At 40.3% G+C, this 144,179-nt stretch overlaps 1 protein-coding gene across 3 annotated transcripts; it reads right to left on the reverse strand.

Annotated features, from left to right (window-relative positions):
- Positions 1-4,454: 4,454 nt before the first annotated feature.
- Positions 4,455-119,387, reverse strand: NRP1 (neuropilin 1). 3 transcript variants are annotated; one of them, XM_074157475.1, is made up of 17 exons: positions 118,902-119,387; positions 115,377-115,551; positions 72,709-72,890; positions 67,815-68,042; positions 60,381-60,536; positions 57,472-57,638; positions 38,806-38,961; positions 35,779-35,923; positions 33,882-34,213; positions 29,187-29,331; positions 26,173-26,256; positions 23,088-23,147; positions 15,783-15,920; positions 11,724-11,995; positions 11,127-11,220; positions 9,529-9,588; positions 4,455-8,275 (listed from the first exon to the last, which is right to left on the reverse strand). In XM_074157475.1, the coding sequence occupies exons 1-17, from the start codon at positions 118,966-118,968 to the stop codon at positions 7,986-7,988; spliced, it is 2,751 nt and encodes a 916-aa protein (XP_074013576.1). In that variant the 5' UTR covers positions 118,969-119,387; the 3' UTR covers positions 4,455-7,985. The 3 variants fall into 3 exon arrangements, with proteins under 3 accessions (XP_074013576.1, XP_074013574.1, XP_074013573.1); XM_074157473.1 differs by having other exon boundaries at positions 11,724-11,998; XM_074157472.1 differs by having other exon boundaries at positions 26,152-26,256.
- Between the last annotated feature and the right edge of the window lie 24,792 nt (positions 119,388-144,179).

Raw genomic sequence — 144,179 nt, forward strand, 5'->3', positions numbered from 1 at the left:
ATACAAGACAGAGAGTCTGGGAAGCATGGCTTATTTGGTAGGCCTTGTCTTAAGAAGAAGAAAGAATTTCTTCTTTGCAAAGAAGTGCAAAAGGAGGATAATATGGCCTGCTGCAAGAAAAAAAGCACATTTGAATATGTGGGCAACAGGTACAGAGTGGTATCGCTTCCTGCATGTAACCGTTCGGAGGACATGCAAAGGAGTTGGTGCTGATGGTTGGAGATCTTTCACACAAAGGGTGGTGCCACCAACTTCTTCTTGCCTCAGTCTCAGAGCTGCATGATAACTGTAGGACATGAATTAGTCAACATGAGCTGTAGGTGGGACTGAATTGTAGTTGAATTCACTCCTTGCTTTACCTCCCATCTTCTGAGGACTGATTAAAAAACAAACTAGTAGAACCTAGAATAAGGAGGTCCTTTCTGATCTGCTCTTAATGCTAAATATTTTCCTGCTTTTCTTCAATTTTGTGAACCATGTTTGGGGTAAACCAATACCTTCACAGCCTGCCTACTTTGATAATCCTGTGCTCCCATCATTTTGCAGAGATGTTAAGTCTTTCCAGATGTTATAGCGTAGTTTTCAGAAGGCTCCAGTGGCTGTCTCCTTACTGCTTCCCAGACATCTCAAATACCACCTCCAACCAGCCTGGTGGCTTTCCTCTTCACTCCACAAAAACACATTTCAAAATAAAAAGAATTTTTTTTTTTTTGTTACATATTCAATGCATTCTTTCAGTCACATAGCTAGAAAGCGGACACAGCTGTGCCTTCATTTTAGGTTTTCTCATTTTTTTTCCTTGCTGATAGAGCTATGGGAAACAGTCAGATTAGAAGGTTAAAAGGAGAGAAAGGTAAAACACTGGGGTCTAGTTAGTAGTCTCAAAAGGCAAAATGAGAGTGACATACTCTGGTATGCTAACAGTTCTGAAGCTGGTAAGTAAATATTTAGTAGGAAGATTGGTATCAATATTTAATTAATGAATTAATGCAAAGGTATCAGGCCTGATGTAGAAATCATTGAGGGTCCCTGAAAGCTAGATTAATTATTAAAGGCATAGTGTCTGAGTCCCTAATATGGAGAACACAGCCCTGGCAGGGAGGTGGAAGAGGAGGGGTGGGACGAGGTGGGCTCTTCTCTCTTTTGTCACAGGGTATGTGTGGTATCGGGTGAGGCTATTTTGTGCTATGCGTGCCTTAGTAATGCATAGGGAGATGTTTATAAAAGTATTTAAGCACTGAGGGAAGCATAAATTGCACTAAGGAAAAATATATTGATGGTAGGAGATCATAAAAAATGGTTCAGCCCAGGCAATTTACTTCTGAAACAAATGGTATAAAACAACGTTACAGAGGAAAGGAAATAAAAGCACTCAAGATGAAAATGGTGCATGAGGAATGCCAGTCTTAGAGTCCTGAGATGCTGCCTGGGTCTTCAAAGACACATCCACAACTGTTGCCTCTCTGAGTGTAGAAATCCACCATTTCGGTTCAGCTAACAGATGGGTCAGTACCCCTGCTCCCTTCCTCCTTGCCTGAGGATGTAAAAGTGCATGACAGCTGCCAGAGACATTTCTGTGATGCAGTAAACATTTTTTGAGAACTGTGAAGTTGGGGTTTTTTGCAAGGGAAAAATGAAGGAACTGAACATGGGAGTTTTCTGGTAATTCCCTTTGCAGCTCATGTCACTTGAAATCCTTGTTTCCTCAGGCAAGCCCTCCATGCTCCAGCCTCTCATCATTAAATCCCTCAGTCTTTGTCATGGCAACACCTGACAAAGCCTGTCAAACCTCCTCCCTACTCTCTCCCCTTGAGAGCACTGCCTGACCTCTCTGCCTGGTACCAACAGTGCTCCAGTAAGATTGTAATTCCTTTTTCAATTGGACTCACCTCACCCATTATGGAAACATAACTGTCTGTAATAAAACACAGTGCATGGTGCACAGCGATGCTGTACAATGACAGGGACATGAATCAAATGTCTGAGAGATGAATAAAAACAATGTAAATTTAAATAGGGGAATATGATTATTGAAGGTGGAATTAGGTTTGGACACATGATAAGACTCCATCCATCTGTGAAAAATGCCAGAAGATTTTTTAATGAGATTTTCAGTTATAAACGTTGAGACACCATCAGTCCTGAGGTGATAAGATTAGAGTTTGATTGTGTGTAGCTATGAGAATAGACATGTATATAGAGAACTGACCTACTGTAGAAAAGCAATTAGGGCCTACAGGGGGACTAATTGGCAAATAAAATAGCTATACAAAGTATCTCATGGAAAAAAAAAATTAGATTCACTCGGTTATAATTTAACAAACACTTGTAAATAAAATTGTGGTTATAGGTGACTTGAGGCATAAAACGGTATAAAAGAAGAAATTAAAGCTCTAATAAATTAATGTTTGAACCAGTATGCTGCTAGGCATAATGCATTGCAAAGGACAGGACAATTAAGGAATGGGAATGGAATTACTTCTGGGATCTAATGTCCAGATGCCGTGATCTAAAAATCAAAACCGACTTCAACATTTGACTTAGCGAAAGCAGGTTAGGAGAGTTATCTTAGAAATGGACTAATTGTACATAAGAAAAGACTTACAAGGGTCAATTTTAGAGCTATACCATTATGCACCTGTTAAGTCCTCATATGTCTCATAAAAGGTAGTTTAGGGGGACTGAGGAGCTTTCATCTCCACTGGGACCGGCAGCTTTGGTTCAGCGGGCAGGTTTGTACAGGTAGACACTGCTGTCATTGCCGTGTTGCCAGTGGGCCTTACCCATCCATACATCAGCTGTGCGGCCCCTGCTTCTCCTGTACATCTGCCCTTTGCTGTCTAATTGCATTTCGCGTCCTGCCAAAAGGCAAGGAAACGGGATTGGGCTCAGCACTGCAGCTATGTGGCTGCTGGCTCAGGGCTGGTATGTTTGATTGGTGAAATAATAATAGGGTTTGCTTGCCTCTACCTGCCAAAGACCCTTTTTACAGACCGTGACCCTAATACTTGAGCCTCAGAGTTATGCACTGCTGGCACTAGTTGTCTGTAGCTGACCCATCTGCTATTTCCATCTGCTCTTCTTTTTCTTTGAAGTTTACAAGTTATGTTCTGAAATGTAATTCAAATCCCATCGCACAATTTTTTCTCTCCTTTATGTGATCTATTTTGTGTGGAAAACTGAAGGTTTAGTGCTAAGTAGTTGTTAGCTTTTAGGCAAATTAATTTCCCCTAAATGAAAGAAAGACAAGTTTCTTAACTTAAAATACTTGTTTGTGTTTTCTGAACTTCATCCTCAATGGATTCACTTTATAGATTCCTTTTTTGCACTAATTAATTCCATTGCCATTTATTTTCCCTCAAAGAGCCCCGTGGCTGCTTGTCACAAAAGCAAACAGAGCGCAATGAAGTAAATTTCTGAGAAATTTGGATTTAGTGATTATATGGACAACAACCTTCATAACTGTCTTCTGAGCGCAGTCCCTACTCTGACCACAAAGACAAGTTTTGCTCAGGTGCATTGTAGTTCCATCTCATATTTTAAGCAGGTTCCCACAACTCTGCTCTCTCGAGGAGACAAGATGTGATCCTTTTTCTTCAAGTATAACAATCATCAAATATGTCATAATAAGTACAATGTTTTTCCCAGGAGTAGTAAAGTAGCTGAACTAAAATGTTTATCCATGAGTACTCAACCTAATGACATACTGACAGTACGTGCATTGTTCATGCGTGCAACATAAAGAAAGGATTTGACAAACTATAATGTGCAGAATGCTCAGTATTAAAAAGAAACAAATGGGTGAGTATTGCATAAAACAAGAAATGTACAATCTAAAGCTTCTGGTCTGGATGCAAATTTCTTGAAGGGCTCCCTATGCATGATTTTATGTTCCATAGATGAGTTCAGCACCCAATTAAATGCCAAATTAAGCCCAATGGGCTGCCCTTGTGGCATTTGCTCCCTTCAGCAACTTGTGTTCTGTGTTGGGAGATTTGGCCATAGTTTGGTAAGTCCTGGTGACTTCAGTGGAAATTTGCAGGGAGCTAATCAGTACAAACCTTACAACTGGAGCAGAGATATAGCGGATCAACTTGTCAAAAGTGGACGTTACTGCCTGGTAAAACTCACCCCCGCTAAGACACCCACAAGGCGCGTGTATGGCCTACATAGGGTGTGCAGCTTGGGCTTCCCACAGCAGCAAGGTGAATTACAACCCAAGAGCAGTGGTGGCAGATTTGTCCTCTTAAATCCCTGCTGATTAGCTAAAAGGTATGTAGTGGGATTCCAGGAGGGAAGAGAGGGAGGGAAGGGAGGGAGGGAGGGACACTTGAGCAGGCAGAGGGTGAATCCCTCCGTCCTAAACCATGAATAGTTCCACCAAGGTGTCTGTTGGAGTTGCCTACCAACAAATGTAACTATGATTAAAACACTGTGCTTGTTGCAAGATGCTAAATAAAACCAGCCATTTAATAAAACTAATGCATTTTAGTATAATAAAATACATCAGGTATGGGATATTTTATGAAAATGTTTAATTCAACTGTTTCTTTGGAATGTAGTAGTCATAGTTTGGAAATTTAAGTTACAGTTCAGTTCTATGTGATTTTTTTTAATGCTACTCAGTGTCTGAGAATACAAATGTCATTTAAAGTTAAGGCTTCGCTGTTCATTTTGAAACAACAATTTACAAGTGTCATATTGTCATAGAAAATAAAAATTTCTGTAAAAAAAATTTGCACAAAGTTTTATGATGGTACAAAACATGAAGCAATAATATACCAGTAAAATGAAATCATTTTACGACAGAAGATTTTTATAGTTTTTCAATAAAGAAAAAATATGTTATTTTACACTTTAAAAATTATGAAACAATCTAAAACAATATAAACTGAACATTTTGTAACACTGCCTTTACAAATTAATAACTTTATAAACATATAATTTTTTTAAATATATTTATCAGTGCAAGATACTTTTCAATGTAAAGTTGCAGTATCATTTTTCCTTTATTGAAGGGCAACTTTCATTCTATTACCTTCAGAGAAATCAAATCTTCAGTGCTAGATCCTCATTATCATAGTAAGGTTTGAAGACCACAAAGGAGTTATATTTCTTTTTATGTTCACTATTCTCAGTATGTTAAAAGAAGAAAAAAAATCACCAACCACCAGCTTTACTGTTCATATAGATCAAGACCAAGAGCTGGTCCAGAATCTATTGAAATCCATGGGAACATTTCAAAAGGTTTTGGGCTTGGGCTCCCCAATGGGATTTGCTCTTCAAGGCAATATATGCATGTAACTGGCAGTCAGGTTAGCGGACTAGAAGTTTTTTTAGCTAAGGAGAACAGACCCTAACACCTGAATCACATGGTGGTGGTATGCTGAAAATAGTTTTGAAAAATCCATTTTTTCTTTGGGTTAATTAACTAGCTGCTGCAATACCATTATGGTCAAATTACACTGTTGGATACAAATGAAAATTCTGCCTCTGCCAAAGTGAGTTTATCACATGGGACATTTAATGGACTAAATTTTAGGCCTACATTTCAGGCCACAGCTGCTCTGTCTTATCTTCTGGAGGACCCAGGGTCTAGAGCCTGGGGAGGTAACTCTTCCAATTTAAGAAATCTAAATGGGTGTTTGAATATTCCCTATAGTCTCTGCCTTTAGGACTTCTTTGAAGTAGCAACTGTCCACGTTTTTTTCTATTGGGTCTTCCTTTAAAATATTTTCAGTTTCCAAACTCATATTTTTACCTCCACTCTCCCTCCCTTTTGTTCACATTCTAGGTTACTGGTGTATTTTCTGCATTTTTTTCTGTTTTATGGCTCATATTGGTGAAATGATATGCTTCAAAACATTTAATTGATAAATAGATTGGTGGATTCTGTTGCTGTAGTAATTCCAGGCTGAATTAGCCCTTCTTTAGTCCTAATCCTGGACAGGATATTTCATTGCTCTACTACAAAAGCAATTTTGGAAAAGAGTAACTCAGAAAGTCACAATCGCTTCCCCGACTCTACTCGGGAAATTCAGTGAGGAAAAGCATGATTTCAGCACTTCGCAGGATGTTCCTTTCCCCATGTTTGCACTGGTTTTATCTGCTGGTTGGTAGATACCCAGGGGAAGGTTAAAGCTGCCTTATTCCGCTGCCTCCCCAGTTATGGCTGTGCTGTGTGTGGGTCACTGCAGAAAACATGGGGGTCCCCTCGCACCTGCAGGAGGGGAGCGACCCCTCCGGCCTTTCGCCTCCTCCTATGGACCCCTGCTGGAAATGTACTCCTGTTTCTTTTTACCCTGTTGGACCAGCTGCATAGGCTGTTGAAGATTATTTGTCCAATAATATTTGTCCTAAAATATTAAAAAATTGCCACGTAATTGTCAAACACATTTTTCTGACAGCTTTCTGACTCAGCTCACTGAATCTGTCACTACCTGCATTTCTGGTATGAAATGCCAATTGGATATAACAGGATGGTAAGAACATACCCTACATACACTGTGGGATTTTATTCTGCCCTCAGTACCCATGCATAAGCCAAATTAGCATTGATTAGCATGAAAATACACGTTTACTGAGAGAACAGAACTCTGGGTTCAGGTAGGGGCAGGAGGAGGAAAGTTTCTCATTTTAAAGGCAATCTTTTCGGTAAGGGAATAATTTTCCCTAGTGTAATTAACAGGCAAGCTGTTCAGGATAAAAGATATGTTTCACGACTTCAGGAAAAAAGATACTGTCACTTTATGCTGTTAAGAAGAAACCCAAAGTTCGACTTTGGAGGGTAAAGTTAAGAATTTTCCCTTACTTTTTAACACAAACTCTAATAAAATCCTTTGCCATTACCAGCAAGTTAAAGCTGCAGTTTTCTTTCCTTGGCAATGGCAAATGCTTATGCAATCTACTCAGAGAGAGACAGAGAGAGAGAAAGAGAAGAGAAAGGGAGAGAGATTTTACATTTGAAAATACATTCTATATGAAAGAACAATAAAACGGGATATTGCAGCTTTATACAAAAGGGTCAAGAGACGTAAGTTGAAATACAGAAAGCAGAACAATCGAGCCAGGTTGTCAAATCTGATTAGCCCTTGCCTTGCTGAGGCTACTTTCTTACACTAAAATATACTTTTCTTTTAGTCAGTGAGCCATCAGAATATGATTAAAGACTAGGGCATAACTGCTGAGAAGCAGAGCTGTAGTTTATGTTAACACAATGAGAAGCAGTACAAACAAAAAGGCACTTGAGAGGACATACACTAGCCAGTGCCAAGGACTTTTTTTGTTTAGTTTTTAGGCAGTACACTCGGTTACCAGTTGTCTCTGATGATGGCACATACTCTTTTATGGAGTTCACAAGCACAAAATTTAGTACAACACTGAAAAACATCAATAAAATTTGACTGTATTGCTTCGTAAACAGAGCTGACACACTATATCGGTACTGATGCAGCAGTACTTTCAAAAACATCCTAACCCTTCCTTTGCCTATGCACAACACGAGCAATTATACACAAATACAGGTGCAGGAGTCCACTAAATTGCTGTTACTCCAATATTTTCTGGGCACTGAGCTACAGACAGCATGTCCATCCAAAGGACCCCACTGAATACATTTTGTGACAGCATCTTGGATTTTGCACAGTAGAAACAAAATTATCCATTAACGGAAAACAAAAGAGAGGGAGAGAAAGAAAGACAAAATGAACTATAAGTCAATCATACTTGGTCTCAACACCAGCATTTGATTATTTCAAATAAAACCAACAGAAAAAGCAGACTGTACATGATTCAGATTGTTAACACAGATTGTTGTCCATGTTTGTCGGTTACACACTCATTGAAGCTCCTGAGAAAAGCTTGGCTCAGTGTCATCAATGCACTTTTCAGCCTGTACAGTAAAAGAAGATCAACAGTTCCCCAGCACGACCGAGCTATGTCCTTCCATCCCGATTCTCTGAAACTTCTCCAGTCGCTTTATACCTTCATGCTTCTGAGTATGAATTCTGTGTGTTTAGTTTATCTTTTTTCAGTTTTACACCATCAACCAGTTCAAAATTGTAATTCTCCAGTGCAGACAAGTTCCTCTCTGACATCCCATTGTGCCAACAGGCACAGTACAGGACAACTCCACAGATGGCTCCTAAAAGCACCCCAAGTGCACTCATGGCTATGATGGTAATAAGGATTGGATCTAGGGTCTTGAGGACATTGCCTGGTTTCCTGGAGATGTTATCATCGTAGTCCTCGCCTGTGTGGTATGGAGGAGTAAACCCTGAAATGGAGTAAAGAATTGCAAAATTTTCAGAACTGATTCTAGGTAGAACTTTGTTTGATGTGTTGGAATTCTGGAGGAAGGACAGCAGTACTGTTTTTGACATAAGTTGCTATGTAATTTGGAAACCTAGCTCCTTAGAGGTAGTCATAAATAGCTGAAAAGCATAATGTGGCCCAAATAGTTGCTGATTTTTTTCAGACTGTTCTCCAATCCTGGAATCTGCTGCATGTTAGTAGGGGTCTGATTCTGCCCTGGATTAAGTGGGAGCCTTGGGAATGAATAAACAGACCTTTTGATTATATTTTGCCAGCTTGGGGTGTGTAGCTCAAAAATGTTAATTAAATCTAATTCAGCTCAGTGTGAATGTTTATAGCCTTAGACATCAGTTGGGAATCTCCAGCCATTTTGCATCCATCTCCACTTCACTGACTTCAGGATTGGACCTTGAAGTGGGAATAGTGACAGAACTGACACAGAAGAGCACCCTGCCCCCTTTTGTAAAATATTCACTGGGTATCACAACATTTTCCCTCAGCCCTTTCAGTTTATGAAAGAGATCCAATAAACTTGCAAACCCAGCTAATTGTTGCAGGAAAATCCAAAAAGTCTTTTTGGACAAACCCTGATTTCACTGAAATCAATGACAGCAATCCCATTGACTGTAACAGAAAAAATTAAGCTCATTGCCTGAAAAATGCATGTATATTTTATTATTGGGACAATATGACAATTATGATCCATTTAATGATCCATTTAGAGCTATCATCATTGAAAATGAAAATGCTTTGGTAGACTGGTCATAAAATGACATTTTCAGCCAGGTCTGTGAAACAATTAGCCTGAAGAGCTTTGAGCCTAATTACCTAGATGCTGCGCGAGTCATAAATTGTAAGATATAATAATAGCTGCTTCTTCAGCTGTGGATAAGCCTTCTAGATAACAAAATATTAAGGAGCTATAGTCTGCATGCATACATATGTATACAATGTAACAAATAATGTATCTAAAATTTGGAAGGTTTGAGATAGGTATAAATAATACAAAGTTCATAAGATTATACGACAGAAGAAAAATCCTTACATCCTTCAAATAAATGTAAGCCTTCTTAGCATCTGATATAGACAAATCAAAGCACCTTAATACAATATGCAGTTAGAGAACTAATCTATAAATAAATAAATAGAATACACAAATTCACATGAAAATGCACTTCAAAATTTATTCCCTTTTAACAATAACACAATTTTTACCTGTTTGATTACTTTCTGGGTCGTCTTCTTCATCTATTTCATTCTCCACATCAGTTGATTCTAATGAAGCAAAGAGAATTGACATTGATTATTAGGGTTACAAACACTGATTGACTATCATGCTGGCAATAATGGTAGAGCAGATTTTCCTGTGTCAGAGCATCATTATGTCAGCTTGACAGAACTGTTCATTATGATGGGCTCTGAAAATTAATGGAGAAAAAAGAAAGATTTAAAAACTCCTCTCCGCCCAGTCTTGGCACAGTTTTAGTTATCAGCAGGGGTTTTCCATGCCTGGGAAAGAGAAATCAGTGTGATGAATTAGCATCTCATTCATTGTATTTACAATTTTGGAGTCCAATTCCATAACACTTCATCAGCGTAGGCATAGTTAATCACAAGAATAGTTTCACTGACTGCAGCGAGACCACCTCTGTTTGGGCTTCAGGGCTTTTGGCTTTAGCTCCCACAGACCAAAATCTTTGCTCAGCATTCGGTTTGAGCATCCAAAACATGTGGAGGTAGGAAAGAAGTTACTTTCTTCTCTCATTCTAGATTCGTATAGATAACATCACTGTGGTCCCAGCACCCTCCTTGGCACTGAGGACACTGCGGGAGGACCAAGTAGTGCGTCCTGCCTCTCTTTTCTGGTAACTGTCACACTGGTGGCACATGATGAACCCCAGAAGATGGACTGTGTGGTAAAAAGAGATTGCACAGTTTTCTCATCCTGCAGTGAAATTACCACGTAGCTGAAATCTGTCATGTTACCCTCAAAAGGTTATTAGCTACAAGAGGTGAGGAACATGCTCTGTTATTGCTCTCAGTTGTATTGCCAACTTGCACGGCTTAAGTTTATCTTCCTAACGCTGAGGGTTCTCAGTTCTATTCTCTCTCCTACATAAAAGTCATTGCTTCATTTCCATCATGAAGCACAGGGTACAGTTGCTTGTGTTTATCTGGGGTTGCTGCTGCCAAATTACGTGCAGTAGGCAAGGTACATAAGATCAGCAGTGACTGGAATAACACAAGACTGGCCAGAAATAAAAGGACTCAAATAGCACCTCAGGAATAGCCTGGCTCAGATGTGTAAAAGGCCATGTTCTAACATTACTTTGTGTCCCATGTGTCTGGGACCTGGTGACTACAGCAAACGAGTCCCAGCAAACTCAGAATTACAGGGCAGCAGAGGACAGCACAGTGGCCATTTTGCCCTAACTGTGTGTCCTGTAAGGGTTTGATATGGTCCTTTAAAATAGAATTCAAGTAGGCTTGGTAGTAAGTGAACTAAAAAGGGTGAAGAAATAAAATTGGATTTTAAGCATTAGTTAAAACCGAGAAGAGCATTAGGAAAAGTAGAGAAATTTAAAGAGGGCAGAAATATGAAATACAGGGAGAGATGTGAGAATGTGAACATGCTGTCACCCATATCAGTAGGATGCCAGTTCTGATCTAAAAGACTGCAGTTGCTGCAATACTGAGATGACACCAGTGGCGCTTACTATGAATAAAGCTATGGGCCAGAGAAGAATGTTTTCCGTGCAAAACTTCCTATATAGCCAATAGGTTTCTATACGTTTTTTGCTATTCATACTTACTTCGGCAATCCTCCTGTGCTACGTGATTGTCAATTTTAATATCATCCACAGCGATTCCTCCAGTTCCTTTTCCAATTTCTCCCTCAATAACCACCTGGCAAAATAAAATTATGTTCATGTTGTTTTCATGTTAACACACAATTGCAGCATTCAGGATATCTTAATTAGTTGTTAACACACATCTTCTCTTGTCATGGTGCTACATCTATGTGTACTTGATTGTGGCCTGCCAGTCCGCACTGCATGCCTTTATGAACATATATATGCAAATGGAAATTTATATAATGTCATAACTTCATTAAAGGCTTTTACATCAGCAGCAAAACTGTGGCAAGGATGCATTTTTGTGACAGATGAAAAATTGTTTCTAAAGTATTTATTTGGCCTTTGATAACAAATTGCTTGTATCACTGTCATCTGAGATACCATGAAATATGCCTCTATTATTACTGTCACAGCAACAGCACCTCATCTGTAGGTATAATACTGTCTACATAAATCCTTCAGTGACATCTTCTGCTACGGTATATAAAACATGACCAGCAAGGTCTTACTGGCCTCAGATCTGTTAGTTCAGTGAGAAGCAGCTGAGCTCACCTGATAGTGTTTCACAGACTTGTGAAGAAGAACACGTCCTTCCTTCCAGAAGTCTGCTTGGTGCCCACTCAGGGTCCACAGCACCTGGTCATATTCATCCGGCTTTTGGTACCGCAGTTTGATCTTCAGGGTGCCAACGTGTGCGCCGGACATGTGGTACCAGAAAGTCATGCAGTGAGCAGAGTTCTGCGAGTAAATCACGGGGCTCAGCAGTCGGGCGACTTTGCCTTTCTGGCTTTCATCAGCTTGCGAGTAAATGAAATTGCCATCTCCTACTGCGACAGAAGGACTGTGTTAGGAATAGCCACTAGTTTTCATTTTCTTTGTTTACTTAAGAAGCCCCTACCACCCCTGATCATTTTGCCTTCTTTCCATGTTGATTCGTCAAGCCTCACAACCAAGAGAGTCAGAGGGCATTGGTTTGGGAGCTCTAGGAAAGCTGATGTGCTCTAAGGAGAAAGCCACAAAAGCGATCAGAGGGCTGGAGCACCTCTCCTATGAGGACAGGCTGAGAGAGTTGGGTTGTTCAGCCTGGAGAAGAGAAGGCTCCGGGGAGACCTTATAATGGCCATAAAGGGCCATTACGTAAAGGGGGCCTACAGGAGAGATGGGGAGGGACTCTTTATCAGGGAGTGTAGTGATAGGACAAGGGGTAATGGTTTTAAACTGAAAGAGGGTAGACTCAGACTTAGATATAAGGAAGAAATTTTTTACAATGCGGCTGGTGAAACACTGGCACAGGTTGCCCAGAGAGGTGGTAGATGCCCCATCCCTGTGAACATTCAAGGTCAGGTTGGATGGGGATCTGAGCAATCTGACTGAGTTGATGTCCCTGCTTGTTGCAGGGGGTTGGACTAAATGACCTTTAGAGGTCCCTTCCAAACTAAGCCATTCTGTGATTCTATCATTTCTTCTGGCAGTCTCCTTTGCTGTTCACTGGGATGCTTTTTGGTGAGAGTGGACTATAACAACATGTTCACTACGTGGCACACACAAGGCATTTGCTTGTGCTCAGGGAAGGAGCCAAAAGCATGTTTGGTGCAACAGCATATACCACATTAGTCAGCGTGCACCTCCTGAGGAGAGTCAGCTCTAGCTCAGCAGGCTAGACAGAAATCCCTGGGGCCTACTCTACACTAATTGTGCAAAGAGCTATTTTTAATCTCTGTTTAAAGTAATCTGTGCTCGAGAAGGCAAGATTAGAATGGGAGAACACTGGGGGATAAAATAGCTTTGAACAGCCATGGTCAGAGATTAGGAACTGAGATCTAAACAGTGCTCCTAAATAGAGTCTGATCACTGTCAGAAACGGTGCCAGAGTTATTGCCTTGATTTTTGTAATAATATATTGGGCTCTGTATATTTACGAGCCGTTTCCCGAAAGAGTAAGACTATGGCTGATATTTTCTGAAAAGCATAATGTATTTATACACTTTGAAATCTGAACACCTAATATCCTTAACTTGGAAAATTACTTGCTTAATCATATTGGGAGAGAAGCACGTGGGAGTGTGATTAGTTTGGTAACAGAAAATTGCTAAGTAAAATACTGACTACAGAGAAGTGCCTCTGATCTACATCAGCCAGGCATCCATTCCAGTCAGCTTTTGAACAGCTTCTTTGCAGAGTATTACGATGGAAAAATACAAAGTTCATCCTGGTGTGTGTAAGAATAGATTGCATGTGTAATGCATTCACACAAAAGGATGGAGACAGCATTTGCTGGTATTGGTATAAAGTTATTTTGAAAGTAGGAAGGAGAAAGATAATAATAAGAAATACTATTTCTGAAATGCTGAAATAAGTATATTTATATCTCTGTTTATACCAATGCTTAAACAAAAGAAAAGTAAAAAGAGGTGGAAATAAGATCTTTTGGAAGGGTGATGTTTTATCAGCATCGCTCTTCGCTTATACATAATATTCTTGAATTTCATTTGAAATAATGTATAACTGAGACTTGATGGATTGTAAGGTCCTGCATCAATGAAGAAGGGAAGATGAGCAGTGCTACTCTGAGAAGTATAAGAAGGGCAGGGTAGTAAAAGGTGAACCAGGAACAACAAGGAGTGAGTTAAACTCAGTGATTGGAAAGAGTGGGCCTAATAAACGAGAAAGGGGAGTATTTTTTCTAACAGGAGACAAGGATGTTTTATTTTATTTGGATTTTTCTGTGGACAGTTGGAGGTATCCTGGCCAATATGCATGTGGAAGTATCTGGTCTTTGAAAGAATTTTATAATCTTTTTTTATCTTATTGCAGTAACACCTTGTCCAACTTCTTCAGCAGCAGTGCCTATTTGTTCTTTCCAACTTTGTTTCTGTGCCGAGAGCAGCACAACATGTGTAAATCTCATCAAAGAATGGTAATAGGAAAATCCAAAGGGAGGAAAAAAAACTAATCACAGCATTAGGATGGCTGTCTCAGTTGGAAGACCTGACTCTGGCCAGATTTAATCATAACATGTATAATTTGAAGTGACATACAGCATACCCTGCTGTCTTAAAGCAATTGCTGTTGAAGATCACTTCTGTGTAGTTTCTTCAGCTTTATACAAGTGCAGCTGAGAGCAAGATATGCCTGGGAATTGCTCATTGCGGTTGTCCCAACATATAGAGTGGCCTTGCTCTGTAGTGGTGACACTGAGGGGCTTGTTTGGGATGGCAGTGACATTCAGACTGCTCGCAGTCTGGGTTCACCCTCCCCATCCCCCCATTCTGTACCTGCTGGTAGGGGACTGGCAGACCTGGCAGGTGAAGGTGCCAGAGTTGAAGTAAAATTTTAGAAAATACTGAAAGTTAGTGCAATAAGGAGCAAAAGGGGCTGCCTGTAAGACTTAGTGAAGCTACAGCAAACGGAACAAGTAAGTCTTCTGCACTAGCAGGGTCCAGTGGAAACAACAAAATCTCATTTGTAGAATATCATTTCTTCATCTCTTGATTGAAGACAGGTTCAGTCTCTCTATAATCCTTGGTGGCAAAGTGCAGATAGCTCTCATTTCCAGAATATTACTGCAGCGCTGGGTCAGGAACTCTGTCTTCATTGTCTTAATTAGAGCTTTACTTATGCATGCCTTTTAGATTTTGTCAGTCTGTGGCTAACATAGCTTTTAACCTCCTTTCAATGTCAGATCCTACTGAGCCATTTCACTTTACTCTACATCAATTTTTCCACCATTACAGCCTTCATTTCAGCTAACTGCATTTAGTTAATTTGATGCCATTTATTTGTACAATGCCATTTATAGTCAAAGTATTATAAGTTTTTTTTTTCCCTGAAACTACTGTACTTGTCTTAAGATTCAATTGAAAGTGTCTCAGAATGTAAAAAGTCCAATTTTGTCTAATTTCCTTGTCATTCTCATTAGGCAAAGGGGTTGCAGAAGTGGGAAGGGGGATTCATCTCAGCACATTTGATTAATCTGCACATATGCAAGAGAGAACACTAAAGCGAGAGCCTGTGCAGGTCACGCAGCGCCCTCCCTTTGCCACTAGCCAGCAGCATATTTATTGCCTAATTATGCAGAGCCATGAGTTAGACACTACAAAACCAACCAATCAATTTCCCAGGGTGATATTTCTGGAAAAACTGTGTGTGAGTGAAGGGATGGCTGTAATCGCCAGCTCCTGCTGGAGAGAAGGAGGGCATGGAGATACATTCATCTGGGAAGTTTCACTTAAAACACCTTTATGTGGTGGGCAGCCCCTGTAACTACGAACAGGAGCAATGTGAAATTTGTTTATGACTGTATCACTTGGTAAGTGATATTTGCAGAATATTTGGTCATTCTGATTTTTTTCTACCCTAGGTGGTGGTTATCCAAAGGCAAGTCAGGAGAAGGGAATATTTCCAGTTCCTCACAATAAATGATCTTTATTCCCCAACAGAAGGAACTATTATGGTCAGTTGTGACTACATGTAACGGGTTCGGTTGCCTAGAGAATCATCCTTGAGACTCTACATATTTTTGTACATATCTCCTCTGTTTTTGGAAGGCACGTTGGTATTAAAGAGAACAACCTCTTATGTAAAACGACTAAATCATGAACTCATGGTTACCTGTGTGGTCTTGAATCGGCCCAGTTTTGCTGGTCAGGATTGCCCACTTTAAATCCACCTGGTTGTCATGCTCCCAGTGGCACAAAGTCTTTTGGGATCCCCAGCCAAAGGCACAATTGAAGTTGTATAGGGGCAGCTCTGCAGGGAGAGAGAGAAAAGGAGTAACTAAATGCCATTATTAATTGCATAATTCAGATTTTCTACTTCAAAATCAAATGCATGCATTTGATCATTAACAGAGCCGTTCCTACTTGAAACTCTGAGAAGCTATAGCAAGAGCAGCCCTGCTGGGAAACAGATAAAGAATGACTATTTCTAGTAAGTGATGTGGTTGTTTCTTGTCTCTTTATGACGCATATTTTGGGACTTTTTGTGGTTAGATTAATTCTTCTGATTTGCCCACATTGGCTGGTAACTGAACTGCAACATATATGACTGAAAAAGGAAAGCTCCGGCTTACTTATCAGAAATATTTGCTGGTTGATAATATCTATTTGTACCATAACTGTGCAAAGTTTTGCAACAACTCACAATAAGATTTGGACAAAAATAAGAAAGGGCAGAAACACCACTAGAATGTCCTTGGCAGTAAAGGATTTCTGGTGAAATGTATAGTGTGTGGCTTCAGTAAGGAATTTACTTCAGCATCGTCCAGACAGTTAAGTAGGCCCACAAGATGGCAGCATTGAAATGGACAAATTGAGATGGAAAAGGGACAAATGTGGCTGATTGCCAAATGAACTCAAAATAAGCTTCAAAACAAGCTCCACGTAAAACAAGGGAAGTGTGGTATTATGGTCAGGATGAGATCATATCTTGTTTTCAGCTTCTCTTCAATTCTGCCCAAAGGTTTAATACATAGTAGCTTATTTTCTTCAATAGAACTTGGAATTTGAATGGAAAGATTATACAAAGATAGCACATAAATCCCTTGCATTTGTTATTTTCAGAAGCAGTTTGAAATCTTTTGGGCTTTCAGTTCCTATCCCACTGGTATGAACCTTTACCTCACCTTGAGCAATGACAACTCCCAGTAGAGTAATACCCTTCCCACAGCAGTGGGACCAAATCCTGAAGTCTTTTCTCAGGCATGACTCATGCCTTATTAAAGGAATAACTTAGGTTTACTTTAATGAGATGCTTTGTGCAAGTATGAACTAAGAACAAAGGACTCTGTGCTCCCATCAATATCAGCTCTGGGGGAAGAATTGTGTTTCTTGCCCATTATTAAAAAAAAGGAAAGATAATGCAACCCCTAGAACGTATTTTGTTTATTGTGGGAAAATATGGAGGAATATGGGAAGTGTGTTGGGACCTGTGGCTGGCCAGATCTTTGAGGTGGAGCTCCTCCAGTCTGAAGAGGTAAAGAACTCCTCCATGTCATGAGATGCCTAGGGAAGACTGGAAAGGCTTTTGAACTCACAACCCAGATTTTAATGAAAGTAAACTAGAATAATCATTTTGTCAACACAGAGAAAATCTCAGGTGAGTAGGTTGAGACAGAATGGATATAAAAAAGGTTCATCTATCATTCTCTCCTTGCCTGCTGTGTCCTTGTTTGGTGGGTCCTTGCTCCCAGACGTGGTTTTAACTCAACTCACTGGATTCCTGCATTGCAGCCACTGTGCCCTCTCCCCTCTGGCCCCTAGAAAATTTCTTTCTGTCAGCAGAGAGGTCTGAGCATATGGCAGGTCCTGCCCCTCTCCTCCGCCTGTCAGTACCTCGGCTGTGCCGTGGCATCTCTCCGCACCGAGCCTTCATTCTTTGCTCCTTCCTTTCATCTGCCCCATCCCGCCTGCCTCCCCTCTCCTTCCTGCTGGCCTCCAGAGGGGTTTACTCCACATTGTCATGAATACGGCATCCTCGCTGGGAATAAATGAATTAAACAGATAATATCTGGCACAGGAATTCAATGTGGAGAAAACATGTTTCCCAGAGGACCCTAGCCCTTCCTAGGAAAGGGGCAGATCATGGTGAATAATGTCTCTTTGGGGTTCAAAATGTTGAAGAAGCAGAACTCAGCCTGTGCGCACGTGGGTGCAGAAAGGCAATCCATTATGTTTCTTTCTTCAGTATACGGGTTTTTTTTTCTAGACAATGAGACCATGATCAAAGACATCTTGTCCAAAAGGGGACATTGGAAAATCAAGGGGAGTTTTTAAAGAAACAGAGTGACATTGAAATGAGTTAAAGGGTTTTAAGTTCATGAAAAATAGCCTTCCATTGTCAAGGAGGCCTAGGGAAAGCTATATTGCATGGCTTTGACATCAGAGCCATGAAACAGAACTTTAGAAAAGGCCTTAGAAAATGTAAAACAAAATTAATCTTATTAATCCCGAAGGATTATATCATGCAAAGCTTGTGATAGCCTGTGTGGTATTCAAACTGCAAGAAAGGAGAACAGTGGTAGATAGATCACATCAATCTGAAGATATCACACAGCATAAATGAGCACATAGCACAAAGAGATTGAAAGGACTGCTATTGTTCAACTCTGAATAAAAATAAATAGCAGAAGACACAGGAGAAGTATGCAAATGGGTGAAGAATCCAGAGAAGGAAGATTACAATATTCTGTTTTCTCCATTTCATAGCCTGAGAACTATGAGATATCCAGTGAAGTTCAATGCAGATCAAAGGAAAAAATTTCTCATATAATATGAGCGATACTTGCTTCCCTCGAATACTCCTAAGGCTGAACACAATTCAAAGCGAACTGGACACTGAAATGGATAAGGAAAATATCCAGAATTTAATTGTAATTCTAAAGTTCAGGGAGTGACAAAATCCTTTTGCTTCATGGTCTGAAGCCAACTCTGAACATTCAGATTAGAAGGAGAGTTTCAAAGCAGAGATAAATTTCACAGCACCATCTAATAAAGAATTTCTTACACTTTCATTTGAAATATATAGCCCAGGAAATTGGCAAAGAGCCTAAGTCCGATATGCTTTGACCATGCCTGTGCTCCTTGGCTTTGGTATCACAGACAGAATGGTGTAGTGTAAAAATGAACTTCTCTTCCATGCAGAAGGTAATGAGAATGCCCTGGAACTGAGCAGTGTTTAACCAGTAACCTGCTCTCAGTTAGCTGTTTCTTGCTAAGTTCCTGTTGTTTTCTGAAAAGTGATTGCGTTAATATATTCCTTAGACAATCACAGAAACGGGATTGAAGGTCAAAGGGAAGGCATTTCAGAGTGCTCTTATTTTATGGGCTCCTTAAACATGCCATCTCTTATTGTCTATTCTTATGTCTCTTCCCATGCTTCTCCCAGGGACCCATAAAAAGTAAAAATAGACCTGCTAGCCAATTAATATTAGACACTTGTAGCATCAGGATAGGCTCAGTAGTTGTATGGACAATGGATCTGCCCCAGTGAAAGACAGAATAGTTCAACACTTCTATTAAAGGTCCCAGGGGGCTGATACAGTAGCTTACAGTAAGCTACAGGCAAATCTGCCACTTTGTCCTTGAACTATAGCTTGGCAGCTCTGGTGGAAGGCGAGGAAGTAGGGACGAGCAGCATTTGGTGGGCTCCTTCTGCTGCACCGACCCGTTCCTCTGCCAGGATAGTTCTCCTGCCAATAGGTGATTGATCTCTGGGTTTGTACATATTGAGAGGATGAAGAAAACCGGCTATCGTGTAATGAAATAGCAGCAGTTCAGATGAGAATCTGAGAGGGAGGTGTGACGAAATCCCATATGCCTTTTTCAAAATGTAGGGTACGTGATACTGAATTAAAACAGGTTTATCCTCTCAAAGAATAACCAACAGCTGTACTTCTTGACCACATCTTGCTCACAGCTGGAACCATTACTGCACACGAACAAGAAAGTCATTTGAAAATCTAGTTGAGTGAGTTTCTTGAAAGTCCATTAATCTTTCGTGGCCCACAGACTTTGACATATTTTTATAACTCCTCCAACAAGAAGCAAGAAGGAGCATGATGGCATTAAAGATGCTATGAAAATTCTCTATAGGAGGCTCTTGCCAAAGGGTAAATCAACATTAAAATGGGAAATTACAAACATAATTTGGACCACTTCAAAGTAGTATATTGGGTCTGATTCTTATTTGCATTTCACCTTTTTATACCACTTATGCTGGCAGCACAGAATTACCTTAAATGATAGTAAATGATAATTTAACTGCTTTAATATCCCTTTATTGATGCAAAGTTGTCCCACCATAAGTGAGAATCAGACTATTCTACCTTTAAACTATTTCTTAGCATAGATTTTAACCTCAGGATTTCTTAGTTATATTTTTCTGAAATAGCTATTACATGTGTGAAAAACAAGATACTTCTTGAACAGTCTGCTTTACAAAGGACTGAGCTTACATGCTGAGAGCACATAATGTAAATGAACAGCTTGCTCTGTATGTAAATAGCTAAGAGTCAAGCATCTCAAATAGTCCTTTGGAATTGAAAAAGATGTGTTCAAAAAGACTAGATGTTGGTGAGTCTTTGGACTGAGGCCTGAAAGGTATTTACCTTGACAGACAGATTTGTTAAAGGCATCTTTTTAAGTCTGAGGAGGAAAGTAGATCCTCTCTTAAAAAAATCCAAACCTTTAAACAATTTTAGCATTTTGAAATCACAATTCTTTTTTCTTTTTTTACAACTCAGTCCCCTTGAAATGAACTGTAAAAGTCTTTTTGATGGAAAGCTTGCTTATACATGGAGGCTTTCCAGCTATTTGCTCTTAACTGTTTCCATAGTGTATGAAAGCTAGTTGGAATAGGATAATCTCAGGCTTTGACACACACAAGCATGTTAGTCTGGGATAACAGGATTAGGGGTGTTTGCAGGCTTGAGTGCAGGCAGGAGGACAGCAATACATGGGGTTAGCACCTATTGGAGAAGTACCTGCACCACGGCAGGTGCTGCTACTGAAAGGGCTGGAAAATCTCTGTCTTGAATCACTGTGGCACAAGCTGCAGTGGCCAGCACTGGCACGGTGTGTCTCGTGCAGTGTTACCTGCTGGAGACTGCATCCTGCAACTGATCTGGAATAGCTCTTTGGCTTGGAGTTCACCGTTTACCTCAAGGTGTATTAGCATCTTAAGGTAAACCAGCCCTTAGAGGGAATTAAGGCTGTAGCTGATGGTTCAGTCCTCGGTGTGTTAAATTCATACCTTGTTCAGCTTGAGAGTAGCTGAAAAAGCTGGAGTGCACTTATCCTCAGCCAGCTGAGGGCTGGGGGTGTGTGAGCAGCTCTATAATTCCAAGGCCGGTTTAAACTACGTTATTTGTGGCTGCTGTAGCAGATTCTCACTCCCTGCTGCATGGCCTCTTACTCTGATGATGTGCTTCATTGTGCCAGCTAGGTCCACCCGTGCCCCTTCAGCAGAAGGAAATGCTTACACCACCTTCAAGCCAGGAGGGGTTTCCTCATGTTGAGGTGAATTTCTGCCTTCCCCTTTTTGGGAGTTTTCTGGCTGGTTTTCAGTGAGGGATTACAAAGCAGCTGGAAACCTTTATGTCTTGAACTGGAAATTCTGGAAAACTTATTCTTATTTATTAGCATCTGACTGATCTCTATCTATGATCTTTGTAATGTGCTGCCATGTGGGAGCCTGGAGTTTGGGATGTGAACTTGTCCCTTACTCCCGGGAAGGAAACAGTTCCTACTAGCACAATGCAGGGAAGTAACATTGGCATGCTCTGAAGGGATTTAGTAGAGAAAAAACTTGGCTCATCACAGAGTAAGCGAAGGTGGTGCAGGAGGGAAGTAAGGAGAGAAAATGTGGATATCTTAATCTCTGGCAGAAACAGTCTATTACTGGAAAGTCCCACCCAAACCAAAGGGATTAAACACAACTTGCAAATGCAACTGGCACTGGGGTGGAGGGAGGAAAATTGCACTGCACAGAGGCACTTCATGAATTTGCAATTTGTTTAAATGCAAGAAGATAGGTAAAAAACCTGTAAAAAAGCCTTCATTTCAGCAAAACAAAAAGCTAAGAGATCATTTCAGACATTAAGATGAAAATGTTTTACTCTCAACTCACTGCACAGCATCCTTGTTTCCTTTGCATCCCCCACCCCTTTTTGAACTGTGGGATCCCCAGCAGCCCTCCAGCCCTTTGGCAATGCTGCCTGTGGAAGAGCAGTGCGGAGAGGTGTCCCGTGGGGGTGGGCCAGCCTGCCGCCGTGTTTCTCATGGCACCGGTACTCCACAATCTCCCTCTGCTCATAAAGCAGGGCAGAGCTAGAAATAGTGTATGCTGACTAAGCCAACTGAATGACCCTGGAGACAAATTTTGAGGGAGGTAAAAGCATTCACCTCTGCAATATCAAAACACAGAGGCTGAGAGTGGGAACAACATCTGAGATAAGTCAGCTCTATCTCTTAATCAGGTTGACACCATCAGTGTCCTTTAGAAAACTTTTGCATTATTAGTCCCTTTCATTTACTTGAAGCAGAGGTGGATTGTGTCACATGGTTGAGGAAACGATGATAAACACTTACCCACCCCATTAATAAATCACTTGCAAGACTGTGCCTGACTGTACTTTAATGGAGGAAATGGGAGTAGCTGAAAACTGACCTCTTTACTGCTCCACAGTTATTAATGCAGAGGATTTTAAACTGGTGCTCATAGTTTTTGGAGTTTGGGTTTTCTGCCCAAATCTATCCTCTCTCCCTCTCCCAGTAAATTGTACAGGATATTAAAAAATGGTATGAAAGCTGTGGAAGTAGCAAGCTAAGGATTTTAAAAGCTGCCAGTTATTGTATTGATTAAGTAAAAAGGACCTGCTGCCAGTGACAACTTGTTTTTCCCTTTTCAAGTTCATGGTAGCAGTTTATGTAACCCAATTTTGAGAAAACTTGCTGGAAAACAATATTGTAAAACCGCCAGCTCTCTGGTGGAGAAAACCGGCAAACTTTACTTGTCTTAGTTGTGTAAAACCATGGATATAAATAGTGAGTGGGCCTGTGTGGCTCTGTTTTTGTTTTCCCGGAGTTTGCAAACACACTTTATGTCACTGACATGCCACATTTAAACAGAGTGCACTGTGTGATTAAGTTAGTTTAATTTTGTCAGCATTTGGCATTTGCTGATGCAGAAGGAAATCTTGTTCTCTGCTGTGTCTACATGTGGATGAAAGGAATAAAATATTTACTGTACAGAGCTGAGAGACCAGATGCTTCTTTACTTCAGAGACTTTTAGGGAATGGGAAGTCAGGAAGTGCTGCAATTCATTATTTTGTCTCTGGCATGAAATTTGGGTATGGCATTTATTATGCTTCTAATAAGAAAAAAAAATTCTTTTTTTTTTTTTTTTTTTTTTTTTACCTGGTTGTAATGTATTGTCTATTACCGTTGGCTTTTCTGTATTCAGCACTGTAGTGCCACCTGGAAAAGAAATTATGCATATCATGATACATGGGACACTACAAAGGACACAGCAGTCATTAGAAATATCCTATATATAAATCTGAAATATTACCATCTTTATTAGTCACATAGGTAACTGAGTATGTGAGCTTAAGCATGAAAATATGACATTAAAGATCTGGTTTCCTTTATCAAAAAAGAAAACAAGAACTCATCATTAAATAAAGATGTATAACTTTGGAGTCCTTGCAAACACCAACTAATCAATCCTCACTGTGTCCCTGTGGCTGTCCTTGTTTTAAAGACTCTGATTGTCTCCAAATCACGTGGGACATCAGCGACTGAGCTCTGTAGCATCTCCTAACAGTCACCAGTTTGTGCATTCACCCATGACATGTTGTTTCTAATACCAGGGATGTCAGGTCCTCCAGCCCCTGCCATGCTGGGTCCTCCCTGTGCATTGTTTCATAGCTGCGTTGTGAGAGCAACTCACGAGAGGTGCATGGGAATTGCCTGACTTTAGGCTCTAGTCTAAGGCAGGTTTAGCTTCTGTCTCAAAGAACAAGAGGAATTAAGGACTTCCTCTTTGTCGACTCCTTCAAGCAGATGAACAAGAGGTGAGTGGGGTCATGCCCCTCTCCTAAGCTCACTAATTGATATTTTAAAATACTTGACTTTTTAAAGCAAGCCTCAGCCTCATATTGATAAAGGAAACAAAAAGTAAATTAGCACAATTATAAATGCGCAGTGGGGTGCTGATTACCAGTCAATGGCTTTTCTTTTCTCCAGCAAGCAAGTGCTTAAAGCATTATAGAAAGGATGACTATGATGACTTCCAATAAGAATGAACGCCCAAGCTATATCAGCTTTATGTTTGTGAGAATGATCTGATGGGAAATGCTATAAGCCACACAAATAGAGAAGCTCTGTATGGGGTCCAAATAGAGCAGGAAGGAATCTGGCCTACAGCACAATTACAGTTAATTACAAGGGAGGCTTCATTGTGATACTCACATATGTTCAGAGAAGTGACTCTAACAGTCATACTCATGAGAACGCGGGCCCCATGCTGGCGTTGGGTGTGGATACAAGAGGGTAAAGCACTGATGACATCCCCTCTGCACTGTCCTGCTATTCTTAATGGGCCACGAGATTAACATACTTTCCTTCGATGAATTTCGGAGGAAGCAAAGAACGTTTACAATGAAATTTTTGATAAAATCACTTCTGCACATTTTAGTGTTATAAGTGACATCTTATGTACAGTGCAATGTTTCTACAGTGTCCAGAACAACTGGGCATGCACTGTTCAGGGTTTCTAGGTGGCATGGTAATAAATTATACTCAAGTGTCTGCACTTTTGTTGGAGGGCAATGTAGTAATTTTTAATTTTAGTACTGAAATAGCTTCAGTTTCCCAAAAGAGCTGGTGCTTAGGAAGGCTGGTGGCTGTTCCCTTGCCTTAGAGATTATAAACTGCTCCCTAAGCACAACCTGCAAAAATTGCCAGAGGGAGTTTTCTTTGCTCAGTAAGCTTTCCCTAAGGGACATGTGGGCTGCAGTCCTGAGCTCCCTGAAGTGCAGAGTATGAGTGAACAGGGAAGGTGCTTGCACAGATGTCTCCTTCTCCTCACACAGCCTCCATCTTTGTGAAGTAGGTCTCTACCTATTGGGCTTTACAGGCCAGCCCTCACTGTAGAGCTTTCCAAGAAGCCCCAGGGTTTCCTGACCTGGCTCTTTCCTTTCAGAAAAGTAAATAAATTACAATGTTTAGTAACATTGAAAGCTTTCTGAGCTACCTTAGCGCAATACAGACTATTTTACCAGACTCCTTGCATGGCTGTTTTCAAAAAGAATAAGATTCATCTGGGACACTGATTTGAAAAGCAGTGACAGTGACGGTGCACTGTCTTTTCCACTCAAGAATTGTTTTTCAGTTTATGATTTTCAACAAGCATTTACAGGAGACGTTGGCAAAGCTCAGAAAAGGTTTGATGCTGAAACTGCACTTTCATTTGTATCTGCTGTTGGATGTTCTACTTCGCTGCTTCCAACAAGCCAATCTCTTACTTAAGGTTTCCCAATGTCCTCTTGGACAACTATTGCCAGATTTTAATGCTATTTTATGTCATGGATATAAGAAGCAATAAACATTTATTAGATAAGCACACCAGGGAGCAGTGATGAAATAACTTGTGTCGCTGTGTCCAAAAATAAGCTCAATTACTGTAGATGTATAGATCTGCTACAGTAAGATCTCATCAAACAGGCCCAGAGCTTTGCAGAGCAAGTAACCTCCAAGAAGAGATCAAAACATAGTGTTGCAGTGTCAGCTCTCTCACAAGGACAGTGGTTCTGTGCAAAAGTGGGAGACTATGAAATCTAGCAAGCTTCCTCCCTTCCAGATGCAGACTACATTATGCCTCTCCCTCCTATTTTTCTTCTAGTGATGTCAGCTTGGAGAACATCAGCCCCTCTCTGGCTGTAATGCAGTGTTGGTGGGGAAGCTCATGGAAATCTTTCTGGTGGTATATGTGTGAGTATGCTTTGATGAAACAAATCTGTTCTGTTTCTTACTGGGAAAGGTTTGGGGTTGAGATTTAAGTCCTACACTAAATTTTAGGTATGAAAGAATATCTGTATCTCAAATCTAAACAATATTTCATTTGGAGTCCTTCAATCTCAGACAATAAACCTCAAAAGGTCTGTCCAGCTTTTTTTCTTAATTAGAGAAAGTTTGATTAGGACATTTGATTAGACACAATTCCTGCTCAAAAGAAAAATGCCCTCTCTTCCAGCTAGTCACTATTATTTGCTTCAAAAATTACATAGCTGAGAAAACAATCAAAAGTATTGTCATATGTAAAAGGCAGATGCCTATGTTTTGACAGCACTGACAATACGAACTGCATACCAATGTCCATTTATGCTGAGTGATTAAATCAGTTCAAACATTTAGCTGGTAACTGATGATGGATATGAGCTACAATGAAGCTGCAATGGAATGAGGATGGTTTCTGCACCTGTCAGTTGGTAGTCATCACCTGTGCCACTGTGACAGTTTGCCTGGTCATCATCGCACTCATCCACAGGTTTGCCTTCGGAAACAGTAGGGACAGCCGTAGGAGCTGAAACAAACCCAGTTGTTCAGTTAAAACATGTGCTGGAGAATCATCATGCAATTGAAAGTAACATTTTAATGAGCACCGTACGCTGTCTTCATGTGTTGTATCTGAGGAATGAAGCAACTTTACTTTGCAGGTTAGTTAGTATTTCTTAGCAATGGGATGTATCTGCTCTGCCTCCCTGTGCAAGGGCACATCTGAGCTCAAGGGCTGAGCAGAGTTGGGCAGCAAAGCCCTGGACTGTCTAATCACCGGCTGATGAGCATTTGTTGTTCCTATCAACAAAGAGTGAAAGCTTGGCAAGGCAGAATGGCAGTCTTGGAGGGGAAGGTGTGGGGTAGAAAACCCATCATTTTATGGAAGGACAAAGTACCTGTGAGTGGGCCTGTACAGAGGAGCAGAAGGAATGCGTGCTTAAGGTGGTAATGACTGAAGAAACCTCTCTGCAGAGCAAACGTAAGAGAGGAAATATCTGAGCAGAGTCCTGGTAACAGTGGCAGGAAAGCAGTGTGATGTAGAATCACTTTGTGCTCATTGAGGAGAACTGGAAGGAGTTTCTTTTGTTTTTGCTGAAGTTATAAATAAATAAGACATCAGTGATGTCAGTCATCCCTCCCGGCCACCTGCTTGCTTCTCATTGGGGATGACTTTCTGGTAGCTGCTGCATAACCAGTAAAATTCTGACCTTTGTTCCTACAGTTAAAAGCCTGATATTTGTGCAAGGTGCCAGAAAATATATCTATATTGCAGTATCTGCAAAACATACCACATCTGGAAAATCAGGATACTTGGTGTTATGTTCAGGTTTATGTTTTATGCCGCAAGTATAGTTCCCTGGCTTAAGATAACCACTCTGGGAATGTGATCCAGGCTTTTGTCTGTTCTCACCTACTGTTATTTTCATTAACAATCTTTTACTCTCATTATAAGCTATGCAATAATGGATCCCTTTGTCAGATTCTTCTTTGCCCTTCTAATGCCCTGAGAGCCTGCTGGCCACATAAGGTCATATACACCGACTTCTTGGCCTGAAAATGTCAGGAGGGGTGGTAATTTCTGAAGTAGCTATATTCTGGGATGATACATGGCTCTTTAGGACCCTGTTCTATGCTTTAGGAGTACAATCTATCCCTAGTTAAAGAAACAGTTTTGTACCTATTAAGAATTATGCAGAGTGTCTGTTCCCCACATTGCTTTAAAAACCCCTCTGGGAGCTCCCTCTAGCTTTCTACATCCAGTTAAGTTTCTTATCTTGATCTTTGTGCCCCTGTATAGCCTCAAGCTTGCCTACCTCTCTGCCATCATTTCATATAAGTCCCCCTGGGATGTTTCGAGCACACAAAACTTCCCCTTGCTCATTACTGCTGGAGACCTGATTTCTACTCCTGTCTGTGCCTACCTCCATGCTTCTTTTTGCATCTCAACTCCTTTATTGCCCAGTAAATCTCAAGTGACTTCTCCTCATTCTATTCCCTCCTTAAGACACAGTTATACAACAAAGTTTTCTTATTATGCTTCTCCCATGGGTAAATGGGAATTGACCTCACCTATCCATGGGTGACCTCCAGGTAAGCACCCTTCAAAAGTACACCATAGAAGAAAGACAAATGCAACAAGATGTGTCCCAGGGAAAAACTGTACTTGCTGTTGCAATTTGCCTAAAAGCAAAGGCGTTTTTCCTGGTCAGTCTCCTCTTTGGCTCCTCCATCTCACTGAGCAATGTGTTCTTGTAAGGTGGCCCATGGACTCACTTCTGGATGTCTAGGTGACTACAGGAGCCCTGTGGCTGAAGGACTTTGCCCACAGGTTGTGAGTTTACATAAGGCAGGTGCTCAGTTTTCTTTTTTCTGAGCAAGTAGCACAATAGTCTGCAGGAACTAAGTATTCCCACAGGAAATGAGGACTTCCTGCAGGAACTAAGAAGTATTTTCAACCTCCCCACTTTCCGGGCCAAGTAAAAAGCATACTTATTGAATCTGGCCTTCACTAAAAAAACAACGCAGAACTCATCAGTTCTCACAGCAAATGACTCCTACTCTTCCGCCTTGGGGGAGAAATGGTGAGAAAGAAATGGAAGCAGAGCAGTTGGTTCCATTCATCTTGGGAGCCTGTTCAGCTACTTCTATATCAGATATCATATGAAACCCTGAATAACATGGTTTGTTATTCTGTGTATTGTTAAGCTGTGTGGTTTATATGTCACCCCACTATACCATCATCCACCAGATAAAACTGTGAAATTCCTGTAGTGTTTATCTGTAGTTATCTATGAAGTTAAATAATTATTGTTTATATAAAAAGAATCAAAGCTTCACTTCATGTCACAGTCCAAGGATAAGTGTCTAAACTTTGCTTTTCCTAGTCTTTCATCTTCTACGTGCGCTTGCAAAATTAAAGCTTGGTAAGGAACAAAGAGGCCCTCTTTATCCCCCAAAAGGAACAGCACAGACACTGTCCCGCCAAGTAATCATTGCCTGCCATAGCGTCTGGTGTGACTTTCACGTCCTTTGAAGGAGCAAGGGACATAATTGTTATATTTAGTGCCAATCTCCCTCTGCATTCTCAGAAAACATCTCTTTCAGGGTTGTATCATGATAACATAACATTTAAGTTCCTGTCTTTATTGTCTCTTAATAGCTCTATGCTTCTCGAAAGTATAATCATAAAGCTGCTTAAGGGAACAGAAAACCACGTGGAGAATATCACTGTGATTCAAGAAAGGAATGGGAGAAAGAATAATATCTGCGCCTTGGGCATATTCAAACGTCTGCGGAGAAGGAACTGATTTGGCCAAGAAACAACACTAATGGGAGTCACGGAAGCGAGAGTCCGATGTGCTGCCCGTACAGACACAGCAGCGTTCAGCAGTAGTCCAAGTGGAGAATGTATTTATGAAAATAATAAAGTGCATTCATCTCTAGAAGAGCAATTACCTTCGATTTCACAGCCCAGCAGCTCCATTCTCAGCCCCAGTCCTCCGTGTGTGGCTCTCTCCGGGTAGACGCGGATGAATCTCGTCGATACAGGTTCAAAAGTCCTCAGTTCAGGCGTGTCATAGTTGGTGTTGCCTTCAAAAGTCTGCAAAGCATGACAAATGCTACTTGTTAAAAAAGAAAAAAAAAAGCTATTTTCAACAATCATCTTTTTCCTTCATTCTCTAGTCTTTGAATTAGGTGAGCAGTAGGCCAGATTCTAACCGCTTAATAAGTGTCAGGCATTCCTGTCCTAAATGAGAATGAAAAATACATAGTTAAAGCTTCTCAGAAAAGTCATGCATTTCATTTTTCATAAACTCAGTAGCAACCAATCCATCAGGGTCATAACGAGCTGAGTGTTTAATGAGACATGTTTTTAAATGACACTCTGATCTGGAGTTTAACTGGGTGACATTTTCAACACTTCTTAGGGAAAAAAATGGCTGAGGTGAAGATCCTGTCACCTTTTAAGTGGTTACAATAATAATCCAACTATTCAAGAGAAAATTTCAATCTGATTTCCCCCAGTGACAGAGTTTCACAAGTTGTAGTTATTTCAAAAGGCATAAATTAAACTCCAGGAACAGTAGCTGCAAGAGTTCTTCCAGTGAGCCTGCTATTGAATAAGAATAAAAAGAAAGAAAGAAGAAAGCTGCTTCCTGACAAAACTGCAATATAATCCAACGGGCAAGGCAGGTCAGCAAATGTACATTTCAGACAAAAATCTCTTCTCTGAGTTGCACTCTGAGTTCTTCAGCCATAAAGCAGCTCTCAATGCTATTTGTTTGATACCTTCAGCTTCTCTTGTCAGTGATGCTTTGCATATAGAACAAGTTATAATTTGTACTTATAGAAACACCTCAGGTGCCTCCATGGAGGCGATCGGACCTTAGAATGAATTAACTGTACAAAGAAATAGTCCTTGCCATGAAAAGTTTATAACCCAGGACAGGCAAAAGGAGTTATTTTTACCCTATTTTATGGTAAAAAGTGACTTTGGAATATCATGTATAGAACACTCTAAAGTACAAAATATGAAAATATATTTAACAATGAAGGAGAAGTACAGTGTTTTCAACTTTTCTTTGCTTTGAATGTTAAATGGCAAAACATTAAAAAACATCTTCTTTGAACTAGTGTTCAAATTTGGGATTAGAAGCACTCTTATAAAGATACTTTCAACTCATAGTTGCAAAGCCTTCTTCAGGAAGAAGCCACCAGATGTCCTCCATTTTGGATAAGAACAAAACCAAGCCTGCAATGAACTCCTCCTCCTGATCTGGGGCAGAGAAAACAGAGGCCATGGGAAAAGCTGGCTCTATTTCCCAAGGCACAAAACCAGCATAGGTAAATGTGACTGCTGCTTGTATTTGCAGTGCAGTCCTAAAAACCTTGCTTTTTTTTACTCTACACCTCTGTTTTATGAACCAATGGTCTACAACCCCTTCTGGCCATTGGTTAGAGTGCCAGTCGCAAAAGTCAATGATGATGGGAGCCTATGATCAACTAAATCAAAAAAATAATTTCAATATTAATGCATCTGCTCCTACTTCCTCGGGGAGATTGTACCTCCAAGGTGGCATCAGGGGGCACTGGTTGACCTGGTGTTTTGCCAGCGCTTGGATGAGAGTTGTCAACAATTCACATGTAGATGGCCTGTCAGATCTAATTAACATGGAATTACATATTATTATATTTGAATAGCAATATAGTGCAAATGATCAGAAAAGCTACCTACCATATGAGAAAGAATAAATGCCATTTTATGTGTAAAAAGTAGACAGACACATGTATCCGAGGAATCCTTGCTTCCTTTTTAATAGTAGTCTTAATAACAACATATAATAATGAAAACTGTTTTATAAAAGACATCAGTGCTGGAGTACTGACACATAGACATTAGAATTCAATAGGCATCTAGAATTATATTGAATCATAATTATATTGAATCATTGTCCTTTGTAGTGCAGAGCTGCCTGTGATTCAATTTTGACTGTTCATTTAAAACACGTACTGATATTCTTTGTGGGGGAGGATAGAGGAGTATACAGTAAAACTTGACTTTGTGAGTGTCTTTTATACAGGCTATGTCACAAATTGCGTTACTTCATTACAAAGAAAAATTATAAGAAATAATAGCTAAACAAAAAAGAAGCTAAACTGGTGAGAGGAAAAAAAATCTTCCTAATATCTTTTAAAACCAAAATAAACTTTGCAGAAAAATTTACAAAGTTTGTTCCAAATGGCAGGATATCCAGAAGTTTCTTGTACCAGAAATGATGAGAGGAGGTGTAAAAAAACCCCAAAAAGTGGAAGGAAGAAAGAAGTATGAAAGAGGAAGAAGACTTTATGGAGTAAGCTTGAGTAAGACTATGAAGAAGATATACTGATTGGATCTTGAAATGAAAATGGGGTTCTGTGTGGTCGTTTGAGGATTTGTGATGTTCCCTCCTTTGAGTGCTTCAGCTAGACTAAAGGGGGAAACATTCCTCACATTCAAAAATAGCAGAAATTGGGTCAGCCAAAAAGGAAGGAGTTATGGTAGTCCTAGTGAAAGGAGCTGCAGGCACAGATGACAAGATCATGTTGAGAAACAAGGTGATGTTTCATCCCTTGGACATATTCTGTTGTTATGTTTAGCTTGTCATTGCTCTTTCTTTTCCTAAAATGCAGTTGTTTGTTTATTGAAAGTCAAGACTTTAACCAAGTGAAACGATGTGTTTCATTTCATATAACAGGGCTGTTTCTAATCCACATTCCTGCTGTGACTCATTATAGCATGCTGTCCCATCCAGCTCCACTTACATTTAAAAATACTGCATTCCAGGATTAACATTTTAAATCCCTCAGACTCCCAAATCATGGGAATTATCTGATTCTCTTCAAAGAAAACTTGTGCTTCGGAAGAAATTTTATTAAATGTCTTGAATTTTTGGGAAGGATTATAATTATGCCACAAGAGATTTGAATTCCAGCCCTCTCCATTCCATTAATCTTGAAAGTTAATTTCTGGTAGTGATGAAAGCTGAGGATGGGCTCAGTGCGATAGTTAGCGCACTAGTTTTCTTGTCAAACTGCTAACTTCTGACAATGATGGCAAGTGCTTGTATTAGAAAACAGAAAGCCATGCAGCAGACGGCGCACTGCTTTGAAAGCATATGGCATTATTTTTTTCCCTCGTTGAGCCACAGTGTAGAAGTACGTGTCAAAACAACATCTATTTTAGAAAGAAAATGGTTAGATCCCATTGTTGATTTACACTCTCTTCACACTTTATGATGAAGTCAAAACTCATGGTAACAAGAGAAAGGAGCTGACTGCAAAGGCTGAATTCATTTAGTTTTAATCCCCAAAACAAATGATGAAAAGTGATGAGAAGTGAGAAAATGCAGACATATTCAGTGAGATTAAAACAGGAGAGAATGAAGTCCAATATTTACCAAATGTGCCTGGAAAAGCTACATCCATGGGCCCACTCAGCTTTTCCTTTAAGGAAACACAGGTTTGTCCAATGGATGAGTATATATAGCAAAACAGCTTTTACATCTAATTTTCAGACTAACGCAGATGAGATATGGAGCAACTCTCAGGATTCCCATCTGCCAAGCACCGCACTGATTTGCCTTTTGAGGTCATATTTCGGTATATGATTCCCTGATCATCCTGGTACTGCAGCACCAGTTTGTGAACAGGACTGTGTGCCCACTGCTTTCCTCAAGGAACAGGGCAGGAGGACTGAAAAAGGCCTTCTGAAGGCAAAAAAGCACTTTGTGAGCAACAAAAGCAAAATGGGAAGGAAGACAACAAATGGGATTTGGGGTAAATAAGCTAAACACTCAGTGCAATTTACAGCTTGAAAAGCATACATTCAAAGACAAGCCAAAATAGGTACATTTCTAGAAACTTTTCTGGATCACAGTCATTTTCTTTCCCTTGGCATCTAACTCAGCAATTAATTTGGCCCTCCTCTGTACATTTCTTGCACTTTCTGTTTGAACTTCTGAACTAGCTGCCCTTTATTCCCAAGCAACATCCAAGATGTTTGTGACAGTGCAATAATACTTTTCACTTGGAATGGGATAAGATGTCAAAAACTCCATCACTTCCTTTCAGAGGACTTGGACCAGACCATTACAGAGAGCCTGTAAAGCTCTCAAAGCAGTCTACAGGCAGTTCAGAAATCCAACAAGTACCCATTAAATTAAATAACACTGTTCCTAATCTACAGCTAAGACAAAAAAGAAGCGAAAGAAAAGTAATTCAGTGTCTCAAACAAGTTCCTTCACTCTCAGAGGAAAAACTGCAGAGAAAACTCTAATTTTTGGCAGCATTGCATATCACCATTGCAGGGGATTTTGCAGTAACCTGTGGGCCACAGAGACACCCTTGTCAGAAATCAAGTCTGAACTAGCTGTTGAATAAAAAACCCCTTTGCTGCAGAGAGAGGTGAATGTCCTATGGCCAGCTCCTGCCCTCCAGCATGGGACAGTTCTCACAGCATCCCTTCAGGGCTGCTGCCCTAGGAGTCCTCCTGCTTGGCTTCATCCCACCTGTGCCATCTCTAAGGTCAAAGATAGATGTCTATAAATTTAATGAAAACATTTTTTTTTTTTAATGTAAGTTTTTTTTTTAGTGCAGAGCTTTCCTCCTTACCTTTATCTTTTTCTTGCTGGGATCCATTATCATTTTCCAATCTGATCCATTGTTGCTGTAGCCAATTTTGAATTTTTTCATGAATACTTTGTTTTCTCGGTGCTTGCCTCCTTGGACAATTATGCCCCTCACTATTTTTTCTTCACCAAGGTCTATTTGAAGCCATTCGTTTGTGTATGGATGAGTAGTTGGTGGCAGTGCCCAACCTGAACGGCTTGTTATGAGGCGAGCATTTTCTGGGATCCAGTTCCGATCGACTTGAGTAGATGCAGTAATCTGAGAGTCAGGAATGAGCCCAGATACCATACCCAGCATCCCAGAGCAAGGATAATCTACAGAAGAAAAAATTAATAAATATAATAGCTAATCTGAACAAGCACAAAACCAGAAACAGGACATAACAGTCAATTCAACTAGCATAAGCAATTACTTATTTCTTTCTTATATCCAAAATAATCTCTTTGGATTTGTATACAATTTTCATTTGTTCAAAATTGCATATCCTAGTTTTGGCAGGAAGTACCAAAATACCACATGTATTTCTGGCTTGATGGGAACCAAAAGGATCAGAAAATCCTATTCTATTCTTGTTTTCTATTCTTCTTGCTAGGGCAAAGAGTGTAGGGTCACATCTGAATTTGTGAATATTTCCCTAGAGAAAACGTCCAAAATCAGCCAAAACCTGGTTGCAGATTACTTAATTTTGGTGACATCAGAAATGAAAATCTTTTATACATTCTCTAAAATATAATTTATTGCTCTGCTTGAAATTTTCCTATTGTATTTCTTTGGTTTCTCAGGCTTTTTCAAATGTCACAGAAGTTAAATAGCTGTTTCTTCTATGGTCCCAGATAAATATAAATTAGAGGTAGGAAAAGCCGCTATCAAGGAATGAAGATTTCCAATATAAAATGTAACATATCACCTATATCATCTAACCTACAAAGATTTCACACAATGACCTGGAATACTATAACACAGTAATCTTATTTTTGCTGTATGGAACCATTTTCAAGACTAAAGAAACACCATAATTGAAAAAAATATTTCCCTAGAACTATTAAATTTTAGTGCCAATGAACTGCATTAAATGCTATAAAATGATCCTAGGTATCTTAGAAAAATCAGCTTTGTAAAAAATATTAAATCATTAACATTTTCTTCAATCTATGATGTATTGTATCTTTACGTATAAAAAATCCTCCATTTTGTAGGAGTTACAGAAATCCAAAAACTAGAAAAAAAGGACTTTAAAAAAATTTCTTGCTTGTGCCTGTTTTGGCTTTTTTTTCCCAAAATAAAATTTTGTTGATAATGAATGTCTTTTGCTGTTACTTCAGAAAGCACTTTGGACACTTCTTTTGGTAGTTAACTGTGTGACATAAAGGAGTTACATTTCAATATTGATCTATCAGTCAACTGACTATATATGTCTAATTGCTTGAACAGGCTTCAGATCTAAGTGTTTGTACCTTGCAATACTTTTAAACCTAGTTATATATGTTTGTTCTTGGGAAATCTTCTGAGAACTACCTACAAATGGCAGGCACGAGAGAGAGAGGGACTGGAGGGTCAGGAAGTTAAAACAAGATGCAAATTTGCAAAATATCTGTGTATCTCAGTACTTTGCATGGAGCTGTAAAATAATTACAAAAAAAAAAAGTAATTAAACCTTACTTTTTTTTCACTTCTTAAAGCTGAACACCTAAAAGATAATGCCAGAACAACACTCGGATAACTGTCTTGGTTTCTTTTCTTTTCTTTTCTTTTTTTTTTTTTACATTTCTACATTCAGACCACAGTGGAAATAGTGAAGATGCATTTCACTCATAAAAATAAAAACCACAGTATAGGCACAATAAATTCCTTTGGTTTTAAAATCCTTCCCAAGACCTACCTGTTATCTTGCAGCCATAAACTTCAAATCTCAGTGATACTCCATTTTCCCAAGACACGGGTCTAATTCGCACAAACCGTGTTAAAACTGGTTTGGCAAAAGGTCTGTAAACAACATCAGTGGGATTGCTATTCCCTTGAAACACCTTTGTGTGGAAAGAAAAAGTATATATTTGTTAGGCTTTCTCTTAAATGGTGTTTATAAATCTATGCTTTATAGTAGTTACGATACAAGGTCTAACCAGGGTTATTTGCAGGGGGAGGGTGTGACAGAAGACTTGCATGGGGAACTATTTCATTAAACTCCTAACACAGTTTTTTCAGACAGATGAGCTTTCCTTGGGGAGGAAAAAAGAAGATGTAAGGTGTACAATGATACTAAAAAATACTTGCACCAACAGAGTCCCATAGCACACTGTAATGCTGCAGGGCAGACAGGAGAGCTCAGGGCCATCTTGAGAGCAGGAGCTCACCTGAGTGCAACAAGGGTCTCTCCACTCCTGGACTATTTTGAGGTGTTTCTAATGCCCAGATCTATATGCGGGAATGACATACATTGGCCTTTGTCACCCAAAGACTGCTGTCTCCTGGAAGAATCCCTCAACGCCCCATTAGGGCAGTTTTGTTGCTTGTACACTTGTAGAGAGATGCAAAAAGCTACAGAACCTCAGGTCCAAATTAAAGGTTTGGATTTCAGTTAGACCACATAAAAATCCTATATGGCATTATGATAAAAACATATATTATTTTGCTGTCCTTGGTCCTAGGAGTTTTGCAGAGTGTATCGTGCAAGCCTTGCTTTGTTAACCTTCCATTTTTAAATCCTTTTTAACAAATACTCAGACTTTCTTTCTCCTTGCATACTGAGATGGAAGTCTATTTAAAATCTATATAGCAGGCTCTAAGACTTTCCCTGTGTCCCCTGAGGCTAACAGTCAAATTAGATGAACAATGAGACTTCCACAAAAAGGGACAGGATTGTGCTGTGCTTTCATGTTGAGGATCCTGCAGCCACGCTCCTTCCTAGCAGAGCCGAAACTGCAATGTTCTAGTCCAAAGAAGGTGATTCAGTTTCCTGCTTCTTCCTCACGTAGAGAGGACCGATTTCCTGTTTTCCATGGATACAAACCCCTCTCCTTTTATGGGAGATTCTGCCATTTCTTACACACACTGTCTACTTTCCTGTTTGTTACTTGCAATAACTGCACTAATTTGGAGCGGAGGCCAGAAGCGCACAGCTGTCAACTCATTAGGCTCAGTTATCTCTTGAGTAATTTAATATAGGAGTTTCATATCTAGCAAGAGATTTTAAATGGAGCTATGTTTCTTTTCAGCAACTTTTTTTTTCTCTGGAAGGACCTGCTGTAGTCTTCTCCAGGTCTGCATCTCACAGAGAAAATGAGTCTTTCTCAAAAGTACACAACTCCTTACCATGTGGTTAGTGCAACCCTCATGTCAGGCTGCCTTGAAGAGGTCTGTGGCTACCTGCTTTTGTTGTTCCTTCAGTAGCCAAGTCTCCTTAACTTTTCATTTGAACAAAGAAATCAGAGGGAGACTTGTGCACAGTTTCTTTCTTATCCTGATTAACAGCAAAATATTGCCATTTTAGAAACCTGATTTTTTTATAAGCCCTCTGAACAAATAATGCAGTTTTAAGAAGTGTTCTCATAATGGAGGGCAGCATGTACAATAGAAACTCATGTAAAATACACTCTTGGAGAGTTTACAAATTGAAGCTGGTAATGAAAATCAGGCATGGTCTGATTTTGAAAGAGGCATTTGTTCAGATTACAGGAACCAGAGCCAGGAAACCCTGTGTCTCATACCAGCCGCAGCATTGGCTCCTCTTGTGACTTTGGGCAAGTCAGTTATTGTACCTTTATATATCATTACACAGCACCCACATTGTGGCATTTGACCTTCTAAAGTTCCTTCTCTGTAAAGCCAGGATAATGCCTGTCAAAGAGAAGCTTTCAGGATTCATTTTTTATTGTTTTACAAAGTGCTTCAAAGAAGAAAGATGTATGTGTTAAACACTGCTACCATTTTGATTAGATAAATGTAGTGGACTTGGAATAGCACTTAGAGATGAATCAGGGACAAACCAGTAACCAAATATTTAGAGCTAGATATGGTTACACTGATAGAGTTTAATATTACACAGCTCTTCTGGGTCTTCACAAAAGGGTCACAAAAAGGCTACTTTGAAGGGAGGTACCACAAAACCTTTCCCGTTGCATCAGCCCCTGGGCAGCCTCTGGGGATGCTGCTCCTGGGCACATCCTGAGTGAGGTGGGAAGGGAGGCACAGCCTCACTGGGACTATTCATGTGAGAGTTGGAGCAGAATTGACTTCTCAGTAATGAGCTTTATGCTCATGGTAGCGGATAATGAAGATTTTTCTTATGAGTGTCTAAAGCTGTTTCATCGGAAGGTCACAGAGAGGAAATCTACTGATAAATGGAAAGGTGATAAAAATCTATAAGGATGGAAAGATGTGCCTAATTATCTGTCTGCATGACCCCCGTCACTGAGATGCTTGGAAGTCTAACAAACTACTAATGACTTGCCAGCACTCCTGCAAGACAGCATGGCTATGCACAGGGAACTGAGGAGCTGACACATTGCACATCCAGAGCTTCACTGCAGATAAGGGACCTTCATATTTTTTTAAAAGTTCCCCATAATATTTTTCTCAAGGTCTCATAGAAAATCTCTGACAAACCGGGAAACAGCAGCACACTCCTGGGAAAAGACCCAAACAATTCAAATTTTAGTGCATACAACAAGCCAGGGAGCACCTTGCACCCTTTCAGTGGCTCTAAGGTTTGGATCAACAATTTATGTGGCCCATTACTATTGAGACAATAGTTATCTTTTGGATTTGGGATATTGTAAACCCTGATCATACTGATTAAACATGTGATACTTTATTCCTCTTTTTTTTTTTTTTTTTAACAACTGAGAGTAACTATTCAGTTCAGTAGCCTATTTCTTGGCCAAAGAGAGGTAAAAGAGAAAAGACTTACAACAGGCTTGTTGCCTTCCTTCAGTGTAATCCAGTCCTCTCCATTGGAGCTGACATCTACGCGGTATGTTTTCAGGTAATATTCTTTCTTTGTTTCTTTTGAGATGGCTCCTTGCGTCCCAATTCCAGAAACGAAGCGGAGAAGGCCTAGATCTACCTGTGGGTGAGGAATGAATTGGGACGTGAGGACAATCTGTTCAGAGCATGACAGTAATGCAGAAGTGACACCCCCTTCACTCCCTCCATGTTTTGCAAAGTTAATAAGGATTTTATATAAAGGAAATTGCAACATATTGGTGATAATAACATAGCCATAATCTCCTCTTTTGTAAACAGTGTCATCACAGGAGATGGGAACGTGTGCCTAATCAGCCAGAAGGGCTATTCACATGCCAGAGAATTCTCTCTCCTCTACGAGGGAGGAACCAGAGACCCCATCAGTGGGAGTGGGAACCACCAGACTGCAGAGAAGTTACTAGAAGTTACTGTCCTCAAGGACCAGTCTGGTGAACAATGTTACTTAATACTTTCATGAACTACCTTGCACAGATTCTAATGAAATTCGCTAAGGACACAAAGCTGCAAGGCATTGTCAATACAGAGGAGAGACATGCAGTGAGAACTGAGTGACCCTGAGGACTGCAGTATTAGAAATGGGATGAAATTTAATAGTACAATATCAAAGTTGTGCACATAGGGAATGATGACAAGAATTCTGCAAAAACCCAGGAGCTCATCACTTGCAAACAGGAGAGGAGAATAGAATCCCATGGTGTATTAGTTAGTCACAAGATAATTATGAATCACTGTGTGATTTCTATTGAGAAAAAGGCAAATGAGTTGCTTGTACCATATGACGTATTTGAAGAAAACAGAAAGAAACATTAGGACAAGTGCAATAACTCTGTTCCAATTGTCAAATATAGTAAACTTCAATCATCAGAAAATAATGACATTTTGAACTTGCTGGGGAAACGAACGGTATGGTGTCCACATGAATGCATGTTAGAGCCCTTCTGTCTTCTACACTCATTCTCTCCCTTTCTCCCTCTCTTATGAAGAGATGTTGTAACCAAATGGACAAGTGATTCATATTAACCTTCCCCTCGCCCATTATTTATTTGTCATCCAGATTTGCTTCCTCATCTAGTTCATCACGTGGCATCACAGAAGATGTATTGGCATAGTTGGGAGGATGATGTACAGTGCAGGAGTGTGGCTACTCAAGTCAGTTCTGCTGGCAAAAGAAACCTTTGTTGTGGTGCACGAGTCCAGCTGCCAAATGTCTGAAACTCGGCACAAAACTTTCTCACAGCCAGGCTGGTTGGAACACCTGCCATTTCCTTCTAGCCTTTCTTTATCCATAACAAGAAAACAATTGAAATCAAATTCATCATCCTTTTTCTGTGCAGTAGAACCTTCTCTTTATTTTCTAGAGCAAACCATTTAGTTTCAATATAAAGTGACACTATTCACAAAATATTATTCAGAGTAATTTATTCCCCTAAACTTCAGTTGTGCAGACTTTAGTAGGATAATAATAGGTTGAATTAACCCTTCTTAAGTGAATGTCCCATGAATGTCTCAGGCTTTTTCATTATTTCCAAAGTACACAGGATGCAGAATATACGTCCCTTGTGTCCCACAGGCATCCTTTTTCCTGGATGTATGTCATATATCCAAAGGCGCTGGAGCGGTTAAATCAACACGCTCTGCATTCTCTCTCAAAAGGCTGAAGGAAGTGTTATTGAGGACAGACTGGCTGCTCTCTCAATGCCCATGTCATAGGCAAGGCATTTTGAAGTCTTCCAACACAAGAATAGCAGCCTTGTGTGTGACAGATAGAACTAGCTTTCAGGGCAAAGCCCCTGCCTCAGTTTTTAAGGCTGGTAAAGCCCATATGTAACATTTTAACCCTTGTCTTTAGGGGTGAAATACTGCAACATTTTGTTTTGTCATGATAAAAAAAAATTCAGTCTTGGAAAAAAAAAAAAATCCCAGCACTGCCTTACAAAAACAATCAAGTGATTTAAAGTAACTGGAGAGTCTCAGATGTTAGATTGTTGCAATCTGAAAGTTAATGGGGGAATCTGGGCATCATTGCGCTGAGCAATCTCAGCTTAACTTCAAATGCTCTCCAAACTGTACTCTGCTGATTGTAAAGTGTGCTGCACTGAGTTATGTCCAATACCACATTCACTTCCAGGCTGAAGTGCACTTGAAAATCTGGAAGTCTGAGGGAGTGCAGAGCTAAGTTATTTAAATGATCTGCTTCTCTTACAATTTGAAACAGCTCTTCAGTTTTGAAATGATTAGGGTCCCAAGCCTGTACTGTTCCAACTGATTTGAAATGATTCTAGTAGGGGCTTTTTAATATACAGTAAGTACTTCATTGTGAATGAAGTCAAGCAATGGCCTATTACAAGAGTTCTAAGTATTTGAAGCTAAGTTAAAATTTAACATAGGGGGTTTAGGGGAAGATTTGATTAGTTGATGCCTGTGCTAACAATTACAGCTATCAGTCACTGACCACTCAGGCAACTCGGGCTTGTCCCATCAAAGAACTTCAGGCCCCCAAATTTTGCTAGATCCCAAATGCTGGCTGGTATTCAATATATCCTCTTAACTCCTGAGGCACTGAATATCCTACAAGCATCTACCCCACTGCCCAGAACTAAGTCTTAAACACATAGAGGATATAGACATTTACCTTCATGGCTAAAACCCGGCAGAATCCAAAAGGCAGGCAGAAATTCTCCTGCCAGAAGTTAGCAGCTCACTGGGAGAGTGAGAGACTCTGAGAAGACATCTAATTTATTGCTTATAGGTAGGGAAGAAGCAACGTCATTAGCGCTCCTGGCTCCAGTAACTGTGTAATACAGTACAGGAGGAGGGAGGCATCTCTTCTTGTTAGGGAGAACATCTCTTCACATAGATGTGCTCTCTCCGGATCAGCAAATCTTTACCTGCTTCTTGAAAACTGGAACTATGTCAACAGCAGTCCTCTCCTGGAGCCCAGGAGGCTGATGGCTCAAGTGTTCAGCTGCGTGCCACGGCTTTAAACCCCTTGCAAAAACAAGCTGTAACCCCTGACCTGCCACATGCCACGAGGTGTTTGCTCACAAGCTGATACAGGAAAAAAGAATAACCTTTCTCCATCAGTGTTTTGTGAGAAGGGAACAGTGCACACAAGAAAGGTGGTGCTAAGCAGTAGAGAAGCGGAAGGGTTGGAGTTTTTAGCATTAACTCTGTGTCAGCGCAGAGGTCCAGGAGAGGAGTAGAGCTTAAGGCATTTCCCTCCCTTTGACAGTTCTCTGCAGTGGCCTCTGGAGAGGAACTGCTCCTCTCCAGGTGTGTACAAACAGAATTGCAACACTGAGCACCCCTCTGTGATGCCTAAGTACATTTGTAAATCAAGCTCTAAATGGTGATAGAAATAAATTATGTAGAAGACTACCTCGGAAACTGTATGACACATCTTAAGGGGCTGTTAAGCTCACCTTCATTAATCAGTTTGTGATGTATTTTTTTTTCCAATTTTTTTTGAAAGTTTACCTTCTGTAAAATGCAAAATTGTGTATAAAATACACATTCTCAATGACACAGGAACTGCTCAGAGTTGACGTTCAACCATATCAACTGCTATTGGCAATTGGAACCTGAAGGTACCAAATGCAGCTGTGTGTGAAGACACAACTCTTCTGTACAATACTGTCCAGAGGAACTGTTGCAAAGGACAGCAGCTCTAGTACAGTACAGAGAGTAGTTTCACTGAATTTCACTGAATTTTTTTAGAGTTGGAAGGGACCATATAGATCATCTAGTCCAACTCCCCTGCTGAAGCAGGATTGCTTAGAGAATGCTACTCAGGACTGCATCCAGGCGGGTCTTGAAAATCTCCAAAGAAGGGGACTCCACAACCTCCCTGGGCAGCCTGTTCCAGGGCTCTGTCACCCTCACCGTGAAGAAATTCTTTCTCATGTTCGAGTGGAACCTCCTATGTTCCAACTTGTGCCCGTTGCCCCTCGTCCTGTCACTGGGAACCACTGAAAAGAGTCTGGCTCCCTCCTCCTTCAACCCACCCTTGAGATACTTATAGGCATTAATAAGGTCTCCCCTCAGCCTTCTCCAGACTAAAGAGTCCCAGCTCTCTCAGCCTTTCTTCATAAGGGAGATGCTCCAATCCCTTAATCATCTTTTTTGCCCTTCACTGGACTCTTTCCAGTAGTTCCCTATCCCTCTTGAACTGGGGAGCCCAGAACTGGATGCAATACTCCAGTTGTGGCCTCGCCAGTGCAGAGTAGAGGGGGAGAATGACTTCCCTTGACCTACTAGCCACACTCTTCCCTATGCAGCCCAGGATTCCGTTGGCCTTCCTGGCCACAAGAGCACATTGCTTGCTCATTGTCATTTTGCTGTCTACCAGGACTCCCAGATCTTTCTCTTCGGAGCTTGGCTCCAGCAGGTCCAACCCTAACCTGTATTGGTGTCTGACATTCTTCTTGCCCAGGTGTAGCACCTTACACTTTTCCCTGTTGAACCTCATGAGGTTCTTCCTTGCCCAGCTCTCCAGCCTGTCCAGGTCTCTCTGGATGGCAGCACGGCCTCCAGGGTGTCAGCCACCCCACCCAACTTGGTATCACCAGCAAACTTGCTGAGGATACACTCTGTCCCCTCGTCCAGGTCACTGATGAATATGTTGAACAGGACTGGACCGAGTATTGACCCCTGGGGGACACCACTGGTTACAGGCCTCCAGCTTGAACCTGTTCCATTAACCATTACCCTCTGGGTCTTGTCACATAGCCAGTTCTCAATCCAGTTGTCAATAGTTCACATGCTTTTTGGAGGCTTATGCTTATAGAGTCCAACTGCCTATGTAATTTCCAGTCAGCTTAGCATGTCCTCTCCACAGAGGTCTCCAACAAGTGTTAACATGACCAGAGGTAAGCCGTTTTTCTCAGATCTAGTCTCCTCCAGCTGAGATAGTAATACAAATCTGTAACAACTAGCTTTTTGTTTTGGGCATCTTGTGCTTTTTTGTTTCAAGAACTTGTGTTTCACGTTAAAATGAACTGTGGAGAGAGCTGGTGATGAAATACAGTACTTTTGAAGATGAACATCAAATGCATTTCCCTGTAATTATTTGACATTTAACTTTCTGCACATATGATAAACAAACATCTGGTATTTATTTTAGAGGATGCAAGTGATTTGGTAAGTTATTACAGGCTGTACGGCTGTGATCCGAGACAGGCAGCTGCCTCCAAACCTGAAATCTTGACATTTCATTTCCATGACCAGAGTTTCAGCTTTGACTAACTGAAGTACGTTTCTAGTTCTCTTGTTTCAATTTTTTTTTTTTCACTTTCATTCAGATTAAAAAGCATATCTCTTCTGGAAAATGATGCCTTAGGGCCTTATCTAAACCCACGGCCTTTGATAATTGCCTGTGTTGCAATGTGACCGCCTTTATTGGTAAGTACAAGACTGGGAGCGGACTTGCCTATAGGAATTGGCTCCTAACTTACAAGAAATGAGGAACATCTCAAGTGTGTATTTTTTTCCAGGAGAGAAATGTTCATGTAAAAAAACCCCAGTTGTTCCTACTTCTAAAATCAATTTCTTCCCTGTGAAAGCATATTGCAAGATGCTAGCTGTTTCTACATATGAATTACTTCCTCTCTATTTATTCTGCAATATCTTTTAGCATCCAGGAAAAATATTTTTATTGCTGTCTTACTGTCTCCAAAAAATTGTGGGTGGGTGACACATTTTTAAGACATAGATATGCAAGGGGTGGCACGTGCATTTTATTAGAGACCAGTTGAGGCAAGGGAAAAAGAATAACATCTAGCTGTGCACAATATATCATGTAGCAAATCTTAGCAAACGGCTGGGTAAGGAACAACATACAACATGCATGACTTGAAATGAATATTGCTGCTTCCTGTCGTCATACATAACCATGTCATAGTATGGAAGACCTTATTTTCAGAATGAAAATCTGCCTTGCTAAATAAAACACAGTCATTGAGGGAGCTGTAGCAAGGGAGCAGTTTTACCAGCTTTTAACACTCCTACTGTAGGTCTGTTCAACAGCCTGAGAAAATAAAGGACAAAGTGCTGGAGTCTGATTAACAACAGGAAGCTTTTTGTTGTGGGCATCTCTTGTGGCTTGAAAAGCTGTATAATCCATCACTTGACACAACATACCAAAGTAAATATTTTTAGAGAACTGTGTCATTTCCCTAGATAGCATACAGTGCTCTGGGTCAGATTAACTGTTGTGACGCTTCACTGTTTTTCTGTCAAATATTTAATTAAGCAAGAGTTGATCTTTTTTATTAGGTGTTGCTGTTGATTTGACCAATCACGCTCTCCCATGATGTATATATAACTCTCACTTCATTCTTTTATTGAGCTTTAAGTAAAGAAGAATATAATGCTAAGTAAAAATGGCACAGGCTGTAGTAGAAATTCTAAAAATAGTTTCATTAATTTGGTTTGAAAATTACTTCCAAAAGTCTTCCTCCTTGAAAAGAGAAGTCATTACAAGAGCATAAGTCCTCGATTAATGACAGTGTAAATATTCATCCTGGATTTAAGTGAAAATAGTTAAGGCTGTAAACTATCTCAGATCTTTGTGCAAAATTCTCAGTGATATTTGTGGCAGGTCCATGAAGAAAGTGATGAGAAAATATTGCTGTTAGTAAGAACTCTCCTGAGTCACTGAAGTCTTTCTCATTGACCTTGACAGCAACATCCCGAAAGCCCCAGAAGAGAAAGCAGCTAATTACACGCTCAACTTCTAGTCTGTGCCTAACAACTGTCCTTAGTCCATGTGCTTTACTGAACTAATGGTTATGTGACTTGGCAAAAATGGGGAAGCATGAAAGAGAAGATGAGCAAACATTCATGCCAAAGAAATAGGAATGCTTGGCAGCAAAAAGGACGTGAACTTTCTTTAGCAGTTGAAATATTCCTCACAATCTTCACCCTCTACCCGAATCTTTTTCTGCAGCAGAAAAAACATGTGTAAAGATTTCCCCAACTGAATACAAAGAATAGACTCAAAGGATGCTATCACACTGAGATACCAATGCTGGCATTGCAGTATCGAGTACAGTATTTTTTTTAGAGGCAGATCAACCAATTTCTACAAGAGAAAATTTAAGATAATGATGAAAAAGTATGACTGACGAGCATAAGAGAACTTCAGTCATCATTATGCAGCTGGTTCGAGAAGGAAAAGATGCAGAAAGTGTAAGAAAAATTAAATCCAGAAACAAAAGAAAAAAAAGAAAAGAGAAGAAAAAATGAAAGAAAAGGCCTCTGTGTCTCTGACAGAGAAAAGATAATGCTTGTGTGGGCTGTGTTGCATCTGGATTCATGGCACATTCTCCCACTCTTATGTTAATTTTTTTTTGCATAAATCAGAAGCAACTAATTAAAAAAGAAATATTTAATTCTGACATGTTCTTTGAACTGGTGTTCCATCTGGTTCTGTTTGAATAGTAAAATCTGCTGTAGTTGTAAAAATTGGCAAGCAGCACTCTGGTAAAGAGAAACAAAAGAGACTCAGTACAGCAGGTTAATACACTAGCATTTCAACTTGAGACATTTCCAGGATTCAGCAAACCAAATCACTCCAGTATGGAAACTATAAAGATCAAATGTGAAAAAGAAATGCTGCGAGTGGGCCGGGAGAAGCATTGCCACTGGTACACATTAGCGCTGCGTGATATTTTTAGTGTGAGTCTTTGAAGGAGCTTGGTTTAAAAGCAAGGGCAATGCAATGCTCCCCTGAAATGGGTGTGCTGTGTTGTATGAAATGCATCCAGTGCACATGCAGTGATAGGGAACGATCCTTCTGCTATTCATTTGCAAGCTCCACCTTACGCATTCATGTAGTGCTCTGACGTAACACGATTGCTATTCAGAAGACTCAGAAAATACTTTCTTCTTAATTTATTTTTTTACTTGGAAACTACTTAAAACCTGAACACGAAGACACAATAAACTCTGATAACAAAGGGAGGAGAATGTAATCGTATTGGGATTTCTATAGACTCCGGGATCTAAGTAATCAGCATCTTATGCCATTCGAACCCTCCCTGTAGCAATGAAGAGAAAGGCTGATTAACTCCCAGTGCTTTAGAAAAAGATTGTTTTACATCTTGCAGGAGCATATCTTGCTGTGAAATATTACTTCTTTAAAATGAAAACCTTTGCTTTGGCACTACATTAACTTGCAAATGGATAACCTAAGACATGTACAATGACTTGGTCAAAAAAGGAAGAATGTGAATGGCCCCTTTCTCCAGCTAAGATACTTAGGAACCCTTGCTGAGCCATAAATGAGTCAGGAACGTAATACTTTTAATTAACGTTTTCTGAATACTTATTTGTAATTTACATTTAATTTTAAACCTGAGCTTAATCCTCTGATCTGGAATGAAGACAACTATTTAGTGCAGTTTGAATGTAACCTTCCCCAGTTTGGATTAGAAACTATAGAAAAAGGAAACTCTATAGCAATACTTGCAGAACCACTCTTTTCTGAGAGAAGGACATAATTGTAGGACTTTTTTTCCCCCCCAAGTGTACTGAGCAACTAATGCACAAATGGGAAACAAGTAATCCAAAGCTTCTCTGTCAGACTGCTTCACATGTGAATAACTGGGCTTTGGATAGAAAACACTGAATTTTGCCTATAAAGTTCTTATGTAACATTTTTTTGCCACCTGCTGTCCTGTAGGAATCAGAGGGTACAGGCAGCAAGCCTTGATTCATAATACATTTTGGTATTTTGAATGTAAGTACAATATTACACATGCGTAAACACACAGAAATACCTCTGCTTCTTCCTGTTTCGCAGCATACCGACGCTAATTGGGTAGGAAGCCGGTGAGGGTATGATATAATATGCAGGATTAAACCTTTGCTGTCTCAGACAGCACACCTTGATGGTGTAGATAGATCTGACTGTGCAATCACTGTGTTCGGAGAGAGTTCCACTGAAATTACTGGAATTTGTTACACTTAGATATTTTTGAAAGTTCAGGCTTTGGGTTTTCTATAAAAAATATCAATAAAATGGGGAAAAACTGCCAGTGTCTAATATTTGATACTTTTTTAAACCTAATTTCACTGGCAATTGGAATAGGTGTATAACCTGTGTCATATAGAAATATATGTATTTTCTTGTGATCATCTTTCTCATCTTGGAAAATCGTCAAAGTCTCTTTAAATCAGTCAGTCATCCACAGGAGTCTGCATTCATTTATTCTCTGTTAAATGGAACTGTCAGTTTTGTTGCACCAAAATTCGATTTTCTATTTCATACACATTGTGTATGATGATTTTAATTTACTACTGGGTCACCAAGCAAGTCGCTGCCTTTTTAAAATATGAGTTTCTGCTACCTTCTAGAAAAATGTCAAGTAGCTGCAGTTAGATGGTGTTGTGAGGGTACTGTAAGTGTATCGTGAAAAATGAGAGGCAAAGACTACACATGCAAAGACCCCTTTGCTTTTTCCTTGGTGTGTCCCTCATAGCTCTGAAGAAATGCACGCATAGAAATGCTTTTGAGGCTGTGATTTGGAAGACATGCTGCTGAGACTGATGCTTTTGTCCCATGACGGAGGAGGAAGGGGGACAGTAGAAGGCATGGTGCAGGCTAGTGACTACCGAGACAACTTGCCCCCTGGTGCTAAATCAAACCAGTGAGACTGGCTGCACTCCAGCTCTGCCCTTCTCTCAGCAAAGCCTGCTCAAACTGCAGTCATGAGGGTTACATTTCCAGGGTTTTCTTGACTAAAGAATGGTGCCTGGTTTGTGTAGCTCCACCTGGGCTCTCTAAAAGTTGCTCTATCTCCAGCTATGTAAAGAGCAAAGCTATTGATTTTTAAGTGGTGTGAAATTTTAAAATAAACACAGGATGTGTTTTCTTAGTTAAGAATATCATGAAAGGGGAGAACACTCCTATGGACAGTTAATTTTTATGGCCTGATAAGCGCATTTTAAAATTATTGTGTGCTATGTCAGCCCTTCAGCCCACAGCTTGAATTAAATAGGATTTGCAATAGAGGAGCCTGCTCCTGTCTGTATTAAGGCTGAAAGCTGCCTTAGTCTACAGTACAATAATCTATAACCTAAATATGACCAGTTAAAATACACCCTGGTATTATATGTGATAAGACAAATCAATCTTTTCAGCAGCTTCAGAGAATCCACACCAGAAATTAATTTGGCCCCAAGTGTTCAACCCAGGAAGCTGCAACGAAGAGAAGGAGCAGACTATGGAGGTACAGCTGGTTGGTGGAAGTTACGTGTAAACAGTGCTTCACTGATGAGAAGCCGGTTGTTCCTGAATACAGAGGAACCAAACCTCAGCTTACTCTTTGGCCAACTGTGTTTTCTCTGCTTGTAGGTTTTGTTTATCAGACAGCTATGAAGTTTGTTCGGATGCCATTTTAATGAGTTTTTTAAAGTCTTGAATGAGAACATTAGTGGTAAAGCAAAAATGGAAGTACTTGCCTGTCGAAATATACCTTTTTTTTTTTTTTTTTTTTCTGTGGGAAGAAGACAAATTGCTTTCTGAAGGGCAGATATTTACCACTTGGAAGAAATCTCATTTATCCTTCCACTTTACCTATTTTGCTACTGCTGTGAAAATGTCACCTAATGGGTGGAACAGAATTAAACTGGGACAGAAAAGCAGGATGACACAAGGATAGGGGAGGCAAATAATAGCTCAGCAACAGAAAATCTGGAGCATGGATGCTGGGATGGGGAAGGGCCCGTAGGACTCATGAACTCTTCAGCTTCATACTACTGTGCAGGTGTGGAAAGAGTGAATAAAAATGCACTATCGTCTCTGCAAAGCACTCAGCAGCACACCTATCATCTCCAACTGAGGGTCGGCCCCGTGAGAACAGAGACCTTTAGCTCAGTAACAGCTCTGCTTATTATAACTTGCCTCAGCTGTGCATTCCTACCCTGTGTTTCTAGCCACTACCCTTAGTCACTTAACTCCTAGCCTTGAGCTCTACCTCACCCGCAGTTTGACACCTGCCTAGTCTTGTAGATTAATTTATTTCTGCTGGACTCAGAAAAATCTCCTTTTGAGATACCTTCCTTCCCATCTGCAGCAAGTCCTGGCTGTGGTGGAGCAGATGTGTTGCAGTGCCTGGTAGCTGGGTGGGCAAGGCTGCTCAGCCCCCACGGGGCCTGCAAGCCATCTGGGAGAGATCTCCCCTACCAAGCAGAATGGCACAAACAACTGATTTTTTGGCTCGATGGCAGTTTTTAAAACCAGCAAACAATAACAAATGTTTTGAGTCAAGCCAAACATGTGAACCTGGTGAAAAAAAAAAAAAAAAAGAATAATTTTGAACGGAGTTTTTTAAGTGGCTTTAATTTCTGTGAAAGAAAGTAGAAGAGAAAGATGTTGTGATTTAAAAAAAACCACATCTGCGGTATTTAGTTTAAAAATATATTTAAAGGTTTTAATTTCTTTCCCTCCTGGAGCCAACTAGTGAAAGTGAGATAAATTTACAAAATTATTTTAGTAGATGCTGAATCAGTGCTTTTGCTGGACACATTTTTAATTCGCTATCTCAGCTCTAAAGGGCCATCTGTCTTGCAGCCGTTGAGGGGACGTAGGGCTGGACTGGGAAGTAGATGCATAGGTAATTACAGTGTTATATACAAACTACTCAGATCTCGGCATAATGGATCTCCTGAAAGAACTGAAACTATTATAATGATTAGGCTGGTAGCGGAGGCTTGGAGGGGCTCTACTTCTGCTGCTCCTCCATATGTTGCACACAGGATTGCTTGAAGCCACGCAGGACTCCCCTCTGTATTAGGGCTGATGTTGAAACATGTCAGAGGGAGGTAGAGAGAATTTTCTTCTAAACTGCATTTTGCACCTGCATTTCTGGAGCAATAAGGCTGCCAATGGCTTTGCACAGTTTTCTGAGCATCCCTTCAGCCTCCCCAGAGTGATAAATCTATGGCTGGGAACTTTCTGGTACTAAAATAGCTCTTAAAGCACTTTGAATAATCAAAAAAACCTTCATACTTTGTAAGGCCCTTTTATTTCTCCCTCTCCCTCTTGTCTAATTTCAGTACTTGCCTTTGTGAAACTCTACCATTTATTCGCATGTCACAGTAAATAAAGGTATGAATGTATCCTGCTGGGTCAATTAACCCCAGTTCTGCGCTGTGTCACAGTCTGTACTGGCTGTGATTTCCAGAAAGGAATATTCTTTTGTCATTCTTTGCCCATGTCCAAAGTATGCTAAGACTGTAAGATAACTGTAACACTTTTCCACACAAAGATAACTCTACTTTTTGTAATTTCTGGAGTGCAGTTATGAACTGTAAAATGTCATGAACCAAATACATGACTTGTATTCTAAAGTGGTAGAGAAGACAAAGGACTGACAGTTTTTGTGCTTTCATGTCAGTGTGCTCCCTAATGATGGGCAAGCCCTGCCACAAAGCCTCTGAACTTCAGCTCTCCGGCAGTCCTTCAAAGGCTAGGAGAACCGGGAGGCTGAGGTTTCCCAGGTTTCATGTTATTCTGTGCAGTAATATGATGCACTTCACTACAATATCAAGCTCCAAAAGAAACACAAATAATAAGAATAAAAATAACAGGCATTGTTGACTTGCACTTCCTTGAGCTTTCATGTGAAATATTTAGATAAGCTTGCTCGGTAAAGTCAACCTAAACAGCTGCCTGATGTAAGAATAAACCTGTTAAAGAAACAAATGTGCTGTGCAGCAGCATATATAAATACTGACTATATTTTTAAGGGAATACCTGATAAGGAAATAAGCTATGACACAGATGAAAGGTCGAGACACCAAATGATGAACTGCAATTATTTTCAGAAGTGCTACAGGAATAAATCTGTACTAATCTATATACCAGTTCACATCAGCGATGCATGCTTCTGGGTTTCACTTACAAAGGAGCAAATAATGAAGAATGTAGGTTACTGCAAATGTAAAGGAATGAAGATAAATGCTGAAGGAAAATTCCACCTCAGAGGTCCCTCTCATTCTGGAGAAGCAGTGTATACATAGAAGTGTTTTAAATCAATGGAAGTATATTTTCCTTGAACAGGAGAGTTAGTGTTAAATAAACAACTGATATTTCAATCAGTGGAGGCGAGGGGGATCTCCCAGGTTGCTTTTTGAGAGGCTTATTCTTACCTCTCTCTGGCCTTTCTCCAGATCCCTAAATGCTGCAAGATGCAGAGGGAGAATTTTGCACCAGATCAGCTGATATCCCCAGGGATAACCAGTCTCAAGAATTGCTCTGCAAGAGTCATAGGTGCCAAAGGGATGGATGGGGGATGAGGTGGAGACGGGCGGGCAGAGCCCAGAGGGAGTGACCAGACCTGGTCCCTGTGCCAACCTCTGACTCCAGCCATTTCCATGTGATACCAGATCCGTGCCCTGCTCAGAAACCCTGCAGCACAAATTTGGACTGGATTAGCCATTTATGTCATGTTAGCCAGGACACACAATAGGGAGTTTATCTTAGTATACGGCCTTATGTCAGCTGCAGAATGACAGATAATACCCAATCCAGAGTATAATGTCTATTTATGTTAACCTCCTGTTAACCTTTTTTGAACAAATTTGAACTGGCAGAGTGTGTTTATACCAGAGTAGTGCTTTTTGGTTTATGGCTGCAAAGTTTTGAACTGATACTAGGATTTGTAATGCTGGATTTATGGTTTTGTACCCCAGCCATAATATGAACTGAAGATCCTGTGTTATTAACAAACATACTTTGCTTTCTAGGCAAGCTGGAGGTCTCGCTCAGTGTTACAGGATGATAGAATAATCGTGCCACCCAGAAACTACCATGCAGCTTTGTGGGAGTGCAAAGATTTGTGTTGTATGCATTAGAAGAAACATTTTGATAGAAAACATACAGATTCTGCAGTAAAAGTACCCAGAAGGTGTTGCTCCTTGCAGGTTTGAAAACCCACACCATTATGAGGATTGATGATAGCAGAGGTTCCCAGTGACCCTGGTAATAGGCAATCAGTCTCTCTTCAAAACCACATGCACGTGGGTCTCAAGTGTCTTTAGCTGATGGCACCTCTGCGGCGGGGTGCTCCTCCTGGAGCTCCCCCACTCCTGCGCTGCCCTGGGGGGCTGCTGGCCACCACCCATCGGGGCATCCCCCAGGCACAAGGTCTTGCTATGCACAGCGGCCCCTGGCTCCTGCTCAAAGGCTTCAGAAACAAGATGCAAAAAGTTCCCTAAATTTAAAGATTTCACATGTTACTTTTTCAGATGAGTGTAAACGTAACTGCTGTTCTTAAATGCGAACATTAAATCTACTCTGTAAAAACACAATTACTGCTGCCATGGCAGAAATAAGTCGTCCCTTTTGAAGGAATGCCTTGAAAATGCAATCATAAAATCCCTGCATGTTATGGATTTCATTAACATTGTACTCCCCTAGGATTCCCAATTGCACAATAACAGGAGTTCTTTAAATTTTAAATACCACAGACAGGAACAGTTTCACTAAAACCAGATGTGAAACCCTCGCACTGGCCTTCTTACTGGTTCTGAGTACTGAAACTGGCTGGTAATTGATACCTATTAACGTGTTTGTTGTTGAGATTACAGAAATGGAAATAGTATACTATTTTTCCTGTGAAAGGATACATTAATGAGGGACAATGACTTATGTTGCAATGGCAGTTCCCTGCTCTTGATTAAATTAAAGGGCTGTTTTTATTTTTTATTTTTAATTATGCTATTTCACACTGAAGTGTAGGCAACTGTGTGAAATTTAAGTGTAATAAACAAGTAGGCTGAGCTTAAGGTTGAGAAGGTAATAACATCCCACATGACAATAAACTAACTTCATGCTTATTTTTGGCAGCTCTTGTCTCATGCATATCTTTATTCCATTCATATTAGAAAATCCACAGACTTTATTAATGTGTTTTTAAAGAAGAAATTCAATCTGGAGTGACTCTGTTTCTGATTATGGAGTCACTCCAAATCTCAAGTTAGTTGAGCAATTTTCAAAAGTGTGTTTGAGGGTAAAAATAAAATGGAGGAAGTACTGTGCAGACTTATGGTGTGCCTGTGCTATGGATATTTTGAATCTAAGCTTTGACATTTATTTCCAAACAACTAAGGAAAGGAACAGGCAGCTTTCACTTAGCAGAGCCCGGTAAGCAGGCAGGCAGCATTCAGACGAGTTAGTACCTTGTCAGCCACAAAGAAGCAATCTAGTTTTTCCACCGAAGAATGGGTTTCACGTCCACAGATGGAATTCATGCAAATCCATTACTAACAACAAGCCAACACTATTTTCCTAATTATTTTCAGCGAAATATTCTGAAAGACGTCAACACCTCAAAGGAGACAATCATATCGCATGTCCTCTAGACGTCCTCTATAGATACAAATCTCCCTTTGCTGATAAACTGAGGTTTTCTGTTTCTTTTGTCTTAGTAAAAACATTAACCTTGAAGGGAGGGGTAAAAGGAAGGGAAAGGAGAACTATGATATTTCCCCTATACAAAAGTAAAAAAAAAAAAAGATACATTAAGGAAATTAGTATTTGGAGCTGAATTTTCAAGCTGCTTTGCCCATGTATGACTGTACATATCTCACATACATCCCGTAGTTGCATAGGCCTATTAGCAGTTGGAAGGCAGACATCACTACTTAACCAGCTGCAGTGTGTGTGCAGGTATGGAAACCTGCAATTGTGAAAAGATTAATGAATACTGATATACATAAAATCCTTGTCTCTCAGGCAAGGGCATATAGGCAGAAATTTTCACTTTAAAAGTTCCAAGTTCAGCATTCCTGTACCCTTCAGACTGCTTTTTGCTGTCAAATATTTTCTAGAGTTCTTGCACCGTGCAACAAAAATCCATTTATGCTATACTGCATAAAAGCAAATACTTCAAATAAATTACTAGTTTCCAATAGCATACAGAACAAAACAGAACAAAGTGACCTCAGTCCTTCATATCCAAGTGTCTTCCTCCTTTTATAAAATATTATGACTTTTTTTCAACACGTAATTTGAGTATTTCATTAGTTGCATGTCCTTGATTGTTTGTCTGTAAGCTCTTATGGAGAGGAACATCTGTTCCTGGGAGTATTTGTACAGAGGAAACACAGGATTTCAATATTTTATCCAGATAAAAACTCACAACGTGCTTACTGCCCATGGCATAGAGCCTTTGTAGAAGATAGTGGTTCACAAGTGTAAGGACCCTGTTACTGAGGCACCTGATCTGAAGTGCTTACACCCATCTCAAGATTGTCAATTAAGTTTAACAGGAAAGCATTTAGAACACATTTGGAGGTTTGAATCAGCAATGTTAGTATTGAATTAAACCTTAATAAATCAGCATAAGAATTAATATCCTCCTGACACAAACGGAACCAAAGATGAGTTAAACTGTTGTACCTTGTGAAAAGCCAGCGGATGGCATACTCAGTCTCCAATCTACCTTGGTTGCTCTGCTACATAGGTTGAGTGGTACAAATGATTAACAGTTCTTTTGCAATGTGTGTTAAGCACGCCTATTTGATGCAATGAATCTTCAAGCAAGACTTTGTAGGCTCAGTCTTGCAAACAAGACGCAGCTCTGCAGTGAAGGCTGCTACAGCCTAGCTGCTCTGCCATGAAGTCTGTCTTGGGGATGCTGGTCCCTCTGTGTGGACCCTGGGCAGTGGAAGAGATGCTCTAGGGCTAGACTGCTCAGGGAAATGGTTCATGCTGCCTCTTCCAAACCAGGGGCTGGGTGAAGCAGGTGAGACCTGTGGTCTGAGCAGTACAGCATACAAATAACCACCAACTTCTTGGCTGATGTGGCAGCTGAAGGCAGTGTAAAGCTGCTAAAAACTATGGTCTGTGGTTGCTCAAGCCCCCGAGCACCCTGGTTTACAGCAGGAGGCAAAAGAGGCTGAGAAATTCATGGGCAGGAGGTATCCCAAGCTGCTTTAAGCCCAAACCCCAAAGTAGCTTGGATTCTGTTATGTGTTTGTTATTAAAAAAGTTAATGGTTAAAAGTCCTTTGAAACTTTTTCTCAGAAAGATCTAGTTCTACGTGAAAGGATTAAGCTATGTGTATATATATATGTATGTAGTCATCATAACTTAATAAAGTTAATAAGCACACAGAACACATGAATGAGATTTGACTAGCTCTCTTGTTTTGATTATCCAGTCATAAATGCGTAAGTGACAGCAGAAAAGAAGGAAATAAAGAAAAAGTGGCGGCCCTCCAACCAGATGAAACACATGGAATTTGATTCTGATGCATTCCATCCTTTTTCATGTGCATTCCATGGATTGCAAGTGGCAATGATTAATAATAAGCCTTGCACTTAGATAAGGCTGGGGAGATTTTAACATTTATTCCTAAGTAAGGAAAAAGGATCAACAGATTTTTTGTGCCACTCTGAAGTCTGATTAGGTCCATCACACACCATTACCAAGTTGCCAAGAGCTCAGGATGTGTAGGGGCCCCTAAGCAGGACACCTGAGAGTCCCATTGTGTGCCAAGGATCAGAAATGAAAGATTTCCCTCTCTTTCTTCCCTTTACTAACTACTACTCAACATGTTTTTAAGCTTTCTTGCAGACAGCAAACCTCACAGGAAACACCAATCTGAACATTCGTGTGGATGGCTAATAAGGCATTGTTTTATATGTCAGTTAGTAATTTCCTATAGAAAACAACAGAAGCAGAAGGAATGTTTTGAATATATGAGCAAGTTTTCAATATTAGTAATATTGATCTAATATGATCAAGCCTTTCTCTTAGCTTTTGCCAACAAAAACTACGTTACAACTAAGAAGTGTAAGTCAACCTACAATTGAGACAAATCAGTGCTTTTTTCACCTAATGATATTAATACTTGCCTGCTAGTATAGACTATTTGTATACAGTAATTTCTATGAATAATTTTAACCTGTTCAGGAATCATGTGCTGTTAAGCTATGGACCTGATAACAAATAGCAAACAAGAAGCCCAGGTAGACTGACTGAACTCAAGGAGTCTCTTCATGGCGACAAATGTCTGCATGATTTCTCCGGTATTAACAGAGCAAAGCCGGGGCAATCTTGCTAATGAATGTTGTGTTTAAGGATGTGGAAGAATACCCACTAGACAGGGACCACTGAACTCATTTCATGTGTAACATATTCTAGAAGGGACATGGGTCTTCTGAGGTGAAATCTGAGTGCATGAAAACACCATGCTGTATTAATGCTTAACTGTAATCAGCTAGAGACATAGCACGTGCTCAGTTTACTGGGACATTCCACTTTAAGTGCATGTTAAACTAATATTGACTTTTCCACTAAACCAAAATCTCTGTTATTTGTGCCCAGAAGACTGAAAAAGCAATAGACGTGGGAAGCAGAAGAATTAATCTTCCTGACCTTTTCTTTTTTATACCTTTGGGAGTCAGTCTTTTTTTGTGTGTCTAATAGGGAATGTGAGCTATTCACTTGCAATAATTCTTAGATTATGTAGAAGTACTTTACCGTGTTATTTTTTTTTATTTCTTTTGCATTTTCCACATTCAATAAACTCCACTGAGTATTATTAATAATATCTTTAAAATGTTATCTTTTTACCTGTATCCATTCTCTGATAGAATCTTCCCCTGGGGTCCATCCATTCTCAGGGTAATTTAGCCGAGACCTTTCTGAAGACCAGATAGCGCTGTACTGGGAGGAGACAGTGATTTGATCAGAGTGAATTTCTCCTGACTCCATACCTAGTGGTTCCATGCACTGGAAATCTGAAGAAAAATAAATTACCATCATTATTACGGCCAGCTTTTTCATTTAGACTTTGAATAATGAGAACAGTTTCCTGCTTTGAACATGAATATCTAAAGAATTTATTTTTATGTGACTTTGAATTCTTTAGCAACTTTCAGTGAGGCAGTATTGGACTTATGGTGTCATTCTTAATGCTGCCATTTGAGTTGCCATGGCAATTCCTGCAATAATAATGCTATACAAATATTTTTAGCCCAGCATTGTAGCCATTTCAATATAGGACAATAGAATTCTCTTTTCTAGGGTAGCACAGGCACTTCTGTGGATTCATAATATAAAACAAGGTATGTTCAACTCATAATTATGCACAAAGCCAGGAAAGACAAACCAGATGACTGAATAAAATAATTTTATTTTAAAACTATTTACTCTGGTACAAAAAGTATAAAATGTTTTAAAAATACTATTGAAACTTGAGCCATTCTCTTTTGATACTGGACACTGGAAAGAAACAGAACAACAAAATTTGAATCCAGGCCAGAAGAATATTGACCTTAGGGAATTACCGCCTCTTCTATAACATAATGTGTTTTAAATGAGTTCATCATCTCCAACCAATCTCTTTTTGTTGACACAAAAATTACCAAGATAATTTAGAATCAATTGATGACCCAATCACTGTAGTGAGTTCAAAGGCTGACAGAGCACGGAGACTAAATTCTTTCACACTTCAAAAGCAAAGTCACCAACCCCCACCAAAGCAAGAAAGGAGGGTGGCTTTAGACAGAACCTCACACCCAGCTGCTCACGCATCCCTCTGCCAGAAGTTTACCAATCCCATTGCAAGGGCAGGAGAAAATAACACATGCCTCTGCTCCTGTTCAGGGACTTCATAGTATATTAATATAATGCATTCCTTCGTTAGCGGTTTAAGGTAAAATACCAGTATGTGAAGTGGAGGCCCTGACATTTGAGTACCTACTCTTTTTTATTACACTTTCTCTGGAGCCGACATATCTCTGCCAGAGGGTTAGGTGCTGAGCTGAAAGATTCGAAATCTATGCGTTGGAAAAAGTTCTGATTTTTCAATGAAAATTAAAATATTCTGAAAAAAAAATTGTTTAAAACCTTTTATCTGGGATCCAAAACCTTATATTCAGAAATGCTATCAGAGTACGTTACAGGAGTTGTAGTTTGGGTGCCCGATAACTGAGTTATCAAACTTGTTGCCAAACTGCATTTCCCATGGCATACCACCCTTTCCCCTGTTTCTGTGCTGCTTCAACATATTAGGAGCCTTGGGTGAAGAACTGAAACTGAACTACTTTAGGGTAAATAAATTAACTCCTGCTTGGAATCAGAAGGACAACCTTCTACTACAAAGAACTCCAGACATGGTAGATGGGAGTCATATTAAAATATCTAAAAGGTAGGTGTCTAGTTTGATCTAGACATGGGCTTTCCATGTAGTCTACTGAGAGGGACAAGTACCTCCTGGGCACACCTCATGTGCCTAAAATAAGTAGGCTAAGTTGTCCTTTGGAGGTGACCCTCCCTGTAGTGACAACACAAAGAGCAAGGGTAGCTGAAATTAAGTGAGAGACATCACTCCTCTGTCTAAGCCAGCACCATAGAAAATGTTTGCTCTTATCATCCAAAAGGGCTTTCACACACACTAACTTCTCCTGTTCTGTTGTCCTGTATTTAAGTGCCGAAGACATCCCAGTATAGAAGATATTATTAATTCTGGGTCCAGTATGATGATGCCTCCACAGCCCACGGAGGATGACTGTGGCAGTGGGGGACATGGGCCTCCACGTTGCCTGTGCCAGCTAATGAAGGGGTAGGAGCAGCACCTACATAAGGAGAAACCAAACTAGCTGGAGGTACAATCTGAGAGAGACAAAGGAGGATGCTTCCCATCTGCAGAGGCTGGGGTATGTCCTCTTCCCTCTTCCTGGCTATGCACGTACAAGACAGCTATTAAAGGTGCAAGGGGCAAAGGAAAGGTGGGAGGGGAGTAACAGGGATAATTTCAGTTTACTCATTTTTCCTTTGTTCCTTCTTTGGCTAAACAAGTACATCAAATCTGAGCGAATCTGCTCAAAACTCAATAAGTTGCGGAAAGGAGAGAGTTTGCTTTAAAGTGTGTGTTTTATCATTGAGCAAAGCAAGGAAATCTGCAAGGACATGGTGTAACACAGCCTGTTATTTTCCTGCGTCTCCCTCACTTTGTTTCATTCTCTGACCAAAGGGTAAGTATGAAAATGAGGCAACTGGGAAAAAATACGAGACAGAGAACAAAGCTTAGATAGCTTATGAAATGGTTTAACAAGAGCACATATATTAAATGTGTTCTTTTTATTCAAGAAATTGATCATCAAAGCTTATTCCACGTAATAAAAGTAGGCTTTGGATAGTGCATTCATTGTTCATGTTTCATTGTTTTAATGCAAGTGTTCAATTGCTCCGCATTCCTGCGTTTCCTTGGTCAGCACAGTTTTTCACAATAATTATCCCAACTTCCTGGCAATACTGCAAAATAAAACTGTAAGCAGAATTCTGCTTCTTGCACTGCTTTTCAAAGGGCAGCTGTTTTTTAAAAAAAAAGAAAAAAGAAAAAAGAAAAACAGAACCAGCTCTTCCCCACCACCTTATTTATTTAAGGTTTCTTTAAAGTTTCATGCAACACCTGGTGTGCAAGAAGACATAACAGAGAATATTTTCCAAGAAGCTCTGCGGGATAGATAAATACTGACCTTCTGATACACTGCTCTGTGACACGCTGTAGTTTGCTGAGAATCCCTCTTTTGCTATTGCACTGTCAGTGTAAAATGCCATTGAAAGAATCCCTGTTGAAGACCGGACACGTCCTGGGTTGTTCTGCCCACAATAACGCCCTATGTGCGGGCCAACTGCAAAGAGACAGGATACAATAGTAAACTGCCAGTTCTACAACAACAATAGATGCCACTACAATAGCGACGTAGAGAGAGTCCCTCAGCAGGAAATAGTGAACCTCTACAACAGTTCAAAATCACAATATCATCAATAACTTAGTGGTGAACAATAATTTGCTTATCCTACCCTAGTAATCTTGCTTCTAAAATGTTCCAGACAGCAATCCATAAACCTCTGAAAATGTAAAGAACCAGGATTTCAAAAAGTGTCCTTTAAGGTGTGCAGAGAGGGCAGTGATGCACAAAATTACATGTATAACACACCAGAAGTATTTTCCAAAGTGTGACTGAAGCACCTATTTATGACAAGGACATCTGAATGGCCTGATTTGCCCACCCAGTCTATAAGATGGTCTGGGAATAGGAGTTCAAACAGCACCTTCCAGGATTTATGCTCAATGCTGCAGATAATCCGTTAATTTTATAGCAAATTTAGAAAAACATTTTTGTGCTCATATTGAGGCTATGACCAATGACTCTTTATCCCCTCCTCTTCAGGTTTTCAGCACACCCTCACAGATCTTTTGACCATATGCTCAATATTAAAGAAAACTGTAAAAGAATTCAAGAGGAAAATCTTAATCCTTTCAAAAGAGCAAGGATTCCTTAAGTATATCTCCACGACACAGAACACATACACAAACACACACACATGATCTGTCTCAGTGTTAATAATGTATAAACCAGTTCCTGATATTTTTCTGGATTTCCTGTGCAGTGAGATAATCTTTTTTCCTTAATTAAGCTACTCAATTCACAACCAACATATGTGGCCTTCCAGCACTTGAGCATTCCCTACAGATAGGTCCCCAGGCTGTTGAATAGTGGTACATCTGTGCTTACAAACAATAGAAAAGATAATGCTAAAATCCATCCATGGAGTCAATCATGGAAATAATCATAAGATGTCATTCTAATGCTTACACCACTGGCTTTCCAGGCTTAAATTAACACCTTGTCATTTCTCTAGGAAGTCCATTTCACTTTCAGTTTAAAATAGAAAATGTTTATATATCCTAATTATTCACAGTTCAATGAAAATCCTCAGCTAACATAATTTTGTAGTCATTTATTGGCATTTTCCAACAAGTAAAACAGTTCCAGCTTGGAATAACTTTATTATGTAAGCTACACATTTCTGCAAGGCCCTAGAGTTGCCAGAAAGAGGGAGCTCAGATGTTATAGCTCTTGCTGCCAGCATGTGCTTTTCTATCCGTATTCTGGCCATAGTTAGGCTTCAGTTGCCTTGGCAATCTCATGGCAATTAAAATACCTGCCAGTTCAGCCCTTTTCCACCGGGGTTGGTCAATGCAGTATTGATAGAATGAAACACCCTATGGAGGATATGAGCTGAATTCTTCCTCATCCTAGAAATCATTAAGGCTTTACAGTTTTGTTATTTGGAATGAGAAAGCTGTTTTAGACTGTTACCATTAGTGGCTTTTTAATAACACAAAATAATGCCCCCACTCCAATTGCTGCAGGTTTTTTTCATTTTCTTTGCACTTTTTGTGTGCAAGCAGCTCTGATCCTGCTCTTTCCCGTGATGGCCTTTCAACATTATAGCTGCTGATGTTGCTCTGAACTGCAAGAAAATAAGGAGGATAAGGGCAGCCATGTTATGGCACTCTGAGCCTCCCTCCTCCCATTTCCTGTAGGGAAGCCTCTTTGAAATGACAAACAGAAGAGAACTTTGTTTAAAGCAGACAGACTTTAAGATTCCCCATGACTCACTGGTTTATAATTTTTAAGACATATTTAGTGATTCTGCATTTCAGTCTTCCACAGATTGGCCCTGCTATCACAGTACAATTCCCTTTGCTAGCTGTGTAGATGCAAGAGCCAAAAACTTCCAGAATGTGACACAAAGAGGTATTGAATTTTTTTGTACAACATGTAAACCTTAGCCTACTGAGCTAATAGGGTATTGATCTGAGCAAAACTGGATGAAATAGAGATTCTTGTTCTTACATAAATAGCTAACACAAGGTTCTCCTTTTTTCCTTTCAAGTTTTGAAAACTTTTGAATGACGAATGTTTCAGATGTCACCACATCAAATAAATGCTGTGTGGGGAACACCATTTGAGCAATCATTCAGGGGCTGATACTGCTGTCTGCTTAGATAGACTCTGCCACTGCTTTTTTTAACCATGTTCCTAACCCTTCCTTACAAACTGAGATGGGCTTTCATAATAGACCATATTCAGTTCCAAATGGGAATTTTAGGGTGGCAGGTGCTGAAAAGTCATTAGGCCCAGAAAGCTCTGCAGCCTCTACCTGTAGACCATCATGTCGCTCTGCCAGCATCCCCCAGCAAGGTTTAGTCCAAATATGAGTCACTTGGAAATGTCCTCAGTCAAGGACGCTTCTACATTACCCACAGAACAGAGGCATCTCGGTGAGCCAGCTACTTCACTTGACTGCCCATGCTGTAGCTATTTCTGGGACCTTGGCTCCTCCTTCCACTGGCATAGCAGGATATAGTGGAAAACTGAGTAACTTTCAAGTTAAAAGATGGAAGGGCAACTAAGAAACTTGCTTTGCAAGCTATTCCCAAAACGCAGAGTCTAATTCTAGAATTTGAATAAATCCTTAATTACTCCTAATACGTATGTTTGGAGATTTACAGATCTGAGTGTGGAACATACAGAATATGGCTGGTGGCTTGAGACTAAACAGAAACCTTATCCTTACTAATTGTTCTTTTATTTTCTACTGTTGCCCTTCTGGACAAAGAGTATCTGTAACAGGAAATTTTGAGACTTATTGAAATACACATTGGCACATCCAGTTGAAATGTTGGCTTTTGGAATTCAGTCAAAAAACCTCAACAAACACAAGCAAGAAAAAATGGTATAGGTACATCAGACTTCTAAAATATTACAAGAAATGTTATGTTAACTAGTCATTTTACTAAATTTTAAAGCTGGTCCTTAAAAGTATGTTGGTGTGCTGTGGACAGTATTTTCACAGCAGTGTGATTGCTATTGACAAAACATTTGCACACAATATAGGATGCTAAAGAGAAAGGAACTGAAAAATGAATCCCATCCTCCGAGTCCAGTAGTCACCTACACTGAGCTTCTGTATCTTAATAGCTTCTCACAAGGGTGTAGAATGCAATTGCAACAGAGGAGAAACGCACCTAGATTAATAGCAACCTTCATTTGCACTGATGCTAACGACTGAAGTAAAGCATTCTGTTTTGCTTTGTAATTCAGTGGAAGCTCTTGTGGTATTGACCGAAGCAGCAATGCTTAGCCTGCGGTTCTCAAACCATATGTAAACTTCTTTAAATTACTTCTGAGCCCCTAGTAGACAGTCTATAGAGCTTCAAAGAGAGCTGCATGATGAATATGTGCAATTCATCACTTAAGCTAGTCCTGGTTTTGAGTGGGCTATTTTTCTTCAAAGTCATCAATGGACTCTTCTCAGCTGAGGCTGGCTGAGGTATGTTTGTGCCTTGGGCAAGGATATTTTTGGTGTCTAGTTTATTCATGCAAAATCACATATTTCTATTCTGTGATCTACTCAGTCTCCTGCTCTAACTCCACCTGTTATCTCCTTCAAACTGTGGTCCATTTTCTGCACAATGTTTGCAACGTGTCTGTAGTTCCCAAATATTCTCCAACAGCGTTTGCTTCACTTATTGCTTTGTTTTAAAGAAGAGACCAAAGGGTGTCCAAAGGGAAAATAAAATACCAGGTTTGAGGCATTCCTGAATGCCTACCATTCCCCTCCTGAAACAGCAAAACACTTACACTAGTGTTTAACTTCAGACCCATAAGTGTCCTTGGTAAATTCCTTTTGAAGTCAATGTAACTGCTCACATACTTCAAGGATAAGCCCTTGTTTTGCAGAATCAAGATGCAAGTACTCAGCACTTGCCAGATTCAGTCTATTAAAAGGACAACCAGGTAGGCTGAGGACTTCATAATAATGACAGAACATTTCAGGATTAACGCCTTTGTGAATGACTGTTACAGTTGCTGGCAAATTGTCTAACAGAAAATTGTTTTCCATCAGAAAAACAGCAATTACCTAGAAGCAAAATGTAAATGGAAGCATACTGATTTGACATATCCTTTTAAATATCATTGTGAAAATTTGTTTAAGAGAACATTTCTCTTGTTTTCCTGCTTTTTTGGGGGGAGGAGGGAAAAAAAATCACAACTGTAGAAAACAGCAGTCATTTGCTGCCAGTCTCTAGTGACTGTAGCTGATCAAATTTTACAGTGAAAACATTTTCCACTTATGTTGGGCTTCATGTGCTCTAACTTAGGTATCTAAAGTTTACGTCTGAGTTAGTGATCCATAGCTCCCAGTGCAGTCAATGAGATAAGAACCTTCAGAGGCCCATTAACTGCACTCTGAAGTAGATGTCTGCGACAGATCAGAGCCGAGTGCTGTTCTCTGCTGAAAACGGAGGGGCTGAGAGTGCCCGGCTCAAACACTGATGCCTGGTTTCCAGAGCTGGGTGAGAGCAGCATGTTCAGGGGCTTGTCCATTGAATTCTGCCCTGGTTGTGGCCCCAACTATTTTCCATCAAACTGTTCTCTGTGTCCTATTAAAATACTACCATCATCCTTGCAAACCAAAGCTGTGTTGCTGTGGGACAGGGATTTGAACTGAAGGATATACATTTTTTTCCAAACACATAAAAAAATCTTTCTACTGGATTAGTGCACGGGGGCTTTAACCTCTAACACAACTGGGCACGTGAGCAGCAATGCAGTACAACAAAGCAAAATAGCTTACTTTTTTATGGCTACGTCTGCATTACTAAACAGTGCAGGCCAGGGACCATCCTCCAGACCCGCAGCCACTGGCCAGGGGCTGTTCCTGGGACTAGACTGACAGTGTGACACAGCTCGCTCCCACAGGGCTCTTTCCTCTGAAGCAGGATGGCTGTGTCCAAGCTGCCCGTTTTATTTTTTTTTGCAAGATTATCTGGATGCTCTCTTTTTGATACCTAGAAACTTTTCATTTCTATCTTCAGTTTGTGGCCAGTGGTTTCCTGTGTCAGCTTTGCTCTTCAGTTAAAATAGTTCTTCTTCCTCCCAGGGATTTATCCTGTCATGCATTTACAGAGAAGCAATCATGTCCTCTCTGCCTTTGTTGTGTTAAGCTAAACAAGAGAGACTGACTGCTGGCTAAGGATCTTCTGACAGTGAAATGATGCAGCAAATGTTTCCCTACAACAGCCACAACCTCCAATAGTTTGTATCTAAGGAAACACTTCCTTCTAGTATACAAATTCAGTGGAATATTTACAAACATGTAAATATCCTTATTGGATGTCAGGTTCATTTTAGGTTTAGTTAGTTTGTGAGGGAATTGGAAGGCTGATAATGCCTGTTAATTGCTCTTCAGTAGGGCTTATACACTTTCTTGAACCAGGAAATTAACGCTTTGAAACCCTCTGACACTAACAATAATGCATTTCTTCTTGGTAATATTACACATAAATTGATTGATTGGATCATCTTTTCACATGTCAGTTTAAATGCAAGTTCTACAGGAATTCAGCTTGGAAAGATTTGGCCTATATACAAATAAACCTATTATTAAATGTTCCAGACATCATTATTGTAGTGTTACAATACAGTTTTCCTAACTGAGGCATTAAATACTAAATAGTCTTTCAGCTACTGTTATGGCTCTTTCTTCACTATTTATTGGAGTGGATTGAAAAGAGCCATGATAAACCCATTAAGCATAAAACAAAAAGGAAAACCAAATATACGTTAAAAAGCACATACCTATTTACTGCAGCATCAATAAAAGCTTTAATTAAAATTATATTGTGGATTTATGTAGGAAAACAGGCAAGTTTAAATGTGTTATGAAGATATGTTCCTCAAGTTATATGTTTTCATTTAAATGAAATATTAATGTAGGATTAGCAGTTTGCAGAAACTCCCACTTCTGTTCATAAAAGCAAGGAAAATATCTATTAATATGGATTATCACACCAGTGGAAAACTGAAATAGTTGTAATTAGTGCCCAACACATACAACATAAATTCTCAGTCATTGAATTTTGCTACAAGTTACAAAATTAAGAAGAAAAAGGACAGCTTCAAGATGCCTCTCTTTACCAGCTTATGCCATACATAGAAACAGTGAAAAAGGCACACCAAACAATCGGTTTTACATAGCTGTTTGCACAGTTCATATAGGCATCTGAGCACCCTAAAGGTTAGGCATTCAGCTTGAACAGTCCCTTTTAGGCTGGAGCCACAGCTTATTGAGCTGGAATCCTTGGAGAGCTGGTACATGGCTGCCCTACCCAGAGGGGACCAGGGTCTTGAGAACCCATTGCCATACATGAAAAAACATAGGGAAATCATGCAGCTATTTTGTTTATCAATCTCAGTGTAAAGCAGGCATATGAGATTGGGCAGAGGGTGAAATGAGGGCTCACTGGCTCTATAGGCTTAGCTAATATCTAGCTATGCACTTAGTGAATTTGCACAAGGTCAAGTGTGGTCAACAACTAAGTGGAAAATTACTGGGATGGCAGAGAAGTAAGTTCCAGAAGGGTACCCAACACACCCACCCTGACACATATGCCCAGCTAATAATAATTAACAAATTGAGCTAAAACATTTGGATTTGCTTATACTGCTGGAAGAGAGAGCGCTATCGTGTAGGAACCCTGCAGTGCCTGATCATCGAAGCTACCTGAATGAATAACTCAACGACTGTTTACTAACCTGGGTAATCATTTAGTCACTGTGATTTCAATTCTATGGACACCACGTTTTTTTTCTCTGGCAAAGAAATTCTCTGCTTTGACAGCTGGTCTGTACCCTGGTTCCTCCTCAAGCTGTAGGGTTAGTACCTGAAGTCCAGTTTGTGCAAGTTGTTGGAAATTTCTGGACAATACTCATGTTAGCTGTGGAAGTTTGGGGACCCATTATAAGGCTTCATATTTAATTTTTTTTAGTGTAGGAGGCCCATCACTTATTCCCTCTAAAAATAGAGGTTTTCCTCAAGCCAACTGTTAAAAATTAAACATATTTCATAAAAAAAAAAATCATTCATACTGTGATATGCTTTACCGAATGAATTTACAGAGCATTTTCCCCATTTCTCTTTAATTTAACTCTTTTCACATAAATCAAGCAAGGATCTCTCTACCATGACATTTAAAAAAATGAGAATATGCCTTCTGCAGCCCACTTCAGAGTAATGGTTATGCATATCACAGTCCATTTTTCTCTTACCATCAGGGAATCCATCCCAGATTTCCAATCGGTCATAGCGACAGAAGGCTCCCCCTGGAGTATTTGAATCAGGTTCTAGCTCAAAGCTTTCAAATTCCAGTATAATCTCTGACATCTTTGGTGCAAAGATAATATAAGTGCATTCAAGGCTATTGGGATATTTTTCAGGGAATCCAGGGGACTTTATCACTCCACTTGATGAAGTAAAGTTTCTGGAACATTCAGGTCCTGTAAGAGAAAGAGAAAAATCACCTGGGTTAACACTATGCAAAGTAGCTAACTGGAAAACAAATTAGGTTGTATTGTCTCTCCAGCAGCAAAGGTGGCTTTTCAATGAAACACCTCATTTTAATCGCTGTATTAATCATTCAGCCAGCTTGTTCCTATTATTGATAGTCAGGTTTTAAAGCGCAATTCGCATATACTGTCTGATCTCCAATTTTCAATTTGTATGGAACAATATGAAAACTTGTACCAGCTCTAGAAAAAATTATGACAAATACAAAGTCATGTGGGAACAATGAAAGTGTAAGCTGCAGAAATCTCGACAGAGCCCTAGAGAAATAATTATAGCCCCTTCAAGCTCAAATCTTTAAATCTTATGGCTGACAGGCTTTTATTGGTGAAATAGAATTTTTTACGAAAGCGGGTGAGTGAATTCAGTAGAGGGAGTAGTGGTTTCAGATTCCTGGAGCACTGACTCAGTAACTCTGCCAGATGTGACCTATGCCTCCTTGACAAACTAAATGTGAAAGGTAATTCGTACATGTACCAAGGGTGAGTGACTCATTCTGAGTGGTGTTGACACAGGTGCACCAGTAAAATGTTGCTGTTAGTGCAGGCATGATAAACTGTGCGATTACAGGCAGTGTTGCTAGAAGTCACCTAATGTCAATGTTGACACACCAGCTTTCCCCAGTGTCCCCGCCATGGCATAATGGGATGCTCCAAACACTGCTTTTTGGTGGAGCAGGAAAGTGGCAGTAAAGATGTAAGGGTATAAAAGGCCAGATCACTAGATTTGCCTTTGTGAATACAGGGGACTAAACTGGAGTTCCTTTCTTGTTGACAGATCACATTTCTCCTTTATTTAGGTCCCTTAGGAATCGTCTCTGTGGATCCCACGTCTGCAGGTGTGCTCAGAGGCAGCCGCAGGCACTACCCACACATCCTCCCACAGGGTCAGCACAGGTACCCCTCTCTCTCTGACTTTTGACACTCTCAATTTAATGGAAAGTGATTGACAAGATTTGGGGCACTGGTGGATAGCAGCTGGCCTGGGGAGTTTGGGTAGGATGACTCAGATGAAGGTTTTTGGACATGGAGTATAGGCAGGACACAGGTGACAGGGTCTGGTTGCAACGGGTTGTGCCGGAGGATGAGTGTGTGTCAGGTTTCAATACGGATGAGGTTGTCCAGCATCCTTAGAGACTGCAGTCAGGGACCTTAGAAGATTTCCAATGCTTAACACAGATCACTGAAGGAAAACAATCTGGCTTGTTGCATATATGAATACTCTTATTTCACCATAGAAAATGTTTTCCTTGTGAACATGCCAAACATATTACCCCCCACAGATTTGGCCACCTCCCAGCTAAATTCAGCATGCAAGAGAGAGGTCTAAACGAATTTAGTTGGTTCAGGTATTTTTGTCCTTCAACAGACACTGATAGGAAATGCTTGAGCTATCACATCAATATTCAGAGCACTTCATGGCATATTTTGGAAGATGTAGATATTAATGCTCATGTAACCTGAGCCATTCCAATTTGGGAAATTACATTTTGCCTATAATTAAATCACCCCCTTACACATTAGTGGGATATTTCTCTTCTCTCCCTGTCATTCCCTTGTCTCCTTGTCATGTATAGGAGGGTTATATTCTGATTGTTGCTCCTCACTCCCACCAGTAGCTGCTGTTCCAGGATAAAATAGCTTTGCTATGCCATTCATAGCATAAAGTGCTCTGTACTCCTCTTGGAATCCAATAAAAGATGCAATATAAAATGTAAGCCAGAATCATTATTGCTTTATTAAATACAGCCAGATCCTGGCTCTGTGAGTGCACGATCGTCAGGCTCCTTACACTCACACATGGTATCTCAACACCAGCTTGCTTTATTTTAAACATGTTCAAGTCAATCTGGTGCAAGAAACAAAAACTGTTTTCAGAAGAGCTGCCTCACTGGAGTGCCCTCCACAGATTTTGACCCTTTATTGACACTGTGTAGGCACTCCAGGAATTAAATCAACACTGAGTCTATGAGGAACGCCATGGGGCAATGTTCATGGAAAACTGTCAGAAAAGGTTCTAGCAGCGACTGCACAGACTAGGTACTTCCGAGGTGGAGAAACTACATGTGTGCATGTGTATGAAATAAAGGAAGAGAGTTGAGCTGGAGGAAAGAGAGGAGGCAAAAGAGAGAGCAAAGAAAGAGAAAGAGATGACACTGTTTTCTGCTGGTGTCGCTGAGCCAGAAAATCATTTGCCTTCCTGGTTGACACTGCCCTTTCTTTCAGTTTACACCATAAATTTATCCACTAAAGTTAGGAATGTTGAATGTGAACGGTATAGATCCTCTTCTAGTGAATAGGCTACTCATCCATCCTAAGACAGGTTGGCTGCCAGAGCCAAAACGATGAACATTTCAGATGGGCCAAACATTGGGCAATATGGGTGTCATGTTTTAGTCTGGAATTCAACTTCTTCAGTGTCTTTTTGGCTAAGGAGTTGGATGAGAAGTAAAAGCATCTCCTACTCTCAAAACCTATGCTACATTTATCACAGTTGTTATGTGTGCTGTTCTCTCCTTACAATTTCCATGGCATGTGGCATTTTAAGCATCAGGTTTAGAATTCAGCTTAGGATACAGGTAGCGTAATGCAGGGTTTTTTTTCAAAAACTAAGGATGCTCTCACAGGAATAATGAGCAAAAATATACTGTGTGCTGGAATTCAGATCAGCCTTCAGGTCAGTACCACAGGACCTTAGACTTGGGATCATTTTAATACTTCTCATACCTGGAAAATGATGAGCTAAATTGTGAATATGCTAAAATGAAGCGTATTAGTCTGGTGTGAGCAACTGATCTTCAGCTGTGTAACAGGGTAAACTGGTCAGCTTTATTCAGTACAGAAATTAAAATGTAAATTTGGAATAGCTTATATGCATTAACTCAAAAAGGGCTAGGTTCCCACAGCAACTATAAGTTGTATCCTTTGTGTAAACATAGCATTTCTAACACTGTACCTGGTGATAACTTTCCTGCCTTAATATACAGTTTATGCGGAATGAACTAGAGTTAAAGTTGCTCTGGGAGCCATAATTTTGAGTTTCCTGACTTCTGTGCATGTAAAATCCCATTCCTAATGCCATCTTAACATGGTTAATGTGTATCACTGAGAGATGTAAATGACCACACAAGGAAATAAACACAGCGTTCCTGTCAGAGCTCTGAGTTGCCTCTACACTATTAGGAAATAAATAAAAGCTTTTTTCTTGAAAACACTCAGTTGCTAAAATAGATTGTTTCACAGGTCATTCTTTCACTTGTTCTCGTGTTTCAGCCTTACAAAAGATGGTACTGTATATGTAAGCACTGAGAAACTTCAGGACACAGTTTCAAGAGTTTAGCCTCCTAAAGACACCAAAATAAATAGAGATATTTTTTCAGGAAAGCTTGGTGTCATTTGGATGCTGAGTTCTTCCAAAAAAGTGACCCTGAAGGTCACCAAAAGAATTTCTGGGAGCCAAGAGTGGATTTACAGACAGGGAAGATGGTGAACAAGAGGTCTGTGGCCCCAATTAGCACTGAGCAGAGCAGCAATAACATGCAAGAGAAAAGAGGCTTCACTACTGTGCTTCTCCTCATTAACAGTACAGCTGCCACCAAGCGCGTGTGCTGAACGCAGCTGACAATCTGGCTCTGGTTTAGGTGCGTACAAGGGACTTGAACTGGTTCTGAACATGGGGCACTGTCTGGGAGTGGTGTGCATTGGAAATCTAGAGTTCTGAGCTGCTTCTGTAAATATGACCCTAAACATTGATGTTGAAGTCAGTATTTTTTTTTTTCTATAAAGTTAAGCTTATTGTCTTTTTATATATTATGAGTTTTGGTCCTGTATTCTTCAGGCACAGAATATATGAATTATTTATCTCCATCCAGCTATAGGGAAGGTGTATGCCAAAATAATGATCTTACTCCCCTTCTAGATACTGTCTCAGAAAGGCAGTTACCAAAGAGGGACTGCCTATAGATCTGGTTAATTCTGGACTGTTTGTTTCTCTGGGCTCTCTCTGTGCTCCATACAGCTATCTGCGCTCACCGGCACTGAATTCCTGGCACAAGCATCCAGCAAGTCATGCCTGTGAACAGTGTGAGCTTCTCATCTCCTTTACCTCCCAAACATGATTTGTGAAAGCAAAAAAAACCCCATCATCTGCTGCCCATGTGTACTCTGGTCCCTTCTGAGCCCACAGCCATCTCTTGGGAATGCAGAACAAAACACTAACCAAAGTAAGTCAGGGACTCAGAAGGTTAGAGTGCTGTTAAGGCAGAAACATTGTAAATCAAACAGTAGTTATTATCACAAAAAAAAAAAAAAAAAAAAAAAAAAGAAAGGAAGAAAGCTAATGGTTTTAAGAAGGTCGAAACAAACAGCTGATGAAGACTATCACATTACACCCAGAGGAGTCAAATCTCAGATGCAGCTGACCCATTTGATTCATAATGATTTACACCCATTGAATACATGCCCCACCTTAGAATGACAAGGGTAATACATTTTTCTCTTTCAAGCATTTTCATGTATTCCCTCCATCCCAAAGAATTATGGTGGATGAAAGCAAAACAATCACAGGTTATGAGCTATATAACAATGAATTGTTTCTCACCTCTTTTGAAAACTTCGTAGCGGATAGAAAATCCTGCTCCGTGTGTCTCATAGTCAGAAACAAATTTAATAAAAAGATATGGTCCCGAAGACACTAAAGGAGGGGGAGCAATTTTTCCACAGTACTTTCCCCACAAGCGTCCTTCAGCATTATCTCCATCAATCACTTCAACATAATCATACCTGGTAGATAAATGGAAGGAAGAAACTTTTAACTTCCAGGAAAGAAGGAGACCTAATTAATTTAGAAACCATAACACAACATGGATAATCAAGAAAAATGCTAGCTTGCTTGGAAAATGCATTATGCTGAAAGATGTAAGCAAAATGAAATAATTAAAATGGACTACATTATGTCTGTAGACATCATCTGGCAACATGGAACTATTAGGAAGAATGGTGTCCATTATGCTTGCAGACAATGTCAGCTAAAGTAACCAATTAACAAAAAAAAAGGAAATCTCATGAGCACAATTCTGTATTATTAAATTGTGTTCCTTTGTCTGTGTAGTGTTGTTATCAATACATAATGCATAGCATTCTTTTCAAACTGTGAAGTTCTGTTATGAATTCAAAAATGTCTTTTTGGCTGGAGCTCTTTATGAACAATACTTTGATTTCCATATGCTGTCCTCCAAACATATGTCCACAGAATAATAAATAAATCCCTAAGCATTAGATTTTGCTTAAAACTCCACCATGTTTCAGATCAGTGGTAGAAAAATCTGTTATTTTCCTTGTTAGCTGGACAAATAGTTTTGAGCAAATCACAAAATCCACACGTCAGTCACAGTACTTGTTTTTTCTCAGACAAAACTTGTTTCGTTACAAATCATCTTTGCTTAGGTATTTGAATCAAGAAGTGCACGTTATAATATTCATACTTGTAGAGCACAGGATTACTGAACAGGCTGGCCTAAATCCTCCCCTGGTTACTTGCTTCATTCCTAAGGACTTTATAAGGGAAAGCATATAATAATGCAATAATGATTGGTAGTAGAGGTCTGCCCGGGAGCAGCAGTCGTGTTGGGGTTCCTCAGCCCTGTCACCAGAGGTGCCGACGTGCAGGGCTTGGTCTGGCGGGTTTCTTTCAGCGGGCGGAGGAGAGCCCAGCAGCTCTCCCGGTGCACCCAGCCAGCCGAGAGAATACAAATGAGAATAAAAGCCACGGGGAGGCAGAAGCTGCAGATGCGGAGACAGGTCTGCTTTTAAGTTTTATTAGCAGATGATTTCACTCGACCCTGGACGGGAAGAAGGAGCAGACGCAATTTGTAGAATCAGTTTAATCTTTTCCTAAAAGGTGGTGGCATTTGGAACCTGGATTGCACTCTGGGCCCCTTTCGGACTGCGGCGAAAGGCATTTCTCTGCCCCTGCGTCTTTGTGTCTCAGCCCTGCTGCCATTTTATTTAACAAGTTGCTGTTAAGCCAGACAATCTCATTTACTTTTAGTTATGCTACCACGACTGACATTAAAATGTTGCCATTAATTTGTTTAGACCTTTATTCTACTGTTATGTTCACTGAAATGTTCTAAGCATATTAATATACAAGGAAGAGCTAAAAGTGACAGGACAATAAAGCGTGCCTGACATTTTTAAAGAGATCAAAGGAAAAAAATGTCTTCATGATGACCAATGTCATTTTTAACAACCCTGTTCCAAAACGTCCAGGGCACATTACTTATGTTTACATGAAGCCCCGTGAGACAACTGCAAAGATGATATCACTAGTTAAAGTGGACGGCTTAAGTCTCCTTAAATTAAAAATGACATTACCTCATCAGTTAAAATTCTGTGCCAGCTTTGGTGTATATCAAGTAGAAAATAAAGCTGACACTGATGGAACTGTAAGCATTAACATATGTGAAATATTGTGTTAACTGCATTTCCTCTTATGTATTTGATTTTTCCAGTAGCAATTGCTCAGCTAGTTAGCTTCACTGTCCCATTTCAGATTGGTAGAAACACAAACGGAAATGTTCATTTCTGAGATAATTTTACAGATGCTTTAAGTAGCCTGCATTTTTTTTTAAATGAGACATCTTTCTGTAATTTCTTTATGATATATGTATAACAGGATTTGAAAGTTGTGAGTACAGCTGTAAAACAACCTCAGAATTGGGCTTTTTTGTTTGTTTTCTGATTTTGTTTTTCCCTTTAGAAATATCCTTAAGAATACCAGCTCTAGGTTCCCTGCAAACCCTACTGGAAGTACTCAGGAATGCAGGCTGCTAGTTTTTATACTTTAGGGAAGAAATGAATGTTTTAGGGAAGAAATTTTTAACAATGCAACTTTTATCTGAATAATTAACTGCTCGTTAAAGAGTAACCACATAAAACCACAGCATCTGAGTGACAGTCTTTGCTCTTCTTTCCATGATGACATTATTTCACCAGTTTCCCAGGCACCATTCACTGTTCAAGCCTCAATAGCAGATAATTTCTCAAATGAATATCAAGAAGAACCTTATTTCTGAATTATTAAATAATATGAAAAATTTTAACTAAAAATGCTAAGCTACATGCCTTTTTACTTCATGTATAAAGAAGGAAAAAAACCCAAAATGTTTGAATTCAGTATTTTTACTCTGGACACCTTAAAAATAAACAACCTTCTGTAGTCTTACTAAGTCTTTTGTACACAGCCAAACAAATAATTAACCTGTAAGTACCAATTTTGCTATTATATGAAGTCCATTTGGCGAAAAACATTCAAATTAAATTCTATCAGCCTCTTAGGTTTCCTCCTTTATAGCGATAGCCTGCCCTCACCTTTCCTTTGTCCCTTATAGTGTCAGAATTGCAATTTATGGTGCTCTTTCTGGCTGCTGTGCAATTGTAAATGACACAATTTGGCTACTAAAAGGCTGTCTTCTAATGGATTTTGCAAGTTATAGGTCATGCAGCCCTGTAGAAGACTGGAGGATTTTTCAATTTTTTTCTTTGCTTTGAAAAATTACCTACAGACATAAAAGAAGTTTAGCTGTAAGACAATAGGTACAAAGTATGACTTGAAAAGGGAAAACTTTAGAGATCAGCCCTGCAACCTTCATATTCCATGTCTTTCACCTGGCAGCTAACAAAGAGCTGGATTGTCCCACACCGGTGGCAACATCTGATATCTGGGCTGCTGTGAGTGAGTACCTGTACTGTTTTTTTCTTAGGGAAATGAAATTACTTTGGATTTTACTAGTTTATACTTGGAAGCCAATGTCCTGCTGTCATTTTTGCACTTTTCAAAATCCTACCAGAGACCACAGTGTATCACAAACAACTGTTCTTGTAAATAGGAGAAAGTACAGTCACAACTTGAAAATGGAGTTGCTGCCAAGGAAGCTCAGAAAGCAGCTTGCATCTCCCTCTGGACGTGGTAGCAGTTCTTCTCCATAAGTTTGTCAGGAGAAGATGCTGTGCCAGGGATGCAGTTGGCACATTGGCATCCCTGTGAGGAGACTGAATGTGTCACCTCCGCAGCGCCCAGACAGTATTGGCGCGCAGCCCAGAATACTGAGTTTGCAAATTTGGATTTCCCACTTGGCAATTCTTCGCTCAGTTACTGCTGCCAATGGTGTGGCAAATATTTCTTGTAATGTTATAGTCCTTTAGGGTTTATGGCACATAGATGTAAATATAAACATGGTGCTAACCACGGAGTGTAGTTTCAGGTGAAAGATGAGAGCATGAGTTCATGTGCGGAAACAGGAGATGCCTACCTAGAACAGGAGGTAATCAGTGAACGTATTCATGGAGCCACTATGCCATGATGCAAAAAGCATTCCCTTTTTGCTTGCCTGGGTCTTTCTCGATATCTCATTTTTGTTTGCTTTCTGTTTGCATCCTCTGTGGTGTGCGAGGGCCGCGCGTGGCTCTCGAGTGGGAGCCTGCTGAAATGCACTGCGGAGCTCCCCCGCTCCCCCCGCTCCTCCCAGCCGCTGCCTGAGCACGCCATTACTAGATGGTCCTAATTTTACGGATCAGTAATACAATGTCTGGGACACACTCTCACTGGAAAGATGAGGGAATCTAGAATTCCTCTACAAATTCTTGATGGAATTACAAAAAACTTGCTCTTTTTTTTCGGAAAGCATAAGTTATGGGTCCAAGGAAAAGACAAAGCAATACCTATAAAAAGAGCACCAGGCAATGAAAAACATAAACAGCTGCAGAATACAGGTTTTGGTGAATTTTCTATTTGCAGTTTCTAGTAGGTGATAACAGTGCTTAAGTCTGGTTTCAGTTCTGAACATGCTGGCGACCCCTGAAGTGCACCATGGCACCTTGTACTGCAGAAAGTGAAGTGAAAGTGCTGGAAAGCCCTGCCTGCTGCTGAAGCCAGCCACTCTGCCAAGCTGCGCTCTGCTTCTACACGTTTTCCTACTATTAGGGCAGTGAGATCTTATGCCTGTTGCCTAAAAAAATTCCTTCCCAAGACATTTGCAGAACTGAGCTGAAATCAAAATATCTGCCATTTTACCTTATGAAACAACCAGTGAAGCGTATACAAATATAATTTACATCTGAATATGCCATATTTTTCTGCAGCCTACTATGATATGCATCTATAGGGTGGTTATGAGTATTTTGGTTATTCACCTGTGAGAATGAAAAGATTTTCCACCTCTCTCTTTCTTTTATCACTCTGATTTCACTTCCACCAAGCTGCTAATCTCTCCCCAACACAAATTATCCATCCTGGTCAGACTACCTTTGGTTCTGAGAATTTTCTTCTTAGTATGTATCTTTCTTCTGCCTTTATTTTATAAAGATTTTTTTTTTTTTAATTCCTCACAAGGCTCCATTTTAGCTGAACAGAAGGCATTACAAGAGGAAATCTAAATAAAGAGTTTCGAGTTGTTCTATGCCCTGGATTTGTGCCCCATTAGTGACTGAGGGTTAGCGGTGTGGGATTTACTGCAGTGCTTGTGGCACAAGGCAATCTGTATCCCAGAGCTAAAAGCTTAAGAACTGCAGGCACTCGAGGGACACCAACCTTAATCCCAGTTTATTAGCAACAAGAAAAATAAGTACACGGTGTTAAAAATAACGAATTAAGCACAGCCCCGAATGGGCTGTTTTTCTGCCTGTAACCTCAGCATCTGTCGGGTTGCTCTCCATCCAAGCCTTCGTGCAGCCTGGCTGCTCTCTGGGGCCTCCTGTGCCCTACACAGGCAAGGTCACCCATCTCGCGGGTGTTGGAGGGGCAACCCCCTCCCACGGAGACACATCAGCCTTCCCTGGCAGCTGGGACTGTCCATGCAGGTATCCTCATGCATGGGCCTCAAAACACATCTTGATGGAGGTTAAAGCAGCACATGGTGCTTAAAGGACCCAGTGTGACTGCTGTGTCTGCAGCTGGCCACCAGGCCTAAACAGGCATGAGCACTTCCCAAGTACCGGGATGCACAGGAACTGCAGGGAACTGCAGGATATTTTTTCCTTTTTAGCCCGTTCCCAGTGTGCTTGGTGCCATGGGGTCCCGCATGGTGCATTCCTGCCTGGCTGCTTGCTCCCATCACACACCATTTTCTTCCCAACAGAGAAGTCTTCCTCCATCGTGCCAAGTCAACTTTTGGTGTGGACATGTCTTTGATGAGATGTGACTTTTTTTTTTATTCTTTCCTTCCTTCTTTCTTTCTTCCTTGTGCTCGCTCTCTCCCAAATCTATTAAAAAGCCCAACAGATCATTTCTCCGGGTGTGGACACACGTACAGTTGAATTAGCACCAGCCAGGCTGTGCAAACACTGTGAGAAAGGGGGAGGCGGGAGCGAGTGCCCATGGAAGGAGGCTTTTAAACTGGTTTTGCCTGTACTGGATTCATGGTTACGGATGAAGCCCCCTGAGAGAGACAACATATCATCCAAATCCTACAGTTCTCTCAAGTGCTGGATATTTAAATACGCAATTTGCAATCGATTAACGATTTGTAAATTACTGAAATCCCTGTCAGTTTGGGGGGCCTTTGTTTCCATTGGTCTTTTGTGAGTTGGTGTTTTTATGGTCTTCACCCAGGGCCAAAATTCACTGAAGTTACTCATACAAAGGTCCTGTCAACCTAAGAGATTTCTGGGAATAAGGCCATTGGGATTTGGCCACTGTTCAGTAATTTACTAATGCCATTAACTGACAGTGGGTCTCCATTAAGAATGAACTAGTGAGGGTCTATTTTACTGCAAGACAATGTTGTAGTGAAAAAGAGAAAAGACGTAACAAAGACATTGATGAAGATCTACAGTTACCCACTGTAACAGTTCGATTGTGACTAATGTTAGCAACAGTTTTGTTATTACACTGGTTTCTGGAATCATCTAATGCTTTGGGATTTGCCCTTTCATTTTAAAATTAAGCTTTTAATTCTCTGCTGAACAGAGGAATCTGAAATACAACATACCTTAACCAATAAAAGTTCAAACCCCAGAAGTAATAAAAAGAATCACTACTATTTTAAAATCTGATTATCCTTCATCTTATCACACGCTTCTGGTTGTTTGGCTCATGCCTTTGAATACCTGGAACTGGCAGAACTGAAGATCTGAACGAAATAAGCAAGATTATATCTGCACTTTTATCTATACAGCTCCACTGAGAACAGTAGACAGATCTTTAGCTGCTGCAAATGAGATTAGTCCCTTTATATGTCAATGGATCCAAGCCAGTTTACACTGATATATGGCTAAAGAGGGTGCAAGTGGTGACAGAATATTTTACCTTGTATTTATTTAGTTCTATTTGATTTATACCAAATAAAACCTGGAAATTTCTTCAACAGAGATGTGAGCACCAAGATTCATTCTGCGAATGAATGTAACAACGTCATACAGAAAACGAAGAGGAACAGGGACCGTTTTTGCCATTTTAGTATTGTAATGTCCTAGGGGAAGTAAAAGCAAAATTCATCTGCTAAGGTCTTCAGCATATCTATCTGCAAAAATCATTTTACCAATGAAAAGATCTGATCTTGAAGTCAGGGCAAACTCCACTGATTTCACTGTTTGCCACATACTGTAATAAATTATAATATAATGATCCCAGTATATAAAAATGAAAACTGTTCTGGGAAGAAACATTCAATTTTAAACCTCTTCACTGAGGAACTTCAGTTCATAACTTTCTGGCAGAGAAAAATGCTATCTTTTCATGGAAAAAGGTTTCTGTCTGTCAAATAAGACAAATTTACAAATCCATAACTTCCACTTTAAGTGGGGGGAAAAAGAAACACTTAGCAGTTTAAAGACTTCAGAGACGAAGGAGCTTTCTAGTGTCAAACTGGTGAAGTTCAGTATTTATAGGAAATTCACATGCCTCTAATTACTCTAAACTCAGTTCCCAAGTAAAATATGCCATCTGGAAGATATTAGAGTCATTTACAACTTGTTCACCTCCCTATTTCACTGCAAAATCTTACCTCTTGCCAACTTTCCAGTGTTCTTCACAAAATAAAATGCAGTCTAATTTTCACTAGTTGTTTCATAGTTACTTTATTTACATTGAGCCAGCTAAGGGCTTAAAGGGAAAAAAAATTAAAAGTAATTTTCTTATTATTCACTATACCTTAAGCTTTCTATTCTTTCATCTGGACATTTCAGGTGTGAGGTTTATGCCTTGGCTTTGGTATTTAGCCACTAATTTGACAGGGTTAGATTTGGAAAGACATTCTAGGTGATAAGAGACAGAAAAAAGATGGCAGTAGTCATCTTGCATAAGAGTAGGCTCTTGTAAGCCAAAAGATATTATTTCCAAAAACTCAATTATACAGTTTTTGTTTTGTTTTTATGACCTCCCAAGAGACGCCCATCAATCAGAAAACTTCTCGTTAGTTGAGCAACTTCGTCGAAGTATGCCAATCTGTTTATAAGTGAAGCTTTGCAACATTCCTCTGAGGTAAAGTTGTCATTCTCATTTTACATATGTGGAGACAGAAGAGAGAAACTGAGTGCCAACAGTCTCCCAGAAATTTTGCAAACTGCAAGGAACAAAGCCTAGATAGCCAGTTTTAAATATAAGAGCCCAGTCTAGCTCCTCCTGAAATAATGGAAAGATTCCTAATGGATTCTGTGAGTTTTGAATAAAGCTTCTTAACAGAGTCTAGAAACTTGGAAGTTTTCTTAAGCCATAGAATGACTGGAAGAAGGGGCTGAAAAGTCTCATACAGTCTCACAAATACCTTGTGTGATTTCGCAGGAGAACTAGACTAAATTACTCGCATACAGACTCATGCATATACACGTACTCACACTGCTGCAAGGAGTCAAACACTATCTGTCCACCTCTGTATCCACTAAACATTGTGCCTGACTAGTTTAATGACTTGTGCTTGGATTAGTGCTGGTAGTATGTGCTGCTGAATTCACTAAAAAGCCTGCTTAGTCGGTAAGTTATAGAAGCTTCAGGTTTGCTTCCTCGAATGCCTAAAGAACAGAGAAAGAGTTGTATCAAACAAAAGATCAGAATAGTTTCTGATTTCTTTTTCTTTCCATGAAAGTAGAAAAGGAATGCTTTAAAGTGATGGCAACCTTATAGTACTCCATTTGGGAGTTTTGAACTGCTGATTAATTTGTAATTATTCTGTTGGGATCTATGTGGTATATTAATCATAACCTTAGGAACTTGACTTTTAAAAGTATTAGGTAGATGTTAGCTTTTCACAGAAACTGTGAAAGTTCAGAACATAAAATAAGTTCCACGCTTTTGAAACTCAAATATTTGTCCCTTGTGGGCTGTCTACAACCTCTCTGAGCAAAACCCATAATTAACAAAACTAAAAGAGGCTAAAGGAAAAAGGAAATTGCAGACATACACATCAGCTTGAGAACACAAGTTATGGCAATTTTATTCCATGGCAACCATGTCCTGAAGCTCTATAAATGCAGTAAAATGATGAGTATTTTCATTTATTTCCAGTTAGAAACTATATTAAGAGAGTATTAAGGATACAGAGTTAAGCACTTGGAACTCAATATTTCTCAGTGTAGTTCCCTTTGTTCTGATTTTTGCACCACATTCCCTTTGGGCAGACTGTTGGCCAAATGAAAAATCCACTGTGGGATTAGTGTCTTCACATACTGAGTCTGTATTGATACAAATGATTGCTGTGGGTCTTCCTGGCTTGAAAGTGTGACACATGTAAATGAGTGGATTGATTTTTGCTGAGACTGTATCTAAAACCTGTATATAGCCACATCACTAGGCATATGTAAAAACAAGTAGAGTTATTGGAAAAAATACAGCTTTGTTGTTGAAACTTTTCACTTGTCAGTATTTAATCATGTACATGTATTACAGCTTTTCCTGTGCTTTTTTAGGGGGAAGAGAGCGGCAAACTCTCTTAAGCTATCACCAAGGAAAAAAGTTTGAATTATAGAAGGGAAATAAAAACTTCCAAGGCTTTTCTGGATTAAAAACAGAGTCCTAAAGTGTGTGAAATGAGTGGCATTATTAGCTGAATATTCTCATAATGCTGAGAAGACCTTTGGCAGTCTGTTGTAACACTTAAAGATGAAAACCATCTCTCCTTCCTTCTTTCATATAATACAGACTTGGAAAGACAAAGTGCCTGTGCCTGGCCATAGCATCTAGAAGGGCTCTCTGGCACAGAAGGCACACAAAGCTGAATCAGAAGCATTTGTAGTTCAGAGATCAACCCACTTACCACGTCTGCGTGTTTCCTGGCGGGCCGTTATCTCAGCACAAAATCATTTGGTTGTGTACACTGCCACTTCAACACACAACCCTTAAGCAGCATGAGTAATACACATAGCCGGCAACTTTAAAGAAGTCCTGGCTTTGTGAAATCTAAATGATATTTCACAAGAGCAGTACAAGGAACATTTACTCATGGATGGTGCTTTCAAATTTCTGCCTTCTGATCTCAGTGAGCGTGGTTGAAGAACTTGCCTGAAAAAGTGCCGCGGTTCTTCTGTTTTGCAATGTGTATACATGAATGTGTGTAAGTTTCTGTGTGTATTTTTTGATATTCTTTGTACAAAAAAGGACCTGAATCTTTTTAGCTGTCTCTTTCCAAAGTTAATTCTCAAACAGAGAAGCAGCCTAGGAAACTTCCAGCCTGGAAGATGTGCATTTCAAAACAGCTAAAGCAAATGAGGACACGGAAGCAGAATGGAAGCCTCTATGCAAATTTAACTACAGTAATTGCTACCAATGCTTTTCTATTAATTTGTTGTCCAATTTCAGTACAGACATTACAAATAAAACTCCTATTGATAACTTAGTGTGTTTGCTTCTAGGTGTAGTTGGGTTTTGTACACATCAGTGTGTCAATCCAGCATGTTAGAACAGACCTCCCCATGAGTTTCTGCTCTTGAAATCTACATTAGGAAATTCAATAGCATCCTCAGCATAATTTTCTTATAAAGTATGCGAATACTTAACATTTATTGCAAACAGATCACTATTTCTGTTAAACTCAGTTTCATACAGAGTTACAGTACGTTGTTTTTGTAATAGAACTCAAAGTTAAACTGTACCAATTTGAAACATCACTATATAAAAGTTTGTCCTATTGAGCAATTTTATTACCATTTTATTGTGTGTATCCTTGAACTAAAAAGTATATATAACTTCAATGAATGTACTTACATTATGATAAAATATACCATAGATGTTTAAAGCTGCTAAGCCTGAAGTTAGTTCATTTGTATCCTATATCACAGAAAATGTCACAGTTTTTATGAGGTTTTTGACCTCATGATTTATAAGGGTCTTGAGAAATAACTATGTGTTTAGAATGGAGGAAAACAGTGGCCAATAAACATTCCCAGTAGCCTAAAAACAGGAACAGCTTGTTAGCTGAGGTCAGCCATATGACCCAGCGCCTAGTGAAACTGCATTGTTATAGCTGGAGCATGGGGCAAACCAGCCATACAAAAAAAACCCACCCCAGTGATCCACAACCCATAAAAGTGTCTTTCTTAGAAAGAGAGGCATGTGATAATGACTTACAGGAAGGAAAATGTGCACAGCAGATCAGCATCATCCCTGGTACAAATTTACAGAGTTCAGTGGAGTTGCATGAGAGGTGGATCGGCCTACACTATTTTAAAATGGAAAACTTAGTAAGTTGAAAACTTGCCAGAAATCACAAGTGTCTGCTAAAGAGTTTTGCATAGTTCTATTCTGGTACTAAATACTTACTTGTGAAAGCAGCAGGGTAATGAATATATACACAACACAAACACATACACAGCTCGTGGGCTTCAGTAATTGGGACCATACATGCACGCCAGCTCAAATCCCCAGCAGGAGCTACACAAATGTCAAGGAAGTATTCATTAGATGGGACCAAGTTTGTCTTCTTTCCATTTCCTTTTCCTCCCTCATCAGTACAACTTCTTGAGATACACTGTCTTAAATCTGCTGAGCATTTGGACCTATACTCAGTGAAGGCTAAGTCTTGCTTGGAGCCACATGGCTGTGAGATGACGCCTAACTCTGGAATCAGAGCAGTGCAAAACCTAAGTCCGGACTAACACACAGAGAAATTACTGCTTTTGAGGTCAGCAGAAATGTTCTCCTAAACTCACTCTCTCTCCCAACCTGGTCCTGGCTGCTTCGACAGCTGTGATCCAGAAAAACATAGTCTTCAGGAAGGGCAGTTGCTGGGTCCAAGAAAGCATGGGATAACGATGTTGATCTGTCTTCTGCATTTCATGGGTCAGGCTTCAGTCCTTGCTTTCTACTCAGGAAAGTGGACAGTGTGACATGGAGCTGTAATAATGTATTACCTGATTTATCAAGGGGACCTGTAGTAACTCAATGAATTGGGAACGTAAATGGTTTTGCAACTTCTTTCCTTTTGTTACCCATAAGAGAGTGGTGCTATAAGTCTTCATTACTCAATTACAATAAATAAGCCCTGATAGGCAATAAATCATTACATGGCTGATGAAAACACCTACTCTGCAATTAAATGGATAAAATCCTGATTTGATGGCTTTTGCTTCGTTTACACTTCTAGTCAGGTATCTATTAATGTTTTTACTTTTGTTTGTCTTCTTAGTAGTGATAAGCATACAAGAACAATCTGTATAAGACTCTGTGGTACCAGGCATCGATTCTTTCCTCTCCTTCACTCATAGCAAGTGGCACACTAACCCAGACAGACAAGCCGTGAAATATATTTGGGCCGGATTCTCTTGTACGTGCAGAGAATCTGAGCGAGATAACACCATGCTTTCCTTTGTGGTTTAATAATGCGAAAGACAGGCTTTCGCACACTAGGGAGAACAAGGTTTGTTTGCCTTATGCATTCTTAAAGGTATAAATTGCCCAAAACAGTAGTAGGAAGTCTGGGAAGGAAATGAGATAATGCCCCATCCCTTTCCTCACTTTGAGCCCCCTGAGCTGGCTCACAGAGACGTCTGGCTTGCACAGAAGGAATCGGGGACTCCTTTTGGCAGCGCAGCCTCCATCCTTCTGTTGGAAACCCTCCCGTGCTGTGCCTGCAGCGGCGCAGCTCCTGGGGCGCATGGCCGGTCGCACGGTGCACTGCTGGAGCCGTCCCCCCTCCGCCAGCGCTACAGCCCAACACTGTCACCTCGTAGCACGCCGATGGAAGGGAAACCTGCAGTTTTGCTCTTTCAGTGCAACGGTACCCAAATAACCGACATCACACCCAGCTTCGAGCCAGAAGATACGTGCGTCGCGTTTATCCCCTACTCCAAATAAAACAGTTGGTATCTGGCAGGAAGAGGACACATAGTTGGGGGAATCTCAAACTTTTTGTGAAGAGTACTTGTTTTTCTCAAACTGAAAGATGATTTTTGTAATTTTTAAATACAAACCCTTCATGTCAGAACAGCTCACGAGTTTCATGCCATCGAGCCTAGGTGTCAGCACGTAGTCTCCTTTAAAATTTTACAATGTAACATAACCTCATTTTGTTACATTGTAAACATTTCCAAGATACAGGATCCTGTTTTTTATTACAGGGGTGAACGAGTAATAATCCCCCCTCTTTCCTGAAACATGCAAAAAATACCCTTTAACAAATTAAACGTACACGTTCCTCATTAGCTTTAACCTGAATTTGGTCTCACGGGTGCTGTAAAGCCAGTCCTTTTTCTCTCTCTGAACAAAGGGATGTTAGGAGACTAACAGAGTATTGCTGAGGCAAAATCCTGCCTGACTCACAGTACCAACACATGTTGAGATGAACAGACTCCTGAAACAGCTCCAGTGAATTGAATTTTCATGTACTTGGCATATATCAGCCCGTATTTCAGCTTTTCCTCAATTACTGCACATTTCCCCTCAAACGGTTACCATGAAGCGTCCTCCGCCCTTGCTTGATTGCCACATGTCTAAAGTAGGAACCAAACCAGCCAAACAACTTTGAGAAATATACCAAACCTTTGCCCCTTCCCCCCATGAAAATTCCACATGGGAATTCACAAAAATCAGAACTAGCAGAGGGATAAGAGGGAACTGATGAAAGATTGTCTCTTTTTTTCCCATAGGGATAAGGATCATGGAAGAGCCTCTCATGCCAGCAACAAAAGGATGTATCAGCTGGAAAGAACCCGAGTAAGGTTTCTCTGCAGCATTATGCTCTGGGAAAATAACAGTATTGCTTGTTAATGGTGTTGCTCAGAGCAGTGATAAACTCTACCAAAAATTGCTATTCTTGCATTTGGAGATGTGATTACAACACAGGGACACATGTCTGAACTACTTTTATTTAACTGGCTGAGGTACTAATAATGTCATAGATTCTGTTCAGTGCTGAATGTTCCCACTGGGGACAATAAAAGCTATACCACCACAGCTTTGTCACTAACCGGGTAAGGATTTGGAACCATTATGGATGCTGTAGTCACGTCTTTGACTGCAGTGCAGATGCAGATGTCCAACATGCGGCAGGTTGGAAGCTGGGAGTCATTTCGCGTTCATGAGAGCCGCTGGCTGGGAGGACAGGAGTGTTGGAAGGGAATTGGGCAGTACTGCCATGCTGCCCAGTGGTTGGCTGTTTATTCACCTGTAAACTTTCCCTGTTGCTACAGCTCTGTACTGCTCACACAGTAGCTAACAGGGCCATAAAGCCGGGACACTAAAGAAAGAGCTGAGATTTCATGCTTCATATGCAAGCAAATGTGAGCCTAGATGACCCTCAGTACGATGGGGCTTAGGTTGTTTAGGGAGATGGGAGATGATGGGAGAAAGGGGGCAGAGACTGGACTGGGAGGCTGAAAGCACAGGCTCTGTCCCTACGCCATCACTATTCAGTGAGGCTAAGTCTCAGCTAACTTCCCCGTGCCTCAGTTTCGCAGTCTGGAAAATCATATATTGATATTTCCCTGTAAGAGTTTGAAGGCATTGGATGAACTGAGATGGCTACAGTACTAGTGACACCATCATTAATTTTGTGATTTAATAAGTCTTTTGTAAATAGACATATTTAGTTGACAGCTCTGCATTCTTGCTCCTAACCCTCTAGCTTTGATTTAAAATTTTTACCTTTGCAGATGGCCAACGAACCAGAAGGACAAAGAGATTTAAAATACTATGCATTTTTTGTGAGCTTCCATTTCAAAATGTTCATAGTGAAACATGGCATTTTGCTACTCTTGCCACTACATCAAACTTCATTTTACTAAGTACATTATAACAAGCAATAACATTTCTTTATAACCCAGAAATACTCACGGATGTAGTCTTGTCTAGATGTGCAGGGATTTACACAATTAATACTCAAAAGTATTAATAAACCTTCTGCACAAATCCCTAGGTGTGGAAAGACACTACTGTGTATCCCTAAGCTCCTTAAGATGGGTACTTACAAGGAGTCTGGAGAACAAAGAATTTGGGGGAGAGTCTGTTTTTAAGCAGAAAATAATTGTCTGACATCTGAGGGACCTGGAATTGCTCTGAATTATCCTGTGCTGAGCATCCTGCTACTCTGGAGAACTGGTTATCTAAGGGAGATGCTCCAGTGCGTTGTGGCAGGGTGCCCCAGCAGGTTATCCACACTTCTTCACTCTTGACGAAACACATTGGGCAAACAGATTCAAAGGATTTCTTTGAAGAGGGGTATTTCCTGTACCCGAGCTCAGGTGTGGGAGGTTGGTCAGTCTTCCCCCAGACTTTCTGGGGGAAATGATGAAGGCAATTACCCTTCAGTCAGTTAACCAGCATAGGAAACAAGATGTTCTACCTCCTTCATAATCCTGGCAGTATTTTCTATTCGTATCTCATCTGATTACGCTTTTCCACCCTTTGATAATCAGCATAAAATCCAGTAATTGTGCTGTGGTGTGGACTCTTTCCACATAAAGATATTGCAAAAAACATCTCATTGCATAAAAGCCCTAGCCAAATTGTATACAGGATAGATTACATACACACCATGAAGTTGTCAAAACATTGTGATTTGATTAATGAGGCTGTTAATTTTCAGACTTGTCTCCCATACAGATCTCAAGCCTCTTCAGTCACATCAAGACTTGTGAGGTTAACAATATTCCCTGCCAGCCTTAGCATGAGTCTGTCACGTTATAAATGACTCTCCCTCTGTTTGCATCTAGGAACCATCCTTAGATACCTGGAGCAACATGAGAGGAAGCAAGCACATTAGCAAACACCCCACTATGGCAAGTCATTCTGAATGTGAAATGCCTGTAATCCAGTATGACCAGTTCCCTTTACAACCAGAACCTAAGCTTGCTCCTCTCCAACGTGTGTTTTGTCTCTTGTGCTTTTAGTCCTTACGGATGCAAGTCCTGCTCACTTTAATTTTGCAGTCCCCTGCCCATCTACATCAGGGAGTTGTTATAAGGTGAGTGAAAATGGTTTCATATGAATTGAATCCTAAAAATAGCCCATACTGTTTTCCTTACTCTTCAAAATCTGTGTTATTCTGTAAAAGAATCCCAAAGGTATTAACATAAGTAAGGAAAACAGAATGGTGCAGAGATCTCCTTTTCCCTCATTTCAGCCCACCCTTCATACACAGAGACATGCAAATCCATGATTAAGAGGCAAGGTGAAAACTGCTTAAAGTGTGATCATTAATCATGTGTATATTGATGACATTTTATTTGTATTTCTTCCATTTTAAGCACACCAGTCTTGGCTGATTGGTGCTTTATTAAATCAGTACTATCCACCACTGATATGATTTAGAAACATGAACTACTCAGTAAGCTAGAGAAATTCAATATTCATCCAGTCTCATATTCAGGCCATATGCTTCACCTTACAAAATCTGAGATAAAAGTGACAGCTTCAAGAATTGATACGTACATGACATATTTTAAGAATTAGGCTGTACAGCCCTACTTTTGCTGATGTCAGTGAGACTACCTATGTGCACAAGGCTTTAGCAGCCCAGAGGTTGCACACAGAGCTTGAGAAATGTTTTGCTGTTCTGCAGTATGACATCAGGCTGGGACAGTATCTATCTTTCTGCAATAAAGCCAACATAAGTAACAGAAAAAAAATCTCTTCTTGTGTGGTTTTAATGATTTCAATTGTTGGAAACTCAAAAAACCCTTTTAGCATATGTATGTGAATTAGAAACGTGCAGTTGTTAAAGCTGAATCACTTAATGGAATTACAGATAAACCTTCTTATATTCTCTAAGTGTTTATCAGCCTCACCTAAGGCAGGTTTCTGGTTTTTCATCAAATTAATTTTATTTCAGTCAATACTGGTTAAGAACCTGTTACAAATCCTCCAGCTTCTACATGATTCAAATACTTTTGAATATTACATCATTTTACAAAAACATGTTTTCAAATGTTGTCCAAAGAGATGCTGGAAAGCAGAAATACAATTTCTATATGCAATTTGCACCAGCCTGTCAAAACCAGCATACAACAGAGAGAGGAAAACAGGCTACGTGATATGTTTTGCTATTGTTAAAAACAAGAGGGCATCTCACCTAATAATTTAAATAAGATCCTGTTGCCTGACATTTTTAAAGCCTTTTGATCTCTTTCTTCTGGTTCCCTGGGTTGTGGCTCTGGAGGGTGCAGTAGATGGAAAGCTATGGATGACATTTCATGTTGCCTATGCCCCCCTTTACTTTTCCAAACCCCCTGTTAGTAGGCAAAATGAATGTTTGCTTTTATGAAGTACCACTCCACTGGAGATGGTGGAGAACAACCTTTACTAAAGCTTTTTAGACATAGGCCAATCTATAAAACTGCCAAGTTCACATTTTCTATTATTATCAAGGCAATAATTCTTTGGCCCTTTGTTAAGATAATTTGCCGATTTTGTTGGCACAAATTAGGGAATGAGATTTAACCTCCTGCAATCTGATTTTGAAAATTAATTTAACACACACAGCACCCCCCAAAATAATGTAGAGGTAATGCATTTGTTTTGCAATTTGCAGCACTTGGATATAATGCTAGGAAATGACAAATTTTATCTTTCCAGAGCAAAGACAGAAAGAAAGATACCTTATTATCGCTGGTTCAGTGCAAGCGGATAAGCCTGAACAATCTGAAGATACAAACCTTAGCAGAATATTTAGAACTTGAACCACACATCTAGCTTATGCATTTTCTCACTGAATGCAATGTTAACACATTCATTAACTTTGATAGTGGAAGAGATTCGTAAAAAACTTAAAAATACTAAACTATAACCAGAAATTTGTGAAAATAAATATGAAACAGGCATAAGAAATCATAGAGTTTGGGGCAGACTTTTTCACTGTTGTAACCCAATTAGTTTTGAAAGAATTATATGAACCATTACTATGGCCCCTTAAATTTCCAGTGGGTCAGGTTTAGTGTAGGAGATTGTAAACTGCTTTGTGGCGAACAGTTCAAAGTATTTGCATTCAATTTACATTTAGAATATGTAACACAAGCTGAGAAGAGTCTGGAAAAGTCCTTTCAGGGAACTCTGTTTTATCTGTACATAGGCATTAACTCACAGCATGTCAGTGAGATTCGTAGGCTCATTTAGTTTGGCAGAGACTTCTAGCAGAGCCTGGTGCCCCTCCCCCCATTCAAAGAGAAATGCTTATTAATTATTCTCCAAACCAGCTCTGATAGAAAAGTGTCACTTCTAGCCTTGACTGTCTCCCTTGACAGCCTGCTACTTTGCTTAAGTGATCTCACAGTTACAACATTTTTCATAATATTTAACCTAAATTTTCCTTGCTGCAGATTAATCCCACTCCTTCTCTTATCAAGTACAATAGCTTCACGGCTCGCAGACAGTATTTCTAACATGAAACAGGGATCCAGGCAAGGGCTCTTTCTTAGAGTACGTGATGTCAAGCTGACCTTTGACTCTCACACTTTAAATACATCTCTTGGCATCCTGTGCAAAAGAAAACAGACACCACTTGTTTCCTAAAGATTTTACAACTGGCTCGGGCTAATTAATCAGTCTCGAGCACACACGGCTCTGTGCTTACCTGTCTGGAGGAAGTGTAGATCACAGGAGCAAAGCAAGGTTTCTCAGATCTTTCCTTCACCAGGTACTTCATTAATTACTGAACAGACAAAGGGTTCATGGTTGCTTTTTCCTTTCTGCTACTGTGCAGCAATCCCATTACACATTTGGCTATTTCATTATATGCAAAAGTAGATTTGGTTCCACGGCCTATTTCGAATCCTGATGTAGTTTAACCAAAGCTAGTGAAATTCCAGTAGGAACAATTTGGCCCACTGTGTTTAAGTATTTAACCATCTGCATAAAAACCACAAAAGAGACGCCCAAACCAAAACCACTCATTTACATAATAAGGATGTGAACCTACTACAGCCATGTGAAACTATCATTTTTCACATGTGCTTGTGAATCTTTTCCCAGGCTTTTGCAGAGGGAGGGGCAATCTGAGGGCTGGGATATATGAGTGAAGAGAAATGTGTGGGTGGGGAAAAACGAGGGTTTTAATTTTTTTTTCCCTTTTATGCTTTAAGAAGTATGCGGCAATTACTTCTGTATTTTAAAGAAACGGTAAAAATACCCAGAGGTTATAGATTGATGCTTTTCCTTAATGTTTATACAAATATAAATACACAGCTAAAATAAATACAGAAGTAAATGGAATACACCCACCTCTACAATTACAAAATCACTTTCCCATGGGGAAATTTCATCGTATACCCATCTGTTAGAATTTGGATGAACCATTATGGCTTATATCCCTTAATTATTTTGTATCATATGAAATGTAATTGTGGATATTCCACATCTTCATTGTAAATCCTTCATTTTCTTTCGTAAAGCTACCTATATTCTTGGCCTAGTTCTGTGTTGTGGAAACGAATTCCCAGGGTTAATTAGGTATAACAGAGTAAGCCACAGTCCTGATCCCACGGTCTCTGCATAAGTTAAATTCTCACAGAGATAATAGAACTTTTTCCAGGCTGAGAAGAAAAGAAAAGGGAAAAAAGCGCCTATGACAGTCTACTACGTGGCTGAGACCAGGAGCTCCAGGGAGCTGTGAGCAGCCATCCTCTGCCCAGGACCATGGCACACACCGTACCCAACAGGGAACCCCCAAAACCATCACTCTGCAACCACACTCTCCTCTCTGGCATTTTGTGAAACTCTGCAGACCTTGCTAGCAGAAGGCATGGCAATATGCAGGGTCTGCTGGTAGAGCCAAATATTCTCAGGGGGAGAAAAGCTGTTACGGATTGAAGAATCTCAGCTCTTAGAGCAATTTGAAACCTGCAATTTAAAAATATGTCAAGTCCTTCTCACAGAGCTTTTCTGGTTCCCCTTGCAGGACCTGCATGGTGTCCTGTCCTGCTGCTCCAGCTCCACCAAAGTTGAAAACTGACACGGCTCTATTAATTTAAGTGGGCGCAATTTAACCCGCTGAGGCCTAGCCCAAGGCAAGTCCTCCTTAGTACACCTATAAACATGTAGCAGTAGGTATATTTAATAGCTGCTTTTATACCTTGCAGCTGAGATGCGGTTTCAAGTGTTCTTCCTCCAGTGAAGAATGTGGAATTCGTCAATTGGGGTGGTTTGACAAAACTTGTGTGAGACCAGAAATCGAAAACCTCCCTATGCATCCAAGGAGCAACCACACATCCTGCTTCCAAAGTTTGTAACACTGGGCTCCTAAGAGCTAAGGGAATCTATACTCCCGGTTAGCACTCCTAAAAGAAATAGTGCTTGTGATATTACCAGCTGATGAAAATAACAATTTTGTGTTTTTGACTTGAAAACATGTATTTCATTATTTTCTAACAGCACTATTTCATTACTTTAAGCTAATGCCCGTTTTACAGCTGTGCCCATTTTTGCATGCTGTATCGCTGCTTTGTCCTCTTGGTCAGAAAAGAGACTTGTTATGGCAGACATGAAAATATCATGAAGGTATTTTCATGATGGTTCAGCAGAAAGCCTCAGATCCTTAAATCAGAGGGTCGATATAACAAAGAGGATAGACAGCCTCTGTTTGAATTACAAGGCCCTCCTGTCAGAAAAGAGGTGATGGATTTCTTACACATCATTTCTTACTGGATATTAGATATCCTCTAATAGACTCACAATAAACTACAGCAGATGTTTGAAAAGCACATAATTTGCAATTGATTATACACATATATAACAAATCAGACATTGTATAAATAATAGTTGCCTTGCAATCACATTGCTTTTTTGAATCAGAGTTTCAACTATTCAATCAGTTGTTGAAAGTTTATCACCGGTCTTCTACAGTAAATACAACTTTAGATACTAATACCTCCCAGCTACAGTGACATTTAGGATACAAATCAAAAAGCTGATCTATGGCTTCCCTGTGTGCAAGCACATTTTGCACCCACAAAATGAATTGACCAGATGAGAGCAGTGGCATTTGCATTACTTGAATTTCATCAGCAATTCGCTACTTAGCATGGGATCTATTAAGGTATATGGATAAGATGTGGTAAGAAAAAGAGAAGGTATTCTGTTTTGCCATCAGGTAAGGAGGGAAGTCAATACTGGGTTTGGCCTCCATGCCTGAACCTGATGGAGCAGAGGAGGAGGCCCAGAGACAGAAATCCAATACCAAGAGCAGAGTGTCAGGCTGGAAGGGTTTGAAATGAGCTTCCTGCACTGCCTGGAAGCTGGAAAAGGAAAGGAGAGTTTCTTCTGAAGATTTTGAAAAGAAGAATAGACGCATCATGATTACTTCAGTATTATTCACCCACTTTGACATAATCTTTGTCTCTTTGGTTTGTTCCTGTCTGCTTTCACATGAACTGAGTGGTGTTGAAAATATACAGACATTTCCGCGTAAAAGAACACAAATATATCATTTGAATGTGAAAGAGGTGCTAAACAGTGCTCTCATTTAAATAATGCCTAAAGCCAAGAGACACAGGGTCTAAGATATACGAGAACAAGACACAAAACCATCTCTACCATGTTTCAAAGCACATTTGTTTAACTACTCCATCCTGAGATTACGTTTTTCCCTAGGCTTCGAGTTGCTGAGACAGACAGAACATCATAGCTGACCTTTGGAGTGGGATTTTTGTAAAATAAATAAACTGGATGGCAGGGTATAAAAGTTACAGACCTCTTTAGAATGCCATATGTGAAAATCTTATAAACAGTCCATAAATATCACCTGCTGGGTAGGACTTGCGGAAGCTGCTGCAGAATTCTCTGGTAACATCTTCTCCCCGAAACATTGAACCATCTGGTAACGACAATTTATTCTATAGCTTTTCTGTTGGCATGTGCCTATAATTATAAAACATGTTATTACCAGCTTCAGTCTGGGAGCAGCACCATCCCACGGCCTGGGGTTAGAAGCACTGACACTGACAGAAATGCTGGGGAAGGCTAAAGCACCCACAGTGACACCAGCACAATGTTTGTCTTCCTGTCTTTGGAAGCAACTTTACTGACATTATAGGTGAACATTTTACCAAGTGTTGTGATTGCAAAACTGAGCTCTTACTTTTTCTTCCAGAATTTAACTTCCTCATGAGGAAGTTAGCATTTGATCTAATTACCACTGAAGCAAATGGGGTTTTTCCATTAGCAATGCAGGGCTGGACCAAGCTCAACTGTGCAGCAGTGGTTTTAAAACTTGGTAACTTGTTTGTGACTATCTCTGCTATAAATAATTTTCTGAAATAACAAAGCCATTTACTGCTTTAAGAGTTAATTTATACTTGAGTTAATTTTTGAATAGATTTAGTCTTCAGTTACAGATCTGCAAAAAAAATGTCTTAAGACCTTATTCTTTTTTACACATAAAATTTATAAACTACAAAAAAATGTGTCTTTTTATTTTAAAAAATTAGCTTTAAATATTCACTCCTTGGCTGATTTTTATGCTGGCAGTAAATTTTTAAATTATTGAAATTAGGGCTTATAAGAGAATCTCTGACACATTTTAAACTACTGAGCAGCAGTCCTGGCTGGCACTGCTCTAGCTAGCACTCCTAATCTACTGTTTGAATATACTGCTGAAAAAATACTTTAGATTTCAGTGGACAGAATAGCTGTGGATCCTAAATGACTTGCCATGAGAAATGGAATTAAGAACAGTACATATGGTTTAATAGCTTTATCATTATGAACAGGCACAAAGGCTGACATTTGAAAGTCATTATCCTCTTGCACAAGCTGGTACAATTATATTTTTAATCAAGAATTTCTACTTCTTTTGCTACTTCCTGCCTTTCCAAGTTCCTGTGATATACAGTTCCCATTTTGGCCTCATCCTGTTTTGCCCTGCTTCTTGTATAATAAGGAGTCTGGCTCTACTGTAGGTTAGCATTTTTCAAATGCAGCAGCATACAATAAACAGGAAAGATTCCCTTAGAGACACTGTTGTTTTTAGCTGATCAAAAGGCCATTCTGGCATCCGCTTCTTGCTCAATAAAAATAATATTTAATGAAAAAGAGAAACAACTTTAGATTAGCATTGCATCCTTTGCCATTCCGGCATCCGCTTCTTGCTCAATAAAAATATTATTTAAGGAAAAAGAGAAACAACTTTAGATTAACATTGCATCCTTTTCTTGGCTAAAGTGTCAGCAAAAGAAAATGCTGGCGTCATTACTGCTTAACCTATTGCTGCTTAAGTCCACCCCATTTTAGCTACATAACGTAGAGACAACAAATCAGTTTGTAAGTGAAAATGCAGTGTCGTCTATTTTTCCTGAACTTTAAACTGCAGAACGACTTACTACAATTTAGCAAAACATCAGAAACTTAAGGACACTGCCCTGACAATCCGCCAGGAGTCTATGAACTGCATCTGATTTGCATGTTTCAAGTCTGTGGGAGTTTTGCAGCAACTGAAACTTCAGGATTTGGGCTTCATAACTTGGTCTAAGACACAATCATTACTTTGACCCTGATTAAGGAAAAGTTTCGAGCTCATAGCTAAATGGATGCATGTGAACAGTCTTGTGAATAGAAGCATTTCATAGTGCCTCATCATCCATGCAGTGTGGTCTGCAGTGATTACAAATCCTAGCGTGCGATGCTCCATCTTAATAGAAACAGTCTTGTTCATGTGTTGAAGCAGGAATATTTGGGCCTTAATTCAGTCACGTTACTAAGCATGTGCCTAATTGTAAGCACCTGTTGGCTACATTAAATAAAGCGGGGTTCAAGCATATGTTAAACAGGGCTGAGTGTGTGCTGAGAGAAGAATGAGGAAGCTCAAGTAAATGAATTGCGTTTGCTGAACTGCTGAATTAGGCAGCCTACTGTGTGTGCACTTATACTCTGGTATTTTCCTTTCCGTTGTCTTCCACTTTAGGGATGTTGCTCATATCTTTATGTCCTATCAAGTATCTTCTTTGCTACAGGAGATCTCTAACTGCTGACTGGGGTGCTCCTGCGGCGCATGTACTCTGCAGGAGTGACTTTGAATGCCACAGACCAGTGAGCACAGGTCTGTCAGCCTGCCCCAGCGAGATTCAAAAAGGCTTTGAGCCAAGCCACAGAAGCTGCAGGTAACACTGCCCAAACAAATGCAATTTTACACTGTAAGTACATCACCATGTGACAACAGTTTCAGTTCTTGAAGAAAATGCTTACTTTATATGAACAAAACGTAAAGGTCTTGTGCTCATTTTCCATTTTCATTTTCACTTGTAACCCAATTATAAGCTTGTTGAGCGTTAAGCCTTAAGCCTGTGATATAGCAAATGATTTCCAAACAGTTACAAGATTTTTTTACCTTATTGACATAGGCAATACTGTACCAACCCTAGCAATCAGCTCTGTGTCCACCATGACAGAAAGGAGCTTCTGCAGCTAAATCTGCCAGCTTTCCTGTCCACTTTGGGCAGACATTTCTGAGGACTTTGGGTGGAATTTATTTCACAGAATCACAGAATGATATCGGGTTGGAAGGGACCTCTGGAGATCATCCAGTCCAATCCCCCTGCCAAAGTAGGTCCACCTAGAGCAGGTTGCACAGGAACGTGTCCAGGCAGGTTTTGAATGTCTCCCAAGAGCCGGAGACTCCACTTATATTTCACCTTATAGCAGTGGTCTAAAACCCAGGGAGATCCCTTGGCAGTCAGGGGAGAGAAACAGAGGCATCTTGAAAGAATGATATATCTTGGTGATCAGTTTTAGGGTGGGATGTATTTTTGCTGGAGGTATCTCTCTCCCCATAAGCCAAAGGAGAAGCCCAGATGTCCAGTTTAGAGGAGACATCCAGCTTTTGGAAGGATGAATTAGGTGAAATTAGGTGCTCTTTCTGCACATTCTCACTATTTTTCTTATAATAATTCCTAAATGACAGTTGCTTATCACTCCTGCTCATGCCTCGCACTTCCAGCTACATGGCAACTCTGCAGCAAATACACTGTGTTTATTTCCTATGCACATGCCAACACTGCTTTCTCCCACATGTTCCCTCCACATGGTAATTAATACTGTGCAGCACTTCTTTTGCCAGGAAGAAGCCTCTTTGGTGGATCGCTCTTTCCCAATTGTTAGAAAGGGCATTATTAAGCTCAGTTTGAACTGCCAGATGAAGAGAGAAAATTGAAAAAGAACGTCAGGTGGGAAAGTTTTAGACATTAGCAGCTATCTTCTGAAATTTAAATTGGGAATGCAGTTATAAGGGTGGATGAGAAAGGTGTAGTGTTGGGGAAAAAGATGAAATTTAGCTTGTGAGTTTGGCTTCTGGCTCTTACTTTCATGGATGCATCACACAGTTACGAGACACCTGTGCTTGGGACTTGAAACTTGGCTGGTTGTCGCATCCACGTGGTGTAAAATGACATAGTAGGACTTTGATCTGATGCTGTGACCTAATCTTTCAGGAAGGATAACTCTGGCCCTGACACTCTCGGTCTGGGTGAGCTAGTGATTTTTGTGGATGGACATGCAGCAAGTTCGGGGAGTTCAAAAGTGAGGGTAGCTGCTCTTGCGGACGGAGCCAACAAAGGCAGGCGCTTGGCAAATACAACCAATTCCTGCCTCTCTTATCTTTGACATGCTGCCACAGCTTTGCAAACACCTTTCAAAGGAAACATGTTGCCATCAGGCCAAAGTATCAGTGTGTGCTTCCACTGGTTTTGGCTCACCAGGGTGCTAAAGTGGTTGTGCACGTAAGCATGGAGGATGCTGGTCCTTCCCAGAGGAGCACGTACTTTGTGTGCATCAAAGGAAGCTGAAACCCAGGAGCTGGCCCACAAAGCATGTGTTCCCGCTGTTTGCAGCCTGCAAAAAGGCAACGAAGCACTCCCGAACGACTGAGGTACAGATGTGGGAGCTCTGGTTCATGAGAGAGGACTCCAGAATCAGTCTTTCGGATAGCAGCCACAGAGATGTTTAAAGTCTGATTTACTGCAAATTGGCTGTTTGTTGTTTGGCTGTTGCGTGTGATCAAAATGGGTCATCCCTGCCAAGGGAGGCAAATGCAATTCTGTCAAACAGCATCTAAGTGCTTCCTTTGCTAAGTGGAAACAATTGCTTCTCCTCACTTCGCAGACTCCTCTTCAAGTTCCTTAGGTGGCACTGACACAGTTCACAGATCAAGCATGCCGGTGCTGCTAATATTAAAGAAAAAACTGGAAGGAGATGTAGGAATGGTTTTTTTTTTTTCCCACAGTAAAATTTCAACTTCCAGTACAAAGAAATACGCAATAATGGTACCATCTGTGTCACTTTATTCAGGCCAGATCCACTTTACAGCTAGAACAGCATTCCCATGCTGAACCACTGCATCATTATTAGCAATTACCAACATAGCTCCGTTAATAGCAATGGGATGTCTAAAGCCAGTTCGCATGGTCTGTGCTGCTTTTATTTATTTTGGAGAAACGATGAACATAAAATGTCTCCACTGGACTCTGACATGGTGTGTACAAAGGCAGATATCTGTTGCAATCTAGGGGGTGGACAGGGAGGAGGTGACGGAGGGAACTGCTCAGCCACCGAAACTTACTTTCATCAGTGTTTCCTTTGGCAAAGACTGCTCAGAAAATGCTAGGGGAGAGGTTGGAGGGAGACGAAGAGGAGGGGGAAAGAGGGAGACAAAAAAGCTGAAGATGAAAAGTGTTTTCTCACCGTAGACAGTCCAGAAGGCTTTTTGACAGATAATTGCTAATTATTTGAGAGAGATGGACATTTTTCTGCAGATAACTGTCTCTCATGCTTTAAACCCCGTTGAGTTAGGCTGGAATAGCCTTTAACACCTACTTTAAAAAACCTTAAAAAACAGCAGACAGCAAATGGTCTATTTAACACCTGGGAAAAATAGATACACTGCAAGAAAATATTAATCTCTGTTCAAAACCAGATGATTCAAAAGCATATTTTTACAGTGCCTTTTAACTTAGACACCAATTCAGTTTTCTGGTTACTGGGTCAGGATGCTTAATGGCTGCACCAAACACAGGGTGATGCATGAGTGAAGTCCCCGGCTCGATGACTAGGGTATGAGATCTGCTCTAACGTCTGAGCACACAGTTGTGACTGCTTCTCTTTAGAATTCACCAAGAATGCACATTAAAAGAGGCTGCAGGGTAAAAAACTACAGCTGCCTGATAGACAGGCAGCAGCCTCATTTTACACAACTCTTGTCTGTACTCTGCTGAAATAAAAACAACAGGCTGATTCATAACTTCCAAATTATCCATGCAAGAAAAGTGGATTTTCCCCTGCTATAATGAGAGTATAGGAGCCTCCATCCTCAGCACTGTGCTGGAGAAACGGTCTGCAATCTGCCTCCTCGCTGCAGCTGATCCAGACCATATGCACTCAAACAGGCTTTAACAACTCACTCATTAAGAGCTTTTTCATTCTATGTGCTTGATATGGTCCTGAACAGAAAGTTAATTTTTGATCCTTTTCTCCAGGTCCCAGTCTTGTGCCCGGATAGTCTGGGCAGGTTTGCCATGCTGGCTGCAGCCATGACCGCATGCTTTTGCCATGGACTTGGGGGGATGCACAGTGGTGCCTCCCCAGGACAGGGTGGAAGCTGTCAGACACCTGCAGCCTTGTTGAGCTTTGGCAAAACTTACCTCCTCCTGGACCAAAGCACGCTATTTTGGTCCTAAATCCTGACAGCCCTGAGCCCTCATACTGAGATGGCTCACACTCGTGATCTTTCTTTAAATAGGTAATTTCTGAGCTTAGCTGAGACATTGGACCACAACCCAACAGAGCCCTGCAGCCACCATGGACATGCTTGTGGCCCTATCCCTCAGCCCTCCTCCTAGGGTGGGTCAACCCTACATGATATTCCCACGTATTTTAAAACGGAAAACCAGAAGAGAACCTTCTTTTTCACAAAAGCATGAAATCTAGAATTTTAAAACTAACCAGAAGAGCTGGTGAGAAACTAGTATTTATTTGAGCAGAAAGGCTGGGATAGGCCATGAACTAAAGGTTCTGAAACATCCTAACTAGGTCTTCTTCGGTTTTATGGAAACATTTGGTTTTACATGGATTGCTTCATCTTAGCTTTTGTGTTATATAAAATACAATTCCTTTGAGTAGTAAGTTGGATGAGATGATTTCCTGAGGTCCCTTCCAACCCAAATGATCCTGTGAGAGAATGAAGCAAATTTAATATATCTCAGTAAAATTTTATTTTCATATTAGAATCAAAGAAAAATAACCAAATTAAAAAGATGTTTCAACATTTTATCATCAAAAATTGAATGAAATTCATGCCAAAAATTGAATTGAATGCCGCCACTTTGCTTTCTGAGGGAAGAGAACTGGACGGTTTGAATTTAAGCCATTCCATGGCAATTGGCCTGAGAGCCAGACAACGGGCTTTGCTTGGTTTATATACTACGTGTTTACAATAAAACCTCCTAATGTGATTTAAACTAGTTTTTCCCATGAAAAATATTTTTTCTACAAAAGTCTTCAACCAGTAGCAAACTGTGTCGCATTTTTCAGTGCCGTTCCCACATGAGCAAAACCCACCAGCCATCTAAGTAAAACTTTCGCTGATGCTGGGACCGAACTCATCTGGAAAATTCTTGTAGCACTTTTCTGGCAAAAGCTATATAAGATCATACTTTACTAAAAACGCATTTTCCCTCCAGGTTCCTTAGTGGCGATAGAGCAAAAAAGGTGTTCCTTGGGATACAATAAATAAGCACATACATGCGTATATGTGCAGATGTGTGAGATTTCTCCAGCACAGAAACACGCAGTTGAGGTTACAGCAGTGACAGTTCCATTATAATCCCATTTTCACGTGCTAGGAGCTTTCTGAGTTGTATTATTTTGTCACAGAGGTTTACATTTGGCCCCTAGCTCATAGGTGATTTTTTTTTTTAAGGTTTCAAAAAATCTATTAATCCATTTTTGAGTTACCAGAGGGTAAAGAAATGCTTTTCCTGCCTCTTAGATTCTTGTAGCCCTGTTATGGCATTGATTTTTACACAGAACTCTCTGCAGAGTTTAATAGCAATCAGCAGCCTGATGTGCCTTAATGACTTCCTCTGTGCGTTCAAAAAATGGCTAAACTTGACAAGTTGAAACCTTCCAAGGAGCCAGTGCTCACTGAGTAATAGCTCCCAGGTCAGTTTGGGATTATTATTTTAAAGTAATAATAGAATAAAGACGTTAAGATTTCCTTGAGTTTATAAAAATGTTTTGAAAATTAGTTTTGTCCTCATAAGAGCCCCTGAGTTTAGAGTTATATGGCCACTTCTCAGCTTGTGCACATCAGATTAGACCTACTGCAGTTACTGTAACTGCAGCAGGGAAGGATCCAAACCATAAAGGAAATACAAAACAGTCAGTCACAACTTCACTGATTTCACTAGAAACATGCAGACATAAAAATGGCAGAATTAGGTGGAGGATGGGACCCTTAACATCAATGATGTTAGCTATTTTGCACCGTATTTTTGTGTAATATTTGAAAGAGAACAATACCCCGAAAACATAAGCCTGCACAACACGTAAAAGAACATGGCATAAGAAAGTTTTTTCTGCATCAGTCCACCTCATTTATTGCCAGCATGCCTGCCAGGGGATAGCAGTGGGACAGTGTAAGGATCCTGCAGCAGCCAGCGCGACCTTTGTCCCAAATATGCCAGTAACTTGTAGACCAGGGTCTTCCTGAGCCAAAAGTCACGTCCCTGTGTTTAATCAATTTTCTTCTTATTGGTGTAAGTTGGCTTTCAAGCCAAGCAAACACTTAGCCTCCTTAACAATAGGACTCCTAATGCTATTTTGTGTATACTCAGAGAAAAGGGTAGTAGACCCCGAGTGGCTTTTTTGATGAGATTAATTCTGCTTTCTGAAAGTTTTGATCATGCAGTGACGGGTGAAGAAACATAGCCAAGCAGTGAAATCAATATAAATTAATACGTCAATTTTCTTTTGGTTCTACTTTTCTTCTACAAGTCTATCACTTGAGTGGGAGTTTCAGGGCTGTGATTGAGAACACAAACAGCATCAGGAAGTTGGGACTTTAGCAAGAATCCAACATTGCCAGCTCTCATGATTTATATCATGAGTATCATGAAATTTGGTCACAGGTTTTAAAGCATCAGCTGCTGATATCATGGTATTGCTGAACTTCTCATTTAAGGTGGTGGAATTTTCTGGGTATTATTATCACAGAGAAAATCCCCCAAAATATATTAGATGGAAAATGAAAAAGAAATCAACAGTAATTTCTGAGATATAAGGATTTTTACAAAGTTTCATAATTTTTTGAGGCCTGATTGACAATGTCCAAAACATGGAGGGGACAATATTGAGAAAGGAAGCTACGAGAGTGTTAGCTTTCATTTTGCCTATAGAGAGGAGATAGGGAAGGAGAAGACATCAGGTGGAACAAGCCACAAAACAGCCCAAAATGTTCTGAAAAGAGGTTAAGAAACAAGGTAGATGACCTAGCACAATACCTCATGAATTACGTATACTCTAACAGCAGAAAATTGGGTGGGTTTTTTTTTATTTCATCATTGATCTAGCAGTAAAAATGCATTTGAAAACTCATGGGCCTCTTTGCTCCCCTATGTGCACTGTGTGCACTGGAAGGAATGTCCAAACTGGGCAAAATTCTACGAGATACACTGGCAGCAGCAAAGTGCTCTTCAAAAAAGTGTTTTCTGAAGCCTAAAATATTTTTTTCCAACGAGATTGGGGAGAAATTTTGCCATTGACTTGAAGGAAGCCAGAATTTGACCCTATGCGCAAGGATGGGGAATACTCTCCCCATAGCAGGCAGAGCAGGCCCAAAATCTTTGTGTCATCTGCTTCCACCCAATAACAGCTTTATAGAAGTAAGTTAAGAACGAATAACTTAACAGCTGCCCAAGGCGGCTCTAAAGTGCTGCTTTCCCTCGCTGCACATGAGAAGACAGCCATTAGCGTTGCTGCTGCTAGGTTCACTACTCCTCGGGGGACGCTGCATTTGCAGAATGGCCTGGTTTTGTACTGGCAATACGCACACATTTGAAATTGCTTGCATTTGGATGCTGTTTGGTGCTCAGTTTTGAGTTAGTGTTGTGTCTGTTATAGATTCTTCTCATCACGGATAATGTGTCTCTTGTGAGCATGAGTCCTATTCTTTATTTTTTGTTTGGATAACACATCTCTCTGAAAGTCAAAAGATTGCCACATGGATTTTTACACAGCAGTATATTGTTAAAAAAAAATTAACAGCTAGAAGATGAACACATACAAAACAATGGCAAATAACTATTATACTGCACTACATTTCCACCCAGCAGTCCCTAAGGACTTCACAAACACTAATAAGTGCATCCTTGGATATTTGCAAACCAGAGAAAAATTATCGTCTCTGAGGAAACTGAGGCACAAAGATGATGATTCGCTGGCCCAAGACCAAGCAGTGTGAGAGCGTTAGCACTATAACCAGCCACAGTGCCCCAGCACCCAATCCTGTGTACTTCTTTAAAGCTGTTAGTGGAAAGAAAGGTTTGTACACAGGACAGAAGGACTTTGGTTTTTATGCCACCAACTTTTAAGAAGCTCCTACACATTCTGCATGAGTATTAAAATCAAATCTTGCTGAATGGCAAAACTTTAACTGACTTTACTCTGAGTTAATGCCGGTTCAGCTACAATACTGGCCTTTCTTTTGAGAATTTCTAGGGAATTGTAGAAATGTAAAGTCAGCTCCTCACTCAGTTGATATAAATCACTGGTGCTCCACTAACTTCAGTAGAATGATCTTTGGACAAATTAAGAATATGGCCCATGAAAAACGGCTTCCTTTCTTTACATATTTAAATCAAAATTATCTGATATTTTTCAGATGAGAAAGAGCTGAAGCTGGGATGTGGCAAGGAAGGATATATTTTCCTTTTTATGCTGAGCATATGGAGACATGCAAAAGTCACCCGGTGATCAGATGTTTATTTTCAGAGCACTCAGAGTTTGATTTCAGAGCATCAACTGAGCTGTGGTTACACCTATGAGCATGTTTTTACTTTGTAATGTCAGGGGTGAGGGGTGGAGGGCGGAATAACTAAGAAAAGGGATAAACTACCTTGCACGTCATATGGAATATCACGGGGTGAGAGTGTGCATATGGACAATTTCCATGGAGTAAGCGAGGTGCTTGAAGGTCACACCACAGTAATTTATCTAGCTGCCTAGCGAGGCAAGGTCAAAAAAAACCTTCCTGGAAAGCATAAGTTACAGCAGGCAGAGGAACTGCTTCGTTTAGACACTTTGCCTAAGCTTTTGTTCAAAGAATAAAAGCTGGGAGAAAACGGATGCGTCAGTAAGTCCTCCGATATGCACATATATATATATATTTATATTGCAATTTGCAACTTGCAATCAGTAAAGCAATCTAATTATTTTTCACTAACAATTTCAGTTAATACGGTATACAAATACCCCTATTAGCATTTATGGCTAGTTATGTAACACAGAAGTAGGTCTATACATTGTTTTTGCAACCACTTCAGTTAAACCAGTTTAGAAACCATTATAGATGGTACAGTCCTTGTTACAAACTACTGATGCTAGCAAGGCTCATTTCTGCAAAAGTACTGACATAAGACATCTATATACTAGAATACATGTATCCCCCAGTGCGTGCTGAATTGTTTTAACTATACACAAACAAAAAACAAACAAAAAAAATCATTAAATCGATACAAAAATCAGTGTATGAAGACTAGGCTTTAGAAGACAAAGACTGAAGTCTCAAGGAGTACACAGGTATGGTTAACTAAAAAGTGTAAAGATGTGCAAAATAAAAATGTAATAGCCAGTAAAAGAAGCCTAATTGCCTGGGAAATGTGAGACTGGCTCTTGGAAGTAAGTTTTAAGTTTAGTTTGGGGGAGAGCTATTTGTGTGGGAAAGGCTGAAGAACACTGGTTTCTTGAATAATGACATGCTCTGATGGGAAGAATGAGAAGCAATTTGGGCACTATTAGCTACGCTGTTCAAGAGTAATAAGGAACTTGAAAATGATGTCAGAGAAATGAGATAAAGAAGACTATTATACTGTTTGAAGGCCATCATCTAGTATAACTGTGGAGGATAAATGAAAATGGAAACCAGTAAGGAACATAATACGATATGCTTATGGTATTTTGTGTTCGAGCTATTAGCAGGTGCAATGCTATTGGCATCAGTGGAGTTATCTTCACTTGCTTCACAGCTCAATGTAGTCCTGTATCTATTTTATATACCTACATGATATAGTGTACGTGCCATTGAAACACAACAGAAGACTTTTGAAATGCATTATAATGTTAGACTACATAGTGGTTAAAATGTGTACCTGCTCTAACTGCTTGCCATCTGAAATACAAGATGTACCTAAATTGTCTGCTGTAAATGCATGTAAAGAAGTTTTGAATTTAAGCCCAGATACGAATGTACAAATAGATAAAGTTCATAGAATTGTGACATAAGTCTCAGGGGTTTTGTGGGAATGTCAAAAAATACTCAGCAATCAGAACATATGCCTGCCATGTTAATACATCTCATGCCTCAGTCTCCAAAACAGATTATGGAGATGGCTGTGAAACAGAAAAAAAGAGCTTTTACTTAAGAGCTACCTTTGCATATTTTTTCAGACTTAACTAAAGCTACTCAAATGGAGCGACAGCCTAGGATTTCCTCTAAGAAGGGTTTTTAGCATGAGGGATGTAAGCCTCTCATTTTGCATCTGGCAAAGCGGAGTGATCGCTATGGAAATAGGCAGCGTAGCCTACGTTTCTGCATGGTGATCAAGCTAAAGCTTTTCTAAATTGCTGATTGGTGTCCCTTGTTACAGATGAATACATCAGAGGAAAGTCGGTAGAAGTTGTCTGGCTTAATGACAGATTGGCACAAGATCCTACAACAAGGCGAACTTTGATTCTTACTCATGCACTTCGCAACTTGTCCCAAACCTTCACTATTATGAGCCAAGATTCTGGAGAAGAAATGATAACTTATTTATGGTGATTTATGAATTGAGATGACAAAAAAGAATGAAGCTGATTTTTCTACTGTATTGTAAATTACTCTGCAAGCATCTGAAATCCACTGTTATAAAAAGTAACTTAATTTGTATAGTGCCATAAATATATGTCTTAGCTATTAGCCCTGCACAAGTGAGTCTGTTGTTTTAATTGACTTCAGCAGGACTGTTTATGTGAATAAGATGAGCAAAACTTTGGCTGTGAGGGAGCATTTCTCAAAGCTTGAGGCAGAATAATCACATGGGTGTGAACACATCTCTCAATTTTTCTCCAGGTTACCAACTTCCAATTTAAGGAGTGTTGTAAAAAAAAAAGAAAAAGGACTATCTGTATTTTCTTTTCCAACACAAAAAGCAGTGGGGCACAGCCCCAGCATAGGGTTGAGCTACGAGGGCAGTGCATGCCCCTCCCTGCAGTGGGGTGTTCCAAATCCCCTCCCACCCCACAGCTCTGATGGGCTGCGTTTTCACATGGCGGGCACGGAACAGCCCACAGTGCAAATGTGCAATGGGGTCCAAGCTGCTGGGAGCGGTGTAAGGAAGGGATTAATCCAGGCTCTTATTCAGTGTGAGGCTTGGCCCATCTGTATTTCGGGGAGACACGGGGCATGTGGCCACTGCAGCTCCGCATCAACATGGAAGGCAGCAGACAACTGTCCAGTTTCTCCTGTACAACAGCTGGTTATTGTGCTTCTGGGATGTGCATAGTTTCTTCTGGAAGAAATCACCACGTCAAATGGGTGTCTCTTCCACATATGGAGATATTTTCTCAATGGTCCTTTTGAGCCATCTAAATTCTTCATTTTATCACATTACGTAAAATACTTGTAATGCTATTAACATGCAGGATGAGTCTAAATATGCACAATCTTTCCTGTTTAAATGAATTATTATAAAGCTCACACAGCTCACAACCAGTTTTGTGGATCACAGAGTTGCACAGTACCTTATGTGCGAGAAACAATCAGAAATTTGATTTTTTGAAGTTACGTTTTTAAAAACCTTTGATATTGCCCATGAAAATCAATTTCCTCCATGGAAGTTTAGGACTTGGGAAGGGGGTTATTCTCACATTTTTGTGAATTCCTACAGAAAAGCAAATGACCTACGCTCCCAAAAAGTTGGCAGGTGACTTATTAAACTTCTCTCAAATCTCCTTCAGGAAGTTCATTAAAACTCTATTTGGAAATGGCCAGGTGCTTGCTTCCCACAGTGCAAGAGGGAAATCTGTCACCCTGTTTAAAAAATTGTTTGGTTACTTGGGATAAAGAAATAATCATTATACCAAGCTGTGTGGTTTTGTGATGGAAAACTGTGGCTTGGTGAGAAAAGTGCCAAGGTCAGTGCAATGAAAGACCCACAGTGAACTCAGACCTGATTTCAGAAGTCAGGGGTGGATGGAGGCCAGGAGAACAAAGTCTTTCCTGTGGTTCACTTGAAAACACTTTTAAAGATTCTGGATAAAAATAACTCTCTAGCTTGAGAGAGTTTTTAGCTTGAAAAAATATCATTAGAAAAGATTTTTAAATGTTTTATGAAGATCGCTAAGGCTGACAAAATTACCTTGTTTGACACTGGATCCTGACCTAAATACTACAGCCAAGTCAACTAACAGGAAAATAGTAGGGCTAAGCCTTTTTCATTCTTTATTCTGCCAAACCACTGCCTCTTGCAATCAGGATTGATTACAAACACCCAATTAAGAGGCATTTGGAACATGATCTGAACACTAATCCTGTCTCTTTTTCTCTTTATACCTAATTATCAGCCTTAAGATGGGTATTAGCGCTTTAATTAGTAGATTTACTTTAGGAACTTTTACATAAACTAAGAAATCTATACTACATGCATAAATATGTGTATATATGCACAGTCTTAAAAAGGTGTGTGTAACATATGCCAATATTCAAGTTCTGTGTGATATATAAGGCTAGAAATATACATGTGAGTGCATGTATCTCCCGTTTTCAGATATAATTTCATTCTTTGGAAATACTACAAAAGAAAATAATTGAATTTGGTTTTACATCAGCTGTATAAAAATCTCTATATCATAATTATCAACTTATGATCCAATATTATAGCTTGCAATAAGCTATAATTAAGAAACTAATTTTCAGCAACACATAGGTCTTTGTTTTAATTGCATTAGCACAGGAGAGGGAAATGGAGAAGAGACCAGGGTGGGGCTGACTGAAAACACATTGAGTGTTTCATGGGGCTAATGCCAATGACTCTGGGTTTCAATTTAAAAAGGACTCATCCCTCTGTTCTGAATTTGTCTATCTCTGTCCACAGAAAGGGTGAAGGATTAGGCTCATGGGAATCCACATTTGACCCTCAGATTTTCTCCTGTCTGAAGGGCATCCGGTTGTAGCACATCAAGACAGAATTCTCCCTACCGTTCACTTAACTGTCTGGATTGATAGAAACACCTGCATATGATTGTTATTATAATTTTAATGTGCTACTGTACAGAGACCCAAGTCAAGACCCTACTGTGCCAGGGAATGCACCCATACACATAGAGTGCAAAATCAGGCTCTGCATCCAGCATCTCAGCCCCAGACACAGGAAAGCACAGACTCTCTAGCTATGACCAGGCAGTGTGGTCATGGTTTCCCTAATACCTTTTCCTGAGAAAACTCAAACCCAAACCATTACTCTAAAAGAATTTTTAAACAGTTTCACAATAGAGGCTTTCACAACAGTTAACTGCTTGGATAAACAACAAGAGAGTAATTTTATTACACTATGTAATCAGAAAAACCATATAATTTCCAACATCTTTCAACTCTTATTTAGTCTCTAAAGCACAATAAAACAACAGCATTACCTTTAGGTACTTGCATCTGATACTTGTGTGCAAATATGTGTTGAATCCTGTAGCAAGGAGCACATATTTGTACACACTTTCATGATCCAGAACCTTTAAGTTAAGAAAAGTTAAGAAAAAGTATTCTTTTTGTGCGTGTTTGAGTGGCAACATGCTGCTTCTCTACTGCAACAAGTGTTTTTTGCTTCCCTGATGCTGCGCGGGCTCTGTGCTGACTCCTTCCCTTGGCATGGTTTACTGTAGCCTTCGAGAGGGTATCAAAGAGCGGTGGTCACCAGCAGGCTCTCTTAGGTCCAGCAGCACGCTCCCTGAGAAAGCCTTTCCTGTACTTTATATAAAGTGGAGAAATGCCCCGAAGCGCACCCAGAAACATGAGATATCATGTCTCCCAAATCCACTGCAATGACCCATCCTAAATTATGCCAAAATTACTTGTTTCTTGATTTGGGGGCAGAATGAAGGATGGTCCCCTTCATCCCAAACCATCTCTCAGTAACCCCAAACAGCTCTTAAGGGACAGGTATTTGAGGGAGACAAGGGGATGGAGATGCCGCCCCTTTGGCCTGGGTATGGCCTTCCTGGTGGCCTGGTGTGGGGCCCCATGTCCCGCTCATGGCTGTGTGGAGCCTGGCTTGGACAGAGAGACTGCCTCCTGCAGGGAAGCGTGCGGTGGGGTGGCTCAAGGTGGGTGGGCTGGGTAATTTCATTAGTTGAAATCAGGGCAAACACAGGAGCATGGGCCTTCCTCCAGCTGCCCTCAGCAGGTGCAGAGGGGACATTCCCACCTCTCCCAGGTACCTCCTCCTGAGGCAAATTGCTAAAGGCCCGATGCTGACGCCCAGAGGAGCAGGGCCAGGACATTAAAACTGTATTTCTGTTTGAAAGCTGAAAGGCCTTGTCTCCTTCAGACTTCTGCGCTCAACTGCGGGCAAATATGGTCCCTGCCTGTCATAGGCCTTAATGAACCTGCTCCTTTGGTAGCTCTGCTGCTTACCGCACCATACCAGCTGCCAGCACCTCACTGCCTGCCATGCTCGACAGTGGTGGAGGGAGAGGGAATTAGGAAGCTCTGACATTTGCCATCGAAACGACTGATAGAGCCATAAACCAGTCCCACAGGGCCTGCGCTGCGCCCTTCCTCACAGCCTTAAAGAACAACAGAAGACAGCTCTGAGGAAGTGGAGGGAGATACTCCCATTGCTTCCAGCGATAACAGGGCTGCATTGGGCCCAGGCCTTCCATTACACCTGAGATGTCCTTAGTGCAGTTTGTGGGAGCAGTTCAGGGCTGGTGAGGCCAGAGCCAGGCTCCAGCCGCACCTCTGGGCAGTCAGAAATCAACTGTCATGTGCGCAGCCATTGACAGGACCCTTCTGACAGGCAAGGCTTGACGAGCAGCCCAGCTATGTCCTTTCCAGGTGGCTCTCCTCTAGATGGGCACCCATGGACATGTGCACTCTTACTCCCATCGGTTCAACCCAAAGGGCTCAAACCACCCCAGCACAAGAGAAACACGAGGCACAAAGGCTGCACAAAGCAGACTTCACTGCATGCAAGAATAGGAACCAAGATTTAGTCAAAAGCAAATGAAGGCTTAAACTTTGCAGAAACTAAAGAAAGGCTGAGCCCTGGCTTGCCTTGCTCTTGTTTATTTTACCAGCCTCAGTTTGTTATACCTACAGATTTATAGCATAAATCCATTGACATTATTTAGAAATAAAATGGATGGATGAATTTCTAATGTCATTAAGGTCTATAGGAGTTCCATGGGGCTACAGTTTCACTCTGTAGGTCTGTATAGCTATGCTTTCTTCCTTACTCAAAGATCTGGAGGAGCTGTTTTCTTCTATATAAACAAGCATAGGTATTTCTTGCTCTGTATTCTATAACTGACTGCAATTTCTATACAGCTATAATCTCATCAGTGTAACTAATCCCTGGTAAATACAATATAAAGAATAATTATCTATGACATCTCTCTTTCTACAACTTGAGTGTTTCCAAAATGGGCATTTTTTCCATTCCAAGTGATTTGACAGCATTGTGTATACACTCTATAATTGTCAAGGATGATATTTATTCTCTACATCTATAAACAACGGCCAATAAAATAATTATGCTCTGTGGTATATCTATGAAAACCTTGTAAAACAATACAGTCAAGTCTGGCAACAAAGTCAATAATTTGTCAGTAAGGAAACCGCTATTAGGCTTTCTCTACCCAACCCTCCACCTTTCTTAAGCCCTTTTCTTCTGAAGCTTCACATTCATTTTCTTAATGTTTTTAACCTAGTGTCTGTGAAATTTTTATTGCTCCCTAGATAATGACATCTGATCTGAATGTAACCACACACCTCTTTGCTCAGCAACATTTGTCACAAACCATTATAAATTATCATGCTGATAGTGTGCATTGCTGGGAAACCGGAAAAGTTCCATAAATTCAAAGTACTGTATCAGTGACATTCTTGTTTATTATCTAGGTATAAAGTTTTACTAGATTCAAGATGGCTACATTTACACAGTAGGATACTTCAGCAACACGAGACTTGTACAGCTTGCACAAAGTGCTGAAAAGCATTTACCACATGCAACAAACACTGGAGCATTTTAACTAATATGCAGCCATATGTTTTGTCTCTTCTATTCATTTTAACGGTGTTCCTGACTCCAAAAATGCATGGCTATTATTGGGGCTTGCTTAAGAAAAGGCAAAACAGCAAACAAACTACTTTTCTCTTAAAGTACAAGGATAATTTCTGTTTCTTGGGCTCCTGAAGAGGAGGCATAACACTCATTAAAGTTAAAAGTTAAAAAGAGACTGTGTATTTTTTCATTATGTATGTCCTTGATAACGATCTGTGGTTAACATGATTGTATACTTCCCGTCAAGACCCAGTATTTCCATTATGCTGGTTCAGTAGTTTTGGCTAGATTTTTTTATTAGATGATCCTAGCTTGTGTGAACGTATTCTTAATTATTTGCGTATCTTTATTCTTCAAAACTGTGAAAGTTGAGTCTTTTGGAATGCCTCCAGAGAAACAGGAATTTTCACCATGTTTGCTTGAAATTTAAAACAACTCAAACAGTTCTGATTGTCAGAAAATCATACATATATGAATTTTATTAGGAGTCATTTGAGAAATACTTATTCATTAAAGCATAGCAAAGTAGGTAGGTAAATCGAGGGCATATTTTTAAAATTAATTCCAAACCCTAACATACAAAGAGACTAACTGGGAACAGCTACAGTACAGCTAATACTTAGATTTTCTGCTTTTGATTCTCCTCAGAGAATTAACCTTTCACCAGTTTTACATTTCAATACATCTAGCCCTCTATATAGAGCAATATCAAAAAAAAAGTTAGATAAGGTCTCTTGATTTTCTTGTTGGCACTACAGAACAAGAAGGTAACCTTCCCAAAGTCACATTTTTTCCCTCCCTGGGCTCAGGGGGTCCTTGTTATTAAAGTTGTTTTCAACGCTAACTAAGGTCTAAGATGCAATGAGGAGCATTATAAAGAGGATTTTGGGAGCTAGGCCAGCAAGCTAATCTTCTCCTCTAGTCTGCTCTAATTGTGTGGGGCATTTTTTGTTCCCAGACATGAATTCCCCTATCTCTCATTTTCTATCTGCATTTCATATTTAAGTGCTTATTAATTTCCAGTGCTAAACCTTTCAATAAACTAGAGTGTAACCTAAATTGCACATTTCTAGATTGCAGACTGAGTTGCTAATAAACTAAGTATATTAGGAAATCAAAATGTACTTAGCTGCAAAACCAAAAAATCTTGTGATATGTTTTATTGCATTAATCTCCTGTTGTCCCCAATATTTGGTACAAGGAATGTGAATTTTGTAAGTAGACACTGAAATTTCAAAGCACAGAGATTGTTGACAAATTCCTGTTGCTGAAATCATTTTCTATTATTGCAGTCCTAAGTTCTTTGGCACAAATACAATCCCTCTCAAGTTAAAAAGAACAATTTTAAATATAAGTGAAGAAGCAGCTGAGTAATTTAGCCTAGCCTAGAAGGCAGGCATTTCAGCATAGACCAAATAACAGTAAAGTCATCCCCATCGCACACTGCAAAGACAGTGCAAACAACCCTGTGTAGAGACTTCCTTCCACCCTGTACCATCTCATTACTGCACTGGGCCCCCTTTCAGAGGAAGAAATAATGCAGGGGGGAGAGTGGACAATGAATATTGAGAAGGGAGCGACGGAGGGAGGGAGTCAATCCCTTCCCTGGACCCAGTTCAGCTCAGCCTAGCACTGTTTAGCACAACACTATGCCACAAAGATTACTTGTTCTTCAAATAATTGTATGCTGTACACCACTTTACTGCTGTCAAAGACCATGTTGGTTTTACAGCGTTGGAAAAACATGTATTCTAGCAAGGAACAAAAAGGATTTGACACTGAAATATGCTTGATTTAAATTTCCCAATCTCTATCTGAGAGAAAAGAGAGACAGACAAACATTTTAAAGCATTAGCACTGTCCCACAGAACGAAAGCAAAACCTGTGTCAAGAAGACAGAGGGAAGTGAATCATTGCCTGAGTACAACAAATTAAAAATTAAAGAATGGGAAGTCAGCGTGTGAACATATGGTGTGAATATGAGCTGCAGCTCCAACACCACAGTAAAAACTCATTTTAACGAGGAGTCAGTTTAGTTTTATGAGCAGGGTTCTCCTGCATTATCACTCAGCTATGGTACTGAAATGCTGATGTATAAGTGATTATAAATAATAACAGAAAAGCAACTAGGCACCACACTGCATCATTAGAGAACTTCATTTTAAGGGAAATAAATAATTGTGATCTAAGTAATCAATTTTTTAAATAATAATCTTAATTTTTACCATGCACATTTTTGTTTAAGTGCTTTAGTACAGTCGCTCTCTTTCTCTAAGTCCAACCTCATGGTCTGTTACAACTGCTCCTGATGATGCTGAGCATCATTTTACAGGATGAAATCCTGTAAACCTCAAATACTACCATTAAATTCCAAACACCAATGGCTGTTGAGTTTAATCTCTTTCTGACCCGCAGAGAAAATCTTGACTGGTAGCATTAATGAACAACAACTCTCTCATGCAGTTGTCAGAAGGGGATGAGAAATCCATGATACTCCAGAAATTTTTAAATAATGAATCACTAAAATATTTTCTTGATGAAATAAGTAGGCTGAATTTAGAGGGTATGTTGAAAAGGGGAAAGATCTGACCATGTGTTGACTTGTGTAAGCAATGTGGTTTACAGATTTGGAGATGAGTAGAGAGAACAGTTTCTGGGAGGCTCCAAATCCCCTTCTCGCTTTTAGAAATAGATGGTCAAAGGGAATGCCAGGACAGGGGAGCAAAGGGAGCCTCAGCTACCCCCTTCCTGCTCTGAGGGCACCGCAGTAGTGCAGGAGGAGGGGAAAGAAGAGCTACTGGCTAAAAATCAGCAGCAAAGGGAGAAAGAGGGAAATATGGCTATCAGTCCTGAAGTCCGCTGCCCCTTATTGGGTGAGAGTAAATGCAAGATTAACTCTGCGTTAAGAGGATTTAGCAATTTATAAATTGCCTGTTTCTGCCATAGGCTATTTGTAGCTGTGGGGATACAAAATGAAAAGGAGCTAATTTTTAAGACTCTAGAGACTTACTCAAAAAAAATCAAGCAGGCTAACAAACGCCCAACGGTGCCTCACCCTAATCGCACTCCTGCAAACGCACATCATCACCGCCATCCATCCACTTGCCTCTCCCGACAGGCAGGCAGAACTCAAATACAATTTATCAAGCACAAAAAAGTTGCAAAGATCTTTCTAAACATCCCACCCGCCCCCAAGGGTGCTCCGCCGAGCGCCTCCCGCCTCTCGCCGCAGCAAAGCCGGGGAGCGCGGGGGCCGGCGGGGGCGCGGCGGGCGCGGGGCGGCGGCGGGCCGGCAGGTGGCGCCCTGGCGCTCCGCAGCGCGGCGCCCGCACTTACTTGCAGTCGCGGTCCTCCAGGTCGAAGTGGGGGTTGAAGTTGATCATGATGCGCTGGTAGGGCTCCGGGGCCTGGATCAGCCACTCGCATTTTTGGCTGGGGTGGTAGGACTGGGGGTAGCCGGGAGAGGTGAGGTACCCGGGGTTTAAAATTTTGATCGTGTCGCCGCACTTATCTGCAAGGGGAAGCAACAGATTGGTGGGGGTTTTTTTTGTTTTTTTTTTTTTTTTTTTTTTAAATTTTTTTCCCCAGTTCCTCCCCCTGCCCCCCCCAGCAAGCACCTGGGTTCAGCCCGCAGCAGCAAACCAGCTGACCACCGTGGGAATGCTGGAGGGGGTGTGTGTGTGTGCGAGTTCATGCAGGTTTGCAGCTTTCTTCAAGCAAACTTTTGCTGCATCCTTATGCCTTTAACGCAAAGGCATCTCTGCTACATTTTACTGAAGGAAAGAGGCCCGCCTCTCCATGCCCATCCTTAAGTCCAGCAGCTGGGCAGCCAGCAGGTAGCAGAAGATACCCCATTTCTAAACCATATCTGTTTAAAAAGCCCCCCCCACCCCAAGGAAACAATGCCTCTTACAGTGTTAAAACATTGCATCCTCACAAGAGCACTAATTTTGGCTCAGAAGGGTGTCCGAGACTCAATTATCTCCTAAAAGTATAATCTTCCTAAGTATGAAGTGTTAAGAAAAGCTGGGAGGAGAGCTAAAAGGATGCCATTTGACCCCCTGTCCAGCTATGGGATAAGCCTGGTCTGTGTCACTGACCATTGGAATTGTCTTGCTGGATACAAGCTCATTCGCAGCAGACCCTCCCTTTGTTTTATCAGTCCATAAATCTAGGCAGGTCGAAACTATCTGTGCTCTTCAAACCCAGGCTAGCAGAGAACAAAGTGGTTTTAGTGAAGCAGAAATCATCCACTATTTATTCCTTCAAGGAAGTTTGTTCATGCTTGGAGACTGCATCAAAGTAATGGAGCAGAACAACATCCTTTCCTCTTCCCTTTGTCCCTTCCTCTCCCCAACAGCAACAAAGATTCATGTCTAATAGCAAAATAGTTGCAAAAGTTTCCAGAATCACGAAGTGTGACTGTGAAATGTGGTATGCTACATTTTGCTGCTTTGGCCAGCATTGTCAGGGTTGCATTTTAAGGTTTATAGGAAAAATAAAAAGGGACAAGAAATTTAGCCTACGCACTCACTTCACTGTCCGGTGCAGGTTTGCGTTATCACTTTTTTACTACTATGGATTTCTTTCTGTAGATCTTCAGGGAGGAAAACTTTCTCTACACATTGATTGTTAAATTTTGAGCAATAAAATATGACAGTACACTACAGACAGGAAGAACGTCCACACTAAAAAGCAAGACTGTATATTACTGCATCTCAATGATAGTATATACAGGCTGCAGTACTGTGTCTAATGCATTCCCTGCAAAAGCAAAATGGCATTCCTTGCTCTCAGCATGAATTTATAAATGTACGAGAGTTTATTGTCGGAAAAACAGGTCAAATGGAAATGAATGAAGAAGCACACATCAAAAATACATAAAGCTACACTCTTTATAGAAATTATTTGCCATAAATTAGGAGAGAAGGGGATGATACGTACTCAGCTGTATGGTCAAAACCCAGATATTCTTAAGGCTGTTGCTGGGAAAGGCTATCTTATTTATTTCTGCTTTGCCTTTGCAAACAGGCTGTTTTCCTCTGGCCAGAACAAAAGGCGTTGCAGCTCAAAGCTCAAAAGCTGTCACTGGTGATCTTGCTAATCCGCTGTCTGGGGCTCTCAGGGAATCTTGCCTTTTCCTCCCTGTGTAAGCACACTCGGAAAGTGATCCTGTCTCATTAAGCCCACTCCAGCCCTGCAAACAACATGGCAGAGTCTGGCATCTGTTAAATGCCTGAAATAAAGCAGTGCTGCTTCTAGTCACTTGACAGAGTCACTTCAGAGGACGCTGAGGTGGACTCACTACCACCAGCGCTCCTTAATCTGCGACTTCTGGGAAAGTGACAGTGTAATAAGATAATGTGGTCTGCTAGACTCCCTGGCTCTGTGCAATCTCTCTCACACTTGATTAAGAAGAGCAGTTTCTAATGACTTTGGACCATTAGTTCTAAATAAGGTTAATGAATTAATTTAGTGGACACTAGTACTGCATGTAGGTGAAGGTGCCATTAGTAGGTCTGGTAGGTTACAGAAGAGGGTTAATGGCCTTGGTGACTCTAGCAGGGCCACCACATTAGCCGCTCATGGTGGAGCCTTCTGCTCAGCGACTTGCCCTACTCCCCTTCTTTTAATGGGGTGAAATGATCAACAAGAGCAATGGCTGCCCCCCTCCCATCCCTCAGAGGGTGCAGGACTAGGTGCAGTCCCGGTTTATGTGGGAGCCAGGGGGGCGGCTGTCGGCACACCTCACCTGGTCTAGGGGGGTGAGCAAAGTGCACCTCTCGCAGCATCCCCAGGCCGGGCTTGGCACATGCCTCTAGCACCTTTGCTCCTGTGCCACAGTGCTGGAGGAGACAGCTCATCCTGATTAAATTAAGCAGCCTCCTCAAAACATATTGGGAAAGAGATTAACTTCCATCATAAACCATGCGATTTTAATACTCTCTCTTCCATGACACTCCACTTGCAGTCCCTTATTAAAACAATATACCAGCGTAAGTGGAGGGTGCTCTCTTCTTTTAATTACTCTGATTGAAAACCCAGTCAGACAAAAGTAAATATTTGATAATTAGTTAATAATAATTGCTCAGGATTTGTTGGAAAAGGAAAACTCGCACAAGCTGTTTCATGTGCAAGAGCTAAACGTCAAGCAGTCCCACAATTAGACCATCTTTAAAAATGCATCACGCAGTGAAATATTCACAGTGCCCTGGCATTGTTCAGGGAAGGAGGAGCACACTGCTTTTAATTAGTTGTGTTTTCAAGGGGTGCCTGATAGTACACTAGCTACATCAGTCATTTGTTACGGGATTTCTCTCTTGGAAGGGAGTCTTGAGCCTTCACAGAGAAGCTCAGCTTCTCTCTTGGCACTGTGCAAGTTGCACGTAAACTGCAGACTTGGGAAAGGGGTAATCTAGAGAGCTCTCTGTTTGAGGACTACCCGCAGGTACACACACAGCTAGTTAAAGGCACAATAATCTGAAATCTTACGCTTTGGAAAAGAAAGAGGAGGGAGGTAAAGCCTTCCTTTTAAAGTGTTCATCATCTTTCAGATATTGAAGGCGAGACTTATTTAATTGCCTACGGGAGGAAACATTATTAAAATAATTGGCTGTCCTGACCTAGTGAGAACGAGCAGTCTGCTTTCTACAACAACCCAAAAGAGCGGAAAATAAAGTCGGAAGGCCATGCCAGGGCGGGCGAGGACCGCGCCGCCTCCCTCCTCCGGCGGAAAGTTCCTCCCAGCCGGGCTCAGGTCCCACTGTTCCCGTCCCCCTTTCCCCCGGCTCCAGCAGCCCCGGAGCCCAGCCCCGCAGCTGCCTGCCCAGGCTGAGACCCGACGTCCCCCGTGACACTTACCGCTTCGCAGAGCCCTGGCGAGGGTGAAGGTGAGGGCTGCACAGTGCAGGAGAAGTCCCCAGTCCATTTTCCCTTCCGACAGCAGGGAAAGGAGAAAAAACAAAAATAAAAACGCCCTCCACGCACAACTCTTCCTAGGTCTTAAATCCTCCAGCCGGAGTCAGGAGCAGAAAGCGCGGTGCGCAAGGGCAGTCCCGGGGGCAGAGGGAGGCTGGCTTCTTTCTGTGCCTCAAGTCGCCCGCATCCTGTCATTTAGCTCCGGCTCCCTCTCCCTTTCCCCACACTTGTTCCTTCTCCAGGCGCCGCTGCCCCTGCCATTCCCAGCGAGACTAGAAAGCCAAATGAAAACGAGGGGGAAAAAGAAAAAAAAAAGAACCAAACCAAAAAATACAAACACACAAACAAGACAGACAAAAATCCTGGCGGCTGCTGGCACCTCAGGAGCGCTCTGCCGGGGCGGGCTCCGGGAGACGGGGCGGGGGTGCTCTGTGGAGAGGAGAAAAGGAAGGGAAAGCGGCGGTGAGCGGGGACCAGCCGGGCGCTGGAGTTTGGCAAACTGTGTCCCCCCCGCGCCTGCCCCGCTCGCCCGCGGCCGCGGCTCCCGCGGGGCCGGCAGCCCCGGGGCGGCTGTGCCCGGCCGGGGCGGCGATGCCGAGCGGTGCCCGGCGCCCCGCACTCACCTGCCCCGGCGGGAGGCGAGCGAGAGCGCTGCCGCCGCAGGGACTCCCGGCAGGACGGGAAAGGGGGAAGCGCCCGGGCGGCTCCTGCTCGCAGCCTGAGGAAGAGGAGCGCAACTCAGCGGCAATAAGAGAGGCCGAGGAGCCGCCGTCTCCCAAGCCCCAGTCCCCTCCCCCTCCCCGCCCTCCTCCTCCTCCTCCTCCTCCTCCTCCTTCTTCTCCTCAGCCCCCCAAGACATCGGCAGCGCGGAAGAACCAACAAACAAACACGGCAAAGCCCCAACCCTGACACCCAGCCGGGGCGGGAGCTGGCTCCAGGGGACGCGGAGGGGGAGAGGGGGGACGAGGGGCAGCCTCCCCCCGCCACGGCAGGTAGAGCCGATCCAAGCGGAGGCACCCACCTGCGCCCCGCCGCCCTCGGAGGCTCCTGCGCCGTCCCCCGCAGCTCTGCCCGGCCCTGCCGTGCCCTGCCCGGCCGCCCCCGTCGCCCCGGCCCCCCAGGCAGACACACACACTCTGCCCACCTCCCGGCTCGCTCCCTCCGCGCTGCCCCGCGGGCACCCTGCCCCGTCCCCTCCCGGGCCTCTCCCTCTGCCACCTCGCCACCCATCCACCCCCCCGCCACCCCCAACCTGCTCTGTTTCGTGCGAGTATGCAGCCAAGCACCCGGCCCCACGCGTATCCCTGCGGTCCCCCAGCGGGACACCACCATCCCCTAGGGGCTGCTGGCCACACTGGTATGGGCTGAACTGTGGGGACCTGCTGTGAGGGCATCTCCAGGTGTCGGGCTCAGCTGGACCCACCGCGCTTGTCCCTTTACATTTCTGCATCTCTGGGGGGCCCTTCCTGCACCCTCTCCCTCCTGGCCCTCTTCCCACAGCCCTTCTTGCCCAGCCTGGCTGTCATTCCCACCTCTCAGCTTCTCTTGCTGCTTTGACTCCCCAGTCTGCCTCTCCCTCATGAAGCCTCTTGAGGGGCTGAGCAGCTGCTGCCTCCCCCAGGGCTGTCTCTGCTCCCCTGGGGAGTGTATATCTCCTTCTGAGCGATCCACTCCCCACTCGCACCAGGGGACAGGCACAAAGTGGGGACAGAATGCTGCTGCTTTGGCTGCACGGTCTGGCGCTCACCAGCTATGAGGCCTGTCCCTTCTTTGCCCCATTGCCCTGCCTCACAGGCTGTCCCTGCACTTTGTGCTCCTCTGTGTGGAAGCAATCCAGTCGCTGGGGTAGGGCTTAGAGGAAGAGCTCTAAGGCTGAAAGCTGAAACAAACACAGTGTTAAATGGTCCCCAAAGATGGGTCTGCGCTAGGAAAATGACCTGCGGCCAATGGTGGATGTCAGCCACTCTCATCTCCCAGAGCAGAGTTTGAAAACAATTTGTTACTGATGCACAGCCGAGGCAAACTCTGTTAACGCTTCATCAGCAAAAAGGCCTGTTAGAGGACCAACTCCACGAGGAGTTTTTCTGAAGGATGCAGAGGGAAAAGACCTGGGCTTTGCTGGGAGCAGGGTCATCCCCCCAGTGCAGCCGCGGCAGTAAATCCCTGTCCCCTCCGAAGATGTAACTATGTTTGAAATAGTTTTCAAACATAGTTGTAAGTCTGCAGCCACACAGATTAACTACAAATGTGTTACATCTGTGTTCAGAAATTATACACAGATTCAGTCTCCTCCATCCCTTTGTCTCCAGTCCTGAGTTTAAGCCTTCCACTCTCATTCTCCCTCACTGCCCTTTTGAAGCTCTGACTTTAAGGTCAGCTGAAGTCTGGAGATTAAGTCTGTAGGAAATCTGTCTGCTGGTTTCATACTGCACACTCCCTCATCACTACTTTCTGAGTTTTCACCAGACATTCCCCTTCCGTGATTGCGGTTCTGTAATATCATGCACTAAAGCGTGGTTTGGTCCTGTTATACTCTCTGTACACATCATTCTTTCCTGCCCCTGCCCCTGCCCGTGTCTGCAGGCAGGCTGGAAACCAGGCAGGCTGGATCTAGTCAGACTGAGTTATTGGGTTCAGTCTCATTTCCCCGTCTTTAGGCAGTCCCTGGATCATCATATGCAATGCTTATGCATTTCCTTGATTGATTTGGATGTATATTTTATGGATAGCGCATTAAGCCCCCTTTATTTTTTTCTTTTAGAGAAGTTCCCAGAATAAGGGGGAAGGGGAGAGTTAACAGTGCTCTCTGATTATTAAAACTCTCATGCTGCTGGACAGTCCTTGAGATAAATTGGTTCTGTCCTGAAGCACATGGTAGCTTGCGACTGACTGAGAGACAATATAGGTTTTAAAATAAAGTACATCTATTTTTGAAAACAGAAATTACCTGCTGATGGTAGCTTACTGGGGGGTTGTGTAAGTGTACGCATACATGTTTGTTTTAAAAAGTCAGTCTCAGAAGCCAGGATTAATTCTGTAAGTGAAAAGTAGTAAGCAGATACCCTGAGAGTGTGTATATCAGAAATCACACTTAGCACATGACAATGATGCCTCTCTCCCTTTGGGATTAGCATTGTCCCTCAGGTAATTTCCCTGAATCTGCAGAGAGGAAATACTTGTTCTCAGTTGTATGCCATAAAGATGATCCAAACCAACCAACAAACAGTGGTATTTTTTCCATTTGTTTTCCTATCAGATTAACAAGTCATTTTCCACAGATGCAGGCACAGTCTGTTAGTAGCTAGGATATTTTAAAGACATTCCATCCTCTGAAAGAAAAATTAAACGCTTAAATGCAGACAGAACATATACATTAGTGAAGATGGTACAATGTGATAAATTGTAAGACTAATGATGAAGATTGCTTTTATCACCTCAGTCTACCTTGTAACCACTAATCCATATACCAAGGTTTATTTCAGCACGCTCATGTCTCAAATTTCAGTGCCTCCTCCCCTTGCGCAGAGAGAGACGTGCACAAGGCTGCAAAGACAGCTGAACAGGAATGGCCTGTGTTGTGCCTAATGTGGCCCATGGAGGAGGATTTCTGCCCTTCTTCAGCATTCATAGGCATTTTGAATTTCACACTGGGAATTGATTTTTTTTTTTTCTGTTGAACTCTCAAGGCCTAGGAAATATAGCAGAGTAGTACATTCATGTCCGTTCCTATCATAATGTGAATGGCATTAGTCTCATTTTTCTACCCATCTTTTTCTCTCTCGTTCACAGACACTGGCCCAGGTTTCTTCCATGTACGAGTTGCCCTGAAATGATGAGTGAAGACATTCTATCCTTGGTTTACATATATATATCTGAAAATGTTTAATTTTTAATCATCTTGAATATAAACTGGCATCAAATGAAACATTCAGAAGTCTCTTTTTATAATCTACTTCTCACATTTTAGTCACGGTATTTTAGGTCCTGATCCTGCAACTGCTTACACATTTGTTCAGCTCTCCATTTTCACATCAGTAATGGGATTTTATGGCAAGGATGAGTTAGTGTTACAAAGACTGAATCTGAATCCAGTGTATGTAAAAGTTAATGGAGTGGCTAGCTCTGGGGTTTGGGTTCAGGCCCATCTTTGCTTCATAATTTGACTTGGTTCTTACAATGCTTTTTTGAAGATTGTCTGCACTTCTGTTATAAACCTGTTTCTCAAGAACTTTATAATTCAGCCATAAAAAATATTTGCCTTGGGCTAAGTCATGTAATATAAAACTTAAAATTCCAAAGGAAAAAAAACAGTTTTCACATTTTAACAATAGTAGAACAGAATAACTTTGATGTTTACTCCTTTATGCACTCATATAACACAGTAATGCATTTAATTAAAAACTAAGTTTGGCAAATGATTAATCTGTGGCTGAAGACACCTTTATTTGGTATTTTGAAAAAGAAACTCAACAAATCACACCCATCCATAATATTAAATGCCTGAAAATGGAGACTTCCTACAAATATTTAGTGGAGAATAGAAATATATTTGCTTAATGACTAGTACCTACTGATATCTTCATATATAGTCTGGTGCTCATTTATTACCTTCTCTCTAATGTTTCCCTTTTCTTACTTATCTTCTCCAATAATCTCTCCAAAATCAGGCTTCTGTGTCATCTCCTCTCCTGTTGCTTTGGCCATATGAATCACTACCTGGCTTCCTGTTGCTTACTGTACTGAACCAAAGCTATTTACTCTTATCTTTAAGATCAGACATACATTTTCCCTTGTCTATATCTCTCCTCTCTCAACCCTTTTATCTCCTACATCTTTTATCCTCCTACTCAGTCTCTCACACCCAACGCTTTTTTACCCTGTCCTCTCACGTTACACCTCTTTTCCACACACAGCCACATGCATCTAAATGATGCTTCTTTTACTGCACATCTTACCCTTCCCTAAAGAACCACTGCAAATACATGTATTTTTATAAATCGTACCATCTGATTTATACATAATTTAAATTTACATATGGCCATGTATTGCAAAATACACTCAGATCCTATACTCCATTTGTTAGAGATCAGATTCATTTGCATTTACATCATCTCCACACTGACTACATTGTTAGGGTTAGAGTGATTTACAAATATCTTACCAAACTCCTTAGAATCACAACTGTGCCATCTCACAAATGCCTTATCAAAACATGTTCATCATCCTGTCTAAACACATTCCACTCCAACAAATTAGCACAGCCCAAGGCTTTATTAGCTGATTATCTGATTATCAAAAGTCAAATGTTTTCATCTGTGTCAAAGGCAAATCATCACACATATAATTCTATTCCCATTTCCAATTTGACAACAATCTCGTCAGGTCTGTCCTAGGCCCAATTCCTCTTCTGCTTGCATTGCTACAGCTGCCAAAGTCTAAGCATGGTCACCATGCTCTTCCAGATTGCCCCACTCCTTTTCTTTTCTGCAGTAATGTTTGTATATTCTCAGTGTAATCTGCTTTTTATCTGAAATAGGAAGTGGGGGACATATACAGCATATGATTTATGGCAGTGTCCTTAATAATAATGCCTGATCAACTCAAGGGGTTCTCAAGTAGCTGTTTCTGTGATGAAGGAAGTAATATGCAGCAAATCCACCCATATGGACTAAGAATCTGATTATATTTCCATTGATGGCAATGACAAAATCCCACTGACTTCAAAGGAGAAAAGCAGACCCTGTAAAATCATAATGGACCATTGGATTATAATCTTGTTTTTATCAACTTCAGTTGTTTCCATGTGGTTGCACACTGGGTATATCAATGTCTGTGTTTACACTAAGATAACTACCGCAAAAAGCTAAAATAACAGTTCCTTTCAAAGAAAGTCTTTGCCAGACTGAAGGTCTATAATCATTAAGAAGTAGGTGAAGGTAGTGCTAGATGTATCTTTGTATTTCTTGTCTTGCTCTATTTTTGGCTGGAAAATTAGTGTCCTGCTCATGTAATCTATTCATCATTATAGGCCCATATGATTATATCATATTATTGAAAATTATATGCACTACTTTATATGTGTTACATCTGATAGAATAATACTAGGAAGGGTGCGAGGTTATTAGGGAAATGGAAGCTGTCACAGTGACACTGCATGGTTGTCATGCACCTCCTTTAGCTACAATGCAGCAATCACTGTAAACAAGCAGCCGTACTGCATTCATTACAGATCAGATTCCCTTTTTCAGTCGTCTCTCATCTTCTTCAAGAGATATTCTCTATCATAATATTCTTTGTCACTTATTACAGCTGATGGTAAATGGCTTTTCAGCTAAACGCTTGTTTGGGTTATTTATTAACTAGAGAACATTTACATTGGCATACTTTGATGTTATACATGAAATGGAGAACCCATTTGTAGACTATAGTGGATTAACTAGAAATTCAGGGAATCATATTCAAAGGGATTAACTCTTAGGCAATGGATTACCTCCAGTCAGTTAGCTTCATTGGAGGAGATGGAAGCAACCCCTAGCACACAGATCTTTATTCAGATGATTACATATAATGGTAGGAGCATTATTCAAATAAACTAAATAGAATTAGCGTATATGTCTGCTGTTGTTGGTCTTGCACCTTAAGAATATGGACTGAGATCTGAGGCTCTACGTGGGTAATTTTTTTTCATACCAGGGCTTGAAAGCAGAAAGCAAGAAATAGAACTGGTCTGGTCTAATAGGTTCATTTTTAGAACGTTGGTTTCTTTCAGTAGTTTCTCCTTATTGCTATGTTTGTAGAAAAATTGCTCTGAAATGTTGTGTCTTGTAAAATTGCTTTAACACACCCCACCCCACCCCCCCCAGAGTAATATATTGCTTTGTTACTTTATCAAGAAGACACAGTTTAAACAGAAAGACATTTTGGCTATGGAATATGGGAGAAAAAATTTTAAAACCTGAATTTGTAGGATGTGGTAAAGGGATGGCAAAGAAACTCAATGGGGGTGATAGAAAATTGGACTGGCAGACTCTCTCGTATATAACTAGAAAAAGAAAAATGAAAGTAGAAGAGGGCCTGAATAAGAGCTGACTGAATGGGAAATTATGTCTCAGCTTTCTTGGAAATTTGTTGAGTTTGTCATTTTTCTCCCTTCTGTCTTTTCTACTGCATTTTTACCTGTATTGGGACCATTTAGTTGCCGATAAAGTCAACTGAAGAACTCCTGTTTTGAGGAAAGTTGACTTAATAATTTTTACCTACTTTCTGGAAAAAAAAAGTTTTCTAAAGAAGATTCTAAAAAATAACCAAAGCAGTTTTCAACACATCTCATGATCTTCTCAATCTTATTTCATGAAAAGGGTAACAGAATCATTGTGTTAGATTTCCTGTAGCCTCGCAGGTATGGCTTTACATTTCTTAGAAACTTTTCTGGAATCTAGTTTTCATTGTGGGTTCATGTTTTTATATAATTTAGACAGGTTGTCAGGAGGAAAAACACAGTTGTCCAGGTTGTCATAGCAGCTAAAACTTTCCTTTTTGTTAAATTGTCACTGGGCCCTTGTCTTCTTGTAACCAAATAACCAGAAACATTATTAGTTTAATGAAGAAGCTCTCCAACAGGCTGTTTCCAAATCTGTAAGTTATCTGTCCAACAAGTATGTCACTGCTGTGTGCAGTACTGTATTTGCAGAGGCCATCTGGACAGCCTTGACAAAGGATTCATATCACTTGCCAGAGGACATCTTGTTTGCTTTGAAAAAAAAAATTAAATTCAATGTTTTTCTAAATCTATCTGGAGACATTGCTTTTTTGTTCTTAACTGCTCCATTGGCTTTACTGGGTTGAAGTTTCTTTGTCACCATTGCAGAATTTATAAACATGACATTGTCTCCTTTTTCATCCCTGTAGTTATAATCTTATGCACACCTTTGTTCTTTAATATTATTTCAGACTGATTACTAACAGTCATTGATTTGTTCTGGTGAGATTTGTGTTTGAATGGAAACTCCCTGACATTTCTATGTTATGTTGTTTTTGAGATTTCCTTCATGGCTTGTTCATCATGCCATAGCGTATAGTAAAACCTTCAATTATTTTCTCCTCCTTTGGGGCAAATTCTTCCATCAGAAAAACTTTAACGAGTAATAAACAGACAAAACCCAGGTACCACATATACACTGGAAAAAGGTCAAAGCCCACTTTAATAGCTTGGTAACTGCACAAAGTGAATCTAAAAGGTGCTTGGTTTTTACTGACTGGAATGAAGATGATTTCAGCTAGGCAGAAAATGCCATGCTGTGACCAATAGCCAAGAACCCACTTCAAATTAATGCTGCAAGATATGGAGCAATCTTACAAAAGATGGAGTAACCTCAGCTGCCATACAAAACAGAATAGGAACTGATGTTTTTTCAGCTCCTTAGTAAAATGCTGAGCATCTTGCTGGAAAGCTCTGTATCCTTCATGCAGAAAGTTCACATGTTAATATAAATTCAAATGTTCTTTCACCCAATTACCCATAATTAGAAAAGGGCTGCCAGACCTTTGTGATACAGTATCTGGATGAAATGTTAGAAAATTAATGAAATTGATTTTTTGACATGCGTGGTATCGCTCCCTGAATATAATTAAAATATCATTTTTGAGAGTGATGGGAACTTACTGGATTTATTGAAAATGCCTCTTTTATATTTACTGCCTTGATTTTTGTCTTACAAGATAATTTTTTGGCATACATATATGATCTTGGTGCAATCAGTATAAATGTAGTACATTTTGCATTCATCAGTATATTCAGAATCTCCCCAAGTCTCCATTCAAGTGAAGTACAGACATTCTATTTTGCAGAGTTTAAGGTGAATTAAAATTTAAAAACAAAGTGCATGAATGGTTCTTAATTATGTAAATGTGGTACTTGGAGAAAAAAAATACGAAGTTCCTGATGAGACAGCGTTGACAAACAATTTTTGCTTTTAGATGTTATATTTTTTTATGGCTAAGGAAGACCAGAGACAAGCTGGTGCTCATCCTTCCAAAGGCCCACACTTTTGCAGATGAAATCTGAACGTTTTATACACTGACTGCTTTCAAAAATAAAAATGTAGCTTAAAAGTTTAATATCTCTAGACATGGGGGCAATACTGTGGGTAGATGCTAAAACCCAGCAGAAGGACAGTAGCAGGTATTTAAAGGAGGCTGGGGAAATTTGTGTTTAATGCTTCCCTTGGCGAAGAGGAGAGTAACTGGGGAAGTTAAGCTCACTATTATCGTCTGCTGCTGCTGCATTCTGGCAGCATGCTGCGGTGTTGCCAAGTGAAGCACACTCAGGTCCTTTAGCCAAGATATTAACCTATTGACCTACTGCCCCAGAATGACAATGCTGCCAGCCATAATCAGCTCTCATTGAAAAGGAAGGTATTACATACTTTGGAAAGAAACAATTCCTTGGCAACTAATCAGGTTTACCCGAGAAATACTCATTGAAATAAGCCAGTTTTTCTGAGACACTCTGCTGCTTGCCTTTGCCCTGTGGAAAATTCTCTCTTCATGAAATTCAACTTAATATGTATTAAACCAGATTAGAATAATTTTGTTCAGTTGTCAACCTATTTTTGAGTCCAAAGAAAAGTTTATTTTTCTAAAGGATAGAACAAGGAAAGAGTTTTGCTGTGTAACCTACAGTCATTCCAATACCTACTTATATCAACTTGAAATAGCTTCATATTTTAGTGAATTAAACAGGCCATAGTTAGATTGATAAACTAATTAAGGTGCAGTGTGGACCTAGGGACTACTGATAATTGCCAGCATGATTTCAGTGTGGTTTTGGTCAGTGTGAGCTAGTGCTTGCCGGCAACGCCTGGGTGAGGTTTGGCAGTTAGAATGGACCAGGGACCATTCCCCATAGGAAGTCCAGACAAAGCTGAGAGTAAACAAGTCTGAGTTAGTTGCCATCAGGCCAGAGTGCAGTCCCTGACCCGTTTCATCAACTAGTACAGACATTGTTTTAGTAGCTGCACACACAGTTACTACATCTTTGCAAAAACTGGTGCTGTCCAGCAAATGGAAAACTATCAGAGTCAACCAAAAAGAAAGGCTACTTTTTTGGGGAACATGTTTTCCACGTGGAGAGGAAACAATCAAAGTGAAGGGTGACCCTATGTACTACAACCTGTTGCTTAGCTCCCCAGTGTGGTGAGCAGTCCCTGTGCTGATACCTAGGGATCAGACCCTGCAGACACTCCAGGCAGGGTTTCTGGGAGGGTCTTGAGCATGAGGACATGCCAAGGATTCATCATCCCTCTCCCATTCAGATTCCTATTATTCAGCTACTAGGTGATAGCCCAAATTTCTCTGTGTCACCAGGCCAGGGTGCACAGGGCTTCCAACTGCTCCAGCTAGCACAAGGTCTAGAAAGTGTTTCAGCATTCAGCAGTGTGAGCTGCTCTTTGGCAATGGGGAGTGAGTCCAATGGAGGGAAAAGGGTGCCTTTGGGAGGGACAGAAGGGCACCACCCCATACTGCTGTGCCAGTCTGTTCCTCCACCACATCCAGGAGTGGTTCTCACATTTGCTGTAAGAGGGGCATGCATATATTTTCACTGAGCAGTAAAAGACCATCTATGTGATGGTGAGTTCTGGGAAAACACTGAAGGCAGTGGGAGATGACTCTTCTCAAGCTGTATCTCCTGCCTTCCTCTTCCAGGTCTTGAACCTGTCCAGTGTGGTGCCCATCTTGCCTCTGTATGCTGGGTCACCCACAGATATTTCCTATGCCTTGTGTAAGGCATAGCTAGGCCCTTCTAAGCTCACCTGGGCCAATTATGAATGAGTTAAACACTGGAGTATGGATAGATAACAGGAAACTGGGCAAGGTGAAGTCAAGGAATGTCTTTTAGATGTTGCCTTTGGGATATTCTCAGGGTAACTGTTGTTTTTTGAACTTGAGAGGTGCTACCAGTATGGCCTGTGGATGGTGCAATAACCTGAAGTTTCTTTTGGGGCATCTGGCTGGCCCTCCCCTTCTAGGTTTTCTTTTTGCATGCTGAAAGGAGAATTGCTCTGTGAGGCCCAGGCTGGCTCCACAGTACTCCTCAGACATTTGTTGACATGGTGTTAACAACACTTGTCGTCAAGACTGGGTCCATAAGCCAGGCTGCTAATGAGGAAACTGCCTTACAGCCTCAAGAGTGGGATTTTAATAAGTGTGATGTGGAGAGTATACACATGCCCTGGAGTGTTGTGTGAATTTTTTGGGTTGCATGTGAGAGTATAAGGTCTTCTGGGTTAATGTTGGAGGATGGTGACAGATGGAGATAGCTAAACATGGAATGGCCTCATCTATACTGCTCCTTGGTGGAAGCTGGCCCCAGGATGAATCCAAGCTCCATCTTGAAGACATGTAAGGGGAATAGTCCAAACCACTACAAAGGAGAATACAGAGTGGACATCAAGGGCTGAATGCTCAAGCTTGTGCACTCGCCCTTTTTAATTTCACAGGATATCGATATGCACCATCAGTCTTCACTGGAACTTCTGCCTTTCCTTGGTAGAAACCATGGTTCTATTGCTTTAATAAATTACAGTCTTATTAGTGCCAGACTAGAAACACAATTTTTAAACAATTTAATTTAAAAAGCCTTACTATCTTCCATATGATTCACCTTTGTGTGCTGAGACAAGAAGGTGTCTGAGTTTCAAAGTTGGCATGGTTTGAGTCACATCCTGGTGAAGCATGGTCACTATCACTGCTGTACACCATGTTCTGATTGCTGTTTTGCGAAGACATTAATGAGTTTCCCGGATCAAAGCCGGCTCTTTCTCAGCATAGTTTAACATATATAAACAAAATCTGTTGCAGTAACTGTGAAATCATTTGCATTCATAATTATAGTGGTTTTTCTCATAAATTGCAATCATATCCAAGAAAACATATAAAAATAGAAATACATTACTTATGCTTTATTGTTCAAAATGGGCTTCTGTTTTATCAAGCTGCAATGATAAAAAAAAATACATTTACTCAAAACAAGAAACCTGGAGTATCATACTGTGGCAAGGTGGTGACAGATCAAAATCAAGAATAGTGCAGCTATCTCTTAAAAAGGAGCTAGAACCTTTGAAATCACCATCACTGTAGTGTTAAAAGCCCCCAAATAAAAACAACACCATGCTGTATAGACATGAGATGACATTATTCTAGCTGAGGGCCTCAACTGAACCAAAACACTTGAATTTTTTATAAGGTTTTACATTTTTGATGAAATATCTTGGTAAGGAACTGTTAGTAGATTCAAAAATATGTCTGTCAGATAGATATTCAGGTCTGTAGTGTTGTGAAAGCTCTTGGAAGTGACGGTGGATGTGCACTTGATCAAAAGTCTCAACCGATTTAAAATGCTCAGTAAAATCCAATTAAGCAAAGTAGAGACCAAGGAATCGAAATGTCTCCTTTTTCTATCCAAGCACCTGCATATCTTTAGGAATTTAATTTGTTGTTGCTATATGTAGTCTATATAGGAAATAATGAAATATTTTCCCTTCCAAGAATTATAAATTACATCTAAATCCCATTTACTCAGAGTATTTGAGATAGAGATATTGTATTCAGATAACAAGTTCTGAACTGGTCAGCTGGAGCAACAGAGGCAGGAATTTGATTCTTGGTCTATTATCATAAAAAACAGACTCTGCCACTGTTACTCTCATAAAGTGGTAGCTTAGTCCTCAGGATCTTATACCATTTTGTCAGTTTCACTACTGATGGAGAATACCATTATCTGACATAGATACAGGTGATAAAATTTGTCTAAAAGAAAAGATTTTTCAGTATTCTGCATTAAATACATAGTAGTATAACTTCTCACTGCAGTATTCTACTTAAGCTTTCTCCTGTAATGGATCATTTGGCTGCAATAAGAAATGACAGGCTTTTCCCGTCTTAGGACTAAACATAAAGTCCTTCTGGAATTCGAAAGGAGTTTTTTAATGTCCTAAGAATTCCTCTCTGTAGGTCCTGGTTTTAGCTACAACTAGAAAAAGAAGTGCTGAAATGTAATAAATAAGGCTACTCTCTTGAGCTTTCCAGACCACTTTTGCTGACCCAAGAGGCAGGTCAGAAAAATATTGAATCCTGGGAGTGCTTATCTGAACCACACATTTTGAGGAGCAGTGGGTCACGGATGGAATCTTTAAAATAAGAATCCAAAGTTCAAGGCTGTTTAGATTAAGTTCTTGGTGTCAGTTTAGTGTAATTTCATGGGGAGCCCATAACTCTAGTGCAATATTAATGATGATGTTAAAAAGCTCATGAATACAGATGCAGTTACTATGAGATTCCCAAACCAGTCCTTTGTGATAAGCATGGTGATAATCCAAAGCTAGGGAAAAGTGAAGGGTCATTTACTGTGCCAAGCTTAACACATTTGGGCTCTGTTGGAGTAGTTGGGGAAGCCAATTTTGAAGCTGAGAGCTGTTTGTTTTAAAAGCATTGCTACTGCCTCCTATTTGTTTAATTCTAGAGCTCTAACATTATATTGTCAGAAATAGCTTTGAGAGTTCACTTGGCAGGACGTGTTTTCTCAAGAAGACAGGACCCAGGTCATTTAACACTAATTCAGCATAGGAGCCAGATCCAATAGGGAGGGAACCATCTCTTTGGTGGGGAGGGAGACAGATTTTTTGCCAGAGAAGCTGTCTAGTATGTGCTCAATGGCTCCCATTGCCAGCCAGGCAAGCAGCTGGTTTCAACACGCACTATTGTTTCCAGTTGGTCCTCATCTGTAGCCCCATATAGAGCACATCACAATAATTAAGTCTAGAATTTACAAAGGCATGGATTGGAGGTGGCACTGTCTGAAGCCAAGAAGAAATGTGATAGATGTCTAACTGAAGCAGATATGAAATGCTTTCTTGGGCCCTCAAAGCCACCTGTGATTTCAAATAGCAATAGGAATCCAAACATGCTCAAAATCCTCCCAAATGGGAAGGGAAAAGAAGTAAGATCATGCCTCTTTTCCCTTACACAATAGCGCCTCCTCCATCTTGTCCAAATTAAGCTTCTGTCGGCTTGCCCTTATCTAAGTATTAATCTCTGCCAGGCACAGGCAAAGCAAAGATGCCGCACCATCTGGGTTTGATGAAAATGAGGCATAGAGCTGCGTGTCATCTGCATCTTGATAGCACAACAGCCCAAATTGTGTTATTATCTCTCTCAGCATCACATAGAGGAGGGGCGCTAAAATATAGTCTGGCAGAACCTGTGTGAAAGTGTTCTTTGGGCAGATGAGCAATTGATCAAAATCACTTTCTTTCATCTCCTGGGGCCCAAACCTGTTTTAGTTGAAGCCTAAAGCAGTTTTGTAGTTGAGTTCAGTGGGAACTGGAGTTGACATTTGGAGAGGAAAGAACAAAATCACTCAAGTGAGTGATAGCATAAAAGCTATGCTGTTTATCACAACCAAGGACCATGGGTATCAAAGCCTGCTGACTGATCTAAGAAACTAAAACAGACACCTGAGATTTTGCCCATTGCTAGGGAGAAACCAACAGTTAGTGAGACTAGAGAGCCTCTGTGCAATTCTCCTAACTGAAATTAACCTGAAAATAAAGGATGAAGGACAGATTAAGGTTCCAGACTGGTTCATCTAGCCTCATCTTTCTTCTTGGAGACCCTTAGAAAGGAGATTGTTCAGCAATGTGATAATAACAGAACTGCAAGTACTGAGACATGCATTTTTTAAGAACAATGGCTATATAATTTTGCAAAGATGCTGTCATGAGGAAACAGAAATACCTCATCTAATGCATTTCAGTTCAACTGGGTTTCAAAATGGAGGTTGCAAAATGAAGTCTTTCCTCAAACTTCAAAACTGCTGCTGCTTAAACTGGCTGACATATTACCAGAGAAGAGCTCACATTTTTCTTTTCCAGTTCCAGCTGTGTGACCACAGATGGAGGCATTGCTTGTCTTGGAGAGCATTGAGGGTGAAGAGTTCATTCGTCCATCTCTTTTCCACCAGGTAATTAATTGCAATGAAGTAGATTGGCTTGGCTCCCCCTGTAGGGTCACCTTTATTCTTCTGAATGGAGATCCAGCTTTCACTACCCTTTGGGGTCTGCACAGCTTATAAAGCCTTATATATTTCACCTAGGGTGATGCTCAAAAGGTGTATAAAAGGTGGGTGATGACATCATTACAGGATGAAGTTGAAGGGAAGAAACAGTTGCATGTAACACAATTCCCTCAGTTCTTACATTTTTATTAACTGCAGCATGCAAGATGTGCAAATGTCCTGATGGAGTGGACACACATGTACTACAGATCATGGTTTACATCAGTATGCACACATGTCCTTTGAATGGCATAAAAGATTCTCTTCTAAGCAATGTGGGCTACAGGCTTACAGGAGTTGAAAGAAAATCTTTATGGTATTTTAATCCTAGCAATTTTCTGGAAATTTGTGAAGGGAAAAAAAAGACTCAGATTAAAAACTTAAAGCTCTTATACTAGTTAAGAAAACCCTACATTCTAACATGATTAACATTAATAAGTAGTGATTTTAAAAGCGGTAAAAGTGGCTAAGCCATGGTGGAGCTGCATTTTAGGAATTTTAAGCAAATAATTTGAGAATTAAGCTGTGAGAAATTGGTCTGTACCAGAAAGGAGCAGCAGGTTTGATAACTAACGCAGAAGGTGAAGCGGAGAAGACAAAATCTGCTACAGAAATGGTGATTTAATGTAATAACGATGTGGGGATATATTTGAAAAGACAAAGTACCTATGTCAGAAATGGCTGTTTTAGAAAACAAGTAGTTTTCTGATAAACCCCCAGGGATGAAGTATTAAGAGAATGAAAGGGAAAAGGACACTTTAACTCATGCTAATGTCTCTTTTTAATTTACACATAATTTTATGATAGGCACTGCTTCCTTGGAGTAGTAATGGTATTTAAAAAAGAGTATGCACATTAACTTTTATGGTGTCATCATGACCTGTAAGTATTCAAATGTGGCACATGAAGACAATGTTCTAGCTTTGTAATTGCAGAAAGCCAAATCATTTAATAGTTTATGGACAGTAAAAAGCACAATGGTTTGTATAGGAGGTAGTAGGAAGTTCTTATTGTTATCTTCTCTGCATTACTATTCTTGGATTTTATATAAATATTTTCAACCTTTTTTTATTATTAGATTTAGTAAGTACCCAGGGTCATAAGAAATAACACTGAGAAATTAAATTTCTCCTTCACAAAAACTTCCATTTTTGTGCTGGAGCAAACTTTATAATGTGAATGTGTTTCTTATGATTTTAGGTTAAGCTGTGCAGGCTGTATTCAATATACTTACATTAAGATTTTGATGACACAAAAGTTCAGAGTTCGTTTTGCCTAAAGCATTTTTTCTCTATTGAGATTTCAGTGAAGAACAGTGAAATGTGACCAGAATAACCAAGTAATGACCAATAGTCTAAGTTATCAGAAAGATAAAAAGGATTAAAGTGGCACTTTGAAATACAGCTCTGAATGTGGAACATATTGGAGAAAACACTTTCAAAGAGAGAAAAGAGTTTATAAACTACCTATAGATTAGCAAAGTGCTCTTAAAAGAGGTGGTTGAAGGGTGAGCTCTGTCCTGTCAGTAAAGGAAATCAACAGAGAAAAACAAGAAGTCAAGAAGTCTTTCATAATTTGAAAAACTATGTATGATCCATGCATACTTACAGTTCGTATAAATTAAGCATGTAGTTCTATTACATCGATGGAGTAATGCATCATACAAATTAGAAGCATTTTCTAGCCAAAAAACATTTTAAGGAAGATAACAGATCTTCTATGCTTTTCCTCTCAGTGGAATAAAATAGATTATGTCTGACTGGAATCTACAAATAGCGAACAAAACCATTTAATCCAGGGATAAAATCAATTCCCCCAAATTGTCATGCTTACATAGATTCTTTTTATATTTCCTTCTACCAGTAGAATGTATAGAATGCCTTTTCTTGGAGCATTTAGTAGTGTGAAGGATACGTGGTTGCTTCCAAAGGGTTTAGATGGCTTACTAAAGGGACTAGGCTGCATGTGCCTGCATGTACTGGGGTCTAAAGATGAAAGTTTAGAGTCAGTCAGGTGTAGGGGCTATAAAAGGAATATCTGGAATCAATTGTTCATGCAAATGCATGGTCAGCATGCATATAGACATAATTACTTCTATGCACTTCTATCTGTGCATAATTTTCTCTGTTTTAAATTGCCCAGAGCAGACAAATGGGAGAAATTGTTTGGGATGAACAAATCTGCCATTTCTGCCCTTGCTCGCCTAAGGCAGCCTGGTTTCTAGGTGGGCATGATGAAAGCCCATCCAGCACATTGGCAATACTGACTGCCACACAACAGGACATTCATAGCAAATGTGGTTGGCAGTTTACTAGCAACAGTTCATATAAAAGCCTATTGAATATTAGTCTACTCAGAAATTAAAGACCTGAACTTTGGGCATAGGGAAAAGAACATCTTTCAATACCTTAACTAGTCCCAAGTTCAAGATTTGGGTTGAGAAGCATGGCTTTAGCTTGATGGGCACTATGTCCTACTCTGGAAAGGGAGATAAGAGCTGTGGGTTTGAGATGCTCTGACGTCCAACATCGTTAGGACGTAGCCATATATGTGATGGTGTTCTGCAGGTGTTTGTGCTGGAGTCATCCTGTTGCTGAACAGTAACAGAAGGAGATGATCAAAGCGATCAGTGTTCCTGTTTCTAATGTACTCAAGGCATAACGAATAGTTAGTTCTTTATTCCACCCTCAAAATAGTTAAAGCTCCTGTCTTTTACAAACATAGAAATAGTGTGTTGATTATGACAGAGTTGCCATAAGATGTCTCTGACAGTAGCTACTGGGATCACTTCTCTTTTTACTCTGGGTATTCATTAACTTTTAAAAATCAAATTGCTTTAACTGTGTTTACTCACCTGCCAGGTTCACCTTCTACATACATCAAGTACATCATGGGAGAAACATTCACAAAACAGTGAGGATAAGATGTAAGCTCCTGTGAATTCTCGTTAATCTGGGTAGTGCCTGTTTTCTCTTCAGTAGCAATTTTACTAGCAATCAAGCAGTTTTAAGTTAATTTTGAAGAATTTTTGCTGGCCAAAAATTAAAAAATCAAATCAAGCACACTCACATAAAAAAGTTCATAGTAGTATCCACATTATCAAATAAAACTTTATCACTTGCATATCTGTAATTTTTTGGCACTACAACTTTGAATTTTAGTGATCAAATACATGTAATAAATTGTTCACAGACAAACTACATAGGAAAAATGATTTGAAAAATTGTTTTGTACAATAGACATGTTCAAGGAAGTTGTTACCTGTTCATAGACAATGCATAGGCATAAAACAAAAGGCAAAATTAGTCAAATAAATTATGCATTGCAAATCACTATCTCAGCTCTTCTGATATCCTATCCCTTTACTGTAGCTCCTGTTTTCACCATATGGAGAAATAAAATGCATTTCTAATTTGTTTTCTAATAAGTACTAATTAGTCCAGGCCTTTGAGATCCATAAGGAAATAAAGTGTGTCCTTGTAGCCTTCCAAATAAAGCTCTAAAGCTGCAGCTGGTACAGTCCCACATTGCTGTTTCTTCCAGCCTCCAAGAAGAAATTGAAATCATCCCTCATTTAGATTTTAATATGAGATTAAGTTAAAATCAAAATGACTAAAAGTAGCAGCAGCCATTTAGTCAAAGGGCAATGTATGGAAGCTGCGCCTTTGTGGTGGCTTAAAAGAGGATGATCTGAAGGAAAACACACAGAAAATGTTAAAATAGAAAGAAGCAAATAATTTGAAACTACTTTTGTCAGATGATACTGTTAGCAGAAATAGTTTCCTGGGGAAATCCTGTTTTGCTGTGGAAGTGTCTTGCTCCCTGCATGGAGCCGCTCTGGAGCAGCGACGTGTGAGGCGTGGGGAGCGTCTCCCAGGAGTCATGGCTGGAATGACCTGTGCACTCGTTCAGTCGATCTCCCTTGCCCCACTGAAGAATTTCATCAAGCACCCTTCAGCATTTGACCACCTAAATTTTACTATAAAACTCGACTCTTTCTTTAAACCGTGGACACTTTTGTAAGGAATAATAATGTATTTTGATACTTTGACTGTTCTTCTTCCACTACAGGGCTTCTTTTTGGGATATGTCCTCTGGTGCATTTTTAGGGGGCTCATCATGTCACACTGGTGATCTCTGCAAATGTATTCATAGCGTGTAGGAAGAAAAAAGGAAATGCTTTATCACCTCCATTATTTCCTCTCCCCCCTTCAGCCTGCTTTTTGAGGTCTCAACCTGTGTTTTTTGCCTACTCTTGACTCTGTGATTTTCTACTGCTTATTTGGATTCACGTGATCTCCCCAGCCAGTCCCTGCAAAATTTCTTTTGTTTCTCGCTCCAAATGTTTCCTAAAAATTTCCTTTCTGATGCAGGGAAAAATAACTGCTCATTAGTCCATTACACACAAACTGTACAGAGAAAGATGATTTTGCCTTGTAAAAGATTTTAATACTTTATTTTCTTTTTTTTCCCAGCTGTAATTTGGAAAATGAAAAAAAAAAAAAATCAGGAGGAGAGAAAAGATATTTGGTGAAGGACCCTGCTCCTGTGGGGTCATGCTGAGGTTGTCCATGCCCCACAGTTGTTACAAAGAAGCTGGGCAGCTGCAATGGCAGGAAACCAAGGAGAGTGCCAACCGAGACTTGGTGGGCAGGTAGGGGCATGAGCTCTTCTGTCCTCTCCCCATTGGCAAGCTGGGTTCTGCAGGCCACAGTGGGCTCTGCTTCACTCAGCTGAGCATTAAGCACGTGCTAAACAGAAGCACATGAGTCATCCTGCTGACATGAACTTGAGCTGATGAACAGCAAGTAGTGAAAATGAAACAACAAATGCTTTTGTTCATGCATGAAGCCCTTTGCTTGTGGAGGGATACTGTTATTTGTATGAATAATACTATATCCACCAATGTTTGTCTAAATGCCTGAGGAAAAACGGGAAAAGGGCAGGGTACTGATACCACAAAATCGTAGTCTTTGGAAACTTTACAAATAGTCACTGACAAATAATGTCACTGAGAAATAATTTTGTTACTTGGTCATCTCCTGTGAGGACCACCGATAACATTTTCTGGCATGCCCATTGAGGTAAAATTTCTTTGATTTTGCTAGCCAAACTGGAGCAAACCAAATTTCTAGGTTCACCTTCTTAACATTGTAAGTGCATCCACAGCTGGTGTTTTTTGGTAGCACAGCTAAACTAAACAAACTTTTCTAGGCACAGCCTCAAGAGTGTTGGGGAGACTGCCATCAGGACACCCAGTGTTTGTCCATCTGAACCATTCCCAGGAAGAAATCAATCCCTGGTCTTCTAATTCATGATCTTAAGTACTACCAGCTTTTTATTTGTTAGGAAAGTAATTGCCACCGTGTTTGAAAACAAGAGTGTCTATATTTGTTGAGAGCCTGATTCCATGCTCCTAAGATTAGGTGGACAAATAGCTGCTTCCAGGTACCTGTTGGAATTACTGATAGGGTTCCCTTGGTCTGTAGGCACCAAGGGAACTCTAAAAGCGAGTAAACAAAATAAAGTCCCTAAGGAATTCAGGCTGTTCTTGACTTAGGTGGCAACCAGGGGAGAGAATTCAGAATAGCATTTAGTGTAAAGGCTACTCAAGCCCCATTGTACATGCCTACATCATTTGCTGTGTCTAGCCTGTGGGGATGTGCTAAATTTCATTTTGCAGTCACCCTTGTTTTCATCTTCTCTTTCTGAGAACGATAATTTTTAGAAAGAACACTGGATGTCATATCCATTTTTGGTACATGGGATCTTAAAGAAGATAGACTGTGATGTGAATTCCTAAAAACTGGTTGTCATCCAAGCTCATGTTCTTTGCTTGTTTGTTATTTTTACTGGTACCTATTTGGCTGCTTCTAGCTTGTGTGTTACTTTTTCTGCTCATTTCCATAAATAAAATGTTCTTTCTCTGCCATGTTGCTGTTCCCCATGATTATTTCCTGCTGTGGCCTTGGTGTAATAGTGTTTCTTCTTTTACTTAAAACAGCATGCAATTGCATTTTGAGTTAAGTTAATGGGGGATGGAAAGGATGTAGCCAAATCTCTACAGGACTCCCTGAGTCTCACTGCAGCATCTCTACAAAACCTTTCCATGGGTCTGGCTCAGTTTTTTTGCTGATTTCTGTTGGCTTTGTTTATTACCTACCAAAGTAGAATATTTTGTATGTCACTTGCTATTTAATGAAATACCCTACAGTAAGTTGAATTTCTAGTATAAGCTTCCAGGGAACCAGTGAGAGTCCAGTTATTGTTACTGCTATTGGGGCTGTATTGGTTCTTTGCCATCATTAAAAGAATAAAGTATTACATCTGCTACCCTTGCATTACAAAGCAGCTACATAAAGCTCAATGTGAGCTTTATTATCTGTTGGACTTCCCATAATGTCTAGCATACAATACAGTGCACCTATTTAGCAAAAAGGTTCCTTCTGCAATTGAACCTTCTCTTAGAAATAGAAAAGGATTTTCAGGCTGTGAATCTGCAGGTAGTAATTTTAATAGCCACTAATGTGAATTAATAATTCTAATAGCCTCATTTCTGATGCATTATCAGAATACTGGAGAGTGGGTTGCCATGGCTGCTATATTTTATCACTCACAGCTGTGTAAACTCTTTTAGGCCAACCTTATTTTTTTTTTTTTCTTTACTAAAAAAGCTTTCGTATGACTTCTCACTGGGGTTGTTCTTAGAGCCCTCATTCGGCATGGACTAACACAGCTCCTAGGAAAGTATTTTTTACCCCTCTGGGAGAGTGAGATATATTATTAGCAGCTTAGAAAAAAATTCACTATCCAGGGAAACATTCAAGGTAAAAACAGTTGTTATCACGCTGACATATTTTTCAATAGGAATGCATGGTCTGCCCAGAACTTGTCAAGAAATTCAATTGCCCAGTGAAATAACCAGTGAGACAGAAGAATATATTCTCTGTTTTCCAAGATGCAGCAAGCTCCAAAAAGCATGGCACATTTCTTGATTTGTGAAACTGTCATATGAGGGGGGGATTTGCATAGGTATAATTTCAAATTTTGAATTCTTTGTCTAATAGCAAGACAAATCTTTAAGCATATGAGTAACCTCATTCCTACTGAGGTTGTATTTCCTAATTGCTGCTTGTATCAATTGCTCATCTAAGGTAAAAAAGTAAAAGCTCAGGAGGCACAACATTCAGTGCACAGGGCTTTTTATCTCTGATATTTATCAAAATAAAATAATTTCTTCACCATTTGTGGGCAACTCAGTGGTAACATTGATTTAAGAAGCATCTCAATCGTGTTGGATAACATCACCAGTCCATCTATATTTATAAATCTTTTGAAAGCAGTGTTGCAAACATTCATGCCAAGGAGACCCTACCAGATTTGTACAATAGTTATGCTTCAGTATACTTCAGCAGTCTAACTTGTTAATGGGTGGACCTTAGAGTGGAGATTTGCATCTGGTAATGAGATAAACTTTCAATTCCTTATCTGAAGAACAACCAGATCTCTGCAGTCAGCAAAACATCTCCAAATCTCAGAGCAACAGACTTTATAGAGATAACGATGGTATTTCCGAGAAGTGCAAGGATGGTCTTTCTCACAGAATTTCAGCACTGCTATTTCTGGCTCTGGATTCAAGAAATGAAAGGGAGGGACATTTTAAAAAATATAACTCAATGTCTTAAAAAAACCCCTTTGTTTCTGTTTTGGTGCTACAAATAGACACTGGGAGAGTAAAGGATTCATTTAGAATCCTGTGCTTTCTCTACACCCAGATCTACTTTACCTCAGGATTTCTACTGAACACTTTTCAGACAAATCCTGTTCTACTGTTCCTGCAGCCCAGGAAGGGCTGCAGTACTTGCTTATCTGAGGATGAGATGCATCCTTAGAAACCTCTCTGGAGCGTTACTGTTTTGGGGCGGTGCAAAGACCTTTCTCTGCAGCTCAAGGCTCTGTGAGGCTGATTGTGCTGCCCTTCAGTGGATAGTACAATTTGCTTCCCAGCCTCTCTGCTCTCATTTGCAGAGTATTCACCTTCACATGATGCCTCATTTGCTTTCACAGTTGTTAAGAGTCACCTCAGTTTTTGTACTTACAGTTAATGTGCATTTTGTACCCTTAAAACCCTAAAAGGATGACCATGGCAAAGCTGGGATTAAAAATCTTTGATGGATGACATTCTTCCTCTTCACAGAAAGCATTTTGTCCATTTAATATTAGGACGGTTAGACAAAATTACATCTCTTTAAATGTCCCAGAGTGTGTCTTTCATTATGATGAATCACACCAGCTACATAAGGCAGGTAGCACCGAACTAAAATGGATCCTCACATGAACCAACAGTGTGTCTGCTTACTTGGACTCAACAGGACTATTTTATGTAATGTAGATATAATATACATAAACACACACACACAATTAATTTGAAATATAAACTAATATAAACTTATTCTATTTTTTAACTATGGAAAAATACTAAGATAATTTTTTTTTTTTACTCATTCTGCTTTCTAAAAAAGAGTTGATAACTGAATTCTTTTAGGTTACAAAAAAGTGTCTTTCTATAGCGAATATAGATACTGACACACTCTCCCTCAAGAAATAAGTATATAATCGGATTAGAAGATATTTCAGATTTGGACAACTCTAATTAAATTACTTCTAACTTTTACTGGCCTCTGTGGATCAATCTCTTCTTGACCTTCACAGTCCATCAATATAAGCAAAAGCAAAGAGAAAAAATAATCTTCTACCTTAAAAAAAAAACCTTTTTCTTATTAAAAAAAAAAAAGCTTGTGGTTGGGTGGATTTCTTTGCCACTTGACCTCATCGTACATTAGCATTAGCTTAAAAAAACACACCTATTTTTTTACATTCACTTTCTTCTATGGTACAAACCCTGTGTAAAGAAATTTCTTGTGCACTCTGGTTTTCTTTTGCATACATCATTTGCCATCTTTTGAGGTAAGGAATTTAAATGTATGCTGATGCCTTTATCATCTTGACAGTTTAAGGATAAGAGTTCTGTCCAATGTGATGAACAAAAGACTTTTCCCTTTGAATGTATAAAGTAGAAGACATTTTCTTTACATCTCTTAGAAGATTAAATGCCACATATTATTTTGCATAACATTTAGGAACTCTTTTACTTGAGAAGCCTAGAATATATGTCTTTGAGGTCCTATTCTGATCCTTTCTATTTACATAGGGTAATTGTAATCTGATCGTGCATCTCCTCACTTGCCACAGTAATGAATGAGGACATACTCTGCCGGAATTCTGTCCTTTTGATGTAGTTGATGTGCCTAAACAGTATGCAACTTAAAGGTCTGGAGGTAGGACTGCATATTTAGTTGCTTAGCTCCTGCTGTGCTTAAAACTTTCAATGTTAGCATTTATATAGAAAAAATAAGAAATCAAAAGTTTTTAAAATTATCTCTTTTTTTTTTTTTTATGGATTAAATTTAATTACAGTGATGCCAGTATGCATTAAAGTGAAGGTTGCTGCTATGAAACCACATAGCCAGAATCAAACCAGTTTTCAGTCAGCAACATACAACCACTATATCAAATTCAATCTTGAAGTTAGCACAAGCCATCTCAATTAGAGCCATGAAATTCTGTGTGCCTCAAGACTGATTTTTCCCCACTAATTTTTGTGTAATTTAATGAGTGCATCTGGAAGAAAAATGCAGTCTAATGCCTTTATTCCATGTGTAGAAATGATTCATCATAAGCTTCACAGTGTCACTGCTGATGATAGTGCATTGACCTTGCATGACCCTGGTTCAAAAGGATGATCCAGCCTCAAAAGTTGAGAATTGTTCATCATGTCACATTTAGAAAAGTGCAAAATATTCTTTTGGACTGATAAAAAAAATTTAAAATTTCTGTGAAGTTTTTGGAACTTCACTGAAAACAAAAGCTACTGTTTCTGCTAAAAAAAAAATTAATTTGTAAATATTTTGTTTCTACTCAGAAAGAGTATGCTTGCCTTTAAAAATGAAATCTTTCACCAAAATGCAAAGTCAGAGCACTTAATAATTTTATTTTAATTCACACTTAAAACTTGTTGGAGAAAAAAATCTTTACTTGCTAGGAGAAAT

This window comes from Numenius arquata, chromosome 12 (genome assembly GCF_964106895.1).
Source record: "Numenius arquata chromosome 12, bNumArq3.hap1.1, whole genome shotgun sequence".
Lineage (NCBI taxonomy): Eukaryota > Metazoa > Chordata > Aves > Charadriiformes > Scolopacidae > Numenius > Numenius arquata.

What these genes read in the sequence shown, in the direction of transcription:
- NRP1 (XM_074157472.1), bottom strand. Translation starts at nt 118,968, where the DNA reads ATGGACTGGGGACTTCTCCTGCACTGTGCAGCCCTCACCTTCACCCTC. An exon ending in CTATCAGAGAATGGATACAG is followed by an intron (nt 38,962 to 57,471) that starts GTAAAAAGATAA and finishes CCTCACCCACAG; the next exon opens with GTAGATCTAGGCCTTCTCCG. An exon ending in CCAGCAAGAAAAAGATAAAG is followed by an intron (nt 29,332 to 33,881) that starts GTAAGGAGGAAA and finishes CATGCTTTGCAG; the next exon opens with ACTTTTGAAGGCAACACCAA.